The sequence below is a fragment of the Tetrao urogallus genome, assembly GCF_951394365.1.
Source record: "Tetrao urogallus genome assembly, chromosome: 2".
Classification (NCBI taxonomy): Eukaryota; Metazoa; Chordata; class Aves; order Galliformes; family Phasianidae; genus Tetrao; species Tetrao urogallus.
The window spans coordinates 17,009,941-17,147,544 of NC_136814.1; the positions used below are offsets into that span (position 1 = coordinate 17,009,941).

General features: G+C 40.5%; 5 protein-coding genes across 9 annotated transcripts; 2 read left to right on the forward strand and 3 right to left on the reverse strand.

Moving 5' to 3' along the window:
• Window positions 1-15,275: 15,275 nt before the first annotated feature.
• On the forward strand, window positions 15,276-42,625 carry WDR26 (WD repeat domain 26; the record flags this gene model as incomplete). 2 transcript variants are annotated; one of them, XM_079532841.1, is made up of 14 exons in its annotated part: window positions 15,276-15,625; window positions 16,845-16,944; window positions 17,077-17,178; window positions 23,629-23,765; window positions 24,378-24,475; window positions 25,235-25,391; window positions 30,536-30,674; window positions 34,498-34,638; window positions 36,033-36,152; window positions 36,995-37,140; window positions 37,682-37,760; window positions 38,367-38,496; window positions 40,932-41,117; window positions 42,600-42,625. In XM_079532841.1, the coding sequence occupies 14 exons, from the start codon at window positions 15,276-15,278 to the stop codon at window positions 42,623-42,625; spliced, it is 1,911 nt and encodes a 636-aa protein (XP_079388967.1). The 2 variants fall into 2 exon arrangements, with proteins under 2 accessions (XP_079388967.1, XP_079388968.1); XM_079532842.1 differs by having other exon boundaries at window positions 17,077-17,133.
• Window positions 42,626-50,949: 8,324 nt separating this feature from the next.
• Window positions 50,950-57,766, reverse strand: CNIH4 (cornichon family member 4; the record flags this gene model as incomplete). Of its 3 annotated transcripts, none has more annotated exons than XM_079532864.1 (5): window positions 50,950-50,977; window positions 51,522-51,662; window positions 55,055-55,167; window positions 56,219-56,287; window positions 57,698-57,766. In XM_079532864.1, the coding sequence occupies 5 exons, from the start codon at window positions 57,764-57,766 to the stop codon at window positions 50,950-50,952; spliced, it is 420 nt and encodes a 139-aa protein (XP_079388990.1). The 3 variants fall into 3 exon arrangements, with proteins under 3 accessions (XP_079388990.1, XP_079388992.1, XP_079388991.1); XM_079532865.1 differs by lacking the exon at window positions 50,950-50,977 and adding an exon at window positions 51,361-51,372 and having other exon boundaries at window positions 51,518-51,662; XM_079532866.1 differs by lacking the exon at window positions 51,522-51,662.
• A 114-nt stretch (window positions 57,767-57,880) lies between these two features.
• Window positions 57,881-88,452, forward strand: NVL (nuclear VCP like; the record flags this gene model as incomplete). Of its 2 annotated transcripts, none has more annotated exons than XM_079532631.1 (23): window positions 57,881-57,937; window positions 58,458-58,531; window positions 59,822-59,874; window positions 59,961-60,060; window positions 60,872-60,926; window positions 61,400-61,666; window positions 62,753-62,879; window positions 63,189-63,265; window positions 63,527-63,661; window positions 64,183-64,284; window positions 65,730-65,847; window positions 66,285-66,429; window positions 67,983-68,247; window positions 70,524-70,742; window positions 71,507-71,611; window positions 71,942-72,004; window positions 73,142-73,261; window positions 74,961-75,060; window positions 77,449-77,555; window positions 82,127-82,203; window positions 83,750-83,838; window positions 86,945-87,015; window positions 88,408-88,452. In XM_079532631.1, 23 exons carry the CDS (start codon window positions 57,881-57,883, stop codon window positions 88,450-88,452), a joined length of 2,571 nt encoding a protein of 856 aa, XP_079388757.1. The 2 variants fall into 2 exon arrangements, with proteins under 2 accessions (XP_079388757.1, XP_079388758.1); XM_079532632.1 differs by having other exon boundaries at window positions 67,983-68,214.
• Window positions 88,453-94,882: 6,430 nt separating this feature from the next.
• DEGS1 (delta 4-desaturase, sphingolipid 1) lies at window positions 94,883-98,198 on the reverse strand (the record flags this gene model as incomplete). The annotated part of the gene is made up of 3 exons (XM_079550011.1): window positions 94,883-95,029; window positions 96,703-97,445; window positions 98,117-98,198. The coding sequence occupies 3 exons, from the start codon at window positions 98,196-98,198 to the stop codon at window positions 94,883-94,885; spliced, it is 972 nt and encodes a 323-aa protein (XP_079406137.1).
• Window positions 98,199-104,411: 6,213 nt separating this feature from the next.
• FBXO28 (F-box protein 28) lies at window positions 104,412-115,598 on the reverse strand (the record flags this gene model as incomplete). The annotated part of the gene is made up of 5 exons (XM_079532536.1): window positions 104,412-104,806; window positions 106,599-106,794; window positions 109,085-109,223; window positions 110,226-110,335; window positions 115,386-115,598. The coding sequence occupies 5 exons, from the start codon at window positions 115,596-115,598 to the stop codon at window positions 104,412-104,414; spliced, it is 1,053 nt and encodes a 350-aa protein (XP_079388662.1).
• Between the last annotated feature and the right edge of the window lie 22,006 nt (window positions 115,599-137,604).

Sequence of the window (137,604 nt, forward strand, 5' to 3'; positions counted from 1 at the left end):
ATGCAAGCCTCAGTGTTGTGTAGCCTATGGGTTCACTGCAGCCGTTCTGTACTACATTTTTATGGTTCTTTCGATGACCACTGGGTGTCACAGTTATCAACAGTAAACTCTACACTTGGAGGACTTCTCCAGTATAAGACTCAAAATACAGTGTTATGATAAGAGATAATACCAATTACTGCACCCATAATATTAATAACTAACATTCCAAGAGTAGAAGATGGTCTCCTCAATAAAGTTAAAAATCTATTGGAGTTAATATGGTGCTCTTCCTGAAAACACAGCAAAGTGGAAATTTGTCTTCTAAATTTAATCTAGCAATAGGATCCTATCACATAGCATATTTGTAAATTATTTCCTCTGATGTAGTGGAATGTAAGAATTCCAGCTTTCATGGGCTCGAGGAGTGATTTCCATTTCAAAAATTCATTGATAAGAGAGTCATTTTTCCTCTCCATTTTTAAGAGGTCCATTCTCTGAAAGAAAGTATACATAACAGCGCAGTCTTCTGTTTCAGGTTCCAACTCTCAGAATTATTCAACAACCAAAATAATGTGAGCTCTCTCTCTCTTTTTTTTTTTTTTTTTTTTTTTTAATTTAAAAGTAAGTTTGTGGTCTCCGACACAGAAGAGAAAATATGACTCCAGTGTGATTGGTTCTTATTCAAGGTTGCAGACCACAACTTCAAATCAGGTGAACTGCTTCATGTCTTTGTTCATCTGTCAGCTCCTAAGAGACCAACATGAGTCATCCCCACCAAGGACCCTGCTGGATGAGGAGTATATGAGCTGGGCTGGTTTCACCCACTAGACTGTAGACCTTATACTTGAAGTGCTGGGGAGCTGCTTTCTACATCCAAAAAGTAGGCAGCAGTGTGGGCAACATAAAAAAAAAAAAGTAAATTATTTGCAAATATACAGAATAATGTACTTCATAACTTAAAGTGTGTAAGCTTCAGTGCAGGCCCCACACTCCCTCAGTGAATACCATCAAGAAGGGCTCATGTGGCTGTGGACACTTCTGAGCAGATATGGTAGATGGCCAAAGTGTGCCAAGACAAGCAGGTCTGGAGGCATCAATGTCTACAGGAGGTTTGGGAAGTGCCAGCAGTGTGTGGTATTGGTCAGGAGTGGGTGATGAGATCAGAGACTCACATTTGGGATCAGTTTAGACAACAGAGTTTAGGGGATCTTTGCCAAGACCCATTGGATGCCAAAAAGGAAGAACAAAGAAAGAAGGAGGAAGATTTTTCCTGAAATATACTGGAGATCAACATTTGAGGGCTAAAAGAAAGAGCTTGGGAATAATTCCAACTCTTCCATCTCTTACCCACTAGCTGGGCAACTTGCAGTTGCTGCAACATTTCAAATTTTCTCATTTCCTAATTTTTTTTTCCTATCTTTTATTTCAGGAATTGAGAGAACTCAAAAAGAAAGCAGAGAATTAATTTAATTCATGAAAATCAGGCCCAACAGATGCAGCTGGCTGCAGTTCAGGTGACAGGTTCAAGTCTGAGGCACAGGCAGGTGAGACTGAAATGCCAAACAAGCACTGTCATAAGAGATGAGTAGCACATAGCAGGCATCAGCCTCTCTCTTTTGTAGTGTATTTGGGGGCTTAGATTGTCTTAAGCAAATCTTCCTGCCCTGCCCAGCATTTCCAGCTTGTAGCTCAGTACTGCTCTATCTCGGACCCTCAATCCCTGATTGCTAAAACAACTGTCTCAGCAAGAAACATATTTTTTCTTATTTTTTCCTTGAGCCTATTTTCATCTGAGCCCAAACTTACACAAAAAGGCCCACACTATATTCAGTTAGAAGAATGAAAGCTTTAGCTAATGCATAAAAGATGGATGCAAAGAGGAGAAAATTAAGCCGTTCTTCTTGCCCAGTAGAGCACGATAAGAAGTAATGGGTGTAAACTGCAGGTGGGAGTTTTAGATTAGAAGTTAGAAATCGCTTTTTAAGAGTAGGCATAGTGGAGGACTTGGATAGATTGATTGAAGAGTTTCTGAAGGATTTAAAAAACAGGTTGGATAAACATTTATCAAGAATCACACTGATATATTTGCAAGCAAGAATTGTCCAGTCCTGTCTTCCAGTGCTTTTACGAGCCAAGGGAGGCTGATGGCCTTTTTTCTGCCAGAGATCAGTCTTGAACTAATCTCACAATCTCAAAACATTCCCAGCAAGAATAAATAAATAAAGAAATAAATATTTTTTAAAAATCAAGTATATTTCATTTCATTAACATAATCCCAATTCTTTCTCTGCTTAATCAAAAAAGCCCTCCTACCCTGCAACATACTCAGCTGCAAAGCTGAATACAGCAATTAAAATACTGAAAGCCTGGTACTAGCAGCACTGATAATTCTGCAGCAATAAAGTAGCAAGTGATCTTGAGTCTATATTTCTGAGTTCTAGCCACTTATACTCTTCTGCCTTCCTCCCCGCCCCAACACAATGCCTGGTTTTCTAAATTACTGCAGCTATTATGCACGCTTTTATTAACATAGCAGGTGCAGTTATTTAGACCATTTATGTCCTCACAGTAGTGTAAGTCAGAAGTGACCCCACTGCAAATTAACAATTCAGGCACAAGAGGTGAATGGCGCTTTAAAATACAGCTGGAAATCCTCTACTGTACCCAAATAGGATTCAGTCTAGTGTCCTCGTCTGAAAGCTGCTCCCTTTCTACCATTCACTTGAGTTGGAGGAGGAAAACGTTACAAATTTTTTTACTTTTATTTTTTTAAAAGGAGGCTCCTCTCTTCCAGTTGAAGTTAAAAGCTGTCAGCAAGCACCAGAAACACATTTGGAGATTTTGGACTGACTCCTCTTGATTTGACTATTAACTTCTTTTTCCCTTTCTATGGTGTCATTTCAATAAAGCCAGTTACCAAAAGCTTCTCTGACTCACACTTATTCTTTCTGCCATTTCCCTTCACACTACAGTGCCATTATTTCTCTTCCTTTTTCCCCCTTCCATCCTGTCTCATTTATATCTTCATTTCCCATGGTTTAAAAGATGGATGCCAATGTTTTACTAAAAATCTAGAAAAACAGGTTTCATCTTGCCCAGTCCTTTAGGAATTACTGGCAAATGGATATTGAACTATTGTGTTTATGTACTATTAGTAATGTGTTGCTGGATTGTGGTTACTGCTAAATAGCTTACAGTGGAAATGGAACAAAAACTTCCTGAAGAATTAAAAAAAATAATAAATAAGTGAGATACAATAAGGACAATATGATACATCATATTGGGAATGTTCTTGTGCTGCTTACAACCACACAGGTCAAACCACACTGACAACTACTGAATACAGCTCTGGCCACAGTGTGGGGTCACGCTGCACCTGTTTGTCATTTACGTCATGCATGCTCCATATTCTGAATAACTTTGGTTTAGCTGCCTGACAGATTACTCACATAAACCTATAGTTAAGTGGAGGATATGGCAGCACAGCTCAGCACCACACTCCTACCAAGCTAACTCCAAAACAAAATGCTGGATAGGTGTGTCACCAAGGCACTCCACCCCTGCTGATGAGTGCAACCAGCACCGGGAAGGCAGGAGGGGGCCAAAGCCCTGCTCCTCCCACTGCTCACACTGGCTGCCCCAGTCAACACGCCAGAGGAGCTAGAGTGAGGAGTATGCCAAATGTTAGACCCTCTCACTTTCAAGACGCCAACTAATAGCTTTTTGATGTCTGTGTAGGACATACAGATGTAAAGATCTGTCTCTTTTAACTGAAGAACCTCTTCAAGTGGGATTTCAATCCAGCTAGACAGCCATCCCTCTTCCCAGAGTTGTCAGAATGGCAATGTGATTAGAAGTTGCAATAAGCTGGGTCTCATTGTGACTACTTAATTACATGATTCAAGAAAATGCTCTCTTGTTTCAATAGACCTTCTGTGACTTAATTCCACTAAGAGTTAAAAATAAAAAAATAAAATGAAAAAGCACTGAAGCCAGAAGAATTACACAGGTGCAAGCCAGTCTTTCAGAGCAAAACCAGCTTAAATAACAAAGTAAATAAATAACAGACCCACTATATCATATATGTGAATTTATTAACATAGAAACCTACACAAACTATCATTTGGAGAAATCAATTTGGGCCACACCCAGTGCCCTCATTCTGATTTTGCTTATTCTTCTTCACATAAAATTTCCATAGTGGAAGGAAAGCAGGATTAAGCCAAATGAGTCCATGAACTCATTACCTTCTCACCACAAAAACAAACAAGACACGTGTAAGAATAAAAAGCCAGTTTTGCAAGATACCATAATGCCAAGTCAGGTCAGTCAGGTTACAATAATAATTTCTAATTAACACTCTGCTGAGTTTCAGTGTTATTTATTTGCATGTGAGTGTCACTCAGAACAATACAGTGCTCTTCCCTGCCTTTTAAAATCTCTAAAACAACTGAAAGAAAAATTTGCACCCTGATCTGTATGAAGCAAAATCCAATCTAATGACAAATAAAATGTATGGTTGAACTTGAAAACCTTAGAAATGAGAAGACTGATACAAATCTGCTGATCAAGAGGAGAAAACATAGATCAGCACAGGTGAAATACCACTGAAGATGTGATTTCTATGTCTTATTTTGATTAAATATATGCAAGCAGCAAAATTTCCCCCTTTATCTTGCCTTGCTTCTTAAAATGCTCCCTTTTGAAATGTGGAGCAGTGCTGTTTTCTAAAGTCTACCATGGCCCAATATAAAATTCTGCAGGTCAAGCCTACTGGAAGGCTTCAATAAAAATGAAATATTTTAATTATGTTTGGAAACTGTCTGATAGTCAAATAGCCACCTATGTATCATTATTCAAGAAGTCTTGTTTCAAAAGCAAAGTGCAAAAGTAGTTCTGCTGACAATCTGAATTTGTCTCAATTTACTGTATTCAAAATATTTGTAGCTGAAAAAATTCAGGTCACATTTCCATAGTCTCATACATTAAGGAATTTATCATTTAAATTAATGTTTACAGGCGTTCTTGTTACGTAGATAAAACGATAAAACCATTGGATATTGAGAGGCATAGATAAAATTGTCATATCTGTGATAAACTTTAGGACATACAAAAAACGTTTTAGTTTATGTTTCACATAACAATTGTCACATATTTTACTAACAGTATTAATATTTTGTTAACAGCATTGATTAAAATATTAGTATTTAGTTCAGTGATAAAAGTAAGTAATAGAATAATATATTCATTCTTTGTGAAAAGACAAATTTAAAATGTTTTAACATCGAATAAGATTTCAACAAAGTCATAGTGTGTTGATATCAGACATACTAAGGTACCTGCATGGTCAAGCTTTTTTAACAATTGAGAAGATTCTCATAAGTCTTTTCTCAAAATTGAAATAATGCCTTGAAAATACTGTACTTCAAGTACCTCTTATGGGGTAAGTGGGCAAGTGACCCTCTTAAATTTAAAAATGAATTTTAAAAAGTGGCTTGAAGGAACAAAAGGGTGTTTGTTGTGAAAAATGTATTTCCAGGATGGAGTTCCTGATACTTGTCATTATTCATGTTTCTACCAAAGAAAAGAGATATCAGACAGAGGATGTCAGTTCACCTAGAAGTCGTGTGACAGTATGGCTCCAACAAAGGGATCAACACGCAGTTCTTGAGCGTGTTGATGAGCCAAAGGTTGGCCTCCCAGTAATAAGGGAATAAGGATTACACTGTCATACCATAATCCATAATAAGGATTACGACTGTCATACTGACAGTCATACTGTGACTGTCAGTGACGTATTGGCATCTTTGGCCCACAGTGACACTGTTTGCATTTGCAAATCTACCAAGAGTGATTGAGCTTCAGCCAGAATTTACCTCTGTTAGTTTTACTCACATAGAAGTTATTGATTTAGTCTAATAAAGTTAGCCTAGGCTCCCCCTAAAATCTGTGTTGGGGCACCAGATTGTGATTCATCTCATTCTAAGATAGGCATCTAGAATGAATCACTTCTGCATGTTCCTCCAAATCTTCAGGGGATGCCTAGAAAAATAGCATGGACTAGGTGTTTACAAATGCATAAAGTCAGATGAGATGAATATCAAGAAGTATGCTTTTTTAAAACAAAGTTCTATCAGTTTTCCTGCTGATATTGTTGTTACAACAATAACAGCAAAGCAGATTCATCAAACTACCTACTTAGCATTCGTGTCAATGCTCCTGGCAAAGTGGAAGTCATCAAGTTCAGCTTTGTTGCTGGCACTATGTATCTTTGGCGCCACACTTCTAAGAGCACATGGGGATTCTCTTAGCTTCAAGGATGAGAGCCTTTGTTTTCTGAGCTCATTTCAGAATGTACTGTGAAGTTTTGAGTAGTCACAGTGTGCAATACAGCAATAGCTGAGTACTTTTAGGTGATGGGTTTGTTACAATTCATAGCACCAAGTTCCAACTGGGAAAATGTGACAAATAGTACTACTCATGGAAGCATATCTACATGTGCAATGAAATATTTAAAAGATCAAGCCTTTGATCCTGATTTTGAAAATCTTCCAGCTGGAACCACTTCCCACCATGCCTCCAGCATTGCATGAATTCAGCAGGACGCACTCCTTTCTCAGATGTGGTGTTTTGAAGGAGTGCAATTGAATGGGAGATGCTTAAATAGAAGCCACTGGTATTTATAGAAAACTAGGAACGAATTCAAGTATACTGAAGGCATGATTGACTATATTGTATCATCATGCAGTGACAGATAAAAATAGAAATGGCAATACATAGACTATCCTCCCTAATAGTCAAACTGGTAATGAGTAACACGGCCAAATGAATATTGGTTAGCACAGCCTTTCTTTCATGCCATACTTCAGAAACCTTCTTGGCACTCTTCTTAAAACAGAAGCCACCAAAGCATAAAGATTTAATTTGCATGCATTTGAAATGACTATATTATTCATAAGTTAAAGGTTCAAATAACTTAATATTAGTTGCCTTAAGCAACTGTCTGTAAAAAGTATGTCTACCTGTGTTCTACAGAGTGTACACTGTTGAAAACAGATACATATAACCTAGAAAGTTTAGGGAACCTTACCTTTGTTATTTGAGAAACCAGGTTGTTTTAGGACCAAAAGCCTGAATGTATTTGTCAAAGACAAAAAAGTGAACAAACAAACAAAACCAAAATAAAAATAAGAACTGTAAAGCATTAAGAGCCTTCAGATAAAGATGTTAACCAACTCTTCTGGAAATCATAATGTAATGCAATGTCACAGATCATCAGATCATACATGTTTAATATCTTACAGCCTGCTGTTAGCTACAGAAAGAACTTTGGTCTTGTGTGAGTACCCTTCTGAGAGCTGACTGATCAGACTTCAGTACTATGCAGTGCTGCTGTACCACGTCTTTGCTTCCCTATCCTGCAGCTCAGGCCAGTGTGGCTCTGTAATGATGCTGTTTTTTAAGTACACAGAGAAAGAATTTCTGTGCTGGGTAATTGGTGTCTTGTATTCTTTATTATAATAGCTATGTGAAACCTTATGAGGCCTTAAGTATGAGCAGTACTGTCAGAGCACATGCAATGGAAAACAGCTACAAATTAGATGAAGTGATGAAGGTTTCTTAGCGTGTAAAATCACAAATTGATCTGTTCTCCAACTTCATGGCTCTTTATTTCTAAGGTAAATAATCTGCAACAAGGCTGTAGAGACTTGTGCACAAATTTTAAGCAAAGATACAGCTGTAGCAAAAACTAGTGCCTTCCCTTAAAACAAAGGGCAATTAAATAGTAGTGCAATGACATTCTTGTGACAATAATCTTTAACCTCTTGCCCAAAACAAGTAAGGAGGCTCTGGTTGTTCACTTTCTTTTTCAAACATAGAGTTGAGAAAACTGCGTATTCCTGATTAAGAAGGAAAAGAATAGTAATAATAAGTAATCCCTGGGTTCCAAGGAGCAACTCACAATCTTAACATTAAGATGTAATCTGCTGATGATGATGTAATAATTTCCTTCTCTGCACATCTGAGAGTGGATATGCGATACTACAGTTGACATGCCTGGTCTTGAATTTTTAGTTCCAGGTGTAAGAGCTCAATGCAAATATAACCCTCTAGAAGGAAAAAAAAAAAAAAAAAAAAAAAAGAAAAAGAAAAAGAAAAAGAAAAAGAAAAAGAAAAAGGAGAAAGGACTACCATACATGTCATTCTGGGAGAGGCAGGGCATAATTCAACAGCAAGGCAATAGAAAGTGAGGCATTACCCCACTCAGGATTAGGCTCTAGGGGTCACGTGGGAGTTGGCAGATACAAATAACAAGCTTGAAACAATTGTCTTGAGAGCCGGTTAAAGGCTCCCGCAGTTAAAGTTGAAGGCAGGGGAGAGGCCCACAAGTAAGAAAAGTAGAATAACTGCAACAACAGAATGATAAATCTAATCTTGCACAAAAACACTAATAACTCATCTGAGTTCTGGACATGAAATCCACACGCTAATGTTAAGCACTACACAGACTGTGGGAAGCTCTCTAAGCAGCAGGTCTAGAATACTCCCCAGGACAAAATTGCTGCTAGGCTTTTCCATGGAATACATGCCAGCTCCCCTTGCACACAGTAGTCAGAATGGGATTCAGTCAGTGTTAGAATTAACATTTATGCATATAGAGGTGTCAATAAAAAAATAAAAATCCAAGCATGCTGCTTGGCAAGTGTGGAAACATCTCTTTGAGGCACTGACATAGTAGCCTAGTGTCTTTCCAAATCCGGACTACAAACAACTTTCTAGTGTATCTCAAAATGACTGATATGCCACAGTACACACAGCCAGATTTTGCAGGCTGATATCTAGGGTAATCCCAGACAGATCAATCATGCATGCAAAGCAAGTCTGATGTGTCAGATTCACAGCATATGCAAAACTGTTTTCTGTACATGCTCAGAGAAGTTGCACAGTAAATACCAGTGTAGTTTCAGACCTCTTAGATAGATGTGCATGCTCATCTGCTCATACAATTAAATCTGACTTGTCCCAATACAGTGCATCCTGGGCAACCAGAAAGACAACTGCGATAACAGAAATACTAGAAAATCTGTTACATTTATGCTCTTTAAGTGATAAGTTGTGTTGACCATACAATGGATCCTGTCTTAAACAGGATATTCCACACTACATGGAATCTTCAGCACTTTCTGATGCTTTTTTTGTTACCATGTCATGGTGTGAACCCCCAGGAGGTTGAAGAGGTCATCATCAGTATAATGCAAGTGGTTTGGTGGACAGGAGACAGTGTGATTACTTTATATATAATAGATTACAACAGTAGCGCTAATGCCCTCATCTTTGCCAACACTGAAGTGTTAGGACACAGTATCACTAACTCCCAGATACAATCATTGAGGCACTGATCCTGCTCCCTCCATCTCTCCCTCCCCCTCACGGTTTCTTCCTGGAAGCACATTTAGAATCATATCAATAGAAGTTGAGGGAGTTCCTCTGCAGGTCACTCATTCAACCTCTAGCAATTTTTAAAGCTAGACAAGGTTGTTCAGGACCTTGTCCAGTCCAGTTTTGAGTATGTCTATGGTTGGAAATTCCACAGCCCTTCTGGGAGCCCAGACCACTGCTCAGCCAGTCTCACACTGAAAATTTTCTTTCTTACACGCAGTTGGAATTTCTCTGGGTGCAACTTCTGATTTTTATCTCTTTTCCTCTTGTTGTGCATCTCAGGGAGAAGCCTGATGCTATCCTTTCTATAATTCCCCTGAGAAACTGGATGCTGTAATTAGGTCCTGCTGCAGTCAATCTCACTTCCTCTTCTTCTCCTTGTACACCACATGCTCCAGCATGTCTCTCTTGACATTCATGAGGCTCTTACTGGCCCATTCTTCCAGCTTATCAAGGCCGCTCTGAATGGCAGCTGCAGTCTGCAATATGTCAACTGATCTCCATAGTCTGATGTTGAGATCTGTCACATACTTACTGAGGGTGCATTCTACCCCACCCTCAAAGTCAATGATGAACTTATGAAATGGGGCTTACCCCAGTATTGACCCTTAATTCTTCCTAAGAGGGCATCATTCAGACTTCAAACTGAAGATACACTTCAAGCCTGGTGATACAGGAATTTTTTCCCAGTTGGTAGTCCACCATCCATATCTCCCCAGTTATAAGGTTACTGAGGGAGATCCTATCAAAAACCTTAACAAAATCAAACTTGAATGACAGCTTCTGTTCTCCCCCCATTTGTTAAACCAGAAGTCAGTGAAGCTGGGCCAGATATAACTGAACTTTAAGACATGACATTTGCCTGTTTTCAGTAATTGGTGGCGTTCTCCAAAATACCACAAATATAAGAAATGAGCACACAGTAGTAGAGGCCAGCTCCCTCAGTGTTCAAGTGTGTGTGATGCAGTGGACTTCATGTGGATCCTAGCTTCCCTTTCTACCCAAACTCCACTGCCAGCCACAGAAGCTTGTGAGATGCAGAAGAGTTTTCTCCCAGTAAAGGCCAAGACAAAAGAGGCATTGAGTATCTCAGCCTTTTCCTTGCCCTACACCACTACGTCAACTACTCAGTTCTGCAGCAGGCACACATTTTTCTTCACCTGATGTTCCCGTAGAAGCTCTTTTTGTTGCACCTCGATTTTACTTCTGATTCTACTCCAGACCAGCTTTGGCTTCCCAGCTTTCACTCCTTCACTAAAATACTGACTACCCTCTGCATAATGTGATGGAATCACATCTCAGTGTGGTTTAGTTACAAATCCTCTATTTACTGAAGGCTTTCTAGGAATGTTATTTAAGACAAGTGGCTGTTTTTCATCTGTAGCTCTTTTGAAAATTGCAAGCATATAGGTGCTGTTCAAACATTTATTTAGTCAGTGCCATGGAAAGTACCACTGTTCCAAACAATTCTTTCTTCATTTTTTTCTTTGCTTTTAGTGGGTTTGCTTCCAGTAACCTCAAATTCAGTACAGAAGAAAAGGAAGCTTAGATTTGGGAGAGCTGGTAGCAGTGGTGGAACTAGATGATCTTTAAGGTCCTTTCCAATGCAAATCATTTTATGATTCTAAGCGTACACATATACATCTGATAGGAGGAATCAAACAGTTCAATACCTTCATTATGCAGTTTTGAATACTAATCCGTCTCTCCATAGTTTTCTTTAATATTCTGTAGTATTTCAGCTCTGCCTAAGCAGCTTTGCATGATTACCATTAAAAAAAAAAAAAACAAAAAAAAGAAAAAAAGCAAACAAAAAAAAAAAACCCACAACAAAAACACTGCCCCTTAATGAAAGAGTTCCTTCCTATTATTCAGATGTGGACTTCCTGCCCCATCCTCTAAAGCAAAACATACCGTACTTCAGTAACATGGTTGATAATCTGACAGTTGCCTTTAAGGCTGACAACATTTTCTTTATAATCCCTTTTCTGGTTTATAAATTTGTCGATTTTTAGTGCTGAGCTTTTGCATTTATTCCCTGCTTTTGGAAAAATCTGAAGTGGTCTGGGTATGACAGATGGGTGCCTCTTATTACGGCAAACTCCTCTATCACAAATGAGATGTTACTTTTAACCACTGATTTGTCTAATTACTCAAAAAACTGCAGGCTTGTTTGGATTTCCAGCTGTGTCTCACAGGCATGTAAAATAGAAGGTTTCAAATCAAGGTTCAGCTGATGAAAGATTTCCCAAGAAAAGTGTCATTGCCCCTTTCCCAAGTCTCCTGTTCCTTTTTGTAACATAGGAAGCAGGGTTCACTGGCCACAGATCTGCCTCTCTGGATCCTCTCCTGGTGAGCAGGAAAGCCGCAGGTGATGAAAAGAGTAGGAACTGCTCTCTCTAGTAACATTCCATACGTGTGCTAGGACTGAGGCATGTTCTCCACACCAGGGTACCTGAATCATCCTTCTTCTATATGTTTATGTCATCTGGAACCCCAAGAAACTTTCAAATGTTGCCTTCCTGGCAGAAAAGCCAAGGGCCTGTGCCATTCTGGCAACACCAAGCTTCTTCTTCCAGCTCTTTGTGTTCCTGCTGGAATATTTCCTCCCCCAAGGAAGGAAACATGGCAGGGTAGGGGCTGTTAAGAACTTTCACCATGACCACTGCAGCAACACATATCTCTTAAAAGTGCTATTTTATATTCAACTTCAAATATTACTCTTACACCCTGAGAATACTTGATTGAAATGACTGAGGTGTGTTGCTACTCCATGAGACGTTTTCCTATTACAAATAGGCATATAGAGCTGCTTACCCATACATCATCACCCAGCTACAGTATAGGGATTCTTCACTTCTTTCATCACAGATGTACTCTTCACAGCCTCATCAGTTTCGTTCCTCCCTCCAACTCCTCCAATGTGATTGACATAGCACAGGAGTTGGTGTGTGGGAGCATTAGGCTTACACACAGCTGATTAAAGCAAGGACTGATGAGGAAAGACCAGGCTCTGTAGGCAGTATAAGAACAGCATGGCAGATTTAAGCAGCTGGAGGAACAAACTGATGTGGTGGGGAGAGGTTTCTACTGCCACCACCGCCATGAATGAGAAGGAATGAGGGGCAACTTTACCCTCTTGAAAACACTTGTTTTGTAAGTGTCTCCATGGGCCCTGTGCTGCAATGCGTGCTGCTCCTGTAACGTTTGCCCAAATATTTGAATTATAGATTCAATGGTGACAACTGGAGAATGAGAGTGATAAAGGAGTAACACCTCAAGCATGATGAAGAGAGAGAGGAATGGAGACAAAAGGAGTTATGGCAGTGCTGAATTAGTTAATACTCAAGCAATATGTTCTCCAGCAGAGGCTGGTGAGGTATAGGATACAAAGCCAAAACACTCCTCTCAGTGTTGAATTTAATGCTACAGCCACACCTGGGCTGGACTCTGTGTGACAAATCTTTTTCCAGCCTCTCCCTTTGGTGTAAGAGTGTTCCAGCTGTTACCAATTAAACAGCTTTTCAGATCTCTAAACAGGGCCTAGCTATAATATCTGCTTCATTTGCCACCATGCAGTCTTTTCTTACAGAATCAGAATGGTTTGAGTTGAAAGGGAACTTAAAGCCCACTCAGATCCAAACCCCAGCCATGGGCAGGGCTGCCCTGGGCCCCACCCAACCTGGCCTTGAATGCCTCCAGAGATGGGGCATCCACAACTTCCCTGGGCAGCTTGTGCCAGTGTCTTGGCTCCTTCTCCTTCTCTGGTTTAATTTTTTTTTGATAGTTTTATCTCTTTGCAGTCTTCTACACTGGTCTTGGGCTGGTTTCCCTCAGTCAGACTTGTTCAAATTTGCACTCCAAAGAAAGCACTGCCGTCTCAACAACTCTTAACATTTGTTGGAAATATTCAGTGTTCTTAAAACTGTGGCTTCTGAAAGATGATGATTAGATGTTCACTTCAGCTTTTATTCATGAAAAAGAGTTTGCTTTGGGATTTGGAGAAAAGTTTGAAAATATGGAAGTTGAAAATTCCAGACTGTAAAACCAAGTAACATACAACATATTATTTCAAGAGACTATTTTCAAACACCAATCTTTTATTAGTCTCATAATTTTTTACCAGAGGCTTGTCTGCAGATTCTAGTTTCCATTGCACAGGAGGGGGACAGAAGGAGACAACCCCAAAGTATCCATTCTCCTCTGACAGGTTATCCTGATGGATGGGCCCATGCCTCAACATTTCTGCACCGCTTACAGGTAAGCAGAAATGCCATTTTCTTTCTCTTTGGAGCTAACACATATTATGACTAGACTTGAACCCTACGAGTAACCTGGCTGGGCAACAACAGGATGCTACTTTACCGAATATTTCTCCTTTTTTAAAAAACAGAACAAATAACCAAAATGATAATCATAGAATCATAGAACTGCTTGTTGGGAGAGACCTCAAAGATCATCTACTTCCAACCTCCCAGCTGTGGGCAGGACTGCCCCCCACCTGCTCAGGCTGTCCGGAGTCTTATCCAACCTGGTCCTGAGCACCTTTGGGGATGGAGCATCCATCACTCATCAGGGCAGCTATGCCAGTGCCTCACCACACTCTCTGTGAAAACTTCTCCCTGACATCTAATCTAAATCTTCTCTCCTTTAGTTTTAAACCATTCCCCCTTGTCCTATCACATCTACTCATGTAAAAAGCTGATTTCCTTCCTGTTTATAACCTCTGTTTAAATACTGGAAGGCTGCAATGAGGTCTCTCTGCAGCCCTCTCTTCTCCAGACTGCCCAAGCCCAGTCTGTCTGTAGGAGAGGTGCTCCAGCCCTCTGATCACCTTTGTGTCCTCCTCTGGGCCCTCTCCAACAGCTCCACATCTTTCCTGAGTTGGGGGGTCCCAGACCTGGATGCGGTCCTCCAGAAGGGACCTTACAACTCTAAGAAAAACCTAGCTTACTTCAGGAAATTCCAGCAGCCCTCTTCCATCCCTATGGAGGATGAGGATGGCCCACCGTGACGGGATCAAGGCCTCATTCACACCAAACACCCACACCTTCACACCTCTCAGCTCCAGACACGCACCGCAGGGCTGACAGCAGCGGACACTGCCCATACCGCACTCGCACAGCCCCCGACGTGCCCCCGGACACCTACAGCCCTCACAGAGGAGTCGAGGGACCCCGACCCACGCCCCCTCAGCGGCCGCCCGAGAGGCCCGGAGCGCGGCGGCGAGGTCTGCCCCGGCGGCACCCCGTCCCCTATAGGGCCCGTCCCCCACCCCCAGCCCCGGGCGGCGGAAGTGTGTGTAGGGGGCAGTATAGGAATTTCCTGTGACGTCCCGGCCCGGACTCCATTAGGCTGCAGCTGGGCTGAGAGAAGACAAACCCAGCGGGCAGCGAGCGGAGCAGGCCGGGTGCCCGGGGCTGCCGGGCGGGGGCTCGAGGCAGCGGCGGCCGCCATCGCCAGAGGGAGCCCCGAGCGGGTGGCGGCGCTGCCTCCGGGACCCCCGGGGGCGCAGGGCCCCGCTCCGCCTCCCCTCACCCCCGCCGCCCCTTGCCTCCCCCCCCCCACCCTTCTCGCCCCCCCGGCTTCCCACCACGGCCGCTCTCGGCGAGGAAACTCTGGCCTCCGCTTCCTCCTCCTCCGACTCGGACACCGGCGGAGCCTCCCCGCCCCCGCGGAAGAAAGCCCGGGCCTCCCCGGCGGCGGCGGCGGAGGGAGCAGGAGAGCCCGGGGCTTCCGCGGGCAGAGCAGGCCTCACCTCGTCCCAGTCCCCCTCGCTCCCCGCCGGGCTCGCCCCCGCCGCCGCCCCGCTCCGAGGCAGCGGCAGCAGCACGAGCAGCGGCGGCAGCGCCATGCAGGCCAACGGGGCAGGAGGGGGCCAGCAGCAGCAGCAGCAGCAGCCGCCGCAGGGCCCGGAGCTGGGCTGTCTGGGAGCCCAGAACGGCGAGGCCTCGGCGGGCACGGCCGCCGGCGAGCAGCTGGCCCACGCCAACGGGCTGCTGCCCTCGGCCAACAGCGGCGGCGGCAGCCCCGGCGGCCTCAGTGTCAACAACGGGGTGCCTGCCGCCGGGGGGCCCGGCACGGCCGCCGCGGAGCTGGGGGGCGGCGGCGGCAGCGCCCTGAAGAAGAAGAAGCGGCTCTCGCAGTCCGACGAGGACGTGATCCGGCTGATCGGGCAGCACCTCCACGGCCTGGGCCTCAAGTAAGTGGCGGCGGGGGAAGGAGGGGAAGGCGGCCGGGCACGGGCCCTCTGCGGACCGGGGCGGCGCGGGGAGGGGAGGCGAGTGCCAGGGCAGTGCTGGGGGCTGGCGAAAATGGAGCCCGGACGCGTCGTGCTCCCCGTGCCGCTCCGCTCGGCGGGCCGGGGCGGTTCGGGAAGGGACGGCAATATGGAAGCCGGGCCGCTCACTGATAAGGCGGATCGATAGCAACGTGTTAGCGGGGGAGAAGTTATCGGGTACGCGTAATGGAGCCCGCGGCTGGGCGTGGGGGAAGGCTTCTCGCAGATGAGCTCCAAGGTTTCGCTTGTCTGCTGGCAGCAACCGAACTCGGCCGAAACGGGCTGTTGTGTTCCGCTGCCGAGCCTTCGTCCCCGCCGATGGCAAAGGTGTCAGCCCCGTGTTTTGTTGTAGGCTAGGAGCAAGCGCGTTGACTCTCTCTTAAAATCAGAATAGGGGAAATAATTTTACACAGAAGAAAGGTGAATCTGAGAATTTAATCGCGACGTTTGCTTTGTGAGCAAGGCTCAAACCACCGCATCGTGATTCTGGAGTAGGAGCCCTGCGAAGCCTTCACGTAGCTACTGCAAAACAAGTCTTCAAAACACAGTGGGCCGGGTCAATTATAAAGAACTTAGCACGCTAAATGAACTGCCCCTGACACAAGAGGCAAGTTTACAGCAACAGACAACTCGTGACTGTTCATAGACGGCACCACAGTAAATAAGCTATTTTTAGTGTAAAGGGGGGGAGGGCTGCAGGTCCGTGAGTTTGTTTATTATATTTTAAGGAGCCAGTCTTTTAATACAGGCCTGTTGCAGATGTGCATAGCTCTGTGCTCGTTTATGGGAGGTGGGGGGGGGGGGCAGGGGTTGACAGCCAGTGGCTAACAGCTGTAGTCTGTCTCTTCCTTCACGAAGGCTATCTGCTATGCAGGGCTGGCTGTTTGGTGGCTGGTAAGTCACATCCTTCATGGTACTTCAGTGAAGCTCTCAAGCTAATTGACTACTTGTTTTAGACATAGGCAGCTGCTTACACGTCTCAGGCAACTGAGATGACCTTTTGGACAAGCATCTGAATCTGGTGGTAGTCTTCTTACTTTAATAAAGTTACTTTTAAATGTGGTTAATTGTTATCGTAGCAGGCGGTATATTTGTGAGGGTGAAACTGGTCGGGTTTTTTTACACTGTATCTCTCCTGCAGCCAGACTGTTGATCTTCTCATGCAAGAGTCAGGATGTCGTTTAGAACATCCTTCTGCTACCAAATTCCGCAATCATGTCATGGAAGGAGAATGGGATAAGGTAACGTAGGGCTTCTAGGACTGTATTAACCAATGTTTAAATTTATAGTATCTATGAGAGAATTCAAAATCCACCCTCCTTATATACTTCTTTTTTGTTTGTTTGTTTTTTTTCTTATGCCGATTTCTGCAGGCAGAGAACGACCTGAATGAACTTAAGGCCTTAGTGCATTCTCCGCATGCAATTGTGGTAAGAGGCACACTTGAACTCTTTCAGAGCTGTATAGTTGGGCTAGTTGAATAGCGTGATCTTTCACTATGGAGTTAGTTCTTATTTTCTTTGTCGTTTAAGCAGCTTGCATGCTATCTCAAAATGTACTAATCTTTTCACTCTTTTCTAGAATGTGAGATAGGAAACACCAAAGTATTAAGCCTAGTATTTGTTTTAGTGAATAAATGTTGTTAAGTATACTTAACTGATGAAATATAGATCCTCTAACAGGCCTAAAATAGGTCTGTTTCCATGGAAATTGTCTGTGTTGAATACTGATTTCAAACTTGGAATCCTTCTCACAGTTGTTGTATTTATTGGAGTTAGGTTTCTCTTAAAGAAAGAAAAATTTGGAAGTAAAGATGCAGTAACGCAAATGTAGAGTTGGCATTGTCATTGCACATCCCAGGAATATAGAGGCTGCTATAGAACACGAACAATACTGTTGCTTTTCCAGATGGCTTCTAAAAGAGCAAATGTATTTGTATTGCTGTTTGGGATTTTATTTGGAGCTTTTTCTCTTTGGCTGGCTTTTTTCAAAGATGAACCTAGAAATAGACGTTTGCAGATCCTGTGACTTGACAATTACAATGTCTGTTGTTATGATTTCAGTTACTTTGAGGAAAGTGTTTCTTGGCTCTCTTTTTCTATTTTGAGATAAAAAATGATTACTTAGCTCTGCAGACTGCCTGTTCTGTTGCGCTTAAATGTTTATTCTAATGAAATGAAGTTAGGACAACTAGAGTCACTTAGGGAGAAAAAAGTGGCAGTGCTTTTTGAAGTGCCTGTGACTGTAAACAGTGAAGAATCAGCTGATGGCTGCTTAGCTCTACTTCTAGCTGATTCATTTGTTGTCAAGACAATTTCCTGTCCAGTGGGGGAGGGAAAGAAAGAGAACAGGAAGTGAAGTAGGAAAAACAGATGTTTAGCAAAACATAGGAGAATTTTTAAGAGAAGTTTACATTCTGCTCTATTGATCTGGCCAAAACATGACAGTTCCTAGTTAGACCAGTTGTTCATTTTTTCCTGTTTCGGACTTGAGAAAATGAAGCTCTGTTCCTCAAATACTTGAGAGCATTGCATGCAGTTCTTGATTGTCTGTAAGCGCTGGAAGTTTGAAACTGCTGCATGAAAATATGAATGTGATCATTTGAAGCAAATTTTCTCATGTTTTTCCCTTCAGAAGTTGAAAAGTTTCTTACTATTAAAGTGTTTCTTGTCTCTAGGAGTTGAGAGTTTTTAAGTGTCTGCCATTACTGTACTTTTCAGAAGAAATTAATTTGAGGGAGGAAAAGGGGAAGCTTGTTTTCTGCTATTTTGATCATCTTTGAAAGCATGCCTCTGTTCTTTAATGTTGATGTTTAACTGCTTTAATAAAACTGGTTACAATACAGATAACTGATGTAGACTGTTACCTGAAAAAAAAAAAAAATTAAGTTGTTCTCCTGTGTCTAAATTTCATATAATTTAAAACAGATAACTTCTAAATATTAGATGTCTTTATTCATAAGACAGTGATAGTTTGCAAGGATAAGTACAATTCTCTCCATCTTCACGCCCTTCCTTCCCCATTTTTTATTTTTATGTGGGTAAAGGGATGGGTAGGAGTTAGTGCAGTCAGCAACTGGAAACCTAGTAAAAGGCTGTTACAGGTAAGGAGAGATGCTTTGTGCTCTGTAGCTGTTCCAGACTGCAGCAAAGTGAGAGCTAATAAAGATGATAGATGTCTTGATTAAGGAGAGTGCAAACAAGATGATGCTGCAGGTAACTATTCAAAAACAGAAAATGAGATCTTTTAGGTTTGAATTCTGATCTGTTACTCATACAGTGTGACTCAATGCATGCATACAAGAAGAATGAGGACCTAAAGTTTAGATGACACAGTATATAAAAAACTAGGATGCATATTTTGAGTGTGTTTTTTTTGTTTTTTTTTCTTGCCTCTCAATATGACCTTGTCAAAATAATGGGGATATGTACCTGCTTTTGAAATGTCTGTTCAGTGAAGGGGTTACGTATGTACTTTAAAAACTCCTGTTTTAATTGCTGATTTTTATAAAGTGCTGTAGATTCTACAGTTGAAAGCACTGAAGATGAAATGGCTGCTCTCCATTTGTAAACTTCAGATGTGTTTTTAAAAGCTACTTGTGGATGTTGGATGGGGAGGATGTGGATGGGGAGAAGACAGTCTGCTATTTATTTCTGTTTTCATCAACACAACTGAGTGCTGTGTATTAGCAGTATAGCATGCGATTAGCCATGTTTACTTTTCCAGCATGTAAGATACAGCTGTCTTGAGACAAACTTCAGACTTGAGTCAAGCATAATAATTAATTTTTTTCCTTGGGTAGCACTTAAAAAATATCAGTTCCTGGTTAGCCCAATGTTTTGCTTACTTTTGAGCTGTGCAGGCACATTTTAACATCTGTCTTGGGGAACCAAATGAATGTGGGAGAGAATCTAGATATCCTATGTCTATAGTTTTAATCTAGAATATGCTTCACAGTTGTGCACTTTACTTTTTTCCCATTTACTTGAGTTTTCCCTAAGTTCTGAAAGTATACAGCCTAGAAATGCAGCATAGAAAGTTATTGACTAGTGTCAGTGAAGTGCTCCACCTGCCTGTGTGGCAGCTCTCTTGCATTGAGAGGTGAGCTCCATTTAAGTGACATGATTTGATACACTGGATGCCTTGTTCAATTCTGTAGGGCAGAAAATATTCAGATCTTTACATTATCAGGTCTTACATTCAAGTTTTGGATGTAACAGTTGTTAACTGTTTGTATTTATTAGCGTTGTGGTTTTGCAAGACTGTCCAAGTGCTAAAGATAAAAGTCATGGAAACCAGGGGCTTAGTGCTGCAGGCCTGTAAGTAGATAGCTACTGTGTTGAGAATATCTGTTGAAACATCAGGTGATCACTTCAACATGTCTTCTGGTTACCTTTTTTCATTTCAAAGAAGAGTTGTTTCGGTATTTTGAACCATAGGCTCTTAGTACAGTAGAGTTGTCAAGATATGCAGGTCAAAAATAATAGTAAAATCTAACCCTAAAATTATGTACTTATGCATCCTGGTATTTAAACTACTGAAGATTTACTACTGTAACCAGTGTCAGAAAAATCTTATTTTCTCAACTATAGTAGGATACTTGTCCTGTCATCTTCAGTTGTTTTAACCTTTAGTTTGTGCTGGTGAATCATGCTGCATGTCAGGCTTCCTAGAACTTTAGGTTCTGCAAGGGGCTTTTCTGCTAAACATGAGTGTTAGTAAATAAAGGCTGTAGTTTGGGTGTACATACTCTGGTTTTGCTTTCTTCAAACAAAACAAACAAAACCAGCAACTCTAGTTCTATTGAATGTCTGTGTTTTGCCTCAGGATGACCAGAGGCCCAGCCTGTACTTAAATAATAACCTCTAGAAACAGAAGTAATGTACTTTATCTTCATGTACTTTATCTTCTGACTGTAGCGTTGAAAGACAGGGTGAGAGGGTGTTAACTGAATGAGAACAGTCAGGCTGCTATGATGAAACTGTTGTATTGAGACTCTTCGATGTTTTTTTGTAGACTGAAGAGACTTTTCTATCATTTGCTATAATCTTAAGTGGTGGTAGTGTCTGGATTGAAATTCTTCAACAGTAAAAAATGTAATGATGTTGAATTTCCATTACAAACACTGAAATGGTAACAACAAATTCCAGGCGCTTCCATTATATTCTATGTGGTGTAACTCAAATTATAGTAATTTTCATTTCCATTTTTCATAAGGCAGCTAAAGAATATGGAAAATGAGCAAGTTGTACTTGGTGAGTGCACTGCGTCTGGTCAGTTTTAGTTTCATTGAGATAAATGATGGGATTTCTGCTTTTGAGCTACAGTTGTCGATGTTCCAAACAGTTCTCTTTTCTTCATAGAAGTGATTGTTTAGGTTCTAGAAAAGTTGTTATGCTCAAAGTGGTCTTATCTGCCCTGAGAAGATTGTATTGGAAGTAATTAGCTGTTGTAGGGCATATGAAAGTAGCTGAGAGAAAGGGAAGACAAAACTCAGTTATTCAGTGAAATGTTTGTCAGGCAAGAGACGAGTTGCACAGAAATAAATAGTGGGAGGGAGTGTTTTGATATATACACACATGCACACGGGGAAAAAAAAGAGACTTGGAAGGATGATGTCACTGGAATCCTTCAGCCTTGAGGAGAATGCATTCATGGTATTGTTTGAGTATGCAGTAGGGTAAGTTTTGGAGCGCTTCATAGCTTAGATATAATAGTTTTCCTATTAACGCTTCAGTCTCTGCCTTTATGCTGTCAGTATTTTACAATGTGAAGCCGTTTATCTTTTATTCTGATTCTCCTTTATTTTAGCAATAGCAGAAGTCTATGGTACTACATGTTCTGAATGCTTTGTATTCCCAATACACAAAATGTGCACCTGGCACTGATGACCCTTCTTGGGAATTGTATTTTCTAAACCAAAACTGAAATTACATTTCTGTGGGTGACTTGGCAACAGTATTCTGCATGGTAATATTCCTGTAACAGTTTCACGGCGCTGTTGAAATTGGCACTGCAAAAACTGGTTTTTAGGGATTTTGTGTGTCTGTCTGTATAAAATGTGTTTTCTTTCCTCTGAAGAAATTAAATTAACATGTTACTCTCTAGAAGCAGAGAAGAAAAGAGTAATTAAATACAGGTACTGTTATTACATTTATTGCATTCATACATGCAGTGACCTAGAGAAGAAGAGTTAAAGGAATTACAGTTTTTGTTATAAACTGGAAACATCAGACTATTTTTACCTTTTAGTGATCATCAGTGTGAGGTGACAAAGGAGTGAAAAAAATGGTACGTGACTAGCAGCCCAGCTCCTCCATGCCTCCTTCTGAGCATGTGCGCAGCTGGGAGAGGAAACTCCTAACCTTCCTGCTGCTGCTGAGTGCGCAGACAGCGTGAGGCCTGCTGGCCTAGTGGATGGGAGCAGCCACTGAGGTTGGGTTTGGGTTTTGGCTTTTGTTTTTGTTAGTTGGTTCTCTACCTGTCACCCAAACATAAAAAGAAACTGTTGTTCCTGGAGGAAAAAGACAACTGTACAGCGATGCTCTATTTTCATGTTTTGTTCTAAGATTCCAAATCCAAACAAACTGAAGAGCTCTATAGGGGATGTAATACAGGCATGCCCTTCGCATACAGACGGTAGATAGTTGAGGGTTCACGAAGCTTTGTGATAATGATATAAGACTGTATATGGAAATGTTATTCTTTTGCAGAACTGAAAGTCTCTGGAAGTTAAAACTGCTTTGTTCTCTAGCTAAGATTTTACAGATTTGAAACCTTCAACTTCTGCATAAGCTTTAATAAGACAGAGATATCTTAAACTTCCCAATTATCCCTTTCCTTAAGGAGGCCAGCAGTCCGTCTGAAACTAACAAGTAAACATTGACCAAATATGTGCATGAAAATAGTGAGGTGGTGCTCGAGATCTGACAAAGCAAAGGAAACTGGTGGTTGAATTTGTTTGGTGTATTCCTTACAGAAGCAAATATGATTTGCTACACGTGATTTTTATTTTGTTTTTCACTGATATGTGTATGAATGTAAGTTTTCCAATTTAACCTGATGACTGGAGACCTCTTATCCCTCTGATAAGTGCTGGCAGTAACAAAGATGTGCAAACACTGAATAGTTTTGTCCAGAATTGGTCAAGCTGTCTAAGAATTTGGTATAACTGTAAGTTTCTAAAGAAATGGCCTGCTGTTTTTTAACTCCACATACTTTACTTGTTAGAGTAGTAGGGTTAATTGTTTACTTAAAAACAAAACAGGAAAGAAAAACCTGGAGAAGGTGAAAGGAAAATGATGAAAGAACAAGAAATAAAAAGTGATTCCTGAATTTCGGAAACTGTTATTTATTTTTATTCTGTACTCTTGAAAATTGATCAAACACCCAAGGAAAACAACTGAATGTGGTGCTACAAAACAAGACCTCAGGCAGTGTCAGTTTTTTTTTATTGCCATATGTTACACAGCTATGCAAACAATCCATGTCAGCTCCTTTGTAAGCAGTATGAGAACTTGTCAAGTTGGCTTCTTGTGTTCTGTGCTGTCATGTGGTCTGTAGTATGTGATTAGTTGCTTTTGGGCTTTTTTCTTGAGCTTTTCTTTCTTCTCGGGCTTTTAAGTTTGGGAAGCCTCTCTAATTCAGGGCTGGAAGAACAGTGACTGAAAAGAATGTGAATGTGAAATGGAGGCAAGTTGAAGGGGGGATCTGAGAAAGGAGGTAGGAGGATGCCTACATCAATAACTTAACTGCAGCAGTGTTGTTGAAAATCCAGCAAAAAGAAATTGAGTGATGAAACATTAGATATAGTTGTGTTTCTGAAGGGCATAGTAGAATGGTTTCTACTGTTCTGTTTAGGCTCAAACGTTTTCTGAAACTTCAGTCAACCTTTTTCCCCTGACTGCTGCTTTCTGTCATGTCAGAGGATGAAGTTTTTGCTGCTGCAGCAGAAGTACCTGGAGTACCTGGAGGATGGCAAGGTCCTGGAGGCACTTCAAGTTCTACGCTGTGAACTGACGCCTCTGAAATATAATACAGAACGCATTCATGTCCTCAGTGGGTAAGTGCTTGGACTTTGAGAGGACTTTTTGAAGAAATACTGTAGCTTTTATGGTAGCTTGTAGTGACTTTGTAAGCTCAAACTGCATTAAAGCTATTATCCTTTTGATAAATAATCTGTAGTAAGATGCACTGTCTAAAGCGGTGAGTAAAGAAAAAGCATTCAGTAGATAATGTTATATTTTTAGATGCATGTGAGTAACTTGATATGATTTTTGTACTGGAACCCAAGCAAATACATATGCATGTATGCTCATTTGATCTTGAGAATTATTGGTCTGTTATCTTATAACTAAAAAAATATGCTTAAGTTGGTGAATTTAGTCTAGATTGTACTTAGATGAAAATAAGGTATTTTTACCTTTCTGAAAACAACCCTCTTGGGGCTCTTTTTATTTTCTTATCTATTGACAATTTGTAGGTGTCTGTTCTGAAATATGTCTGCATTCTTTGCCTTTCTTCCTATCATTCTAAGCTTAAGTAACTTGCTTCCAGATAATATATTCTGAAATTAAGAATGTTATATATCATGCTTAAAAGTGGAAAGAATGATTCCAGAAAGAGGTGTGTTGGCGTGTGTGTTTTGTTTGTTTGTTTTTTTGTTTTTAAACAGGTATCTGATGTGTAGCCATGCAGAAGACCTGCGTGCAAAAGCAGAGTGGGAAGGGAAAGGAACAGCTTCCAGATCTAAACTTTTGGACAAACTCCAGAGTAAGATATTTGAATGTTTAGAGTTTATTTCCACCTCTGTAGTTCAAATGCATACTACATAGTCATGTATCCAGGAAATTCATTCTAATTGCATTTACCAGTTGTTGGTTTTCTTGTAGTTCTTTATGTGCCTCTGGGTTTTGGTCTTTGAGAGCTAAAGATTAGCTATAATTACTTAGTTCTGTTGCATGCATTAATAATGTAATTTAGTGATGAATTCCTTCATTGGGTCAGGAGGAAGTTTGATTTGTAAATGCCAGCTATAGTGAGAGGCTGAAACTGTCCTTGAACCACTGTGAATACCAGCAGTAGTTAACAGTGATCTCAAACTGCGCTGTGGATTTCAGTTTCTCCTCTGGTTTCTTGTGGCTTGTGTAACACCATGGATTTTTGCAGCTCTGACACATTGTATTCTTCATTTTGATAGTCTTAATTGAGAACTTCTCAGATGAGCCCAACTGATGCTGCTTTATAATCTGACAGATTTTGTGAAGTACTGGGTTGTGAGTGAGCTTGTGTAAATGATGTTTGCTTGCCAAGACAGCGTATACGGTAGCTGTAAATATCTTACAGCTCTGTTTTCCAGAGACTCATGCTTGCCATGTCTACAGGTATACATCTGGAATTACAAGCTGTGTGCACTCTTTTTCAGCAGCTTTTTGCGTTATTCGCTGAAGTCTCTTCCAAAAACACTCAATAAGTGCTTTTACTTTTAACTTGGTTCTGATATATGTATTTTTCAACAATTTTTTTTAATAGCATACCTGCCCCCCTCAGTGATGCTTCCTCCAAGGCGTTTACAGAACCTGCTGCGTCAGGCTGTGGAACTACAACGGGACCGGTGCCTATATCATAATACCAAACTAGACAGTAATCTAGATTCTGTCTCGCTGCTTATAGATCACGTTTGTAGTAGGTAAGAAGCCCTTTCTACTTGTAAGATGGATGGCAATATCTTCTCTGTGTTTCTTAAAGTAATTTAATTGTGCCTACTGTTTTGAGGGTTGTGAAAATGATTCCAATGTGTTTAACAGTTCTGGGAAAAGGCAGGTCTTATAAATTGAATGGTAGAGCTGGAACTGGATACATTCACACATTGCGCGTATGGAAGGCTTTGGTAGCTGGGTATGAGGCAATGGTGCCATACTTAAACTTCAGAATTGTAATTGGGTGGGTATGAGTAGGATATGTTTTTATGCTAAGCCTTAGCTACTTGTTGCTCCGTAACTTTGGGCAGCCATTCTGTTTATTAGTCGATACATGACTGCCACATTTTAACTAGGCTATCACCAGTACGTTAATTAGGTTCTGCCTTCAAGCTTACTGGGATGAAGAAAGCCTACTGAAGCACACTAAATAAAGTCAACTTTTAGCTTTTAATGGTAAACGATAAGGTGCTTCTAAGATTTACGGGTTGGGGAGCTGAAATACGCAGTACACACTTGTTTAATGTCTAATATGAAGAAAAAAAGTTTGGGAAAATAGTTCTTAATAAGGTAGTAAAAACTGAGAATCTCTTCTACGTGCATATTGGTGCTGCTTCTGGATCCTTAAAATGCCATGCTCTAGACAGAAGCAGGAGGCTCTTGTTGTGGTGTATTTTAATTTATTTTAACAAATACCTAATTTGACTGGCTTTCTTTTTATACTGAGAACTTGGCCAAGGATCTAAAAATTCAGTGTAGTTTTTTTTTTTTTTTTTTTTTTTAGAAAACTGGTGTAATACAGTAATTCAGGAATGAGGGTTAGAACACCTGCAAAACTCAGCCTATAGACAGTACCCTCCTATGTTTTTCCTTTTTCATTTCTTTTCTTTCATGTAGCGGGCTAAAACTTGGGCTTATATGAGACTTTTTTTTGAGTCAAGGTTAGTTCATCTGAAAAGTTAAGTTACTGTCTGATGAACTTGCTTTTAGAGATCTTATGAACTTGGCTGCTTTGAATGCTTAGAATCTATTTTGAAAGATACAGGCTTTTGTAGTACTTGCTTGTAACCATCTTAAGATTTTAAAATTAATATATCTGGTACTTTATTCAAGTATGTGTTTTTAGATTGTTGTTACACTTTGTCTGCTGCATCACATTGTTCTAGTGGTTTCTCATGTGCATGGACTTCTGACTGTTGCTCATTTTAAGAGCTATTGGAAGTGATCAGATAAAGGAATTGTGGCTTTCCCTACTTCAGAAGTGAGTCTTAAAAACAAACTAGCAGAGTGGTTTAGTCTTTTCACAAGCCAATAAATAACAGTAGATGTTCTGTAGAACATCAGTGTGTTTAATCAAACCTTAAAGAGCTTAAAGTCAGCTGTAAAAAGTGTGAAGGTGGACTAGATAGAACTGGATACCACGTGATAAATGTGGACTCCAATTCCACTGATCTGAATCTACTTGCTAACATGAAAGTTTGGCCAAAATAATTAAAAAAAAAAAAAAAAAAAAAAAAAAGCAACAGAAGCTCTTCAAAATAAAGGCTTCCATTCTGTCCTCAACTCAACCTGTTGTAACTACCTATTGCAGGGGTCTGAGATCAGTATGTGATACGCTGTACATGCTGCAATGCTTGGGCATAATGAGGTGAGTTAAAGACAGTGGAAGCCACAATTTGATTAAACTGACAGATGCAACAGTAGTCTAATAGTTTAGACAACTTAAGTACTGTAACAGCTAAATAAACACTGACAACTTTCCTTTTCTAGTTGGAACTAATGTTTTGGATTTCTGGCAATACTTTAAGAAAGCATGCTTACAAGTGCACTAATGGGTAGAATGTTTGACTAAATAACTTCACAAGAGCAGGTGGTAAGAGAGAGGAAACTGCTGGGAGTGAAGGTGATACATGGAGTCTTACTGTGCATTCTGTTTTGATAATAGATGCTATTGGAGGGGGGTGATCACTTCCATATGTGGGTCACTCTGGAAGTAATGCCTTCTATTTATGTACAACAGACACAAAGAGCACAGTAACACTATTTGATAGAGTGAATTCGCAGCTACAAAATGCTATTTGTCAACACAGCCACCTCCATGAGCTATGCATTTTTGCCGGTGTTAAACAAGAGCCTGCATGCTGCACTCATTGAAGTCTGGCTGTCTGGAACATGGCTTGTCTTTCACATTGCTGTTACTACTGCTGAAATGCGCTGCGCGCCACCTCGCTGTGCTGTTATTCACTGTTTGGTCTCCATAAATGCTCAGCAAGCATTGATGAATGTCAATGGGCTCGGTTTTTTCTGCGTGGAGGAAATCAGTCAGACTCCTTTGCTCCGTACACGCTTCCATGTCAGATGCCATTGTGTCAGAGTGTCCCTCTGCTGCCATCTGTTGCACAGCAACAAAAGGTAGTGGAATATGGGTGGGAAGGTTCCACCTCTACTGCCATACCACCACCACCTGCCTCTGATGCTGTGAGCCAACATAATACAATAGGAAGCATTACTTTGGGAGCAGCCCTTGTGTTTACACGTATGAATTTTTACTTATTTACTTATTTTTACCTGGAAAGCCTTTAGGTGGTTTTCGTTTTCCCCTGGAATTTTCTAGCTTTCACGTAAATACACCTAAGTCTGAATTCATAGTGAAACCCGAGAGAAATGAATGCTGTTGCATTTCTGCATGCTTCTAATAGGCTAATGCAGCATTTTTGAAAAAGAACTCTTGTAGAAGCTGAAGAATAAATCTTTCATTCCACATACAGTGAAAAGTAGCTGTTAGTAGTAGTTAAATTTAGGGTTCTGTACATGCAACAGTGGATAACTTTATTAGATACTTTATTTCAATATGTGAACAACGTGACTCAAGTATGTTGCGCTGAACAGGGCAACTTGTAAGGAAACAAAAAAGCAAAACAGTTTGAGTTAAAATAGCATCTCATTATGTAGACAAGAAACTTCTGAATAACTGCAGCATTATTTAATGTATCGCTTGTCTGTGAAGTAAATCTTGCTGGGTTCTGTTTCATTTGGTGGACTTTTGAGAGAGCTCGGATCTGACTGTGTTGTGGATAGCATACTTCAACATCGGATGGGTCTGCAGCTGTGATATTGGCTGTGCTTGTTAACTTTTTTTAGTAACCTCAAGGCTTCCTTTCTGTGGAAATGGTTTACTCCAGCACTGTGCTGCTGCTTCTTGTCTTTAAGAAAAGCACCCAGGGTTTTAATTTTGTAAAAGCAGTGCTTGTATTTTAGTTGAGTGTTTCTTTTAGTGGCATATGCTGAAATGGATGTCTTGGGATGCAGTACACCCTTTTTACTTTGTATGAATTATGGATAAAGAATCTAACTTTCAAGAAGGAACTGCTGCTCTGAGGAGAAATATTAATTTACTACAACATGGCTAAATAATAACGAAGCGTAGCTCTTGCTGTAGGTGCAGGTATCTGTGTAAGGACTTGTTTGCCTCCCTTTAGGCTTCAATAAAACAAAGTCATCTTTCACGGGTGGAGCTTTTAACCTTGGACTCAGGGCTGTTCCAGTGGCAATTAGACAACTCCTGGTCAGCTTAAGGCAGAATAATACAGAATAGACTTGTGTTAGTCTATTAGAAGTGACTAGACATACCAAAGGAAGATGGATACAGGTATGTGTATGTACAATGTGGTTATCCTCCCCTATCATAAGACAGGAAATGAGGGGATGCGTGGTGGTTGAGTGTTGCTCAGTGGTCTTTAAACACAGGCTGGGGTGTATCGTCTAATAGAAGGAAATGAACTGAGAGAATGCAGTCATTGTATTAATCAGAAAATTCTGGTTTAAAAAGCAGCTTTTCAGGGTGTCTGCCAGCTTGGCTACCACCAACTGTATATTAAAATACAAATGTAAGGAAGTAACCCTTCTTAGGCCGGCTTTTTCTTGTAATGAGTGCAGCTGTGCATTTGCATAGGATATTGTTTTTAGAGTAGTAACTTCATATCCCTTTAGAGCTGTGTTGCCCTGTTGTGCTGGCATCATAAAAACTCACTGAAAGATTAACACTCTCCAGTGTACCTGTAGTTCAGGAATAAATGTTAATGGTTAGGCGTTAACTTTTAGTGCATCCAAACACTGAACTTCATAACTGCAGTATTATTTAAAGTCTTTTACAGTCATCTGCTCTAAAAGCCTGCATTTACTTTAGACTAGCTCCCAATTACTCTTGTAATGGGCAAGCAGTGAATGAAACAGAATGTGTCTCCTGATCTTAATATTTTGACTGTTAGCCTTTCCTCAGAATGTAACTAGAAGATTAAATATTAGCTTTAAGGAAACACTTGATCCTTTCAGTAGTTTATCATATAATATTTAGTTTGATAAGTATTTAATGCATTACAAAATAGTGTGGCTTTGGTCAGGGGAACACTTAAAGCGTTATTAACATGATGAGGATGGTGAGGCCCTGGTACAGGCTGCCTAGAGAAGCTGTAGGCATTCAAAGCCAGGTTAGGTGGGACTTTGGACAGCTTGGTCTGCAACCCTACCCATGGCAGGGGATTGGAATTTCAGAGTTCTTCTCAAACAAAGCCATTCTGTGATTCTGTTGTGTTATGCTTAAAGTTGTGTGTGTATACAAGGAAAATGTAAAACAAACAAATGAAAAACATGTTACGCAATGAAGAAAACCCCACAACTTACTGCAAGCTCCAGTTCAAGAAAGACTATTCTTTTATTCAACTTGTAAGAATTATTTTTAAGTATCTTGCATGGTCTGGCTATAAATACATTAAAAGATTTTGCATGTTAATGAAATTCTTTGTGCATGATTCCATGAGACTGGCTCTAGTATTTTCTGTACATCACAAAAGTGTACAGTAAAAAAGCTGTCCCTGTTCTAATGAGGTTAGGTTTATTCCAGGTTATATGAAGCATAATGAATTATGTGAGGGTAATAAGACTATCTGTACAATTAGTTTTGTTTACTTGATACTTAATTTTTTCAGACTTGTCTAAGTTACCTGATCTGGCACTTAATACATTCTTAATTTTTATTAGACTGGTTGGGTTTTGTCTTGTTGTTTATATGTATCTTACTACTTTCTTTCTTTTTGTTTTGTTTTTGCTTAACGCATCCCTTTCTTTTTTTCCCTAGGAAACAGTTCCCTTGCTATACACAGCAGATACTAACGGAGCACTGTAATGAAGTGTGGTTCTGTAAATTTTCCAATGATGGCACTAAACTAGCAACAGGATCCAAGGATACAACTGTTATTATATGGCAGGTTGATCCAGTAAGTGTGCAACATACGTTAAAATGTGTATGAGATTTTTTCCCCCTATATATCCACTTTTTTGCTAGAATGGTTTGATTTTATTTTTTTTCTAAGACAGACTAGCATGTACTGTAGCCCTTCTGAGTAGGGTATTTGTCTAGGATGGGAAAAGCTGAAGATCACAGTCAGTTTAAGTTAGTGAAGACACCTGAATACCCAATGCCTGTAGGGCCTGAAATGTTGGCTGCTAGAATGGGAACTCCCTGTGCCCCCTAACCAGCACTGCTGAGTAGAGCCTGCTAGTGCCCTCCAGGGGTGCTGCTTAGCTTGAAAGCTTTGAGAAGCATTGGTGAAAGTGGAACGAGCATGGCAGTGTTAAGAGATAATCACTTTCTTCTAAGTGACTTGCTAATATATGTGATTAAATCTGTTAAATTAACCCGTGGCTACATTTGAGTTTAAAGAAGTCTGTCCATCTCACATGACTTCTGAGTAATAAAATGGTGTATGCTTAAAGTTGCATTATTATATCACTTCACGTTAGTTTCTGTTTTGTCTTAGTTTGAGCTGACAATTTAAATGCTTGGCAGAATCCACTCGTGGGAGACTGTACCCAGCCATTTACTTACAGGCCACGTTTTTAGCTTGTATCAAATGTGAGCCACATTTCCTGTTATATCAAATATCCAATAGATACAAGATTTGTATTTCCTGCCTATATCTATTCTTACCTAAATAAAAAGTTCAAGAGAATCCAAGACTACTGTCTTCTAGAAATAGGATGAAAGTATGTCCCTATCTTTCATAACAACTGAAGGCTATCAATAAACTTTAATACATGCACACAAGTAGCTGGAGTTGTTAATGCTTATAAAACACTATCAGAAAAAGATTCCTGCAGGTCTTAACAACACATTTGCAAACTGTTAAGCTAAGCAGAAGATCGAAGGTTTTTATGGTCCCGTATAAATTTCAGTAGGATTTGAGAACTGAATTTGATCCTTTTCTACAATTGAGTTAAGCTATATAATTTTAGTCCTTTTGATGTTCAGATAATGGGAGAACTTACAACCTTTTGATTGTGTATAATTATATGCATCTTATGAATTAGCAAATTTTCAGGTGTAGAACTGTTGTTTGGCTTTAGTCCTGTTACTGGATCCAATGTGCTTTGAGCTGAGAGATATACAGTAACATAATGTGACTTCTGTGCTCAATGTGATTTTTGAATTAAAAGAAAGAATCAACAGCAATTCCAATTAAATTGAGGATCAAGTGGCTTTGCTGTTGATTTGTTACTTGACTTTGTATTGACAACTTTTAATTCACAACATTCTGATGGTACATTTCATGATGAATTGCCACCTAACCAAATAAACATACTGTGTTTTAGGTTACCTTAACACTTAGATTTGTGGGTTGTTATGGGAACAAAATCTCCAGTAAAGAGTAGAAAGCTGTGTACAGTTCTGCTTTCTGTATTTGAGTACAGGCAGGGGTGGAAACCTCTTAAAACATTTCAAGGAGGTAGGCTTCTAAATAATATGAAGCCATATAACTCCGATTTCAAATTTGCCAGAGCATACTTTTCACATTTCCTGTAGCAGCTGACAATGTCTTTTGAGTAATAAATTTAATCAGATTCTCCTGCCTTTAAGTAAATAAATTTATTCTAATCTGCCTGTATAAGCTGTAAAGAAACAACCATCCAATTCTGGGCCAGTGATGGGGGCACACTGTTCTAAATGTGTTTCTTTTCCATACTAATGTATTACTAATATATTACTTCCTAAGACCCATCTATTTGTCATCTGAACTGTCTTAACCCATGCTTCTGTTTTCATTTCCATTTGCTCATTTTGCTGTTCTTTCAGCAGCATTAAATAATACCTTGAGTAAACTAGATTTGAGTGTGGAATGCATTATTTGACTGTTATAAAGTGTGGCAGAATCTCTAAAGCACAAACATTAGACATTGTCTTGTCTGGAATGCATCTTCCTTTGGTAGAGTTTGCCTTTAACTTGTTTCTTACTGGAACTTATTTTTTACTACACTTTCTCAAAAACTATTGACGGATGTTTGACTTCTCAGCCAAAGAACTTAATCATTACAGACTTAATAGCTGAATAGTCTTTTCTTCTTCATAACAAAAATTTGGGAAGTTATATGTAAGGGGTAGAATTGCTAAGATTTATTTAGGTGACAGATGCGAAGCAAACTGACTAAATTTGGTAACGTTTACCTGAAATACCTGCTGTTATAGTGAGAGCAAGACAAATTATAGCAGTCCTATTGTATTTGTAGAAAGGGATGAGAGCAGTAGGAGAGTGACAGCCACAATTCCTATCATCGTAAGGAAAAAATGATACGCATCCGGTTCCCCTTGCCTCTCAAATGAGGTGCTGTAGAAGTGGCAGGCTACCCTTCCACTGGGATTAGTTTAAAAAAAAAAATGCAGCAGTTGCAGACAAGCTCCAGGATGAGAGGTGTCAGATGTGACTCAGTTCCTTTTCAGATCGGTTCAGATAGAGACCTGGCAGTGTCTAATGTAGACCAAGGAATAATGAACAGAATGAAATAGGAGAGTCCTTGAGAAAGTCTGTGTGTTTGCTCCTGTTATTTCTGTTCTTTGAAGATTGTTCTTAGCCCATTTTCTTTTGAGGCATTTTTCAGCCAGCAGAATGAGGAAAGCTCCAGGCTGACGGAGTTGTTAAATCCCTTGCAGCTGATCCCAGAAAACAGACCACGTCAGGCTCTTTCTCTGTTGATAATGTTCTTTCTCTGGAATCCCAAGTCAAGAGATGCTCTGCCTAATGCTAAAACAAGTGAAAATGGGACAGTTTGAGAAATGAAACACCTTCAAATGAGTCAGATTCATTTTGAAGAGAAGTATGAGGCAGGAACAACTCCCTCTCCAATCAAACAAAATCAGAAAAAAAACAACCAAAGAAACCTTCACAAAAATTGTTGTAAGCAATTCAGCAAGATCTATTCTATGCAGCATGTTACTGTAATTCAGAAGTTAATGTGTGATTTTTTTTCACAATATCTAGTTGTACTACTTATCCTCATAAGAAGATGCTTGAAAGTCAAGTTCCTTTGACAAATCAGCATTAGAGCAGTTGTAAGATAAAGCTCATGTAAGATACTTCTGTGTGTGCAAAGTATGCTTCATTCACAGAGTCTGGTGGAAAGGGTGCAGAGCTTGTTGTAGGCAGTGCTTCTGAGAAAAGGAATACCTCACTTGTGAGCTTTTAAAGGCATCTGTGAAATCTTTTTCTGACCAATGCACAAATATACTCAGGTTATTTTAAAAAAAAAAACCTTAATGATGAGGGTTTTGGTTATTAATTCTGCTTAGCTATAACAGTTTTCCAACATGTTTGTGCTTTACTTTTAAGAAAGTAACTTAATTCCATAAAACATGGATAACCGTACTTCTGTATCCCAGTAGAGGTAGGGACTTGTTTTGGCATGTAAGGTTTCTGTAGTATTGAGTGTCATGTAACATAAGACTTTGTACATAACAACATCTTGTGAGTTCCACGTTCAGAAGAGTCATGGAAGATTAGAACCAAATACCTACATGTTCTTGTTTGCTTTTCATTTTTGGCTTTTGTTTCTATTTTTGCACAAGCTTTTGTCTGATGGTCATACTCTATAAACTATCAACTGCTTTTCCAGTAAGAACTTATTCACATGACTTGTAAAGTGGACTTGTAAAATGCCTGTGCCAAGTTGCATAAAGCGAAGTGTCCGTGCTGTACTTGAACATGTTGTACATATGAAATGTGGTAGGAGCTCATTTGTGTTGCCTCAACGAAATCTCTCTTGTTTCAGGATACTCACCAGCTAAAACTACTTAAGACATTAGAAGGTCATGCATATGGAGTCTCTTATATTGCTTGGAGTCCAGATGACAACTATCTTGTTGCCTGTGGCCCAGATGATTGTTCTGAGCTTTGGCTCTGGAATGTACAAGTAAGTGGTGACTCAGAGTATAAAAAAATAAAACTGTGGTCAGCTTGCAGCTTTTTTAAAAGAAGATGTATGTTAATGTAGATATATATAAATCTATTAAGCATGAAGGATATGAATTCTTCAAACTTTCCGTACGAAAGTGTGAGCATATAGAAAACAGACTAAACTTCTTCCCTAATTTGGGAAACAGCCAACAAGTTCTGTACTCGTTTTGTACAGAACTGAAAATAGAGTTGGAGTCTGAATGCCTGAGACTGCGTAGCAATTCTGGTGTATCTGATGACTGACTCTTCATTTCTAAGAAGGGATTGCACAATTCCACAAGACCATAGAGAGCTACTGAAGAGAAGAACAGCAGAAATAAAAAGAAACAGGACAGAAATACAATCTAAGGAAAGAAATAATTAGCAGAAGATTTTAGAAATAGTGTGCATCTTTTAATTTGTTTCTTGTTGTTTTGTGTCACCCTCCCAATAGTTCTAGTGAAAGGTCCACAGAGACTCAAACTTCTGTCTTTCAGTCAGAAAATAGGGAATTTGGTTATTTTCTCCATGTCTTTGAAAACCCTTTTCTGCTGTTGATTTTTATGGGCAGCTGAGTTGATACAAAAGCTTCACTGGCTTCAGCTGTAGGCTGTATAGTCTTTATTGCACTGTTTAGACTCTGAACTAATTTAGTTCCCTAGAAACAAACAAAAAAAAAAAAGGGTTTTTTTCCACCCTTGAAATACTTTTGTTCTGTTTCAATTTATTTAATTGGCTTAGTGAAGTAAGTTGGCTCAGTGAAGAGCATTAGAGCTGGCACAAGGGAATAGAGAGAAACCCTTACTGTTTTGGCAATGGTAAGCCATTTGTTGGCTCTGTGTCCTGTGAAACAGCAGTGTTATGAGCTGGGCACAAAAGCTGAAGTTTGACATGATGAGCTTCAGCTTAGTGAGGAAAACGTTGTGAATATATATGTATATTTTTACTAAACACAGTCTTGTCATCTGTTTTCTTTTGTTCTACTGTAGCCTTCTCACTCCCCACGTTTTGGTTTGTTTCATTTTGTATTTGCATATCTTGGTCTTACACTTTCTTCTGAGTTCCCCTCTTTAAACTGCAATCTCACAGTTGTCTGATGTACCCACTACTTCACCCCTCTTGATTTGAGGGACAAAATGATAAATTTCCCCAAGTCTGAGGAAATGCTTGAGATGCTGTGGTAACTCTCTCTTTTTATTGCATTATTCATAGGGTTTTTTTGTTTGCTTGCTTGCTTGCTTGTTTTGTTTCTTAAATTAGTGTTGAAATGTGTGTACTTCCAGGTACTGCAAATTAGATAAAGTTATCAGTATCATTTTAGGAGAGGATTCTCCTGGCTGGTATCGGGCATTACTGTCCTTATTTTTCCAGACTGGGGAGCTGAGGACAAAGATGAGCCAATCTCATGAAGACAGTTTAACAAGTGTGGCCTGGAATCCTGATGGGAAGCGTTTTGTAACAGGAGGTCAGCGTGGACAGTTCTATCAGTGTGTAAGTTCTCTGTATCTGTCACACTGAAAACAAAGATAGAAAGAAACATTTTGTCGCAGTCCAATGTGAGTTTTGATGCTTTTTTTTTTTAATTTTCTTTTGTGTATATATTAAAAATGAATCTTCACAGATAAGCTTAAAAAAAAAAAAACCCCTTCAAGTACTCTGAAATTTGTACGTACAATACACAGATGCTATTATTTCAGCTGCATTTCTGTTTCTGTGTACTAGTCAGAAGGGCTCAAACGCATTCACAAAGCAATTACCTTGCATAAGGGAGGATTGGTGGGATGGAAATTTTTGTCATAGCTTCTTTTGAAAACAGACCATTAAAAAGCAGTGCCTTTGCCCATATATTTTGTTTATTCCTTAGAGTTTTCTATGCCTTCTTTTAGTTTTTGCATGCTGTCATTGCCTAGTGTAAACAGAAATTTGAAGCCCTCATTTCATAATTAGTGTTAATTTTTAGATAGTGTTCTGCAGTCTCACCTGTACTCTTAATTGTCATCTGACTTGGTGTCCGGAAGGATGCTGCTGTATGCAAGCCTCACTCACTGCAAAAGTGAGCTTGCAGATTGCTCCCTGACAGGAAGTACTTGCTTCTTTTCTGGTTTGGTATGTGCAAAGAAGGGGATTCACACCTCTCCAGGACAGATAGTTACAAAGGTCTTCAGTTAATCCAATCCAAGTCCTAAATCATTAAGTCCTCTTCATTAAATGGTAAGATTGCTTTTTGTAGCTGCTGTGTGAACAGAGGGTGGAAAAAGATGTTTGTTGCATAACTCCTCCAGAAATCTGAGCCTAAAAGCTTGTTTATCTATCTGTTTATTCATTCTGATCAGGACTTAGATGGTAATCTCCTTGACTCCTGGGAAGGGGTCAGAGTACAATGTCTTTGGTGCTTGAGTGATGGAAAAACTGTTTTAGCGTCGGACACACACCAGCGAATTCGGGGTTATAACTTTGAGGATCTTACAGACAGGAACATGTGAGTATCAGGTTTTGAATTCCTGGCTGTGTGAGAAGATTGAGAAAGTGTGTGGGGCAGAATGAGAAACAACTTCTTGGAATGCTCTTGGAATGCTGTCTGTATTAAATGGAGAATAATATGGGATAAAAATTTGTGGTTTCCAACTGCGGCTAGATGCGTTAGGTCAAGTATTAGAAATAATTTTGTAAGCACAGGAGTTTTCTTGTCAATGTTTTGGCATTTTTGTTGTTGTGTTGTGGTTGCCTCACATATATAGTATATCCATCCATTAATATATCCTGCTTTAAAGTTAGGAGCTGTATTTGAGGCATCAGGTCCATTTAATCCTGGAATTCATCAAAAGTATAAGAAAACTAACAAACTGTTGCAGGCCTGGCTAGTATTGACATAAAGAAATATTAAATATCAAATAGAAATTCAAATTCAGCACCGTCTTTCTCTGCTGATAGAAGTGCAGAGATGAGACGTACTCTTTGTCATGGTGTTGCACTATTATTTGGTTAAGCATACTCTTAACAGTGATGTCTTTCAATTTCAGAGTACAAGAGGATCACCCTATAATGTCGTTTACTATTTCAAAAAATGGCCGCTTAGCTTTGTTAAATGTAGCAACTCAGGTGAGTTTGTGACAACTCCAAATGGAACTGCAAAGAAATCTGTTTGCAAGTACTAACTGCTTTTCATTTTCTTTGCATTTATCTTGATGGAAATTGGAATATTTGATATTAACCAGTTGTATTTAGTTTAATATGAAAACCTTAATGTCATACTACATTTGTGAATATTCTGTGACAAGAAAGTAATCTTATCCTTGAGACTGACTTTTTGAAGTGATTTATAATCAAGGCTTTAATACTATGAAAAATGTATTCTTAAATGTAATTATCTGGCAGTAATACAGAGAAACCAGAAAATGCAAGAACTGTGGGAGGTTGACATCTGGGGGTGAATAGGGGAGGTGTTGGGATTAAATTAAAATATATGTATTTCTGGTTTGGGGACCTTGATTAAGTATAGTTTTCAAAATGGATGGTACTACAGCCAGGAAGTTGTAGCTAGCAATTTAGAGTATCTTTACTCTCTTGATCTAGTAACACTACCAAAGTTGTCTGAAGTAGTGCACTTTCATCATATTTAAACTTTTTATAAAAAGTTTCAAAAGAATGCAGTGGGTAAAGTTCAATGGTTTAAAACAAAAAATCTTCTGTACTTCTGATTCACAGGGAGTTCACTTATGGGACTTACAAGACAGAGTTTTAGTGAGGAAGTATCAAGGAGTTACACAAGGATTTTACACAATTCATTCATGTTTTGGGGGTCATAATGAAGACTTCATTGCAAGTGGCAGCGAAGGTAACATCATCCCTTTTGTACAGAAAACTGGAATGCTGTATCCTTCCTATACTTTGCATCTGTAATCTCTAAAAACAAGCAAATGGTTCATTAAATAAGTCTGAGGAGCACCAAGATTATAGCATACTTCAAGAAGTAATTGTGTGCTAGCAGAATGAATCTTTTGACAGATTGGTGCCAGGAGAAAGCACTAATGAATTTATTGTGTTGTCCTCTAAAGCATCTGAACAGTTTTAATTAAAAGTGTGTGGGATGTTCTTGAGGGTTTTTTCTTTCTGTGGAAGGATGCACTTATGGCTTGAATCACAAATACTACCACAGAGTAATAGCCTCATTTGCCTGTTGAAGGTACAGGTGTGGTGAGGTGATCTGAATTTCAGTCAGAGTTGCCAGCTTCATTACAGAGGAGTAGTCTCAAATTAAGCAGTTGCTGACATATTACTAAGGAGCCCTTCTAGAATCAAAGGCTTTGTGTGATGTGTTTTTATTCACATTTTCTGTGGTAAGGAAAGAAATTATTAATGGCTTGTGTCTCGAATTGATTCAGTGCTGTCGCTGATGTAATGCCATCACCTCCCACAGAAGTTACATGCAGGGCTAAGGATTTCATTTGAAATATAATCACTGTGTAACTCATGTATGTTAGAAAATAGGACCAGGACATTGCTAATATCCTCTTTTAGAAAACAGCAAATACATCTAAAATCTTACTCTTTGACAAGGACTGCTGGTAGATGATACTGACTGAAGGTCAGCATCTCCAATCCAGTGCAAACCTCTAGGGATCAACAAGTTCCCTGTTTTCACTGTCTGTAAACTACTCGGCACTTGTAGATGCTTATGCCACCTTATTTAGATTTGGTCTACCTGAGGCTATTGCCTCTGCACAATTTGGAATTGTTGCAAATGTGGCTACTGACAAAAAGTCACTGTTTAAACAAACAAACCAAAACAATGAAACAAAAATGTAATGGATTACATTGTCATAACCTCTTACGCTTAGGAGGTTGCCCTGTCAGCTAGGTAGACCTTTTTTTTCCTAACAAATTAATCAGTAGGAAGAAAATGAAGGTCTCTTTCTGAACAGGAAATCGACTGCTGCCTTACTAGTATGTTTTTTCAAAAATAAAATACAGGCATTCTGACAAGCACCAAAATACTGGTTTGTGTTTAGGCTTTGATTCTCCTAGACAGCAGAGGCTTGCGTGTCCAGTATTTAAGCAGAGAGTGAATTGTTTGATGAATATTTGATGAATAGCGTGGATGTGTAGTCTCCTGAAATCAACCAGAACATTTGCGTTAATACAAGTGTGTGTAAAAGTGTTGTACTCAAACGAGCTGGTTCAGCAGAAGACAGTTGAGTTATCACGTGATTCCGTGATGCTGTTCTAGCAGGTAGGTCAGAAAGCAAGTTTGTTTTGTAGGGGATTGGGAAGAGGAGTAGAGAAGGATTGTTTTGTTTGCTAAGTCTTCAGAATGACTTATGCATTAAAACCTTCCAAACAGATTAAAAAACAGACAAAATGATGCTCAAGTCAGTATGTTAGTACTTACTGTTTTTGTAATGCCAATAATGCACGCTTGTTCAGTTTAAATAGCTCTATTTGGAATATTCCAAAGGCTTACTTAGCAAGATCAACCCACACGGTTGTTAAAGGCTGCTAATCTACTGTTGGGAGGAAAAAAATGCTTAGTCTTAAGTATGGTTGGTTATAAAACAAAACATTAAAAAAAATGGCAGCGGAGTGGACCATTTCACTTTTTCATTTCTTGTTCTATCTTGCAACAAAGAATTAAAAGCTTCCTTTCACAAAATAAGATCTGCGGGATTGTTTATTGCATCTATTTGTACTTGAATACAACTCAGGAATGAATTGGTGTCAAAAGCAGAAATAGCTTGTAATTTGATACATTAAGTGGAATATGGCAAGTCTCTAGTAGCAAGATTTATTCCATTAACTGCAGAGCTGTGATCTGATCTAGTGTATAGTAACATGTGGTGGTTGTAAATATTCTAGTATTTGTGATTTATAATCAGGTATTAATCTGTAAATGTGATTGTTTTTTTAAAAAAACTAGTAATAATGTAAGTGTTCCCTTTGAATAAGATTACAACTATATATTCTTAAGAGTAAGTAGCTCAGCTTGTTTTTTATCTATGTATTGGCTTATTTGCATTACAGTCACATGTTTTTCCTGCGAGGCTTAAAAGGAAGCAGCATGCCCTCAGTGGAAGATCTTTGCCCGTACTCTTTTGATCGCTTTCAGAAGAAAAAAATGTAGTGCTGTTGCCCATTCAGCAGATGCAGGTTTTATAAGAATGCTCATGTCTTTGTAATGGCTGAGAGCTTGCATGGAAATGCTGCTTGATACAACAAATCGATCTGTGTAGAGCAATGTTTCTCATGTTTTTCTTTAATGCACGTTTTCTTTAGATCACAAAGTATATATTTGGCACAAGCGTAGCGAGCTGCCAATTGCGGAGCTGACAGGGCACACACGTACTGTTAACTGTGTGAGCTGGAACCCGCAGATTCCATCCATGATGGCCAGCGCCTCTGATGATGGCACTGTTAGAATATGGGGACCAGCACCTTTTGTAGACAACCAGGATATTGAAGGTGAGTGTGTGTGTGTGCGTGTGCGTGCCTGTTTTCTAATTGCTATCAACTGCCTCAGTGGGTTTTCTGTGCTGTGGAGAAGCATTTCCAAACTGATGCTCCCAATTTCTCACATGGCCGTATAGGAAACTGTGATGTCACTGAGACCTCACTATTACATTGACTAACTTGTGTAGACTTCTTAAACATTGCCCCTAGTGCTTGAAGTGCATGTAATGTCATTAACATTGAAATAATGCATTCTGAGCAAATGTCATGCTATTACAGTGTTCACACAAGTGTTCTCCTGAGTCTGGAGAGTGAAATTTTTGCATCCTACAAGCTGTACATGATTGGTTCATACCTGATCATCAGATGTGATCTGTGATTTGGAGAGAGCCACATGTTAAATAAGTGTAACTTTTTTCACTGTCAAAATGCATGTTCTCCCAGCCCTTCTTACCTAGTCCTCAGAATTATTAGCAAGATGAAAACTAGGGGATTGTTGTACAGCTTGTAGACTTCTGTCTTTTAAGTTGCCCTGTATTGGATGCCGAGTGTGGGTGTTATTTCAAGGGGAACCAAACAAAGTAAACAAAGAGAAATCCATGAAGTGTGAGCAGATGAGTAAACACTTCTAGTTCAGAATGTCCCTCAGGTGAAAGTGGCTGGAAGTTGGAAGGATGCTAAGACTAAGATTCATCTCCTTTCCCTGTTCCTATGCTTTCGGACTATTTCTAGTACTGGATTAGGTTGAGCAGCCTTGCCAGTCTCATTTGTAACATCTTGAACGTAACACACAGACCTGAAGCCTATGCTTCAGCTTGCTTCACTTGTATTTGGATTTTTGTTTTCTTCCAGTTACCTGCCTACTTACTTTCTTAGTTTCTCCAGAAAATAATTTATTAAAGTCTATTAAAAATAGAAATGATAAAAACTGGATTTCTCATGGCAGTACATCTACAAGAAATGTAGGTGCACAGAACATATCTCCAGCAACTTGGGAACTTTAAATTGGTGGCAGGCAGCTTTGTAATTAGCACAGTCCCCTGGAACTTGAGTGTAAATGTATGTACTTCATTGAACAGGCTGCCCAGGGAGGTGGTGGAGTCACCGTCCCTGGAGGTGTTCAAGTAACAGTTTAGATGTTGTAGTGAGAGACATGGACTGGTGGGAAATATTGATGATAGCTGGATGGTTGGTCTGGATGATCTTAAAGGTCTTTTCCAACGTTGGTGATTCTATTCTGTGGTCTATTTTGCAAGAGGCAATTTTCATGTACCAACAGCTAACGTGCTAAGTTTAGATATTATGAGCGATGATATCTAAAACTGCTAATTTTTACTATGGGATTTAGTTGCATTATAAATTCCAGTATAACTATGCATGCTTAGTAACACTTAGCACAGTGTATTTATGTAATGTAATTATAGTATTGCTAACTGTTGATAAGATCTTCAAGGTTTGATTTTTTTTTTCTCTTGTGTTTTTGTTTTTGCTCAGAGGAATGCAGTAGCATGGATAGTTGATGGCGAATTTGGAGCAGACGACTTCAGTTTAACTTAATTAGTCGTATTTTAAATGGCTTGGGATTTGGTGCAAACAAACATGATTGATAGCTGGACAGACATGCTCGTCATGAAAAAGAACCATTTCTGAAGCCCGGTTGGGGCCAAACATTTACCACCTTGCTTCATAGTAACCAGTCAAGATGAAGCACGTCGTTAGAACGTTGTTGGACACCGTGTTGAAATTACCCCCCATCGGTTGTGAAGAACTGTGCTACATTCAGGCTAACCATTGAACTCAGTATATATTTTTCCCTCCTGCCTTTTTGTCTGGCAGGCTACTGTTCTTGTTGCTCTTCTGTGTAATGAAGTTTAAATGCTTGTTTGGAACACTTTATTTAAGAGTTTAGAAGGCTTGATAGAAAGAGTGCTTTAGTCTGAAGAGTATACATTGGATAGGAAAGTATTTCCTTCTCTTGTTTCTCAAATCTCTCCGCCTTACTTAGCTTGAGATCTTTGCAGCTTGGTTCATGGATTCTAGCCTTGCCCGTTGCGCAGTATATATAAATTGAGATAAACCAATGAACTATGTCAAAAGCACTCTCAATATCACATTTGACAAAAAGTTTTGTACTTTTCACATAGCTCGTTGCCCTGCAAAGGGGTTAACAGCACAATTTTTTAAAAATAAATTATTTATAGGATTAAAATGACTTCATTTGTATACATTTGGAATTAAACCAATGCAAGAAGAAATGTGGAATGTGGTATCACTGATGCTCTTCCAGAGTGTCTTGACACCCAATCAAAAGCAGTGGCTGCAAGGAGCTTTACGTAGGCAGCGAAGCTTGTTTCAGAAGGAGAAACTCACTGTCCATATGAAAAGATAAATTGTATTATTTAGGGAAACAAAGAAGTGTTCAGAGTACACCAGGAGATTAAGAGCTTAAACAAGACAAGGTCTTTTTTTTTTTTAGTTATATAAATATATGCAACAATACTGATAAAAGGTAAACCTCAACAGAAGAATGTGCTGAATTCTTTATTTGCAAAGTCAACATTTTGTAGAAGTAATGAACATTCAAATCATAGATAACTTGTTTTGCAATGGAAAACTTTCTTTATTATTTGGTAAACAAAGATGTTTAGACTTTGAGAATTTACTTCTAAGTTTGCAGGCTTAAAAGTCTCTCCTGGACATTGTTGCAAGCTGGTGCTGTGAACACGTTAATGCTTTTTGGAACAGTTCCACTAATATGCCATGTTTAGCAAAAAGAGACATTTATAATTGAAGCTCTTTTTTTTTTTTTTTTTTTAATAATAAACAGATGGCCTGGCATCTCTATGCTTCTGCACTACACACAAATTCCTTGTGGGATGGCACTGGATTTCCTTTCCCACCTTGGGTAGAATGGTAGTGTTGTTAGTGCTCTGAAGTAATGAGGGAGCAGGAGAGGGCATGCCACCAAGGACAATGTGAATGGAAGTGTGAACTCACAAGATCCACAATAATCTAGTGACATTAGTCATGTATGGAAGAAGGATGAGGGAAGGTTTGCCTGAGTTCCTGGGAAGAGCATGTAGCCACTTTGATGAGTGGGAATGTGGTGCTTAACATAAATAGTCTCTTTTTTTTTCCTTCCCAAGAAAAATGAAGTGCAGTTCAGCAGGTCAGATTTTTCTTTTTAAGAGTTCAGTAATTGGGTGGGTTGGCTTGTTGGTTGTTTTTTTCCTTGCCCTGTGTGTAATCTGCAAGATGATTTAAGATTCTGATAATCTCGTTGAAACCAGCTCTGAATCTGACATACTCATGTTCAGTACCTCCGAAATGAAGTAGGAACTTAACATGCTTATCTTCAGTTTAAGTTTGTCTTAAGGTGAATTGCTGGGATAGTAATAACTATTCCTGTAGGTTCTGAGTAGTACGTATGTAAATTGAAGGCTACAAATCAGTTTCTCTCCCATTCTCTCATTTTAGAGGAGGTGTTTCTGTTGCTGTTATGTTGGACAGCATAAGATTAGTCTGTGGCACTGATATTGCAGGGAAACAAAGTTTTCCTACGGTCAGTTTTTAGTAAACCTAACTTCTGGTTTAAAAACAAACAAACAAATCCACACCAAAAACAGTGTTTTACATCTTCAAAACATGGTATAATTCATAAGCAATGGTAGCATGGGAATCTTCAGAGGTTACCTCTGCTTTGTCGTACTCTGAAGCTCTGATTTTTAAATGAAGTGTTACTTAGGGAGAGTAAAGGGGAGGGAGATCAGTTCTGATTTGTGTCTTGTACAACAGTGTGGCACTACTTGCTTACCTCATACTCATTGGACTTCAGTGGAAGCTTCAGGCAGGTGTTGAAGGATCAAAGTCTCGTTTAGACTGAAAGTCTCACATGCATTTCAAAAGGCATTTTTCATGTGGTTAGCAGTACCTAAACCGAAGTGAGACTCCTTACCTGGTACAAGCTATATGTGGGTACGTATGAGCTGATTTCTACTTTCTGCTGCAATGCATTGTAAATAAAAATTGGAACCTAGTGCTTCTTCCAAAATCTGACCTCTTCTGGAATAGGTATGTACCTCTAAAGAACACTTCAGGTATTTAGCAGCAAGTTAGTTAGAAATGCGTTCTGATATCTCTGCTTTAATTTAGTTTTGTGGTGCAACTATGCAACATAAAGGAAGGTTCCTTTATCGTACAGATGGCATTCTTTCCAATGTCAATTCCACCATACTGCATAGATGTCTGCTTGTGCCATGTAGCGTGCAGAGATGAGAGAAAGGAGAGTAATAATTGTTTTACCACAGTACTTGGTCCCACAGTGAAGCTGTGCTACAGATCCAGTGGTAGTGAGAACCAATCTAACCTGGCAGTTAAAGAGAAACCCAGACCGTTTCTAACATGTCATGTATTCACAGTGCATCAATTGAAAAGTACCAGTACTTTTTGTGCGCAGATGATAAAATGAGACTTTGAGGGGGGAAAAAAAAACAAGCTTGCTCATGCAACACATTGATTTCCACATGCTTAAAAATGTTTGCAGGCTGGAGTCAGGCTGGAACAACCACACACCTGCAATAAACACTGTGTTTCTGGTGAACAGTTTCAGAGAGGAAAATACTGTAAGAGTGTACTACACTTTCCTAACTTTCTTTGGTAAGCTCTTTGCTTAATTTTTGCAGTAGCCACAGGTAATTGCCTAAGGCAGATCTTTTAAAAAAAGAAAGCTGAAGCATTTTGTTATCTGAATGCTCATTAGCTGTTCAGGTAAGTAATTTTCAAGGCACAATGGAGCACAAAAGGGAAAACAAGCAGTGATGCTAGATTTGTCCTTGTTTGGGTGGGTGGGGTAGTAGGGGGACGTGACACCTTCATTTCAAATTCTCCATATTTTCTCAAGTTCTTCAAAGCTGACTTCATTTTTATGATTAGAGCAAAGGAGCAAGCTAGAAAGCTTTCCTGATCTTGCCTGTTACTTCTCATCTTGGCTTCAAACAGGTAATGTTGAATAAAACCCAGTATGCTTGGGAGTTTATGTCTAGTTGTATCTCCTTACGCTGATAAGCAGCGCTCCCATCCAGAACCAGTTATGAAGGCTTCCTTAGAAGGAAACAAGGACTCGTACAATTAGCTGTAGTTCGAAGGGGAAATGTAGACCCACATGGGGAGGTAGAGAAAGAGGAATGAAGATGAAAAGCTGGATTTACTGACAAACTACTGTAACTCAAGGGGGAGGAGGAGAAATGCACTTTCAATAGTTTGTCCATATTTTTTTAGCTACAAAACACACCTGTATTTGCTAAATGGTTTTCTTTTTGTTGTTGTTATCTTTGGGACAATTGAGGAACATCCTTCCCATAAATAGTTACACTTTTTACCTCCTCCTGTCTTTTCCACGTTGGCTGGAGACCATTTTCAGCTGCCATACTTAATTTCAAAAAAACTGCTACTTTTAAAGATATTTTGAACTTCTTAACTCTGACACTTTTTTAAACAGGGTGGACTTAATTGAAGTGTGCAGTGTTGAACTGCTGCTGCGGTAGCTGCCTCTAGTTGTTGAACTGTAGACAAGTTTTTTGTTTGTCGATCCAGGTTATCTGGATTCAATAAGAAGTCCGTGAGAGTGTTCCTCCCATCTGGTATGAATGTGTGTGTGCGTGTGTTCCACAAACAGACATAGAACCAAATGTTCTAGGTACTTGTCATGTTTTATTGCATACTTTGAGTCGTGCGTATGTGAAGTGTCCTCTGACCTGAAGGTTTTGGTTAATATCAGTATATTTTTATAAATTGGAAATTCATCGTGCCCCATCTTTTCCTTAAACATCTTTCATTGTTAGGGTCTATGTGCTAGATTTGAATCTTAACGTTTTTAGGCACAGATGGAAAAAGTTATTGGCTCCTTGAAAACACATGGGACAAAATGGATCCTCAAAGCATGTATGTACTTACAAACCAAGCTGTAGAGATCAAGAAAAGAACTTTATTGTTGATCTCAAGATTTCTAAGTTGTCAAGATTTATATGGAGTTGTGGTGGAACTAGTTAACACTTAGAGCTTTTGGTATGTAATGACTATTTGCTATGGACTGATATTAAATGTTTCAAAGGATTGCGTTCTTAAACTCTGGATTTTTGTTACTCTCCTCGGATTATATTAAGTAGTTAAAATTTCTTTGCTATATTACATTAAAAACATAAGAACTTTGGGTCTCGTATTTATTTTCACTCATTTTACTAATTATTTACAGAACACCGTTTTAACTTTTTTATTTTATAAATGTGTAGTATTTTAAACATATCTTTACAAATTGTTCAATTGGAACTACATTAACTTCTGATTTGTTTTTATTAGGATTTTTAAAAAAAAAAACAATACACTTTTTCCATGTTGGTGCACAGCACTTAACAGAAATGTTTGTATTCCCTTTCTTTCAATTCAATAAACAGAATAAATAACTGGAATGAATAGTTCTTAGTTTCCTAAACTTCACTTACGTGACTATCACTGGGATGTTCATTTCTTGATCATTAATTGTAAAGTTCTTCCACATTTGCAGCATTTTATTTTTTGATAGGAGAAATCACTTATGACAGCTCAGCTGAAGATGAATTCTCTTACTGCTGTGTGCAGCTCTCCAGTTTTTGGCTCTGATCTCCTCCCACTTTTCGACTGTGCATGGAAGCAGTTCAGCGTGCTGCTCACCTGCATCCCATTCTGTGCTTATTTATGTTGTTGAACACCTGCTCTTTGAGGCTGGATGAGAGCCTTCTTTCTTAATGCTGGAGCTTACTCAGGTATCATAAGCAGGTTGCTGACCATAACCCATCTATACCTACAGTTCTTTCCCACAATAGGAAGGTGCTCTTAAAGTACTTCTGTTTCTTGCTTAGGCTTCTCTTACCAGCTGCACATCAGGAACATCTTATCTGAAGTTGATTTAAGCAGCTTTTGTGGCTCTTGAACCCACTCCTTATCTGTTGCTTTTTTTTCCTTCCACCTAAGCCTGCATTCTTGTTTCTCCTCCTACCTTGCAGGATAAAGTTGAGGTGCCGTTGTATTTTGTATGTACTGGTACCACAGACAGAGTTGTTCAGCTGTAGCTACCGTTCTGATAAGTAAAAACTGTACCTAAATTTGCCTTCTACTTCCTGTAAGTTTTCCAACTTTGAACACTTTGGCAAATCGCGTTCCATTTTTTAATCCTTTCAGCTTCTATCTGGATTAGAAAAAAGGTCTTTATGCCATCTCATAGTAGTACTTTTTAATTAATATCTATCCCCTTGCTTAGAGGTTAAGCTGTGCATATATAACCGTGCCTTAAATGCAGCTGCAAACAGAACAAGCATGTCTTATGCCTTTCCAGGCACTTGTTTTTGCTGCTTCCCTGGGGCACGAGTACTTAAACGAGTTGCTAGATTGCAGACCCAATTCAGCCATAAATTATCCATATGGCAGCTGAAGGAAATTTAGCTTCTTTAACTGTTCCCCACCACCACCCCCACACGCTGTTGCACCTGTCATCCTACATCTGCCTCTGGCTGGTGAGAAGAGTGTAAGAGAAACAGGTACGTGATTTCGAAGAGCTGTGACATAAGTAGGATGTAGAATGAATTGTGATTGTATTTTTTTAACTTGTTAGATTAGATTATTTAAGAGAATTCACGTACAGATCTTACTGTTAGGTGACCACTTCATAATTAGCTTAAATCCAAACTCCAAGGTAGGGTACTTCTGTGCTTCACACCTTAGCACCTATGCTTCCCATGCAGTCCTCTACTACCTTGCCATGTGTTGCACGTGCTTAAGCTCTCTGCTCCTTACAGAAAGATGGCAGCCTCAGTTTCTACCTCCTCTTAAAAGAAAAACCCTGTATATATAATACATATTTATAGAGAATATTCCAAAGATTAACCACCAAAGTTAGTACACATCTAGTTGTTCTGCCACCACCTGTAATATTACTATAATATCTTCATAGGCAAAAAAAAAAAAGAGCCTTAGCACTTGTACAAAATGCTTTGGAGTTTCTTGTGAAGCAAAGAAGAATTAGAATAAAGCTGTACCAATACTAAACAGGTGAAGACATGCTTTTATGGGGTCAGTTTCAAGTCAATTGGTAACCCCTCTATAGGGCTTGTTAAAATGGTTACTAGGGCTTCCACACATCCTATTAATTCCACTGCTTACTGTACTGTTACCATAATACAGAACGGCTCTAGAATAAAACATTCATTAACAGAACAAACAAAATAATCAATAGTCCACAACATATCAGTGAATTAGGGGGAACTGTATTATTTTTAATTAATCCCTCTCTCTTAAATGAACTGTATTTTCACTGAACAGTTGAGTACTAACGTAGTATCGAAGCTAACTAATTATATTATAGACTGTGGGTAAGGAAAAGAACTTAATAGCCTTCTTCAAATGCTAGAGTGCTTAAAATTGTGGTCTTTAGACTCTGAGACCGAGGCTTTCAAACTCTTATAATTCATTATAGAGGAATGATCAGAAGATTTATTAAAAAAAAATGTCTGCATTCATAAAAAGTGCATCATTTCATATTTGACAACATCCATAACTGTTCTCATTGGTCTGCTGTGGTTATGTAATGTAATTCATGTTGAGGAGGGAGGTGGTGAAGAATGCACTTACGTTCCTCACAAATTGAGGCACACCCTACCCCCATTTTCTTTAATAGATATCAATATTTACTCTTACTCTTCCTTTCCTACTCACACCTCAGAAGAAACACTTCACCAGATAGAGAACAGAAGCTTTTCAAATCAAGTGGCATCCTTTTTACATGATACATTGCAGCTTACATTGACCTTCTAATAGATTAAAACCAATGTAAGTGTAGATCTGTTTTTATTTTACCACAGCAATGTAAGAGGCTGTAAGTTAAATACCTTACGTTGTCCTTGCATATAAGTAAGATAGCTTAATAAGTAGGCAATTAAGTTACTAAAAAAATTACTGACTTTCTTTTTTGAAATGCTATTTCTCTCCTTTTTACAGACCTACATCCTCTCCCAGGTTCAGCTTTACAAGGCAGTATTTTCTGGAGTTTGGTTTTGGGTGGTGTCAAGCAGAACTGATGTGCAGCTGTGGTAGCTATTTCCCTGGTTGTTTTCTAAGGAGCATACATAGTTCCTGATATCTGCAACAGCTTAACTTGGGTTCCATCTACCATAAACTGAGGGCCAAACTTATCCTAGAACAAACACTGAATGGAAGCTTCAGTGTTGTCTTTTTGCTGCCTGACCAAAAACAAGCAAACAAACAAAGCCCTCAAGCTGTTGCACACAGATTAAGGCCAATACACTCTAACTGTAGCTGTACAAGAAAGAATGACAAGTACTTAGCACTCATGAATTCGAGGACTTAATTACACACCCACATTTTTGAAATACTAGATTTGACATGTATGTTTCCAGAAAATTATTTTATGCATATATAAAATGACTGAATAAGCAGCAGACATCAGAACTACACTTAAATTTGTTCTAGAACTGGTACTACTGTCTGCCTGAGCTGTTCAACTGTGTTCCCATCTCACCATTTTATTCCTGTAAGCTTTGTAAGCAAGGGCTTCACCTTACAATAGCAACAGCTACAGCACTTTGAGTTATTAATAAAGAAAAAGGAACAAAAACTGCTACACAAATCCAATGTCTTTTGAAAATATTTTATGTTAAAAATACAGGAAAATATTTTTTGTTCAAAGAAGAAAAATATACTGCATGATGCCACTGATCTAGGTATGTTCGGTAGGTGGCTGTGGCTCCATAACCAGTCACTGGAGTGATGACCCAATTTGGCAGCTAATGGTTCTTTTTCAATCATTTATCAAAGCCAGAATCATACTGTGATAAAACAGAAAACATAAGACCAGTGTATTACTGAAGCACATGCAGGTAGGAACAGCACTTGATTCTGTAATAGAAAGTCAAGGCAGCTACAAGTACTTGATTTATTTATGAAGGACTGCAGAAGGAAACAGCAGTTCTTCACTCTGATTGTAGGTAGCCCCATCACAGAACTCATCAGGTTTTAACTTAACCTGATGAACTTTATTTTCTCAAATAGAACTTGTAAAATCAACTTTAATTAAACTTTTTCTTAATAGGCCACTTACTGTAAGTGCTAAAATCACGTAAATCTCCATGTTGTATTTATCATTGTTTTGCGATTAAGAACTAGTCTGACTTTCCAAGCAATGTTTGATCAGAAAGAATAAAGGCATACGCTACGCTTGCAGCTGGCAGTCAAAATACATCACTGAAGCTTAGCAGGATGCAAGAAGATAAGACAATTATGAACATCAGCAATTATACGAGCAGAATAGAGGAGATAAAAATAGTTGGTAGACAATTCCTTTGTTCTCTAAGAGCAATTTTTGCAACTAACCTGTAAAGGTACATGAAGAAACAGAGCAGATGAAAGCCTAGCTTGATCATAGCTTCTTTCATGTGTGATTTCAGTTGTCCCCGGTTATGAATCTCTGTGGGATCAAATACCCCCATGTTTCCACTTGGCACCATAATAAACCTGAAAGTAAAAAAAACACACCAGGAACAGAAAAGTAGAGTTGTTAAAGCATGGGGGAGTATCAGGGAATGAGAGAGGAAGACTTTGCACAGAAGGGACTTGCATCCAAAGAGTTGTTTTGCAGTTAAGCAAAAGGGAGCATTTTTTCAATTCTACTTTGGTCTCAGGATATTGCATATAACTCTGCCATTGCAATCCACAAAGAATTGGAGCATTAGCCCAGCTTCCTATGTACAAGTGGGAGAGTTTCCAGTTATATCCAATGCCAGTGCATTTTCATTGCTGTTTGTGATTACTCAGTGTTAGGAAGAAAACATCTATCCGTGGTGGACAGATGTATTAAATGAAAGAGACTGGGAAAAAAAAAGAATTAAATGACTTAATTACCAAAAAAAAAAAAAAAAAAAAATCAAGATGTATGTAGATTATCACAAATTCCAATGGTCAAAACAAGATAGGACAAAGGATGTGCATATTATTTCTGTCTTTGGCACAACTATGCTGCGTTATTTCAGCAAAGACGCAGCTTTCCTGTGGCCTACAGGTTGAAAGACTGAGCAGAACTGGAGAGCTTCAGTACTACTGCCTGAATCCACATAAGAACACAAGCTGAGTGAAACAAAGTTGAATGTAATCTAAAAGAAGAATAAAGCAGCAAAATAAACATTTGTGTCCTGTTAAAATTCAAGAAACAGCATGTTTACTTGTCATAAGCATTTCTCAAGAGAACAAATGCAGGCACTGTGAAATTTTCACTCCAGCTGAGCCTAATCTAGAACAGTATTGCCATCATTTCACCTACATCCCACAAAGGTTTTATCCTTTTAGGAAAACGCTCTTCCTACACTTCAATTTAACTCCTGGTCTTAGACCTGGAGCAAAAGCAAGGTCTGTGAACAGCACACTTTTAGATTTTCTTTATATGCTTGAAGAATAACAACAAAAGAACCTCCAAAGCACACTCTCCCACATATTACAACAATCACTTCAATGATAGGAGGTACTTAGATACACCACAAAGCACAGACTTCTTCAGCATCAACACTTGTTTGGATTGGTGTCCTCATTCCGGAGTAGAATAATTTAAACCTCTCTAAATTCATGTGCAGCAACATTTACTCCAGAAATTACTTCTTGAAATACAGTAACATAAAGAGAAGATTCAAACACACCCACCTGGTGCTGGAAGTTTGCAGCTCATGGTAACAGGTTCAGACTTAATCTGTTCCCACCTGATCCTAGCTTAGTCATTGACACCCCCTCTTTTTACTGCGCTCAAACTATTTTACAATCCAAGATTTTTCTGACTACTGTACCATTTGGCCTTTAAATAACTGAGGCAAACTTAAGTTTTACCCCAAAACATCAGATTCCCTCTCTAACACTACACACTTGTTTTTATCAAGCTGTATCACCTTCACTATGGATGTGACAATCCAGGCTGCCAGTGTGGGTGAAAGCCCTTGATCCTCAGAAAGGAGGCAGGATTAACAGTAGAGCCCTAACTAACATTTCAACATCCTCTGTCAGTATAGGCAAAGTATCACATTGTATTCATTTAATAAGTGCATTGCACATCTAGAATTGAGGAAATAAACCTGGATTTTAGGGTACTGTGAATGACAAATACAAGAGCTGTCAATGTAAAAAGACAGCACTCAAAGCTTTCTGTCTGAAGTCTGGAAATGGTGATCTCTGCATCATTAGCTTGCAGAATTCCTTCTGACAGGTTGGATGAGAAAACAAGAGGCTACTTTACACATTAGCATAAGTGAAAGGAAGTAGCAAAGGGGAAACTAGTGTAAGAAATCTTCTCAAATCCAAAAAATTGCATTCACACTCTAGTGTCTCTGTAGAAACACTCTACTCTAAAAGAAACATAGTAATACTACACTCAGCAGCAGATACCAAAGGGAACATTGGTCATTTGGTGCAACAGCATTGCACAAGCACACAGCTGTACACACAGGTGGCCAAACAAAACTATCCTCGTGTGGGCCTTTAGGCAACGCTCAGCAATTAACCACAAAGCGCCTCATGTTTCTTCAACCGAGAAACATTTGAGATCTTTGCTAGAAGCCTTTTGCAGAAAAGACGTAATTACGGAGTTACAGTTCCACAGAACAATCAGGATAATAGGAAAGAAATCTCCTCTTTCATGAGAGCTACAATACCCTGTTTTATTTAACCAACAACCCAAAGTGTCCCAGCAGTCAATCCCAGCAGGTGTGTGGAAACAAGAATTACAACCAATCCTACAACTTACACGGTTGGTCTGTTAACTGCCTGTAGTACAGGGAATGATTTGCCAAAAACCCATATTCAGTTTCATCAGCATAAACACCCCTTAGGACTCAATTCTCTGCACATCAAGTGATATCACATATTTCAAAATGATACAAAATAGAACACATTTGAACCGTCCACCCCAGTGTTGCCACATGCAAAGCTATACTGGGAAGCAAACCATTCCAAAGCAGCAGACAGCTCACTGTGTGAAGACCTGCACCACAGGCAGCTGTCATAAAGAGACTCATGTGGAAACCTTTCCAAACGGTGGACCCCAAAACTCTAGTAGATAAAGCAAGTGAGGGGAAGAAACTGAACTGTACACAAAGGTGGGTGCTGGGGATAACCAGGCAGATGATTTTATAGCCACCAGCCAGGCTACGTACTTTTGTGCTGCTATAACTCTCAGACACAGAGGTAAAGAATGAAAGGCAGTAGCAACTGTGCCTGCAGCAGTACTTCGTACCCCAACTAATATGCTGTTACTTCCTTCAAGCTTAGGAACTGCTCACATATCAAGATTTGTCAACTTTGATTTAGAATCTGTTCATTAGAAAGAATTGCAAACAAAGGCCAAAAGCTTCACGTGCTTTACTCTGCTGTGTTTCTTCTAATATTAACTGCAAAGAGAGGTGTATGGGAACTGCTGAGTCACGGCCTGAACCTCTGATTGATCACCTGAGGCGAGCCATGAGTCAGCCAGAGGAGCACAGATGAAGGCAATTCACCTGTGCTGCAGGAAGGGGTGGAGCCTGGCTCCAGCCCTCCTAGACCTATTTAAGAGCTGGCTACCAGTGGGGAAGGATCTCATCTGGAGATCTGCTCTGCTGTTGTTTTGTGAGTGAGCCCAGGTTAGGGGTAAGCCTTCTATTTATTCTCTTTTGTTATCATAGTCTGCTTTGCCTAACTCTCTTGTTCATTTTGTGATTATAACAGCCTAATATTCTTTGATTATACAAGAGGAGAGCCTTGTTAGTTAGATCTGTGGAGACTTAAGAGCTCAAGAAACTGAAACGTTTCATTAAGACGTATTATGTTCATGCTAGCCTTAAAGCTGAGCTACTAACAGTGAATGAAAAGCACACAAAACCATTTGCACTTACCGATATATATTCCATGTTGCTATTGGCAAATTAAGGAGGAAGATGAACCAGTGCAATGAAATAAGCATTAATACAGTGACAACAGCATGGCCAATTACCTCAGGGACAACCCACTGTAAAAAATAATAATAATAATAATTTTTTAAAAAGATGGAAAATAAAGTTACATAGACAAATGTAAATTCCTTTCTGAAATAAAAATCTGCATCATTCCCTAATCATATCAAACAGAAAACTCATGGAGGCATGTGATTTCATCATTATGTGGGGAAATTAATACCTTCAATCAGAGTCCACATGAATAAGCCAAAAATCATGCCTTAAAGTACTAAAACAGAGGTTCTATATTTAATGCAGTGATTTCTAGAATGAAACACAGCAACTGTTCAATCACAGCTATATTACACAAATGTTAAAGAAAATAAGAAAGTATGCAGAGCTCATCTGAAATCACTGCAGAGAATGCTTGATGTAGGAATGTAAGAAGCAGATAACTAAAACTGCAGACACAGGACATACAAGCACCTTCAGGCATGGCAGAAATAAGAACATGGACCAATATGAAAACAGACATGGGTAAACTGGGTCAGCCCCTAGCAAGAACACATTTTTGGCTTGAGGGTATCCTGAAGTGTTCTTATGTTTAGAAAATACCTTTGAATCAGAGCAAACAGACATATGTGAATGTTGTACTGATTTAGCAAAACAGTTCCAAGTGGATTTGAATAAAATTGTACTACTTTTTTTTTTTTTTTTTTAATCCCAGTGAAATTCTCTGCTGCTCAGGAGGTTTGGAACTATACACAAGTGTCAAAGACAGCTGTTGTAAGGATCCCTGAGTTCAGCCACAAGCAGACATTGCTACTTGGTGGCACACTCACACAGAGGAAAGCTGAAAAGCTCTATAAGTAAAGTTCATGTGCCATGAATTCAGAATAGCAGCCCACCTCTGAGCTCTGACAGCCAGCAGAATGGCCTCTGGGGACTAACTTACTGACAGACAGGGACCTGACAAAGACAGGCAGACTGAAATAAAGGATAAACACTTTGAAAAAGTATTGCCAATCCAGGCTCTTCAAATATACATTAGCTTTTGTTATTTGTGATGTGGAGATGCCAGATTGTTTTTTAAAGCCCCACCAAATGCAAAGAACAATCATTTACTTTATTGAGTTTTGAACAGCAAGACCTCGCGTTGATGTAGTCGCATTCCAAATCTGACAGTGTAATTATCTGAAGGTAGCAATAAGGAACAACTGTACTCTAAGTCAGAATACTCAGGCACTCAAAGGAGAGGTTCAAGCTGGTTCTGCCCAGAGGGTGGTGGGCACAGAACAGGCTGCCCAGGGCAGTGGGTACAGCCCCAGTACTGGAGTTCAAAGGGCATTTGGGCACTGCTCTCAGACACAGGGTTGGGATTTTGGGTGGAGCCAGCAGCTGGACTCAGTGATCCTTATGAGGCCCTTTCAGCTTGGAATCTTCTACGATTCTATATTTGCATGCAGGATGCTGAGGAGAGCGCTGTGCCCTGGGCGCAGATGGCTGTTCTGCAGCACACCTGCCACAGGCACATTTCCATCAGCCCTCCCTGCAGCACAGCATTAGGCCACGCTTCACTATCAGTCTCAATGACTTTATGGCACTTCTCCACCGGCAGCTATTGGACAAAGTTCAGCTTGAGGCCGAAAGCAGAGCAGGGAGGTACACTCAATGATTTCACAGAACAGCGAGGGTTGGAAGGGACTCAAGGATCATGAATCTCCAACCCCCCTGCCACATGCAGGGCCACCAACCTCCACATTTAACACTAGACCAGGCTGCCCAGGGCCCCTTCCAATCTGTCCTTGAATACTTCCAGGGACGGGGCATCCACAACCTCTCTGGGCAGCCTGTGCCAGCACCTCACCACTCCCTCTGTAAAGAACTTCCCCCTGACATCCAACCTAAATCTTCCCTCCCTCAACTTAAAACCATTTCCTCTTATCCTACAGTTATCTACCCTATCTATCAAAGAGTTGATTCCCCTCCTGTTTGTAGGCTCCCTTTAGGTACTGAAAGGCTGCAATGAGGTCACTGCAGCCGCCTTTTCTCCAGGCTGAACAAGCCCAGCTCCCTCAGCCTGTCTCCATAGAGGAGGTGCTCCAGCCCTCTGATCAACTTTGTGGCTGTCCTCTGGACCCTCTCCAACAGCTCCCTGTCTTTCTTGTAGTGGGGGCTCCAGACCTGGGCACAGTACTGCAGATGGGGCCTCACAAGAGCAGAGTAGAGGGGGACAATCACCTCCCTATCCCTGCTGGCCACCTCTCTTGTGATGGATCCCAGGATACCATTTGCTTTCCGAGCCGCAAGCATTAAGCATTTCAGCATTAAGAGCCGGGAGCACGAGGGGCAGCACGAAGAGCGCACCGCACCCCGCCCCGCCGAGCGCCCTCCCCAGCCGCACACCGCCGCAGCCGCAGAACCCCGCGCGGCTTCCAGGAGCTCAGCACCCCCCACAGCCCCGTCCCGAGGTCTCTCCCCGCCGCGAGGCCGGGCCCGCTCCGCCCGCAGCCCCTCGCAGCCGCCACAGAGCCCGGCCTCCGTCGGGCGCGGCCCCGATCCGGCGCGGCGCGGCGCGGCCCCGACCCGATCGCAGAAGGATACGAAGTAGACGGAGAGGAAGATGAGAGCGCAGCAGTCGATAAGCGAGAAGATGAAGACCACCGACTCCATCCCGCCGACCTCCCGGCCGCCGTACGCCCCGCCCGGATCCCGCAGGACCCGCCCCACCGCCGGGCACGCCGGGAAGAGGAGTCCAGCCAGCCACGGGGCGGGCGCGCGGCGGCGATGCGGAGCCGGCCGAGCTCCTTCGTGGATCTGCGGCTGAAGCAGCGCGTGAAGCAGGTCCGTGCCTCGCCTCTTCCCTCAGCCCCGGGGAGCGGGACGGGGCGCGGGTGGAGGGCGCGAGGGGAAAGGCCTCGTCTCGTCGTTGTGCTTCCTGCTGCCGCTCCGGCCTTAGGATGGTGCCGAGCGAGCGGAGGGAAGGAGAAAACCCAGGAGAAACCCGCCTGGGTTTGTGGAAGCTTCGCTCGCGGGCGGGACGGCTCGGAGCTGTGCCCGGCCTCCTTGTGACTGCCGAGCCTCGAGCAGGCGGGTGCTCTGGTGAAGTGAGTGACCAGGTCTGATTCGCCTCCAAACGTGTCTAAGTTCTTTACAGAGACAGTGGAACGGGCTGCCCAGAGAGGTTGTGGATGCCCCGTCCCTGGAGGTGTTCAAGGCCAGATTGGATGGGGCTCTGGGCAGCCTGGTCTAGTATTAAATGTGGAGGTTGGTGGCCCTGCGTGTGGCAGGGGGGGTTGGAGTTTCATGATCTTTGAGGTCCCTTCCAGCCCTGGCCATTCTGTGATTCTGTGTCTCATTTCAGTACCTCGCAAGCAGCAAGTGTGGCCATTATGTGGACATTGGGATCCTGGCCTCTGATCTGCAGAAAACCTATAGGTGAGCAAGGATCGGTGTCCTTATATTCCACACTCGGGATATAAAACGTATCATTTTGTATTTGTGTGCTGTCAAAATTCTGATCTTCTGTTACCTTCTTTGTCCGTTGTTGAGGTTAATTGGAACAGTAAGATTGTTTCTGCTCCCGTGTTTTCCTCTGCTGGTGTATCAACTAGCTTTCATTATATCATTATGTTAGCTTCATGATTCAACTGTTACTGAAGAACTACAGATGCATTAGAGCATGTTAATCCTTACCCTACAGAGCTGAAAATGTAGAAGAAAATAACACCTGGGTTCAGGCAGATGAGGTGGCTGCAGGTGGTTTGCTCAGTGGGACAGCCAGCCCTGCCAAATTATTTGTCAGCCATTTTCACTCTGGGGAGAAAGATTGTGTTCCAGCAGGTTGTGTATGGATGTGGGAGTAAAGGATGGTAGAGAAGGATATTCATTTATGTTTGCACTATCTATTTTTTAATGTCTTGTTAGAGAAAGGATGATAGAACAAGGGGAAATGGCTTTGTGTTTAAATAGGGTAGGTGTAACCTGGCTATAAGAAGAAAGTTTTTTACACTGAGGGTAGTAAGGCACTGGAACCAATTGCCTAGAGATGTGGTTGATGGCCCGTCCCTGGGGGCTTTCAAGGTCAGGCTGGACAGGGCTCTGAGCACCTGTTCTGCTGCAGGTGTCCCTGTTCATTGCAGGAGAGTTGGACTAGATGGCCTTTAAAGGTCCCTTCTAACTCTAATGATACTGTGATTCTGTGAAACCCTTGCCTTGGATTTTTATGGATCTTGGCATTTTGTTTTTCTGTCAGCTATTGTATAAAACCAAACAAAATGGTCTCTCCTGAAGTGAAAGTAAAATGTTAATGATAATCTACTTGCAGTTAAGGGTGCTCATTGGATCAGGTTTTCTTTCATTGACATGTTATTATACATCCCAATTGTTCTAACTGGATTGTCCTTTCCAGGATGTAGTCCTGTGTCCACATGTTCTTGTCTAAATTAAAATAAGAAAATCAGTAGCGTTGTTGTGAAATAGCATCCATCGTGCTCATCTGTACGTTATGTCTCTCTATAGCAAAAGAAGGCTTAAGTACTTTTTACTAAACATCCCTTTAGAGATTGAGGTATTCTGATGTTGTTTTCATCCTGCTGATTGACTTATTCTGGCCTTAAGAAAAAAACGATCATGCAATCAGGCTGGTTCTTAATAAGAATTTGTGCAAAACTTTGGCTACCAACTTACAATGCATGACGTTTTGTTGGTTTTCTTTTTTTTTTTCAGTACTGAATATGGACGAAGAAAACGAAATGCTTTTAGAATACAAGTTGCAAAAGGTAGTTCTGTCAGTATCGTGTCCACAGTGCCAGAATTTTGGTTATACTTTGGTTGTTTGGCTAACGTGTTTCAACTTTTTCTTCAGTGTTTGGAATAATCAGCAATGAAAAAAAAAAAGAAGATTTAACAGCTTTAGAAGCTGAACATTTGGCAAAAAGAGCAAGGCATGAACACAAGAGAAATGAGTAAGAAGAATTTTTACCATTTGATAATTTTATCACTGCCCTTAATAGTTAGCTTTTCTTTAAAGCTTTCTGTTTCTGTATTATTAAGTTTTGGTAGTTCAAAGGTTATAGGCCTGTCCTTAATTTCCTGTAGGCTTGTCTTCCAAGCATATGTTAAAGAGTAAATTATGGTTTCTCTACTGTGGTAAATGTATGGCCTTGAATTACTGGATATCCTTGTGACTTCCTGATAGTTTTCTATATGTTTAAGTTCCTTTGTTTTGTTTAGAATCTTTGATGTGTGTTATAGATATCATCTAAACCTGGAGAAGGCTACAGGTGAAGCTAGTCTGAGTAAATCACAGCTAGCAGGGAGGTTGGCATTAAGCTTCCTGACTTCTAAATCTATGCATAGTCTCATGGAAGATCATGTTTTCTAACCTGTGATAAATATCAAGGATCTCAAGAACAATTAAGACACTGTAATCAGAAGGACTACTACAATTCAGCAGTGATTTACAGTAGCTTCCCTTGTGCTAGCCTTGGTGATTATGTGGTTTCATGGTGAGCTGGATCACGTTGGCACCACATTCCTACCCTGACTGTCTTTCAGGCAGGATACCACATCGATCCAACCCATCGCAGCTATGGAAAGAACGCATTTTTAGACTCTTCACAGTAGTAAATTTAGAACACTGTTTTCACCCTTATCCTGCATTTCTTAATTGCAGGGAGCAATGTTGTGAAAATTGCATTTGTTCAGTTTTGTGCGTGTGTCTCTCTTTCAGTTTTTCTCTGATAGATCTTGTTTTTGTCTTCTTACCATGTAAAGGACTACAGGAAGTTCTACAGAGGACTCTGAGGATGATGATTATCCAGAAGATTTAGTAAGTTATATTAAATTATGATTTCTTGTATTTATGTAACACATGATTATGTTTTGTAAAATTGCAGTGGAAGTTTAAAAATAGTGCTAAAAGTTGGCTAACTTCTGGCAGTAAAGGAAGAAGCTGTGGTGAGGAATCACTCTTGAAGAAAGCATGCTGGAGGGCCAGAAGAGTTGGCCATCAAATGATTGAAGTGATGGAAGGAACTGGCACATCCGACTATTACTAAAATTATAACTGTTGTTTTGGGGTAAATCGTAAAGCCTGTTGCCTGTTCAACCAGCAGATGTGGTTTTGTCTGCAGTGTTTGACCTCAAATGGAGTGTGATGGAAGATATATGATTACTTTTTCCAATGAGGTTAATACTGACTGATGTTTATGGAATGAATACTTTTCATTGGCTTCTTAACACACGTAACCCAAATTACAACCTTTATTTTCTGTTTTTCTTTTAAAATACATGAATTTGCAGTCTACAAATCACATGAACAGTTCTCTGATGACCTTATACAAGAAAGGAAATCCTGATTCAGTTCTAGTCACTCCAAAAAATGAACCAATGGAAGCCTCCACTCCTGTGCAAACAGCTCCTCAGTCAAGCACCCTTTCACCAGCATCTCAGGTTGAAACACGCATCTCTAAAGGTGGCTGGTTCATCGATAAGACTCCAAGTGGGAAAGACTTTTTCATTGACCTTTCTGAGGATGGAGAAGGAGATGAGAAGAAAGTGATTTCTGAGGTATTGTATTTTACAAACCCAATGTGATTTAGTAGCAGGTGGCTATAAATTCCTATGTAATTTAACAGGCTTCCGAAGACAGATACTAAGACCAAAAGGACTGTCTGTCTTTGTGGATTTTTAAAATTACATTTATTACAGATATACATGCTTTTTTAACTGCAGCAGAAATCTTAAATAGAAGGGAAGATTGGCTTGAGCCTTGTAGACTACAAATTTTTAGCTTGGTTTCTAAAGAAGATGAGGCTTAGGCCGTAGATCTGTCATGCCAGAAGTGATTTTTGAACCTTCTGGCAGATTTCAGTCCAAAAGTTAAGAAAACTTGTATAATTTTGGGGAAAGATGTAGTCCTTAGTAGTAGGGAGACCCAAATTAGTGCCCCTACTGAGGGAAAGGTAAGTGGAACTTCATTATTATTTATTCCATTTGCCAGCAACCAGTGTTACTATCACCAAGCATATTTTTTGCTGTAGCCATAGCATGTGGTCTCCCTTAGTCAGTGGCTACTTTCAGTGAGCCTGGAGAGATTGTTTGGATGGATGAGGATTGGGGAAGTTGAAAGGCTTGGAAGTGTATGGATGTATAATGCAGTTAAAAATGGAAGGTACCTCCTATCCAAACCTACTGCTGGCTTTGTAATTTTTCTCCATGTGTTTTGTTTTTTTTTTTCATTTCACAACCTTTGTTTAGCTATTGCAAGCTCTATTTATTTGTGGGAAACAACATTTAATTTTATTGTGTATTTTATTTTAATGAAGGGATAACTGCATTTACAGCTACCTTTTGAACAGACAAAGTGCTTATTGAATAGGCAGATTTGACAAATTATCTCTTGATTAGGTTAGATTGTGAGGTTTTTAGTTGTTGTAATTTGGTTATGAGTCTGTACTTCTAGCAAAAATGTGACTGATATAATATAAATGTGACTGATATAATGCTTGTAAAATAATAATTAAAAAAAAGACAAGGCAAAATTTAAATCTAAATAATGTGTAGTTAAGCATCATAGACACTGTGATGTTTTGTTCTTTGAAGTATTTGCAGGAATTCACTGACTGGTTATATTATTCTGTATTTATACATTAGAAATCAACAGAATTTTCTGTCTTGGAAAGTGAAAAAAAAAAGGCAAAGGGTAAAAGAGCAAAAAGGAAAAAAGAAGAATTTCCAGATGTAGATGAAGAAATTGAATCCATCTTACTTAAAGGGAAAGGTGAGAAGTTATTTTTGGCATGCTGCTCTAAACAGAGAGATGATGGTGGGTGACCATGGAATCCATTAGAATGGATTAGAATGGAGAGCTGTTACTTTTCTGAGGTACAAAGAAGTGACCTCAAGTGTGTTGTTCATAGGCTTAGCCTTTATGTTGCATTACAACATATTCCAGGCCTGTATGTGCTACCAAAAATAATACTGCTCCATGTACTTAGCTCACTGTTGAGGCTGAGATCTTTTTTGTTTTATATCAGTAACTTTGATTGTGCTTTGCCTAAATTTGCATGACTTATTTTCTCCTGAGCAGGTAAAAGTAAGGGACCAGAGCTTTACCGCCCATCAGTGAAGTTTGAGGATGTAGGAGGCAACGATGAAACTTTGAAGGTTAGTTTAAGTGTTGATTAAAACATCATGAGAAGTCCATCAGAATTCATCTGTGTGGCACTAAGAATAGTTGCTTATACCAACAGCAAGAGTTGCTGTTCTTTTTTTCCTCTGATCAATTTTTCTGAAAGCAGTCACTAACACTGTATTGATGAACCAAAGTTCTTTTTGTTTTGGTCTGTGTATAATATTAACAATTTATAGTACTATTTTATTTTTATTTTTTTCGTTTTAAATGGAGATATCTCTTGTTCTTAATAGGAAATATGCAAGATGCTGATTCATGTTCGTCATCCTGAAGTCTATCTCCACTTAGGTGTGGTTCCACCTCGTGGTTTTCTTCTACATGGACCACCAGGATGTGGAAAGACACTACTTGCACAGGCAATTGCTGGGGTAAAATAGCTCTAAATTTAGCTTTTTCCTTTCTTAACCATGTTTAGAAAGAGAAGAAATAACCCTTTTTCATGATAGAGTAGGTCTTTTCCTCTTTTCTCTGTTCTCTTAATCCAAACTACATTCATATTCACATCCTTCCCATCTGCATTTGTACTTTATGGGACCTCCTATGAAGAGGGGATGTAACTGAATTAATTGTGCTGAGGCATTCCCTGGTGCAGTAGAGGCACGAGTAATGGGAAGGTTATACATGGAAGGCACTTTTGTTAAAATTACCATAGCAAACTTGGCTTTTGTATTCAGTTCTAGTCATACAGCAAAATGGCTTTGAGGTTATTAACTTGAGGTTTAAAAAAATAAAATGAGGCTATGAATTATCTTTTTAAAAGGCACTTTCAGATTTATTCTTGAATACAAAATCTTCAGGTGTAAAAGATGTTATATTGGAAAATACTTATCCTTTAGGACAGTCAACATTCCTGCTGGTAATACTGTGCAGTGTTCCTCGTTTCTTTCAGGAACTTGAGCTCCCAATGCTGAAAGTGGCAGCAACAGAGATGGTGTCTGGAGTGTCGGGAGAATCTGAGCAGAAACTGAGAGAATTGTTTGATCAGGCTGTGGTAAGGCAGCCATTGGAAATAACATGGAGTTGTTTGCCTTTTTCTTTGTAGAGATTCATGTTTTGTTGCTGTGGTTTGAATTAGAGTGAATGATTAGTGACAATCTTTATAGCGTTGCACACAAGCTACAGTGTCTCCTTTTCTGTGACCAGAATTCTGTTGTACTGTCATGCAGTCACAGACCACAAAGGTTACTATTCTAAAGTCTTGACAGAAGGTAGTGTCAATGTAATGGGAGCAATGTAAATTATTTACCCATTTGGAGCTACTTGGAATTATTTCTAAAAATTAAAAAAAAAACCACCTATACAGGCTGTTTACTGTGCTTTTTTTTTTTTTGTTACAGGTTTTTATTGTAGTTTTTGTGTGGCTTTGAATTTGAGTTAAGGCTTTGGGCCTTTAGGCATGAAGTAAGAAGTTTGGGACAAATATCAAAGAGCAGAAGTAAAGTTGCATTTAAAGTTTTGCTCTGCTTTAATATGAATATTAAACACGTAAGAGAACTGAGCTGCTATGTATCAGACATTCAGATTTGCAATGATGAAACACTCTTGTGATAAAGATGCAACTTTCAGACATTGTGAGAAACAAAGAGAACCAGGATGAAATAATTTTAGTTTGAATGAAAGCAGGTTTTCTGTTTTGTTAATAACAAAATAATGAAGACAGTTTTCTGTTTCTGGTCTCTGAGAATATTCTTGTTTTCTAACTACTCCTTTATTCTCTTTCCCCATAATTGCATGCAAATGTTTAGGGTGTATATAAAACAGTGATAAATAGGGCAAAGTGCTTAATTTTGAAACTGTTAGATTATGATGTTTCAGGTTTCTACTATACTTCGATTTTCAGAAGGCCGTATTAAGATGTTGTTTAGAACAGAATTAAATAAGTGATCACAGAGTATTTAAAGTTCAATACCTTTTGTCTATATATTAGTTCATAAAAGGTTGCCTTAAAAGTTATTTTTAATAGATGAAATGCGTTGTAGAAAATAGGTTTAAAAATAAAAATCTGTTGCTGTTCCTGCTCATTTAAGTGTATTTTCCTCTTGGCTTTTGTACTTTTGTAGGGAAGGGGCCGTTCCACCGCATGTCGTGCATGTGCTGTGGAATCTTTGTGGCTCCGTTGTTTTCTTTGTCCTCTGTCAAAAGGAAGAAAAGTTGAACGACCGCTAGATGGCGCAGTTGGTGCCTGATAGCACTGAATGCTTGGGGCTTCAAACACCGCTTTTCTGACTGGGAATTCAGACTTTTTTAGATGATGATTCAAGTGTTTTCCATAAGTGTTCCTTTGCACCAGAAGTGCTTTTTGATAGCATAATCTTATGTCAATTAAATGCTGCTGTTATTGTTTTATGTTAGTGTTGGCTACTATGAATGCAAAGGGCTTGAAATGTTAGAATGCACCTGGTTAACTTTGTAATGATTAGTAACTCTTGTACCTAGCTCAATGCACCATGTGTCCTTTTCATTGATGAGATTGATGCAATCACCCCAAAAAGAGAAGTTGCTTCAAAGGACATGGAACGGAGAATTGTTGCCCAGCTCCTAACTTGTTTGGATGGTCAGTTTCACAAACCTCTGTACAGATCTTTCTAATTATCAATCTAATTAGCTTTTCTTTGTTAGTGACTTGTGGTTACTTTAGTGGAGATGGTAGTAATCGTTTTTCATGTTTTGGAACAGTTTACCTGTGTGTGAGGGGGGTGGGAAACTTCTAATAAATCCAAGGGGATGTTACTGCATTATTTTGACATCTTCTCTGTAAAAGGACTTGATGGGAGAATCTGTCAAATATTATTTGAAATGCATATTTCTGCTTAACTGTGCAAAACACCTGTTCTGGACAGTAGAAATAATGATATACAGCATCTTAGTGTGATTGTTGGTTACTTTGTGCTATTCTAAGTATTACTGCGTGTGGCAGAAACAGAGTAACACATATATCAGAATAAAGTTGGGAAGGTGGTTATGAGTACTAACTTTCTTTCCTTCCTTTAGACTTGAATAACGTGGCTGCCACAGCCCAGGTCCTCGTTATTGGAGCAACTAACAGACCTGACTCACTGGACCCTGCGCTGAGGCGAGCTGGGAGATTCGATCGAGAGATTTGTTTAGGGATACCAGATGAAGCAGCAAGAGAAAAGTATGTGTGATAAAGCTTCTTCCTTATGAAAAAAAATAAATTGAAGGTTTCCAAACAAATTAGGGAAAAGTACTTTTATTACGCTTAGTGCTTTTTGTGCCTGCATGCACATACATATCAGCACAAACTGAAAAGCACAGAAGAGATTTAAGTGTACTTGAGAGTGCATCTACTCTGTGGCTTGGTAGCTGTACACTTGGAGTGGTTTCCTTTCTTACATGCAAATCTCATTTTAGCACTATATTAATGGGTTATGTATCTCCCTACGTAACTATTGAATTAGGGACATAAACTAAGTATAGCACTTATTTTAGTCCTCTTGAGCACATTTTAAGAAGGCCCAGATTCTTCTGTTCTAGTTCTTGTAGAAATACAGCAGTCCAGGCATTAAGCCAGGCTGCAATCACCCTGCTGTGTGTTACTGGTATTTTTAATTCAAAAACCTGTGACCCTTAGATTAGATTTTAAAACATATATTTGTCTTTCATGGTTTTTTGCTACTGATTTCCACAACAGCAGAAAATGCATGAAGAGAAGTATAAAGGCAGCTGTGGCTTACTTTGTTGTCATGGGAAGGAAAGTAAAATTAAAGGATAAGTTACTGTAGCTCAAATAACCTTATTTGTGGGTTGAAAAAGCAAGCCATTTTACATGCAGCATTGATATGGTCATTCGTTATTGTCAGCATTGCTGCCATTCTTCCCTCTTTTCATTCCACCTCACTGCAGATTTATAGCTCTATATGTCTGTGTTCCTCTCCTTGGTTGTGGGAAAACGTGCAAGTGGTTAGAAGTTGAGACTGATTCATGAAAATTCTGATTCAATGGCATTTCTAATGTTAGTGTTAAAAATATGATGTCCCCAGAGATAGCGCTGCATCAGAGGGTGTGAGTTGTGAATAGATAAGCCACTGTGTGTAACAGAGATTGTGCACAAGTTGGAGCAGAGTTGCATTCTCACATTTCTTTGTTTGGTACAATTGTTTTATTCCTGTCCCTTGAGGTGTACCCTTATAGGAATACTTATTTCCTCCTTTTCTGTTTTGTCTTGGGGTGTTTTTTGTTTGGGGATTTTGTTCCCTGCATTAAGGTAAAGGATCATTTAGAAACAAATAAAAGGTGTAAGGAAACACAGCACTTAGCTGTCAGTTACATGGAGCTGTTCATTATTAGTGGTGAAACTGCATAGGCTTGAGTAATTTTAGCTCTTTGCATAAGAATGAGGTAGCAACTTGGCAGGAACTCCTTTTAGCTTGTTTTCCCAAATAAATCAGCCTAGTACAGTCAGATTGTTTCCTTTTTCAGTCACAAGCTTTTACCCACTGAATGACATTACCTGACTGATAGTGGTGTTTTTCACTTACCCTCCGAAAGGAAATAATGTGGCTTTCAGCTTAGTTACTTTGTAGCTGTGTGTAAACTGTACACACCTTACTGCTTCAGTTCATGTGGGCTGAAAGAGATCTTAAATCGTTGCTAGCTTTTTCATATGAAAATTTTTGAAAGGCCACTTTCATCTTTATTTTGCTGTTCTTTTTTTCCCTTCTTGATCAGAATTCTTCAGACGCTGTGTCGAAAACTTAAGCTCCCCGAGTCCTTTGACTTTCTTCATTTAGCACATCTGACTCCAGGTTATGTGGGTGCTGACCTGATGGCACTTTGTCGCGAGGCAGCCATGTGCACAGTGAACAGGGTGCTGATAAAATCTGAGAAGCAGCAAAGGAAATATGCACAGGCTGGAGGAAACACAGCTGAAGAAAGCGTGGGAATAGAAACAGAGATCCTGGTGAAAGAGAACAGCAAACAGCTTCCTTCTAAGGTATTTGTTCTCCAAAGTGCCTGTGTGTTGTCTTAACGCTGAGCTATTTTACAGCTGTGAAAGCCTTTGCTCAGAAACCCTTAAACGTCTGTGGCCAGTGTAGTGTTAAATTTAGATTTAGGCACATCAGTTTGGAAGCCAGAAGTTTAGCTCATAATGATCTGTATAATGGAACTGAACTACAGGCTCCCAAAAACCAGACCTTCTATAAATCATGCTAATATTTTACAAAAGGTGGGGTTTTGTAATTTGTTGTTGTTGTTGTTTGTGCTGTGGCGTTACACTGATTGTAAGAGAATTGTAAAAATACCAAAATTGCACTCAGTTTTTACCAGGCCATTTGCCTTGTCCTCATTGAAACATCTGTCATGATGCCCGACCATCTTCCCTAATGTGGTGGACTTAGAGCTAGCCGAAGTCTAGAAGTATTTATGCCATTTACATTTTCCTTCCAGCTGTGTGACTGTGTGCATTAAATCCCACGCAGTATGTAGTACCTACAGCAGGTTTGAGGAAGAGGCATTTAAAAACTCTGTGAAAGAGAAGTTGGATTAGTAAATGCAAATTTAGCTGCAGAGAAAGACCCTATTAACCTGTGGTACAGCTGGAATTCTGTTGCAGGAAATAGTGTTTGCAGTGCTGGAATTATTCTATGCCACAAGTGTTGTGGCATGTGTGACATGCTGGGGACAGTAAACCAGAATATCTTTATAGGCTTTTGGCCCCGTGGCCCCGTTGCTCAAAATTTTGAGCATATTGCTGACTGTATGCATTACATGCAGGATTCCTAAAGATTCATCTTGGAGAAGTTGAAGTGTTTTTAAGTCCACACTGCCATCAGATTCTGGTTTTAGAAGGACTGTCAAAAAAAATTGTTAATGTTATTAATAAAAAGCAGTGTAAAAACCTGCAGAGAGCCTTTGTGTGAAAGTAATAGGGCCATACTGCATACTTCCCAGTGTTTCCTGGGGCCTGATGTAACTACAAGAAAAGGGGAGGGACAGGTAGTGGCTGCTTTTATCAACAGCACCATGATCAAAGGAATTATTGAGGATAAGGAAGTCTAATCATAACAGAGACATATTTTGATAGCTGGCGGGAGGTTGACACAGTCTAATACAGGGTATTGTCATTAAAACAGTAGCATTATATTTATCATAGAAAAATAAACATATAAAACCCTTTTAAAATAATTCGCACAATTCAATAAACAAATCTGTTGGTCTCAACTATTTCATAGTTTCTCTTAATGCTTCTGTTAGAAAGGAGAGAGAGAGATCTAACAGAAAATATTGGGCTCTGTAAAACACGTTGTGATGAGTTTCAGGCCATCTTAGTTGCAACTAATACCAAGTGACAATTTTCCCACATTCTGCTGTGGAGAAAAACGTTGAAACTGGAAGGACTTCTGCAGCTTTTTATTCCCTTTGTCTTCTAGTGAAAATTCTAGTTTTACTTGAGGTGCAGTATCACGTTGCTTTCGTATGGCCTTTCTGTATTACAAGTGTTCTTTAATGAGCTGTTTTCTCAGATAGCTTCCCGAATTAGGAATTGGTTTTCACTAACTGTTACATACCTGTCTTCCCCAGCCCTTGGCAGGCCGTGCTCTGCAGGATGGAAAGTGTTAGAAAGCGTTTTGCTGTATCTCTTTGTTTTCCATTTGCCCAAACTTTATCAGGTCCTGGTTACAAAACCAGGTCTCGTCAGCCTGAGGAAATGAACTGCCAACTTGAAATCTTGTTTATTATTTTATTTATTTATTTATTTATTTATTTATTTATTTATTTTTAATTATTATTAATAAACTTGTTTATTACATTAAATAAACACTTGTCATCTAAGCGTGTATGTTAAGAGTTCTAAAGATTTACATGAAACGTGGTATTCCACAAATTGTCCAGTTTGGTAGAGTTGTGAGAGAAACAGCAGGGAAAAAATTGAGGACAGAATAGATGTGTTAGTTCTGGTTGTGTAGTATTTAAATCAAGATTGTTGTCTGTTGACGCTTTAACTGAAAAAAATTTACATAGTGCTTTTCTGGAGCACTTTTATTAATGTCAGTCTTGAATGCTATTTTTATGTTCTACGTTACATTATGCTATTATACACAATATTGTATATTTATATTATATATTGTCTGTATTATACACAATACTTTGTTTTACAATAATGAATATTATCACTGGAGGAAGTATTGCTCTAAAAAAAACCCTTGAAAAAGGTTTTAAACATCTTAACTTGTGCAATGTTTTCTCTGCATTTCTCTGTACCCTAAGGAAGAATTACGGAGACTTTTGGATTTGCTGAAGAAGCCAGAGCCCTTGCCTGAGGAACAGCTGCAGAAGCTGTGCATTGAGATGAATGATTTCATTGTCGCACTGTCATCAGTGCAGCCCTCTGCCAAGAGAGAAGGCTTTGTCACAATTCCTGATGTGACATGGGCAGATATTGGAGCCCTGGAGGATGTTCGGGAGGAGCTGACCATGGCAATATTGGTATGTGTTAATGTTACTTTTGAAGGGGTTTGTTTTTTTTGCTCCTCCCCCTATGCAGGAAAGAAAACTATTCCTCTATGTTTGTTTGTATTTATTTAAGCTATAATGTGTCGCTCGTGAGTTCTAGCGTGCTACAAACTAGAAATATTGCAACATCTTCATTTAAAATAGACTTCTATAATTTGGTTTCCAATTTGTTACAAGTCTGGTGCATGTATTAAATACTTCATTTTTTGTATTCAATATTTGATTTTTCAATATGCTCATTATTACTGAGTGCTAAGTATTCCAGAAGTTTTCTACCAATAACCTTAGTTAGACAGTTGCTATATGGGGGGAAAAAAAAAAAAAACAACATTGAGACTGCTTAATAGCCTTGCTGCTGGTCATAGCATAGAATCACTGAGGCTGAAAAAGACTCTAGGATCATCTAGTCCAACTGCTGGCCCATCCCCACCATGGCTGCTAATCCCATGTCCCTCTGTGCCACATCTCCATGGCTCATGAACACCTCCAGGGACTTTACCATCTCCCTGGGCAGCTTGTGCCACTGCCTCACCACTCTTGTCTCTGAATAATGATGCTTCTCCCTCTTTTGGGAGGTATTTATCAATGCAAGGTAATAAGATTCCTGTTGACTGACTGTGTATATTCATTTAAACTGTAAAGCATTAGAACTACTTGCTTATAAATGAATTTTCTTCCAGCTGCAACTGAAATGTTGGCTTTTTTGTCACAGATAACCATGATAACTTATTTCGTAGGCACCTGTGCGGAACCCAGAGCAGTTTAAAGCTCTGGGTCTGACTACTCCAGCTGGTGTTCTGCTTGCAGGGCCTCCTGGTTGTGGCAAAACACTATTGGCTAAGGTAATAAATTTTTCTGAACATGTTAAAAAATAATGGAGAGTCTTGGTGAAGTGGGTGTTTTTGTGAGAATGACTGAGTTTGGATGATAGTGCCAGAAGCATCAGATGATGCTTCCATTAAAAAAGTAGAAGTATCACTGTCCCATTAAAGAGAGAGCGCTTTGCTAAATCCTCCAACCTCTGACACTCTTAACTGCATACAGTGATGCTTCGTGCTCTTTTCAGTAGGTGACCAGTATGCTATGTTCCTTCTCCAGGTTTTTGTAGTTTTGTGGACAGAACCAAAGAATACATGAAAAAATGACTTTCTCTGTGTACATCTTTTTGATAGGCTGTGGCAAATGAATCTGGGCTGAACTTCATATCTGTGAAAGGTCCTGAACTGCTAAATATGGTATGTGCTGGTCATTGTGCTTCTGTTAGAAGCAACAGAAGTTGTGTTGTTTACTCTCTGCTTAAAATGTTCAGTAGTGATGGATGTCTTGTGATGTCTTGCTTAAGTACTTCTTGGTTTAAATTACTGTTTAATGTGTTACTGGGCAGATGGATCTTCTTGAGTGAAAGAGAATTTCTAAATGACCAACTACATGCATTAGTGCTGTTATGTAGATCAGAACAAAAATTCACATCAAAAGTGAGAACAATTGGTAATTGGTAGCAGCAAGTCAGCAGTTTGCAAAGTTTTTTGATTTCCAAGTTTGGTCATGTGTTTGGAGAATCTTCATCATAACAGAAGACTGAAACCTTGGGAAGCCATGGTTTTGAGCTGATCAGAGTAATTGATGAAGTTTTTATATGTTAACAGATAAAGGCACTGTAGTCTGATTATATTTTGTTAGAGTTAAGAGTGTTGAACTGAAAGGAGATGGCTGCATTCCATATCTTAGAAGAATGACAGTTATGGATTTATCAGTAATTTGGAAGCTGAAGCCAAAATACTGAATTTGTTTATTCTTTCTCCAAGCTTTTTGCTGTGTATTTCAAGTAATGCTATCAGCCAAGAAATATAAGTTAATGAAGAGTCCCATTTCCTTGTGAAGGGAAAAAGTGCTTGGCTGTGATTCAGAGACTGTGATGAGACATTAATTGTATCAAAACACGTATGTTTAGAAGAAGCTGTTTCCATTTGCAGCTTGACAAACCCACTCATAATGACTCAAAGTGAGATTCCGGCTTGTATTCCAGTTCCCTGTCTCCCAGTCCCTCTGTCCTTGAGCAATTCTGTTATGAACTTCAAATATTCATTGTGTTTTTACTCCCATTGTTTATAAGCAGATAAGGAGCAACAGGATCCTTAATGAAGATTGTACTTGTTATTTCTCATCATCAGAATGACAGCAAGTTAGATTAATTCCCTAGAAAGTAAGAATTCTCTTAAACTCTTAGAGTACTGGGAACTGCCAGAAGTGAGCTAATGACAACCAGTTCCCATGCACATCTAGTCCACTATTGTATTTAAGGCTGATTTTTTTCTTCCAAGCGTTATTGTCATGGCTTACACTGTTTCATTGTGATGTGTCACTCATTTCAGTATGTTGGTGAAAGCGAACGCGCTGTACGACAAGTATTCCAGCGTGCCAGGAATTCAGCCCCTTGTGTTATATTTTTTGATGAAGTTGATGCTTTGTGCCCTCGGAGGTCTGACCGTGAAGTGAGTCTGAAAATATTTTCATAAATAAACTCTCAGTTGTGCCTTTTGAGGCAATGTGCTAGCAATGTGTTATAAGCATTTTATTTTAAATTGTATAAAGCTTAATTATTGTGTTAGCATCTATGTATTTAAAAAATAATAGCTAGAGAATGTGACTGCCTACCAACTTGAGAAAGCCATAGGAAAAAATGAAGGAGTGCAGTTTAATACCATAATTAATTTCTGGCCAAATCCTGATACTTATATGCAATGTAATGCTTGCATGAAATGCATACAGAGTGGAACAGTGTGAGTAATGAGTATATTTGAGACCGGAGCAGGTCTGGAATGCATTGCACTTCAAAGCTATTCCACTCATCAAATTTCCTGTCTTGATTTTTGTTTTGGAGTTGTTATTTACATATACCTAAAATTAACATGTGCTTTGGGGATGGGGAGGTGTTGTTTCTGCTGCAGACTGCTTGTATGTTGAATGGAAAGGTGTTCTTTTTTTATGCAGAGAAAATGTGTCTGGTTTAATGATGTAGTGGGTCATTGGCTGAAAGAGATACATGCTGTTTTCAGTATAAAAGCTGAGTAAAGCACTGTTCAGATATTGCCATCCATGCCTTTAACAGAAGTTAAAGTTCCAATCTGTAGGAGAGAAGAGGTTGATCAGCTGTTTGAATTGAGTCATACCTTGTCTTCCAAATTTGCATACTTTTTTTTCCTCTGAAAGACAGCCAAGCTGAAATGTTCAGACTTGACTCCTTGAAAGTGCCGAGCTAGTGGTTTCCACAGAGCCTTAAAAGAGAATGTTGAGTATTAGCTATCACAGTAGGCAGTGGTGATAGCCAAGGAGTGGAATAAGCATGCTCTGGCCTTGCTATGTTTCCTTTCTGTAGCAGCAACAGGCAAAAACTGGTTGCGTAGACCAGCTTGTCCTGCTCTTACAGCCACTTTGAACAAGTAGAGGTGTTGTCTGAGCAGAGTGATGGCTGTCTTTTGCCAGCTGTAATTGAGATTCGCAAGTGTTTGGTGTTTTTACTGACTTCTTGAAGCCTGTATGCCTTTTCATCATCTATTCTGCTTATCTGTAGGCAAATGTATATTTTTGTATGTTTAATATACAGCGTTGCTCAAAACCATGAAGCAGTTTTGCTGCATATCTAAAACTGTTGTTCTCCAACTCCAGTGCTTTTTTTTGTCTCCCCAGCTCTAGGATGAAATTCAAATTAATCTATTGAATTAGGTCATAGAATCTTAGTACTATGAAGTTAACATTAAACTATGAGTTGCTCCTTTCCAGTGAGGACAGATGCAGAAACTGTTTTTTTTTGTTGTTTTTTTCAAAGCCCCAATAATGAGGACTTCTGGATTTTTTTGTTCAGGTAGATGGGAGAATACTTAGTACAATTATCTAAGTGTATTTAAGTGAGTCCTTCGTTTTTAATGGGGAAGAAAAGCTTTGCCAAGGTACAGCAAGCATAGGGATAACTTGTTTGTACCCCAAATTTATGCTGAGGATATGAAGAAATTCAGAATGCATCTGTATTAAAGATGTTAAATAGAAGCTTTCTTAGGGGAGTGTTTCTGTGTGGAGAATGAGTACATCTTTTGTTTCTTTTATTTTAAAATATTTACATTCTCACTGTTCTTGTTTTGTTTGTTTGTTTCTTTGTTTGGGTTTGTTTGTTTTGGCATATTTCTCCTTCTAAAGTCAGGAGCCAGTGTTCGAGTCGTGAACCAGTTGCTCACAGAAATGGATGGGCTGGAGAATCGCCAGCAGGTTTTCATTATGGCTGCCACAAACAGGCCAGGTGAGGACCCAAAAACCATAAGCAAGAGAGACATAACAAATCAAACATTACTTCTCTTGTCTGGAAATGACGTGTTCTTATATGTTTGAATTTAGTAATTAGCCATGTTTTGTACTTAAAATTACAATGTGTCATCAAATTCAATCCTTTCCTGATCAATTTATTTGGTTTCCAAATCTCAATATGGAGAGAACGTTAGGATTTATTGTGATGGAAAGCTTTGAAATTCCTAAAAGGGAACCATCATTCCTTTGTTTAAATAAATATGAAGTGCATCTAATTAATGAATTTGACCAAAGAGTAAATACTAATAATACTAGCACATGGCTGTGCTACATGGTTTTAATTTTTCAGGTTTTATAGAGAACTTGAGTCCCAAAGGTTGAGGAAAAGCCCAGTTCTGAGCTAGCAGTGTGACATGAATTTATTTGTAAGATGGGAAGTGCAGATCTGTTTTGAACTGCCATATGGGCTTTGCTTTGTAAAACTTCATTACTGCAGCTTTTGAGTTAGTGGGAGTTATGTCAATTCTTTGAATGCAGGCCATGCATTTGTTTCCATAATAAATGGATGAACACATCTTTAGCCTGGATTAGTAACTTCACACTGTTGGACGTGTGGCAAGTGCTGTTATCCCAACATGTAAAATGGAAACAGTATTTTCCATGCCAGTACTGTTAAAGAGCTTTTTAATGGAAAATTTAAGTGCATGATGCTGTAATACAATCCCTATTGAGAGTTTTTGTTTTGATTATTACAATTCATCTGTTGTGTAAACTTTATAATCTCATCTTAATAGGCAGCAAAACTTCCTTCTGCAGAGAGAGACAAAAACAGGAAAGTGCATTTGTGCCGATAGCAAGAGAAAGTCTGATCTAACACTGAGCACAGAAGTACAGGAAAGATATTCTTGTCTGGGCCTGCCATGGCAGTGTTGTGTTTCATCTGACTGGATTAAATTCGTACATCATCTTAAAAGTTGTTTTCTTTTTTCCTGCCATTCCTGTCACATTCACAATAGCTGGTTTTACCAGAGCATCTATGACCAGAGGCATCTATCTTGGGGGGGAGGGGGAAATGGTTTTTATACTCCAGAAAAAAATAGCGGAGCAATTTTTAATGTATGCATTCATTCCAGTTTTTGCCCTCTAAGCACAGGTGGCAGCTTGAGCAAAACTGTGTTCATCTTTCAGAAGGGGAGAAAGATCACACTGTGATAGGACCAGGTAGCTGGAATCTCAGTGGAGTCAAGCAAATGTTTTTATTTTCTCCTCCAAAATGGGTTTGTTTGGTTGGTTTTTTTTTTTTGCTGTAGCTGCCCAAGACATCTGTAGAGCTTACAGACTTAGTTTGTTATATTAAAAATACAATTTTCTGTATCTTCGGTGGGTGCTTCTGTGACTTTGGTCTTCACACTACTGTAGTACGTAGGATATGGATTTTTAGAATCCCATAGAAGTAGGGCAAGTAATACCTTCATCGTTTTTGTAGATGGGGAAACAGGGCATCAAGGAGCTAAGTCATTTAGAATCCAAGTATTTGTGCTGAAGCATGGACAGGAATGACAGGAATTTAGGTCTTTCCCAGATTATACGTCCTGTTTGTGTCTCTTGTTATACCAGTATAACAATGCTCAGTATTTATATCCTGATCTGCTGTTTGTAGAGGTTCTGTAGTGGAAACCGTGGTGCTGAAAGCTTGCTGGAGATTTCTATTACGTTTAAGTTTTAAATGTTTTTCTAAAAATTTCTGTGATAATTTTTGATTTCTTCTTCAGACATGGTAAGATCTGTAGTACTTCCTGGGAAACGAATTCTGTACTTTGAAGGTCTGTTTTGTGTCTTTGTGGGAATCTTATATTACCATCCATAAAGTTACTGAAATTAATGTGTAGTAGAAAAACAAACAAAAAATAAAATTGTGTGTGAGTAATTACGATTGGCCCCATGTACTTGTGAATTAATTTATCATGGTGGCTGTCATGCAGATTTGCAAGGTTAATATAGATAGAGTTTTTTCTAGCAGAACAAAATGAAAAACAGACTTTTGCCTTTTTACATATTGTGAGATTCCTCACTTGACTCTGCTAGGTCTGGCAGAAAAAATGTTCTACTGTATATTCAAGGAGAGTCGTCCTTGTTTGTGACCAGATGAAACTAGTGCTTACGAGCCATATTTGACCACATGTAGCTCAGCTGCACTGGGTAATAATGTCTCCTCCTGGACAGAGATGAAACTACTTCAGTCGATAGTCTTAGCATTCAGAGCTTCACCTCGTGGCATGAGCACTTTTTGAAACTCTGTTCAATTCCCTCCATGTATTACTTTTCATTTCCTAAGGGCACATCTCATTTCTGGATTATTTTGTCTTTTTCCCCCCCACCTAAGATATCATTGACCCAGCTATCCTGCGTCCTGGTAGACTGGATAAAACACTCTATGTGGGGTTGCCACCTCCTGAAGATCGCCTTGCTATTTTAAAGACAATCACCAAGGTGAGTATTTGGAAATGAATTCTTACCTGGAACCTCGGTGGAATGATGTAAAACAAATTAAGCCTGACAAAAGAATTGCAGGATCCTGTCTCATGAAGCATTTTTAAATATTGCACAAAGCCATGAAAATACACAATCAGCCACATCTGCTGCTAAATTTGCTCTAAGGGATGATAAATGTTGAGCAACGCTCACCTGTTAAACATAGAAGCTGCTGCCTTTATAGTCGCAATTTAAAGAGATTTAATTAAAAGATTCCTATCTATGTGAGTAAAGGGCCTGTAAGTGTTTTGTAAGCATTTTGAGGGAGGAAGGAGGTTTCTTCACATTCAGTGATATGATTCAATAGCTCCAGCTGTATTTACTCAATACTTAATTGTGACACTTAATTCTCTTTACGAGTAATAGCAAACATGTGATGAAGAAGCTGTAGGTCCAAGTATATGTTAAAACTTTAAAAATTGTTAAAATGTATAAAGATTTTAAATATTTTAAGGTGTAAAAATGTTAAAATAAAAAGACTGGTCCTCATGGGCCTTCCTTACTCTACTGGCACATTCCACCACTTGAGAGATTTGGATTTCTCTCAGTACAGCAGTAATCAAAGCCTTAGAAGAAGCCTTAGAATCAAAGCCTTGAATGCTTAGAAGCATCATGAATTATTCAGATATCTCCTACTTTTTCTAGTAGGTCAGCATTGATTTTTATGAGCAAGCATCCTATCAGATTTTCTAGAGCTGCAAAGGAGACCAGGTATTACTTATAGAGGAGATAAAGTGCTGATGTTATAAAAAATATGGAAAAATGTTATAAAAAGAGAACTCTCAGACTTACGTCAGCATAAAGTGATGGCATAGGCACTAGTTAATGCTGTAGGAGAATTCAGGAAGTTAGGACAAATTCAAGTGTATTTTTTCATGCCAAAATAGTTGTTCAAAAATCAAACTGTTGATATGAATTCAAAGTCTTACTTCCCTATGTTTGTTTCATTACTTCATTAAGGGAAAAAAAAAAGTATATATTTGCCATTAGCATTTTATTGTTTTTGAGTTTTATAAAAATGTGCCAGTAGAAAATTTATACAATGTGATTCTTGCCTTTTAAGAAACAGAGCAATAATTTGAGTGTTTAATCCAGATTACAAGCCATTTTTCAAACATCCTGTAATTCATCCATTACTACTTTTTTTATTTTGCAATTTATTTCAAAGGCTTTGAAACTTATTTAAAAGTTGGGCTTGTAAGATTGTTCTGACTTAAACTGCCTCCTTCTTCTGGAAGAAGTGGGTGATAATGGTCGGTTGTTAGACTTTCTAAAGGGAATGGAAAGATTCTCTGATTAGGATAGTGTATACTTGCTCTCTTCTTATTTTTTTTTTTTGACATACAGGTATTAATTCTCACTATTTCTTGCTGGAGAACCTTTGGATGTTTGTAACCATCAGTTACAAATCAGGTTATGATTAGACTAATTAGTGATTTTAGTAAAATGATGCAGCAGATTTTGGTTCAAGACTATGTGGGAGAAGAAGGTGGTATTAAACAAGACTTACTTCTGTTACTCTCAAACTGATCACTTGCTCACACTCTCACAGCCACGTGTAGTCACCAAGATGCATGCATCCAAGTGGAAAGGCCTGAATCACATCAAAGATAAGGACTTCAGAGTGTTCTGACCTCACTTCATCTCTTGGCTTCCTCTTGACTAGCAATGGCAAACTTGCTGTTAGAGAAAACTGTTTTCTAGGTTCTCAGACTCTTAGTTCAGCTGCTGTAGATCTTGGTGAGTTTGCTGCAAATTGTCCTTGTTCTCTTCTTCTGAATAACTTTATGGACACAATCTGCACAACACAAGAGGAGTGGTACATCTGATGTGGTAACCTTGTCATTATCCTGTTATCAGAGCACAGATTTTCTATTGACAAACAATCTCTGCTGTGACCTTATCTGATTATGGTCTTCCCTGTTATCATAAGCAACACATTGCACAGTGTTTACCAGCTTGATTCCTGTCTTTAGTTATCAGTGCGTGTTATTTTTGGAATGCCAGACATTTCCATGCACGCTTAATTCGTATTAGTCGATGTTTTGGCTACAAATCTTTATAATGAAGATGTTAAGTCACTAATTGATTATTTTTCTCAGTTTTTAGTTAAATGACCCTGAGGATAATTAGAGGGCTGTAGAACCTTTTCCATGGACTGTTCAGCCTGGAGAAGAGGAGGCTTGGGAGAGAACTTATAAGTTGCCTTTCAGTACTTTTTGAGGGTCTACAGTGGGGAGGGACTCATTATAGGGAGTGTAGTGATGGACCAAGGCTTAGAGTTATAAGGACGATTTAGGTTAGGTGTTAGAGAGAGACATTCTTTGCTCAGTGGTGAGGCGCTGGTACAGCATATCCAAAGAAGCTGTGGTGCTTGTGAATTTCAAGGTCAGGTTGGATGGGGCCCTGGACAGCCTGAGCTGGGGGGGCCAGCCCTGCCTGTGGCTGGGGGTTGGGGCTGGATGATCTTCCAACCCAAGACACTCCATGATTCTGTGATTTTAAGATGCCAGCAGAAATGAGATTCATTCCATGAGTGAATTTTGTTGCTTAGTTCCATGCTCGTTCCATGATGAGAATGGTGCTGTTCTCACTGTACTACTACTGCATTTATAGAGTTCTTACAAAGTTAGGTAAAGATCAGTATTTCTAATGTTAAGAACAGGAAATATGTTATTCTCTTGAAAAATATATAGGAGACGTTTTTCTGTCCCCAGGTTCCTGTAGATATTTTAAATTAACTGAAATGCCTTATTCTCTGTCAGACTTCATCCCTGCACTGTGAGTAAGAAAACTTGAACAATCTCTGTGCAGGAGCACATGTTTAAGTGGGCACTCAGATAAAACAAAAGATGTTATCTAGATGTGTGGGGATTCTGGGTGATGGTAGTGATTCCCCAAAATCCTAGAGGAATACTTGCACAGTAACGTTGAAGGAAAATCTGCTTACAAAGGCAGTGGGAGGAGTAGGAAGGGGAGTTGTGAGAGCAGTGGGGGATAAGGAAACACCATAGATGGAGTTTGAAGCTTTGAGTTTTATTTCAGATAACTTGTACAAATCAGTCATTTTCAAATTGCATATTAATTATGCAAGAGAAGCATGTCTTCACACGCCTATGTTCCCAGTGTACTGATGTTCCTGTAAGCTCCATCAGCTTCTCTGTTGCACGTAGTGCTGAGCTCATCCCACTCACAAAATGCTCAATGTATTCTACTCACAGTAATTGGTAAAATGTTTCTTGTTAGTAGAGGTGTCTCACTGCCTTGCAGTCTTGTACAATTATTAAAGTATCCCACATGCAATTGTATAGAGCTTCCTTGTGCCCATGTTAGGGTCTCTTATCCTTTCAAGGTGTTTCAACATGAGGCTGTTCCCTTGCCTCTTTTTCTTCCTTTCCAAGTTGGCATTCTACCCAAGGTTCATTAGGAATTGCTCTCTTAGTCTACCTAGGCCCCCCTCCTTGATTATTTGACTGTCAGTTTCCTGTTCAAGGCTTTTAATTTGCCAGTTGCTATACACTTTATTTCTTTATCTTGAAGGCGTTTTAGGTATGTGGTACTTCAGGTTCACCTGAACAAGTCAGAAAAGGATTATTTGTGTATTCCTGTCAAATGAGTTAAATTTCATGGCAGAACTGAATCAGTCCTATCAAAAAATGTCCTTTCACATCTAAATTCAGGTATTAGTTCATACTGTAGACATCCAGAATCTCTATACTGCCTTGATATTGCTTTACTGTACGGGCTTATAGTATTTGAAATGATTTTGTTGGCTGGCTTATACAACATATAATGCTGAATATTTTTTGTTGTTGGAGATGCAAAAATAAAAATAAGCCACTTCTGTGGTCTTCATGGAGAAAGCAGCACTAGTATGCACGCTTGGTGTCAACAAGACTACTTTCTATATGAACTCAAAGAATCCAGAATGAAAAACTTCCAGGTCTGAAAGTGTATGTTTGTCTAGAATATAAAAGGTATGCAGTAATTAAGTTTTAAAGGTGATGAGGCAAGACTAAATCCATGCCTATTGCTGAGCTATATGATTTCAACATCTAACAAAAGTGGAGGAAGTTCAGATAAACAGTGCTGTTGATATAAGCAGCTACGTGAGCACGTCTGTGTATGCAGTGGTGTCAGTGTGACCACACTGTGACAAGCTGGCTGTCGTTTTGACAACAGAAAATCTAATCTGCTGGTGGGAAGTTACAGTTGACATCATAAATTATTTCATAATTAAATGCTGTTAAGGCTGATGATCCTTCCTGTCAGTTTGACATAAAAACAATGGTGGTATTTGTGAATATCTCAGAAAGTTTCTCAGACTCCTTTATTCCCTGTTTGGTAAAATTAATCACTTAGGAGATGGCATGTGTAAAAAAAAAAAAATAAATAAATTAAAAAAAAAATATATATATATATATGTATGTATGTATGTGTGTGTATATATATATATATATTTATACACATGTGTAATAATAATCAAAACAAAAACTTACATTTTTATCTTTCACTATCAACTCACTTAGGATGGCACCCGGCCTCCGCTAGATATAGATGTAAACCTTGAAGAAATTGCTTACAGTCAACAATGTGATTGTTATACGTGAGTATTTCCTAATTTTTACTTTAATTTTAGTGTGCAGTGATGCACAGTAATTTGTGCTGTTTTTTTTACGTTCATTTGTGCATTTTTCCAAAGACTGGGTGGGAGTCTATGGATGCTAAAATCTTTGTCATCTGGGATAGCCTTCTTCATCTTGTAAATCCAGATCAGGAGAGACTACTTTTTCATCTTAACATTGCTTGGCCTTATATTTCTTGCATCATCTGAGGATAAAAGAGCCCTGTTTAAGTTGTTGATCCATATACAGTGATGATGAAAGCAAATAGGTTAAACAACCAGAACTAACTTGTTCTCTCACACAACTGAAAGCGATGTGACACAGTAATAGCGAGGGCCTATTCCAACCTGCGCTTTGTGAATACTGACGTATGTTTTTTAGGAAATCTTGATAACCATCTCTGTCAGAGTAATTTGCAAAGTCGGTGTTTTACAGAACTCCAGAAAGTTTCAATCTGTTAGATATTTTAGTATTTGTGTTACTAGTTGATTATTTTCTGGAGTTCACAAAAGATAATGACATACCGCATGTCACAATATTGCTTTTGAGTCTAGAAGTCGAGGCTACCACAGCAATCATTTATAGTTTGTCTGTGTTTTAGATCTAGGAAAGAGGAGCTTGTGTTCTCTCCCCAGCCTGGGGCAGAGGGGTGGGGAGTGTTTAAATACAGGAATAGTCCTGCCATCACCAAAGGAAACATGGGGTGTTAATTGCAAGTGTTTTATTTCAGCAGTTTGCACTAGTCTGAAGGCTTGTGAAAAGTTTAACAGCTGGAAACTGGGAACAAGGTTTCAAAAGTCTGTTCTGACCACATTTTGTGGATGATGTTATTTTACGAGCATGTTCATTTATCTGGAGATCCAGCTTTAGGCAATAACTCTGTGTTGTAATAATGGCTGATTTCATTTGAATCTTTCATAAAACCAATTGAAAAAAAAAAAAAAGTATCATGTTCCCACTGAGTGCACAACATTAAACAATTCCTGGATATTTTTGATGAGGCTAAATGGATTTTGCCTCTTCCCCTGATTCTCATTCTTTTGATCTAAATCTGAGGCTGAAAGCTGGAGGGTTTCATTCCACGATAGAGCTTGCAGCACTGGACAGTCCTTGAACATCTTCTCAGAGTTCATACAGTGATCCTTCTCTGTCATATTTTGCTTTCTTTCTTCTGAAGGTACCCAATAGCTTTTCTGTGCTCTTTCTGTTGGGTAGAAGGAAGAATGCAACCATGTACAAGAGAGAAAAGGGGAATGTAGCCCACTGACAACATTTTAACTATTGATGCATTTAGCTCTGCAATTAAACGATCTTCAATTTCTAAGCCTGCAAGATATTCTAGGTCTTAAATTGAAACTAGAGTATTTTTTCATTTTTTAAATGTAATAATTTATATGGTAGGTATTTAAGGAGCTTTTGCAAATTCCCTTACCTTTTGCCAATCTCCTCTAACTATCTGTAGTGTCTTCTGTATCTATAGATTTGATAAACTCACTCTAAAATAACTTGCTCTGGTTTTGTACATAGAGGTGCAGACCTTTCTGCTTTAGTGCGTGAGGCTTCGATTTGTGCACTGAGACAGGAAATGGCCCTGCCAAGCACTGAAAGCAAGAAAGGTAAGAAAGCTTTCCAAAAATCCTAACTGAACAGTGAGAAGATAAATGGAATGTGAAGTGTTTAATACAAGTCCAGATGTGTTTGCTTTCATAAATGGTTGATAACTACTGATCCAAACAAAAATCAAGTCAGATTTGTTTTCAGAAAATGTATGAAGCAGTTATAGTGGAGAGGAACAGGGAAAAACCACTGATCCTGGAGCCCACTTGCTCTTCTGAACTTATCAAAAGTCAGCATTAAATGGCAGTATAAGCAGATAATTTACATGCCTGACTGAATACATCATTGCCCAATTTTCACATAATTATCAAAGACTAATTATACTGATCTATTTGCAGATTTGAGTAGCAGTAGCAGCAGTAGTTCCAAGCCTGCCTTTGGCATGCAATTGCATTGTGTAATTATGGGCAAGCAATCAGTAGTAATGGTGCTAGGAAAAGTTGAGTGTTTTTCATTTTAGGTGTTGAGCTTATCTTTGGCTTTTATTTATCCTGGCCTTTTTGCCAAGATTTTAACAGGGAGTTAAAATTGTTTCATGTGCAATTTCTGCCTTTTCTATATCTCTACAATTGTTTCATTTTTCTTTCCTTTCCTCAGTGCATTCAGATAAGAAAATGTAATTGAAAACTGCTCTTTGTGTGCATCTATTTTTTTTCTTCCAATAACTTCTTCTGTTATTTTACTTAAGTCAAAATGAGAATGGTAAGATGGAAAGCTAAGGTGTCAGATGGCCTTGAAAAACATATTCAGCTTTCATTATGCTTCTGATTTGTGAGAGTCACACTGGCATTTTGTGGTTCTGAATCATTCTTTTTGATCCCAGCCCCTTGCTGTAAGGGGAAGTGAGCAATTCAACGTAGAGGGAGAAAAAGAAGAGTCTACAAAAAGTCACACTGTTGTATGAAGGGATTACTCATTTGCTTGCTTTTGATTCTTAGATGGAAATCTTTGAACTTATCCTGTTTGGCTTTATAACTGTTCCAGATGGAGCACATTTGATTCAAAGATGTTATTCACTTCAGTCTGGTCTTTAAGCCCGAGGTCCCAGCCTGACCACTGATTGTATTGATCAGTGGCAGCCAGGAAGTCCATCAAATGGGCACAGATTGATCCACATGCATAGCAGCTGTTTGTGTGGGATGTGGAGTTCCAGGGTGTCACCCTTAGCCAGTATGAAAGGTGAAAGGTACAATTTGATTTGAAGCCTTGTTCATTTACACCTTCAGAAGGGCAGTGCGCTTACACAATCTGGGAGTTTCTTTCTTCAGTCTTACTACAGGACACACGCAAGGCTTGAAATCATCTATAAAGCTGATCTCGTTAAGCAAAGAGTATGTGGAGTTTTTCTAAGAACTCTTGTTCTTAGCTGCTAAAAACAAGTGTGATTTACTAACTGAGATAAAGCTTTGCATTTCTGCTGTCCTTGCTTGGTATTTTTGAATTAAAAGTATTATAGGAAGCAGTTATCCTTTACTCATCTAGATAAACAAGAAAAATCTTATTTGTTCAAATATGTAACTCAAGTTTAAATATAATGCCTGGAAAGAAATGTTGATATATTTTGTGATTTGAATGCAACATGGGGGAAAAAAAAATTGCTAAAAGTAACCACACATACTTAATTTCCCCACACTAAATAGTTTTGCAGGCAAAAAAAGCAAGGCAAGCTATATGAATGCAAGTAGCAAAGGTACAGATTACTGACACTAACAAGCACTGTGCCTGCTCTTACCGCACAGGAAATGCAAAGCCCCCAACATACTCTTGCTGAGAGGTAAACTTTTACATAGCAGTAGATGAGTGAATGCTTGTCACAGCAAATACGTTTAGATTTGTATCACAAACTATTTCACCAGAACTTTTTCTGATAGTCAATGAGGAAGACACTAAGGACATCACTAATGCTGTTTTCTTTTTATTCTCCCTTTAGCTGAGACTATATTTTGTTTAATAATTCAAGTAAACAGACTTTTAAAAAGTGAAAGCAAACAATTCTTATTGCTGTCTTTTTATAATTAATGGAGTTTTGATGACTTGCTATTGAAGGCACATGACTTCTGTGAAGTTGAGCTTTTTCCTCACTAACTGTAGGTGTTGTCTTGGGGAAATAGGATACTTACATTCAGATGTTAAGTTTACACCTTTTATTTTTTTTACTAGTATAAAATCATATTGTAGTGGGAATCTTGAATGAAAGATTCAGAGAACCAAGATGAGAAGCAGCAAAGCTGTATGCTTAGTTTGCTGAACTTAATCTGCATCTTGAACACGTTCTCATATTTAGGCATCTCCACCTGCTATGCAGCAGAACACTTTTCTGAATTCTGACATCAAATATATTGAAAAGTTTAAAGTTTTGTAACATCTGCACATCCTATTCTCATGACAAACATGTCTGCAAAGGCACTGGCTGTACATATCCCTGGAAGCAAAAGGTTTCTTAATGAAATGCATGAAAAATGCACCAAATTAACTCGAAGCATACTTTTGTTTACCTCTACCTTTGATAACTATGCATGCTAGCACTGTACTGAATCCGTGGTAGTGGCATCTAGACTACAGAAGGGTTGCTTTCTGAGAACAGAGGAAGCCATGATTTATTTGAGGTATGCTTACCTGGTAGCAGACCAGAAAAACCAAACCACAAACCTGTTCCTGAAGTATGGTTAGGAAAAAATTACTCCAGGCAGCTGCTTTAGGGTCAGAAAGGGGATTTGTATACACACACAAAAAAAAACAGCAACTGAAAAAGTAAAGACAGCTTTCAGTTCTGGTTGAGGTCAAACAAAATGATATGAAGTGAATTATTTAGGAATTGAGCATCTTGTGGTGGAATCTGGATAACAATCTAGGTATTCAAATAAACATAATTAAATATTAATTTATACATTTATATAAATTTCTAGGTGTTTATTACATAGCATTCCATAGGGAAGCTTGATGTTGAACATGTCTAAGATAGTAAAGCCCAGAAATAAAAGCAGCAGGATTAGCACATGGAATTATAATATATAATAATTTGCATTATAATACATGCAAAAAAGAAATCACTTGATGTCACATACCTGCAGTCTCCCTGTATAATATATTCACTTTGTTTTTAAGGAGGAATCAAGATTTCCCATAAACACTTTGAAGAAGCTTTTAGAAAAGTGAAATCTTCAGTATCAAAAAAGGTAAGAACAGCTTCAGGTGTGCGAGGCTGACCGCCCCTCTGAAAAGGGTTCTTTTTATTTGCTAGAGACTGGTAGAAGTACTTAAAGCTGCAAACTATTTGCATGCATTTCACTAACTACTGACGCTACCTGTTTCTGCGTTAAACAAACCAGACTTTCATTTCTGAACTTCTGGGAAACACCTCCCTCTTCATCTGCAGATAAATGGTTTGTGGTAAATGCATTACCACAGTGCCAAGGTTAGCATTTAGGGTAGTACCTTGAACTTTTAATTGATATTTCCAGACTAGTTATTCACCTGACCCTCACCTCTTAAATGAATATTCCACAGGCACAAAAGTCAAGGCAATGCACTTTGCCACCACTATTTTCCCCCCAATGGATGTGCACCTAAAGGTGCTCAGCCATCTCTGTTAAGGTGAAGATGCATCATTTAGAGATAAAGTTTTCTTTATGTCCTATCATTTTTGTTTTTAAATCATTTGCATTTGTCAAGGAAGTTCATTTTAAAGGTTATCTTATGACTAGTTATTTTGAAAGTTGCTCAGTTATCTTAATTACTATAATTGAGAAGATAATATAGAAATTGCTAGTTAATAGCTCTACCTGTACAGCCAGGAGTGTTCATCAAAATAAATATTTTGAACTATCTTTTAAAGTACAGAATACTGATCCCCCATTTCCATATGCTATTTCTTACCTGCTAGATAAATTGAATCAAGCAAATCTCTACATACTCTCCTGTCAATACTGGGAAACAGCTGAATCTGACTGATTCATTTCTCAGTCTTTTCCCTCCTACATACATCTCTCAGTTGACTTACTGTGTATTTGATTGACCTGAGGCTAACCATAAGTTATTTTTGAAGCCAGATATCTACTGAATGCTGCTAATTTTAGTAGAAGTTAACATTTTTAAAGTATTCACTTCCTCAAAACTATCATTTTGAGTGATTGGTGGAAAGGTAAAGGAACAGTTACTGTTAACCAAGACCAGCAAAAGATATACTTGTCTGCTTATTTTTGGCAGAAGTAGACAAGAGAGTGACAATTTGGGAGCTCTCCTGGCAAAAAGAACACTAGTGCTCTTGTGATGTTCTGAGCCTAGCATGGCAACGTGAATGACATGAACTCTGCCAAAGCCTTCTGTTAACTACATACCACTGCTGAAAGCCTCATTCACAAGGCCAGCAGGATCTTGTTTGCCCTTAGTTAGCTTTCCTTCTGGTAAATATTTTAAAAGTAGAGCTAGTGTCTCATATAGGTGGTAAGTTTTGGGTTTTTTTTTGTTTTTTTTTTTGTTTTTTTTAAAAAAAAAAGACAGAAGACAAGCTCTTAAGTGCTGCATATGTTTTTTTCCCATTGTCTAAAGTCTTGTCTTTGCACTTTCAGGATCAAATAATGTATGAAGAACTGCGTCAGTCACTGTGCAGGTGATAACATTTTCTCCTAGAAGAGACTTCTGCAGAGAATTTTGTAACATCTGTACCAGATTTCAAGATACAGGTTGGAAAGTACCTCATCTCCCTGAACTTGTCATCGTGCACCTGAAAAAAGTCATTGTAATCTACTGTTGTAAGCAATCCTTAAACTATTTATAGAATAGAAGATGCAATATACGTTTTCTACTCATCATATTTACAGTTTAAAAATAAATGCTTTTAGTGCTAAAGATCTGAGGCCATTCTGCATTAATATTTGGTGTCCTTAATCAGAAATCCCTCAGAAGCAGACAGGCTTCTTCCACATTTCTACTACTCAAAGAGGTATCTTCAACTATTAATTAAAACACCTATGTTTTCAAGAACAGGGATTCTGGAAGAATTACATGGAGAAGAGATTTGTGAAAGCAGACTGGGAATACAGTGCAGTGTGTAACTCTATTAATCATGCTGTTTGGAAATAGTGATACACTGATTGTGCCAGCACAGCTACTCACAGTTTGGCATACTGTTTTCACCTTACAAAAATGAGCTAGCCAGAGATGGCTTAAAAGTTACCCTGGAAATCTTGGAAATCTCAGAAAGGGTGTGATGTTATGATTAAGCTACTTAAGAAATACTTCAAATTAACTGTTAACAACTGTTAGAATTGTTAGTGTTAAAAACCCTGAAAATTCTTACCAACTTGAATTTCTTAATTCAGCATTCTGATATCCTCTAGACGATACTACTGTTGTAAGAAACAGGCCAAGGAACAGCCTCAAACTACATTTTTTACTTTAAGTGATTAATTCATAACTGAGAAACAGCCTTAATCAGCAGAAACACACTTGAAAGATCTCATTCTTTTACACGATGTAAAAGAGACTCATTTTGCTCAATTTCATTCTTCCAGCTACCTTAAAGCTCTGCTGGAAATCCAGCTCGATGGCATTTTTCAGTATGTTCTTGATCAGATTCTTTCATTTGTTCTCACAGTTGGGTCTTAACACAAAGTTGTGTGTTTTGAAACAAGAAAATTTCATCTTGGAAAGATGGCTATAACATTCAGCATCAGCAGGCTGGGAAGTATCTAAGTTAAAACACTGAAGCATTACTGATGGGGCAACTGATTTCTGACACCTACTTGCCTTCAGATTTTTACTGCTGTCATCATTCTACAAAGTTCCTTAAAGAGGCAACAAAAGGAACATTAATCCCTATAGCTACCTATAATCACTCTTACTCTTCCTAAAGGCAGTCCAACTATCAGTCAAGCATCAGAAAAGGAAATGTTTCTACTAGCAAACTTCACAGAAAGCCTACAATGGAATCTGTGTTTAAAGAGCATGTGCTGAATCAAACAGCAATTCTGAAACTGCAAGCAGTTCTGCTTTTAGAATGATAGTTCTAGCCATCATAGTTTTTGGTTTTTTGTTATTGTGTTTTTGGTTTTTTGGTTTTTTTTTTTTTTTTTTTTTACACTCACTGGTAACATGCATTAATTTCAAACAAGAAATAAGCTACATATAAAATTTACAAGAAAAGTCTGTATCACTGAAGTTGCACCACAATGCAGAAATACCTGGCATCCTTTCTTAGAAAAAGGTGTGGCAAGCAAGTCACTCTTTCACAATTGAAAATAACCACATGGATGTTTTCCTCCATATATCCATAACAGAAAACCCTGCTATCAGACTTAAGTATAGCTATAGAAGTATAGCTATAGTTAACAAGCTTACAAATGAGTCAAATCCTCAAGCCCTGGCATATACGTTAAGAATTCTCTCCTCCTTTTCTCTTGCCATGATATTCTTCCTATGTATATACAAGAAACAAGAAAGCAGGGTAGAAGCAAGATCAAGAAAGAAATACTATGTAAGTAGTAGTAATAGCTTGTCTTGCTGAAATATGTGCAATGTTCAAGGTGTCCGATGATCATTCCTCTTAAAGTCTGACATTTGAAAAGTAAACTCAGAGTAGGAAGATTTGAAATTACCAAAACTTTGAAGTTGAAGTTGCCTACCATGTCTGGGCTACCTGTTTGTCAAGGAACAGGAAAGCATTCAGCTGTACTCTCTTTGACTGCTCACACAAGAAAGTAGTATACCCACACTGCTTTTTCTTGTGAGGAGTTCTGCTTAGGCTACGACATTCATCACTGAAAAACTGTTCATAAGAAAAAATGCAAGATTCTTTGTGCCCATACATAAAAAAAATAGACATTACTTCAAGAACAAGCCTGTTCTTACTGCACAGAGAAGACTTTGTTCTGCATATGCAGCTGCTTGCTTAATAGCAGATGTATCTAAAGGAAGTTTTCCCTCTAGTCATCTTATTTCTGTTGGGACAAGATCAAGAAAAAGTTTATCATGCCATTCTTCCCTCCTTTTTCCTGAGGCTAGCCACGGATCTAAATCACAGTGAGTCTCTACCAGGGCATATTATGTGGTAGCTTAAGCATTCATAGGGAGCGAAGATGGTTCAGAGAAGTCTCAACACAAAATCTGCTGGTGTAGGATCAATTGGAAAGTTTTGAACATTTTTCTCCTAAAGAAGTCTTATCTATTATTGCAGGCTTGATTGAAATACAGGATTTGACAGAATTGCACATGTACAGTTACAGATTGCTGTAAAGGCATACCTGCATGCTAGAAATACCTCGCTTTGTGCTAAGTACAACAGAATTTGTTCTGCCCTAAGTCTCAAAACTCAAGTTACAAAAGAGCACACTTTTCTAAAGCTGTATCTTGAACAGCACATAGTGCCCTTGCCTACTATATGAAACCAACTTTTCTACTCATCATCCACCAGAATGGGCATGGCAGCCTGCAGATTCATCCATAGCACTGGCACTTTAAGCAAAGGAGAAGTGCCAGTGACCAAGTACATGGCATGAGGCCACCTTACTGATTGTGGAACTTGGTTATATATTGGAAAACAGATGAAAGTTCCGCTGCAGCACTGCACTTCATCTGGTGTGAGAACAAAGGGCAAGGGGGCGGAGACACTGCTGAGCTCATTATGTAACACTGCCTGCTAACCTAGGAAAGACCATTTCTCAGCATTTATAAATTTTAATTTAAAGCACGTGTTATGTACTTGCAAGCTACATTTAAAGCCTTAGCAGAAAAGTTTTAATATAGATACAGAACCAGAAACCATAACTACTTTTTGATTGACATATGGCTCTAAGTAAAAAGACTTGCTTGGATCTGAAAGTATGGAGTCATACAGACAGAAGGGTGCAGCCATTTAATCTGGGATAATTTGGCTACTGTCCTGCAACAGACAGGTTCCACAGCAAAACTGGAATGCCAAAGGCATTTTGAAAGAGGAATTAATCTACACCTGTCCTGTGGGAAAACTGCCTTGGATCAGATTCCAGGATGCATTACTTACTGCACTTAAGCAACTTCAAATAATCGGGGGCAGGGGAAGGAAGTGTGGAGAACCATGAACAGCAATTTACTCTGAAAACTTTGCTCAGAAAGCCCTGAGGGGCAGTCAGAGCTCTGCACTATTTAACTGCAGCTACAATACTTGGATGACATTTAACAGTTGACCCTTGGTCAGCTGTGTTTTGACAGTTAAACTCCAGGCTGATTTCACATAAAGGAAAAGTTTAACTGACAACCTAGTAAGATGCTTTAGTTACACAGGACAGAATAAACTCAAACAGCTCATTAATCTACGCTCATTCCATCTGACTAGAATTGAAAATAACTGTCAAGGTCCTTAGTGCTCTTTAGGTTGAGTTTCATCTTCACTGGCTAGTCGATGCTGCCTCCAACTTTCATGTTATGTCTTTCAAGAATAATACCAAGCTGCTTCTGCAGCATTAATGAAGACTATTTAATTCCTTAAACAATAACTATACTGTCCATATAAATAAGAAGTTTGTTAATGTTTCTTATTTGTGTTGTACTATCAGACTGAAAAATACTAACAGTTAAGAATATATCTAATACAAATGCAGTACTCCCAAATGATCTTAATTTCTTCACAGTGGTTCAGAAGGGCTCTTAACTTTCTCTTTAAGAATGAAGCTACGCTGCAATATAGGTCAGCTCTGAGATGATCTGCTTCTAGCATAACGCCTGCTATTGAAGTTAGATGCAGATAACTCTTACGCAATGCAGAGATTAGACACCTTAGAAGGTTAGTTACCCATGCTGGCAAAAACCTAATGAGTTCAGATCCAAACATTAAGTCTTACTGGCTCACATTAACCTAGTACAAGCGTTCCTCGAATCATAGCTAGAGGTTTCAGAAAGATGATGGCAAGCATTGATAATCCTCAGATCCTCAGATCTCTCCACCATCCTGCACTTAAAGTGTTTGTAATCAGAGTTGAAAGTAGGCTACTAAGCCTAACAAAAGAAGTTCATTTCTGATCTCAGTTTTCCTAGGTAACTAAAGATAATCGATTCATCCAGTCTTGTAGCTATAAAACCTTACGGAGGGACTTCCCATCCTTCATTTTGCTATGGTGAGCCATCAACACTGAAGATACTTGATACCATCATTCAATTCCTCACTTGAGCAAACATACAGAAGGGGCTTAAAAATAAACTGTTTTACAATTTAACTCCATTCAAATCTTCCAAACCAAATTTTCTTCAGAGTAGAAAGAATAGGCAGTAATTCTTAACAGTTCATTCCACAATACCACTCAGTAGGACAGCTCTTCTTGCAGCAACCATTTGAATACTAGCTTGATCTAGAACTTCAGTGTTAAGGGATCAGTTAAAAACTCACCCAATATTACTTCTATCTTAGCTTTTTAATCACATGTAAAAATACTGAATAAGGTCTACTTGGACATTACACTGTACCCTGAGCAATATGCTGGCTAACTACTACATCATTAGTATCACAATGAAGTCATGTTGTAAATAGTTGGTTGGCACACCTTCATATCACTTCTATTACTTAATCACATATAAGGGCCCAGGCTTCTATAGAAAAAAAGCAAAAGCTCTATTAGAAATAGAACTGCAATCAAGTGAGGATTAAGATGTAAGAATGTATGCTTCTCAGGTATTCCATCTAAAAAAAAAAAAAAAAAATGCAGGCATTAAAGGTATCAAAAAAATGAAATTATAGCAGACCAGCATAGACAGCAGCCTGAGCCTTCTACCTTTATCAGATTCCACCTTTTAAAAAAAAGAACACGTCATAGTATCACCGTTTGATATTTGGGAGCAATTTGTATCCATCTTCCACAACTTAAGATTATCACCAACGCATTAAATGATACAAAAGAAATATGCTGTGATGAGGTACATAAAGGTTCTTCAGTGCTCAGTAAATCCATTCTTTGTTCCCACTTTAAATGCTTCAAGTAATTCAATAGCATCACCTGTGCTCTCACCACATTTTATTATGTAAGTAAGACCAGTGTTTATGTAGGGTAGGCTTAAAAAAAAAATAAGAACATTTAGCAACAGCTTTCTGCACACACAAAGAACTAATACACTGAAAAGGTCAAGTTGCCAGTTGTTTTAGCTAGCATTGTTTGCCAGAACACTATCTGGTTCAACTGATTTGGTCGTCCATACCAGCCAAATTTCCAAGCAAGTGTAAATATTAGAGGCAGTATTTAAATCCATGGTAACAGGAGAACCAACCAGATTCTACCTTCTCATTTTCCTTTGTAGATAAGAAGAATTCCAAACCATAGCAAGATTTTTGCAGTAAGAGAAACCTCAATTATGCCAAGTTCCCTCACAGCAGGTACAACTTCAGGCACTGGCTGTTCAAGCTATATACTAGCACGAGTCACTTAAGGAGTAGGTGAGGACACTCAACAACAGTGATACCATCAAATTCCCCACCTTTTAACAAGGCCACCACATAAGCCATCTAGAACATGGCTATTTCATTCTAAGTGACACATTGCTCCTTTAGAGTACTCTCTGTAGAGCAGGTAGTTTACTTTTGAGTAATGCTTCAAACAACATTACCTACTTCAACAAGAACAGATATTTCGTTTTTCCACCCCTGAATCAGGAAATAAGTTCAAGAGGAGATTTAAGTTGACCGAATCATGTTAGTTTAGAATTAACAGATAAGTACAGCATCTTAATACTACCATCGTCTAAACTGCATGGTAGGGGCAGTGCATTACATTAAGAACTTGTAAAATATGAGCGCCAAACACATTTCATACAGATTTAACACCTGCCAAAGTAAATCCTGTAACAAAGAGATTTAGCGTTGTGTGTATAACACTGATCCTTAGGCAAACAAACACATTTAACCATTGAATCTGAGTACTGCTAGGAATGCTGTAGATGGTAGTAGCCTCCTACAAAATAACCTTAAGAATGCATTGCTGTGTTGCTGTGGATCTTAACTCAGGACACTAGTTAACATCTTTAAGCAAGAGACTTTGTACCAGTCACTTCAAAGCAAGCAGACAAAGTTCGGATGCCAGAAGTTTAATCTTGCTTCACTTCACCCTTTAATTGCCTTTTCATGCGTGAGTAAGGGCTGATTGTATCATCCATCACGAAGTCATAAAGTACTTTTATCCAAGAGTTATACTGTGGCAGGTTGTCATAGTATTCAGCTGCTATTTTCTTCACCTAAAGAGAGATAGATCATTTACTAGTTACATTACTATTTCCACTAGCACCAGTTTAGATGTTAGAATCTAGAACAGCTATTAGTGTCATAATGTGGCAATTTCTTGAAACAACTCAGTAGTTTGAAAAGCTCGTAACACTGGAGAGGAGAGCCAGAACAAGCTGAGCCTACCCGAGGTCTGTTTACCATGCTGCCTACAGAACCATGCAGCTCACCAGCCCTGAGAAAACACAAAAGCTGTTGGCTGGCTGGCTGAAGTGACTCAGTCCAGAGCTGGCTCATGTATATACAAGTCTCACTTAAAAAAAAAAAAAAAAAAAAAAAAAAAAAAAAAAAAAAAAGGATGTTGCGAAATTGAAAGAGTTAACAGCCATTTTAAGATAGAGTTTCAAACCTCACTCTGAACACTATTTCTCAGGAATATCTCATTTCTCAGAATGAATATAAGCAGCTTCCAGGGATTTTACTCTTAGATGTAGAGGCTGAACAGACTGCTTTTCTAAGCTAGAGGTCTAGAAATGCTGGAGTTTCAATCAAATATCCTTGACATTTATTTCTAATTAACCATCCTGAAGCCTTAAGAGCCTGAACACAACAAAACTGAGCTTTCACTGAATTCCACAGAATTTACTGTCAGAGGATTATCGTTAATCTCTGTAAGCAACAAACAGAACCAAGTTATTTACATGCTGGGTTCAGAGCTGAGGATACTTCTGATTTATCATCACACCTATGAAATAGGTCATCTAAAGCAGGTGCAGCTCAGCAGTACCCCACTACTTCAGCTATCTTCAACTCACCAAATAGCAGACTCCAGTCCAACAAAATTAACTACACTTCTTTTAAAAACAATCCTCATTTTCTTATTCAAGCCATAGCCTACCAGTTCTGTAGCAGCAAAAACTAATTCCCTATTTAGAACTTAAATATACATATATACATTAAGTAAAATCCGGTTCACCAGCACAAAGCTAGGTATGAACAGCAAGTCAGTGAGTCCCAGCATCTCGAGCTGAAAGAGGGAGAAAACCAGTGTGAAAGTCCCATCTGCCACTCGTGCAGATGCCGCAAGCCTAAGTCTTAGCTTTGAAGCCTGAACTGTCAGTGTACAGCTGACACTTATCAAAGAGTTCAAAGGTTCTCACTAGACAAAACTGAAACTACTCCAGAACAGAAAGCTATTGGACGTTTGTAGAATTACAACACATAGTAGCAGTATCTCTGGTCTTATCTTTTCCTTACCAGAGAATGTCTTTGGTAAAGGCGATTGAAGGATAAGTACACATTATTATTTTACTTAAGATACCTGAAACAGAGCTGACAAAATTTCGGAGGTGCCTCTAACTTCTTAACTACATTTCTGCATACTTCCAAACTGAAAAAGAACACTGGTGGCCTGCTGTAATTACAGAAACCTAGGAGTCAGATAAAACACAGAGCCAAGATAGCATGAGGACAGGCCTTTCCCCTCCTTTAAGGAATGGTGGAACAGCAAGTTAGAATCTGTTCAGCATTTCTCCCCCGTTCAACTCTTGAACTTAAGAGATTCTCCATACTCTAACTTCTGGGGTTTTTCTAGGTTCCATTCTTCTAATAGCGTGTGTTCTTCCCAATTCTCACATCAGAGTAGGGCTCAGCGTAAGAAAAAGAACCGCCTCAGAACTAAACTTACCAGTGGAAGGCTCTTGCCAGGAATATTGGGGAAGTCATGGTGCTCGTTGTGATAGCCAACATTAAAAGTGAGCAAATTAAGTGGCCCATAATAGGAATAAGTCTCGTGCCCCTTTAAGAACATGTAATGTTCAGCTATGAAGTGTCCTGAAATCGGGTGCAACCCAAGGCCAAGTAATGAGCCAGCAAGCATGTAAAAAAGGGATTTGGCTCCCCACAAATGGTAGATCACAATATCGAAGGAAAGCTGAGCCAGCAAGTTGATGATTTCAAGTCGAGTAATTGGTTTGGGATTAATGCAGAGGGGTCTAATGGCATAGAAAAATGGCTGAAGAACAATCCAGATGAACTTCCTGAAGCGAGTGCAGAAAAACCAGCCTTCAAAGTTGGTGGGAATGTCCACATCAATTCCATCGCCTCCCAAGTATCGATGGTGATCCATGTGGTATCTCTTGAAGGATATTGAGTAGGGCAGCCCAAGGGGGAGGTTGGCAAATATTCCAAACCATCGATTCCACATTGCTCTGCAGTTGCCAAAGGCACTGTTGTGAGAGATCTCATGAATGGCCAGAGTCATGGAGTGGCTGATGCAGCTTCCAAACACATATGCCCAGAATACCACCCACTTCCAGTCCAGGTCTCTAACCAGATAGAAGGCAGTCAGCTGCGCCGCGACCATCAGCACCACCACCCAGATCAGGTTGTAGTCAGGCTTCATCAGCTCTTTGATCTCCGGGTGTTTGGCTACAGGGGAGAGAATTACGCAAAATACAGATACCACAGAACCACTGAGGTCAGAAGAGACCTCTAAGATCATCGTGTCCAACCATCAGGGCACCACCACAAACCTTCCCTCACAGAATTCTAGCCTAATAAAGCCACAGAAACACTCAGACATGCTTTCCCCTCCACTCAGCTAGGACTCATCTACCACAGGTACAAAAACACGCTACTAATGATACCTATAAGAGGTCTTTCAGAATTCAGCCATTTCTGCATTTTTCCGTCGCTCAGCAGCTTGCTAGTAACGTGGCAAGAGCTAATGTCACCTCAACCTATCTGGGAAGGAAATGGCGTGGAGCCGACAACCCACACACAACGCACAAGCCCTGATGCGAGCTTTCCGGTCACTATCCAACACCGTCGCTGTCCGCCCTCTCTCTCTCCTTCCTTCCTTCCTTCCCGCTCCTTCCCCACCCCCCCCCCCCCCGCCCCGCTCAAGGCGGCGGCCGCCACCCCCACGTCCTCAGGCCCGGCCCAAAGCCCCATCCCCGCGCCCCCCCCGCCCCAGCGGCTCGGCCCGGGCGCTCCCGCCGCCTCCAAGGCTCCTTAACGGCGGGGCCGGCAGCCATTTTGCGGGGAGCCCCCTCGCCACGCAGCTCGCGCCAAGGAGCGCCTCAGCCGCCTCCCCTCACCCAGGATCTCCTTGCGGCGGTCGGCGTGAGGCTGGTCCGTGTACACCCACTCGAAGTCCTCCCTGGCGACGGTGTTACCCATGGCGACAACCCCAACACCCCCACTCCTCAGCCGCCTGACTGCCGGCGCCCACCCGCACGGTCTTTTTTATACGGCTGAGAGAGAGAGAGAGAGAGAGCGAGAGTCCCCGCCTCCCGTATCTTCTGATTGGACGTCTCGATCTGTCAGGCTGTCAGGCTTCAGCTCCCGCTCTGCCCTCAGGGGCCGCCTGGCTGCCGGCGCCTCGGCGCAGCAGGGTGGGGCAGCGGTGTCGCGGTCGTGCCGCGAGGAGAGAGCCGTCCGTTCGCTACTCAGCAGAGCGGAAGCCCGGTAGCCCTCCCTGGGCCTCGTCTGAGCTCAGCCCCGCTGTCGTGAGGGCTCGGTAACGCCACGGGGCCGGAGCACGGAGCAAGACGCATGGAAGGAACTGGCGTTTCAAACTGGTAACAGCGTTGTCTGCATTATTAGTTTGTAATAATGCTGTATGCATAATTAATTAGGAGTTAAGGACACTCCTTGGCTTGTAATTCTCGCTTTACCACTGCGAGCCCTCTGGTTCCGCAGCGTCACGGAAACCAAACGTCCCTCTGTCCCCATCCCACAACTCAAAATGGCAGAAAGCACCGCCCGTCCTGTGGGGAAGTGAGTTTGCCGCGACCCGCGCACCCGGCTGCCACCACAGCCACCTCCCCGGCCTGCCCTGCGGACGCGAGGCAGTGCACTGTGGGAGAGCTCTCGTGCTGGGGTCCCGGCCCGCCTGCCCTTCAGAAACGCTGTCTTCAGACAGCGAGGTTGGACTAAGGGCAGGGGGTACGAGATGGAACACAGGAGGTTTCATACAGACACAAGGAAAAACTTTACTTTGAAGGTGACAGAACACTGGAACAGCTCCCAGAGAGGTTGTGGACTCTGCTTCTTGGAGTTGAAATTCAAGATCTGCTTCCCTGTGCAACCTACTGCAAGGAATGGCTGTAGCAGAGGGTTGGACATGATGATCTCCAGAGGTCCCTTCCAAGCCCTACGTTTCTGTGAGTGTGATTTGGGTGATTCTGTGCCCCTTTCGGCTGTTTGGACATGTCCAAAAGTTGTCAGAGGCATGTGGGCAGACAATGCACTTCCCTGTGACTCATTTTCTTAGGCAGCGAGAGTGGAAATAACAGTGTGTTACAGCAGCTGTACTCGGGATATAAATAAAGCAGTAACATATTTTTGGATCATTAAAATATTGTTACAATAAATAGGATGTTAAAATAATACAACGAGAATTCAATACATAATAAGAAAGTATAGCAGTTCTTTAAAAAAAACGTGTTCTGTTCCAAAGGTAGGGGATGTGTGGCTCTAAGGACTTGCCTAAAGGTTTCTAGAAGTATCTAAAGGTATCTAACTGCAATTCAAAATGCCTCCACCAGGGTCTCTGATTTCTTCATGTTTTCTATTATTTTAGGAACAATTTTGGCAAATTCCTCTCTAAGAGCCAAACTCAATTTAATCTGCTCCTGCATCTCTGTTTTGTACAATACTGTGAACTGTTTGCCTACCAGGATGATTTTAAGTAAAACAACTGTTTGCTTGGAATTTTTGTTGTCCACAAACCCACTGAAATTAAAATAATCAAAATCCATAGCAGCTATAAAAAGAACAGGAAACATTATCACAAAGAAAGCTAGACCTTATCTATTAATGTCACATGAATATCTCAGGGCTCATGATGACTCATTTAAAATGTATTAATAATAATGAATCAAGGTTAGTACACACAAGCTGCTAAAAGTCTGAGCCGTAGCTGTACCAAACACAGGGGAAATACAAACTCCATTTCAAAACAGTGTAAAGTAATGGACAAAGCACAGGCTCTGTAAAATAGAACAGTAAATGTCTTTGGTTACATGCATTTTTAATCTCCGTGTTAAAATGTGCAGTGAAAAAAAAGGAGCACTCTAAGCCCTGTATATAACGTTTCTGAAAATTATCCCTTAGGGTTGCAGTTCAAATATTAGCACTGCTATCCATCATGGCACTAAAGGCCTTCTCATCTGTTGGGATGATCCTGCCAAAGAATGAATGGGTCTGCTGATAAGAAAGGTTTCTGATGGTTTCTGTGAGCACTCAAGGAGTACTAGAGTGTACACAGAGGCAGAGTTATTGTGCTGAAGGTTTGTGAAACCACAAGTTTCAATGGGAAAAATTAATACAGCATTCCATAAACATTCATAAACTAAACAGCTCATGTCAGCCAAACAAAGCTTAAGTAGCTGAGAAAGATATTAAATAGGAAAGCGTTGTTATTATTATTATATATATTTTTTTCTGTTTAATCGTTGAGTCTTTCTGGTTTAAGCAGTCCATAGAACAAATCCAGATTTATTAGGTTTTCAGAAAGCTAACAGGTTTCCTACCTGATATTTTCTTTTTAGAAGACAGAGATGCAGCATGTAGCATGTCATCAGATGGCACAAGGGTAGGACAAAAATCCTGCAGTGTTTGGTTACACATAAACCAAAGCTGGCCCAACCAGGAAGGTGTGATGCAGTGAGCACGACTCCACCACAGCAGAGGACACGCAGGCTGCTCCACATACGGTGCAAAGTGCCACAGGCATGGAACTGGATTGCTTTAGAATAGTTGACAATTAGTAGACACATTACTGTAGAATACTCCAAAGTGAAATTACTGATTAACATAAGAATGGTCTGACACTGCAATTTTCCAGTTATGTTCTCAAAACCAGGAGGAATACCACGAGATTGGTTAGTCCTATTTGAAGACTGATTTAACTACATGCTATCACATCCTATTTACAAGAGGGTCTTGATGCTGAAAATTCCCTTGACAACCTCAGCTGATAAGACAACCTCCCATAGTTAACTGTTAGAAGAGCTCAACAAAAGCAACTGGATTTCTGTTTCAAAACAGCCTTAACTTTTATGTGAAGAAACTATGTGAAGATATCCTCATAACATCAGTCACTTCTGTGATTAATGCATTATGAAAAGGGTATTAGGAATTTAAGAATTTACTAGCTCTTGAATCTGAACGATCTATTTTGTTAAGCAGGCAGTCTTCCTTACTGCAGGGCTTTCACCAATTACATTCATCAGGCCTTGTTCAGAAGATGCTTGTGTTCTGTAATTCCATACTCACAGGAAAATGCCATGTTGTTCCACTTGGGGAGCAGGATGTGACTGCTGACAGCCCCTTCCTCAGAAAGTATCACTGTACAGCTTCTAGAGTCTTCTGAGACCATCTGCACCACGTTCATTACGTATACAAACGTAGGAAAAAATAACCCACCAAACAACTGTGAAACAAAAAGGAAGCTGCTGGTTTTATAAAATAAGCTCAAGAAGGAAAGCCAGCCTTGCTGTTAAGCCATTTCCAGAAACGAACCACGGAAAACCAGTGCTATCGCTTTCCTTCCACTTTGAGTTGCTCAGTCCCAGCCCTTGCTACAAGTCATAAAGCTACAGTCTGATAACTGGCTGCAAATAAAACACTTTTTGTGTTACTTCATGAACAACACCTCAGTCTGACTGGTTTGAGGTTCTCCCTTGCACAGATTATACGGTCACTAGTTGCAACGATCGCTGCACTTTACCATGTTGACACACTAAGCCTTGTAAACTTGCACAGAAATCAAAATTTAGTTTTACTTCAGCCTAGGTATCAACTTGTTAGTGTATTGCAAAATGCATCCTTTTTTATTTAATAAGGTACAACACAGAGTCAGAAGTTAATGTCCAGCTATTTTCTCTAAGCTATTAATTCACTCTGTTTTCTACATTCTGTACCACTGATGTGTATTCCAATCCTTTTGGGACCATCCAGTGCTGAACTCTCCCTTCCCAGGAAGTGGAAAGGAAAATAGGCTGTGCGCTTTTCTTGAGTCCTTAGTGGCATTTCTCAGAGCTTGTTTTACTGCTCCTCTCTACCCGTGCAGCTGAGTGGGCTTGGTTCAATTGCAGTGTGCTTGGCGGCGTGCCGAGGGTCAGGATGCACCTGCTGACTTGCAGCTTCCTTGAGCTGAAGGTTCCGACTTGGCACCGCTCTCGGAGAATGTTTCATGTAACAATACACTGTTGTTCTTTGATTCTCAGTTTACACATAGCTCTACAGGTTCACCAGCATATTAAAAAAAGGCACTGCTGACTATCTCGAATGTCCCTGTGTGTTGTGAAGAGTGTCATTTGCATCTTGCAGAAGCACACAAAGACACTAAAGTGAAAGATGTTAAGAGATGTACCAACAAGCCTCAATAAATGCAATAAAAACAAGTTTATGCTTGTTCAGAAGTATTTAACCACAAGTATCTGGTAATTGGATCGTTATGTTACTTTGTCTACCTGAAAGACCATCAAATGAATTTATATTGAAAGATACAGCTAGCATGCTGGCATGTGGAATGATTCATAGTACCAACCTTCAGGAGTAAAAAATACATGAGCAGTGGAAGACCAGTAACAGCAAATCGGCCTTTACCGGGTAATGTCTCCCCCAGATAACCTTGCACCACTTGTTCAGTGCTCTTCTTCAGAAACATGCCTTCTGAAAAGCCTAAAACTGTCAAACAGGTATATTTGAAAATCATCTACCAAAAATTTGGCATTTGCAGTGTCAGTCCTGAGATGAGCACATATGTCCCAGAAGCAAAATCTTGAAGTTTCAGGAAAAATATCTGTTCTCCTACAATTTTGGAACATTTGGCCAGATGATTTCTGGTTCTGTTGGTGATTCACGTACAACCCTCACATCAGCACTACAGGAAAGCCACACTTTAGCCTCTGGTAAGGGTGTCAGGGTTCTGAACAGCTACAAAGCAGCATTTGCACTTTCAGTGCCATGCCAAGTTGAATTGGGCACCACCTAAGCCGAAAGCAAAAAAAACAAACAAGAAAAAAAACCTAAAACTTAAATCAAATGATAAAGCTACATAGTTTAGTACATTAAAACAAAACTAAGGGCAGTAGTATTTGTATAAGGTTCCAAAAATATACAGATAAGAAAAGAAAATCACTGTATACAACTCTGAGGTTGTTAAAGTGGGCAGGGAGATTGAACGGTGCGAGACATGCTATCCCAGTGACAAGCTCAAAACAGAAGTGCAAAAGAAATTAAAGCTTTGTCTGAAGTGATTTACCTGTCAGGACAAAGAAGGCTGGAATATTGGCCTCAGTATTACAGAGAAATCTCCACTCCACTCCCAACACATGCACACAAAATAGCTTAAATTTTTCTGTAATACAGCATTTCATTCAAATGGTGTCCCCCTGAGTTTAGTTACCAGAGAGACAGTTTGTCTGATTCTTATGTTTGCCTATGTATCAAGTGATGCATAGGTGGCTTCTCAATTCTCCTGCTTTGGCCAACAATCCCTGCAAGTTGCAGGCAGTGAAAGCAGCAGGTAGCCTGCACGTAGCTGGCTCCCAGTGCTTCTGCTGCTAGCTCTGCAAGACCACCCTGCTGTAAGAAAGCAGTTGCGCTGAATGCAGGTGTGGAGCTGTGGCTGAGGAATGAAGGAATTGTTCTACAGGGCTCTGTACTCAGAGAGAAGGACAACTTCAGACAAGTGCTTTTAGCAGGCTAAGCTCTACATGCATCTATGCATGCAAATGTAGAATATAGCTGCCAAGACCCAGAACTAAGGCGTGTGCATGTGAAGACTGGATAGAAGGCCTTTCCTTGTAAGTTTACAAAAATATATAGGCAATAGCGTAACTTAAGAAGTCTGTTTTACTTGTTACAGAGATCCCAAAAAAGTATTCGCTGCTTTTCAGACATTCCAGACAAGGTCACTTGTAACAAAAAAGTCAAGTTCTCTAAAACATGATTTTAAAAGCGTTTCTTTTCTTCAAGTGAACAGGACATCTGCTTTTAAGCTCAACTTTTTAGTCAGTTAAGACTGAATTTATTTAAGATTTTATGTGAACATACGCATAAACACAAATAAGTTTACTTTCAACACGTTTGCACGGAGGAAAAAAAAAAAAAAAAGGTTAACCCTTCAAAATGTAACAGAGCAGGTCTGGTTAGTATGTATCTATTGCAAATCTTAAAGATCCTGTGATTTAGGCCCACCCATCCAGAAAGCAGGGGAAAAGTCTCAATGAAAGAAAATTCACGTTCAAGTCTAAGTGGTGTGTTGAAGAGCCAGCAGCCTACGTGACACCATGAAGCTAATCACAGTATCCAAACGAGCAGACCTGCCTGGGCTACTAAAGCAGTGTATCTTCCTGAAGGCGTCAGTGACTCCCCAAGTTATTTTCTGTTTCGAAGGCGTTTAGATTTCCTAGGACAGTCTGTGGATTCAACCGCCTTCCTCCGTTTTCTAGGAGATTGTTCATTTGAACCAGAACCTGAAGAACTTCCTACTGCGCTCTCCATCACCTCTCGCAGCTTGCGTTCGAGCTCAGCCAATCGGGCGTTCTGTTCACCTATGATTTGGGTTTGCTCTAGCAGTTTCTGATCTTGATCTTGGAGTTGTTTCTGTTGCTCTTGCACTTTGGTGCGAAGCTCTGAGATTTCTCGCTTTAGCACTGTCACACCTGCACCGTTTGCTTTTACTTGCTGCTGGAGTTTGGTGACTTCCTGTCTTGAAGGATTCTGCTTGGAGAACAGCTGCATTGTTGTTAGTGCTGCAGAGGGCCCTGGAACTTCAGAGGAAATTCTGGTTAGTACTCCACACCATTTAGACAAAAGCAGAAATCGTGTCCCACCTCTCCTACTTTGCTTACCCCTACATCACCCCCAAGCACAAATCTGAATACTGGCTGGGTGAACATGGAAACAGACTTACTGTTATTTTAAGTATCTAACAAGAGCACGTGGCATTTCAGGTCACAGCTAGTTCAATTTTAAATACTTGGATTTCCAATAACATGGAAAACAGCTCATTCTTCATTTTCCATATATAAGCCCCCCCCACCTTCAGCCAGATCAACAATTACAGAGAGAACATGTGATCAACTAGAGTTAGTGACACATGTTAAGTGAAAAACCTGCAGTACAGCTATAAATTAGACGTATTATACAATATCTATGTGAAATGCATTTCAGTAGGGCACTCTTATTCTGCTGTCATAGTTGTAGATAGCTACAATTCTAATTGTTTCTTATTCAGGGCTTAACAAGATATCTCAGTTTAACTTACTTTTTAGAAGAAGGGGATTTATTTTCCATGATGATGTATACTCATTCTTCCTAAGTCCTAAAATCATACTGGAGTTTGAGCTTGGGAATGTTGTTTTTATTAAAATTCCTGCAAATCAAGGAGACTAACAGCTACTGTATAATTTCTTTCACTTCTAACATAAAAAGGTATCCATCACTTTTTCTACTGTTTTACTCTTCTAGCAATGCAGTGCAAGTAAAATGAAGACAGAACAATCTGGAACAGCCTTGAACAGTCATCCTCTTCTTTTTTTTCTTTAAGATCCACTTATTTGACACTAAAGGGTTACCATTACATATGCTATTCCCTCAACACAGGATAGGTACTTTCACATCACATTAAGCCTTGGGTTTGGTGAGCAGATTGACATCAACTATGGTTTTGGGCAACGCTTCCTTAGCTGACAGACTCATTGGAATTGAGGTATAATTATCTAGATATAATTAAGAGGTGGAATACAGCCTTATGGCTGAGGGGATGGACGAGACATGCAGCAAACCACAAGCAGTTCCTACAGTTCAGCCTATCATTTCTGGTTAAGCTGTAATTTTTTTTTTTTTTGAGTTATCCTTTCAAAGGGCATATTCTGCAATCCAATTCTCCAATAGTGTGTGGAAAGAAGTTCAGGACGGGGAAAACACTACAGTTCTACTAACTTTTTGCTTCTGGCCATTCTATGAGGCAACTACCTTAACACTTCGGTTCACATCAATTATGGAAAGCCTGAGAGTTTTACAAAGGACGAGTTTGTTTATTTACAGACTATTATTTTAGCTGCCTTTTCAGTGTTACCCACAAGCATTTTGATTGTTAACATATACCTTGTTGCTTTGGGAATGCAAAGAAAGCACAAATTTGTGTGTTCTAGCTCTCTATGTACTACAGCAGCTTAGGCCAATTCATTTGCTGATCCTTACTAAATATAAAAGGCGTCTTGAGTTGTCATCTCATGTGCCAAATTTCAACCAAGTGCAATGATAAAGTCTCATTCATTGGTGGCACAAAAGCGTTTGTTTAATGAATACACACTATGCATAATTGTAACATACATTCAAGTGACCGTTCTTTTGCCAATACAAAGCCTCCTTAAATTACAAAGCGAATGAATTTCATGGCTGGCATTCTTAAGAAACAAGTATCGTTAATTCCTATGTGATAAAGCTCACTTATTGAAGGGAGGGAGCTTTAAAAAGATAGTGCTCTGAGTTTTAATAAATAAAATAATTAAAAAAAACAACAAAAAACCCCACTTAGCTATACACTGGAATTAATACCTGGGGCAGCTCCTATCAGACGTCCTGATACATCTGACCCAGGAAGCTTCCTTTTCAGTATTGGAACAATCTTCTCATCAAAATATTCCATAGCCATGGAAGAAATGTCCCTTAGTTCTTGAAGAACTTCATGAGCTCTCTGAGGAGCTCTTGTAGAGTTTACATACCTTAGCACACGGTAAATTTCATCTATTACCTAAAACATTTAAGAAGAATTAGGATTTTTCTGATAAAGACAAGATTATCTCAGATCATTCTAAAAGCGTTGGCACATCAGAGACTTTCACTACAGAACTACTACTCCTGCACATCACTCTGTGTGTTAGTTCTTTATTAGTGTTTGGAAATGAAGTATCGTTTGCGATATACCAGACAAAACCATTCACTTGATGGATCACAATTCTATTGAAACTCATGAATTAACACGTGTGAAATTGTTTTACTGCATCCACACTGGCATTCTACATGCTCAGTAAAGCATCATCATTTCTTTTTGGAGAACCAAGATGAAAACTGTTCAGTAAGCAGTCATTCCCACAGCCAGTCATGAGATGTACACAACACAGGAATGGAATAACAAGAATTACTGTTACGTCAGTCTGAAGAGCTGTAAATATTTACATGAATTCACTTGCTCCTACTCAAAATATTGCAAATTTGGATTACACCCAAAATGTATTACTTTATGAAATACCAATCCAGGACTGGCAGAGAGCATAAGCACCCTCTTAACAGGCTTGAAAAGCAGCCTTTTGTTTAGCAGAACTACAGAGATGAAAGGTGCCTCACTAATCTATGAATTACAGTCTGTGCAGGCCAAGATAGAGTGCTGATTTCTTACTACAGAAACTACCAAGCCAGGAATTTTGCACATGATTAAGAATGGCTTAAGACTTTACTGAAGGATGTGGGCCTTAAGAGCCTAGAACCAACAGAGCATCCCATCTCACAAGAGAAAGAAGCTCCCAAAGGCTTCTTTCTCTAATTTTATTCACATTGTATCCCGTCAGTAACAACATCCACAAAGCATTTTTTTGCTATCCTCAACATAAAATCTTGCAGTGGCACTTCACTATGAAGTGTTAAGAACCCTTAACACAATACGCTGAACCTCAAACCAGGATTCACGTGTTCTAACACATTCATTTCCTGAAAGTTCTGCAGCAGCTTCATTCAAACATGGCAGGTGGGGGAAAATCACATGCTGAACCTTGAATAGGCTTGACCAAAATCTGACTTCCTGGTGAACTGATAGCTGTGGTGAAAGAGCAGCAGCGGTATCAAGCTCGTATACCAAGTAAACAGTTAAAAAGATCTCTTTTAGCTGTTACATAGGAATACAAATAATGTCTTTATGACCCAGTGCCCAGAAGGAAAATGGCTGCCAAACTTGTTTGCACAACTCCTACACACCCCAGGTCTAGCTTCAGCACTGCCTTTCCACCTACCCCTCAGGAAAAGTAAGGCAACATTTCTTTTAGGTATTCTATTCAGTACATGAATATCACGGCCTTACATTTATTTGACTTTGTTATATTACACTGTATTTTAAATTAGATTATAGATATAAAAGTAATACAAACTTAATAAACCTAAATATATTAAACTATAGTAATTTAGATTAACTTAGTATTAAGGTAATAAAAATGCATGGAAATCAAGTTACCTCTTCATGACAAAAACTGTTTCATGCCGATAGCCTATCCTGCTGTACTGAATGCAGAAACGCCTGCCGTGCTTCATCTCAATCCAACAGCTAACTTCTGCATTCATCCCAGAGCAACCCAGTTCAGCCCATGAATAGCAGAACGTTAAGCTAATGGACACAGATTTTGTTTCAATCCAAGCTTTTTTTGAGTTTCTTCCTCAGACAATGATCTTGTCAATTCCCCTCTATTCCTCTGTTTTTACAGCTTATAAAACAATCCTATAACTTGATTAATTTATACTTTATGCTGGGATAGTAGTCTGAAATATCAGAACTGTTTAGTAGTAATAATACTGAACAAAGTTTACGTACATTTAAAGTTTACCCCCCTAATTCACAGAAACACCTTGTCCACAGCAACACTGAAAGGTGCTTCCACATACTATATACATCTCACTTCAATTAACTTGAAGTATTCAAACCCATATGAAAAAAAACTTAGTCTTCTGCTGTATCTTCTGCTGACCTGGAGTCCAGCTATTTTGTACAGTTACAAGTCAGAGTTAAACCCTACATGTCCCCTGTTATAAAAATCCTTGTAAAAATCCTGAGGGAAAGTAGATATTAAATTTTAAATGGTATTTAGATACAGTCTGGTTCATTCATTTCACACTGCCTGTTACAGAAGAGCATTAACTTGTGTGTTCTAAGTATCTCAATCAGTTTCAGTAGCATATACATTACATAATCTGGAGCAGCTGGGACAAATTTACTTGAAGTTACACAGTTATGTTTTTTAAAAAACATACACATTCACATAAATTAGACTATGTTTTACCTTTCCAGGTATGAAGCAACAGAGATTGGAATCCACATACTTCATGAAAGTCATATTTAACAAAGAGAGTCTCGTTTCTACAGCAGCAAGGATGTCTGCATGACGAGCTAACGAATGGTTTCTTCTTTCTGACTCTCGTCTAGAAGACAGACCATTAAGTGATTTACATACAGTAATTCAACAAGGAGTTCACAAAATATAACTTTAACTGTCACTCAATTTAATCCTTAAAACCATTTAGAGGTTTGAAAACATAACCGCTACATTTGTTCTGTCTACGGACAAAACACAGCAGAGATTAGATATCAGCTCATAACAGCATTGCACACTTTCTGAAGACAATTTTTTTTTCCTCTAAGTAATTACATCTTCTGCTACCCATAAACTCTGTATGTCATTTGGGATGCTAAAAGCAGGCTTTCAGTACTAACTAGCAGCAGACAATGAGTCAGGGTGGTTATTTTTATCCTCCCATATTCCTGCATTTAATATTTCAATGCAACACACAGATTTAATACAGCATTACTGCTTGCTACAACGGTCAAGCTGAGGTACAAGCTTTTGGCAAATAATCTCAGCAGTAAGTAGCATTTAGTTTCTTCACTTTGACTGGGAAATCTGATAGGATAGGGCAGCAGCAATTGCACATATACACTGGAAAGAGGAGAAAAACTATTGCTTTTAAGAGAACCTTAAGCTCCCCGTAATGAGAGCTCACAGTCTCCTCCCTTTCCTAATTTAATCCCTGGCACTGAAGAACCTTGCCTTTTAAGCAGAGCCATAGACAAATCATCGGTTTGTCTTGAAGAGGAATAGCATTTATTCATTCCTAAGCATCCCTTCTGGATTTGCCAGAAAGGCTGAAAAACACAAGACTCTTCTTTACTCTGTTTAGAACACCAGAGACAATTTCCAATATTCCAGCTCCTAGTATAGTATAATGCAAGGTACATTCATCCACACCATTATCTTGTAATTAGATCTTAGGTTATAATGCTTTCAGGGGGAAAAACAGAAAACAAAAGAGATTCAAATTCTCAAGATATGTAACCAAATTAGCCAGCAAGAATCTCCCTTTTAGTATAATGCTAAAAAGAATCTAGCACATTGAAGTTCAACAACAATTTTAGCTGGTACATACCTTGGAAGCTGAGCTTTAACTTGCTTTTGACACAAGTTGTGGTATCTTTCCACTTTTAGAAATCCCTGATTTAACATTCGTTGACAAACCAAGTCCATTCGTTTACAAACCTGTATTTAAGTAAAACAAAAAAATCTTTTAAGTATCAAATAATGTCACAAGACACTTTTACTATTTATTATCTTACACATACTTGCTGAGTACCACAAGATTCCCTTAGCAGTTTTTCTTGAATTTCAAGACACAGAAACTGCAGTACAACTTAAGGCACTGCCATCTCTAATACTGATCAGGAAGGAATGCTACATTCCACACAGTTCACAACCAAGTCTCCTGATTCTGCATAACAAGAGACAGTAGGCTGAATTCCATTCATGCATAAGCAGACATAATTTCCTTCTAATGATAATGGAAGTTGAAAAGCCCTCTTGTCACTCAGAGTCACTCTGGTAGATGGTCTTGGACGTCTTTTCCAACCTTGGTGTTCTATGATTCTATGAAGTCAGTATTATCTCAGAAAGATGCCTTAGAAACAAGAAGTGATGTTTTTCCTTCAATGCTTATAGTTCATCTTTTGGAAGACAGACAAAAGAATTATGCACTACAGCACACAAGAAGCAAGATTCCTTTTCACATAGAAGTCTTCTCTGTTTAACAGATTCCTTTGCTGGCTATGTTGGATACCAACAGCTGTTTTCTTTCACAGCGGTAGGTAGTAATGACATTAATACCTGCTCTAATGCTACCAAACCCTGAAACAGAAAGTCACACTTGCACAAGGGCTGTGTTAACAATACAGTTATTCAGCAGGAGAAAAACAAGCAAGCAAAAAACTCCAAAATCCTAGATACATTGTTAGGGACAAACAGTGGAGAAGCACAAAGAGAAATTTTCATCACGTTTATACTGACATCTGGTGGCAGAAAATACCTCCCATATCCAAAAGGCAGCAGGCTGTAACAGCTAAGAACTGTGCTGGATTTTTAAACATAAGATTTTCTAATCTTACTCATTTGCCCTGGTTTCTGGACACTGTCCATGTTTGTGACAACAAGCAGTCTAGAACCCAAACACTAAACTGATACCATCAGAAACCAATAATGACTGTCTGCTGCTTACTTAATGTCACCTCTTAGATCTCAATTGATTCCCTGTGACACCATTTAAAAATACGACACTTGAAGTTACAAGAATAATATGCCTGTCTTAGACTGCTCTGTCAGCAGTCATACCTAAAGCAGCATTATCACCATTTTCAGTGCTCATATTGGTCCAAAACAATTTCTGATATTTCCTATCCCAATGGACTGTAAGAAAGCCAGAAGTTCAAACTTGCTCATATTTGCCGAGTTTTGTGGATATTTCCTTACTCTAGCCATAAGGCTACATCAGCCCACATTCCCTCAAATGCCAGCCCAAGTAGAACACTGTGTTCAAATTTCAGTGTTAGAAAGCTGTTCCAAGACCACATGAAATGTAAAAGGTGTCTCTGCTTAGCATGGTGACATGTATACAGTAACAGATCTGACAGAAGAGCTCATTTTCCACTTAGTTACAAACAAAGCGACTCAATCTGCTAGAGGACCGACAGCTTCCCTTCCTCCAAGCACGTGTTATTTCTTCCCAACTTCACTAACAGATGACCAGTATCAAAACTGGAGGTAAAAATGTGTTCTAAGTGTTCAGATTCATTGCATGTTCTTTTTTAAAATCAATAGAGGCTACACAGACACTGTATTTCATAACGCCTTTATAGGTTAAAGAATAAGTGACAAAATGCTGATGACTTCAGCAAGCCTTAAAATAGAAATGCCTGTAAATACAGATTTATTGAAACTGTGGAAAGATTAAAGCTGAGCAGTCCTTATTTGCACTCTGCAGAACACTAGTGCAAAGTTGCTGCAGAATCTAAGACACTTCTGATATGTGCCTCAATCCAAGGTAACCTTATCTTCAGTGTTCATGGAAGGCATTTATTAATTGTTTGCTTTTCACTCTGGGACTGTTTGTTTGGAGTCATGTAGCAATAGCCCAAATGGAAATATATTTCCAAGCTGAGACTAAGGACATCATTATTACCCCACTTCAGAAGTGTCCAGCTCTCATCCTCTTGGCTGACTGCATCTGGAAAGAGAACTTAGAGGGGCACAAGCCCATCCTACTGTTTTAGGACAACTGACCAAAGTTCTGTGACTGTGACACCACTATTGTAAACTGTTATGTAGCAGCCATGCTCAAAACTAACCACCCTTCGTTAGGAGGAGCACTACTCAGCATTCCAAATGTCACATAATTGCATCTCAAAAAGAAGACTTGTTTCTCCCAGACAAGGATGTTACCACATTTAATAGACAGTACACATATACATTTACCAGTAGAATTCAAAGTGATTTCAGAAGGAAGTACTGACTCAATTTTACTCTATTTTATTCAGGAAAGTGCAGGCTCCACTTAAGTGAATATGGCATCATACAAATAAGGCATAATTAAGTGAAATGACTTGTTCCAGAAAAACGGCTCTAGGTTTTCATTCCTGCTTTGCCATTTTCCTATTCACAACGTAAGGCTACTTAAAAAGTGTTCCCTCCCCCTGCAACAGCATTCAAAGCTATCAGTTTAGGGACTCCACACTTTTTGTCAGTGTATGTACAGTGTATGTACAGTGTATGTAAGCTTTGTTTAGGCCAATTGGTGCCCTGCCTTCCCCAGGGTGCTTTAACCCTAAGAATGTGGCATTCCATGGGATAATGAGGCTGTTTAGGAGCATACTTTTAATGAGCATGAGACCTAAGGAATTTAATCCCTGCCATTCAATTAATTTGGTCCCATAACATATCCTTAGCAGAATCCTACTCATTATGAAATGCATTATGAGAAGCAACTCAAGTAAGTTCTCAAAGAAAAGTTTGCTGTTTGTGCAATGCACAAACACACAAGTGTATCCTAAAGTTATCTGCCCTTAAAAACCTGACAATGATGAATTTCCATTATGAACTCATGCCTAAACAATGTTATTTTGAAATGCTATCATGATTCTCCATCAATATTGTCTGGAGTTATGTCCAGTTTCCTCACCTCTGTTTAGCCTCCAGTGAACCGCCAAAATAACACCTTTAGTTCTGCATGGCAATTGAAAAGATCGAGCTGATCAAGTATATGTGGTTTTGATTAGACCAGACCAGAAGGGCAGTGATTCTTGACGTTAGTGCTCGTTAAACAAGACAAGTGTGCTTTTCGTGTATTTTCTCACCTTGTGTACTTAAGGGTACCATGAGGAATTCGATGAAAATTAAGGTTTTTGGCTGTCAGCTACTCAAAAATTAAAAATAGGGAAAGATCAATTTCCCCACTGCCCATATGCCATGCTGTCCCACTGGCATCATCCAAGGGGACCCCTGGGGCAACAAAGCCAGTGAAGGGTGTAGAGCACCAGGGGAGGTTCAGGTTGAATATTAGGAAGAAGTTCTCTGAAAGTATGGTTAAGCATTAGCACAGGCTGTCCATGGAGGTGTTGGAGTCAGTGTCCCTGGAGGTGCTCAAGAAACGTGTAGATGTGGCATTTGCAAACAGGGTGGTGATGGGTCAACGGTTAGATAAGATGATCTGAAGCGTCTTTTCCTGCCTTCATGATTCTATGAGTAGTTTCCCTCATCTACATCTAGTTTTATTCCTTGTATGTGCATCCCTACTGATATTTATCCACTTTGTTTTTGCTGTTCTTGAAATGGCTCAAAGCAACAGTCTTCTTGAAAAAATGGACTTGTGCTACATAAGAGGGGTGTTTTCACTTCTTAAGAAACATGGAGAATTAAGCAGTTATTTAAGTCCTGATACCACCTTTCCCATTCTGAACTTCACTGCTGACAAAGCATTGTTTATAAACACTAACAGTCTTAGAGGAAGAAAAAAACCCTCCTACTGCTTAGTGACAGTTCCCACAGCTACCATTTATAAAATGCAACAGGAAAACTGAAGCAAAGAGCAGTGCCTAGTGCAGCAATAAAGAGTATATGATAGTAAGCACACCCAAACACAGTACATGTACTTCCCTTTATCCAAACTGTAGAGGCTGCCATCCATAGAAGTCATATTTTTTTCCCCCACACATCCACTATCTACTCTCACAGAAGAGGCAAATCTTTGGAGATTATAGGACTGACAGCATGCTAGAAATATTAAGTACCATATCATAGAATGGTCTGGGTTGGAGGGGACTCTGAAGCCCCCCCAGCCCCAACCCCCAGCCATGGGCAGGGCTGCCCCCCAGCTCAGCTGCCCAGGGCCCCATCCTACCTGGCCTGGAGCACCTCCAGCGATGGGGCACCACAGCTCTATGGGCAGCTGTGCCAGGGCCTCAGCGCCCTCTGAGTTAAAGACTGTACTATGTGTTTGGTGCAGTATGAATAAAACCAAAGCTTCTGCTTAAAGAGCTTTCAGTTTAGAATCAGGTTGCTGATCTGGGACAAATGCGGTCCAATTCTCTGCAGAAATACATATGTAATACTATCTGGTTTAAGCTAATGAGTTCTTAAACTAGAAACAGCACAGGCAAGTTGACAGAGGGTTACATAAGCTGCGTATTAATTCCCTCACTATTATTCCATACATGATCTCATACAAAATTGAGCAAGATCACAGCCAGTCATATTATGGCACAGTTTACACGAGGCTCCTGAGGCAGTTGAAGACTAATACTGATCTCCTCGCTGACCTCCGAGCTTTTTTGGGCACAACGAAGTTTGCAGATGGAGCTCGTATCTTTTATTAGATCCGTGAGCACGGCTGTGAGCAGCGGGCGGACTCTCGGGCAGACCCGGCTTTAAGTCTTCCTTTCCTGCCCCACTTTTCTTTCTATACACCGGGTAGGGTCCTCGGAGCAGCGATCTCGCCACCTCCTACACCCGGGGATTTACGTCTCCGGCACCCCGCGCTGCTTTACAGGGCTCGGAATGGGATCAAAGGCATGAAGAGGCGGCAGGGTCCCGCTAGGAACGCGGGCACGGCTCACACCTGCACGCCCGTACGGGAGGCGCGGGGCGGGCAGAATGGGGAAGCTTCAGCCCTGCCCAACCGGCTGCCCGGCTGCTCCCGCTCCGGCGGCTCCCGGGGCGGCCGCGGCACGGCCCCTCGCCCGCCTTCCCTCCCCTCCCCAGCCCCTACCAGGCGGAGCTGGCTCGTCTCGTCGTAGGACAGGAAGCTGAGGATGCTCTCGATGGCCACGATGGGCAGCCCCATCAGCGTGTTGCTCTGAGGCGGCTGCTCCAAGGGCGCCGGGGCTTCGGGAGACTGCGAGAGCGGGGGCGGGGAGAGCCGCGCCGAACCCGGGGCGCCGCCTTCCCCCTCCGACAGGAGCCGCTCCTCCGCCGCCGCCATCTTACAGCCCGTCCTTCCTCCGCTGAGGGCGGGCGGCCGGCCTTCCTCTGACGGCACTTCCGCTCTCGCTTGAGGAGGGCGGGGACTGCCGTGGGTCCCCGGGGCCCTGTAGGGTCAGGGGGAGCGGACAAGGTGGAGCGGGGCTCGCTGCCTGCGGGAGACCCGCTGCGAGGGATGGCTGAGGGCACAGGTGACCCTGTCAGCGAGAATAGAGCAGCATCTGGATTTGGTGTGTTCTTTACACCAAGTACTTAAGTAACTACTGTAGTTGCAGATGAGCTCAATAAACCAGCAGTTTGCCTCACACTGCTGGTTTTATACAGAACTGTAGGGGGTGGAAAGGACCTCTAGGGATCGTCTGGTCCAACCCCCTGCTGCAGCAGCTCCCCACAGCAGGTCACACACGGAGGCGTCTAGAGTATCTTCACAGGAGAGTCTGCAGCCTTTCTGGGCAGCCTGTTCCAGCACTGCACCGTTCTCACACTAAAAACATCCTTCCTTCCTGTGTTTGGACTCTGACAACTCCATATGGAATAGTAACATTGTGAATTTTTGTTACAGAACTGTAACAGCCTTGTGAAGGCCCCAGAACAAGACCTGTACTGTAACACTTTTGTGAAGGGTACTGAGCAACCCTATGCTGTGCGCAAGCGCAAGTCAGGAATTAGTGGTCTTGCTTAAGGTGATCTTAGGTCCCTCACACAACCACAACCCTCCATGACCACCATGTGAAGGGAGAAGCATAGCTGGTGCAGCATGCACGCAGAGCTTGATGCTGGACATCCTATGCCTGGCAACAACTCCTGGCTCAAGTAGAAGGGACCATCATACAGCATAAAAGGCATATGCTTTTGTCAGCCAGTGGCGCTTGCTCCTCTACATCCTCAGCCACCCCAGAAGCAGAAGGACAGACCCTCAGAATATAGAATCACAGAATTAAGGCCATATTGTACAACTCCCCTGCAATTAACAGGGACACCACAGCTAGACCAGGTTGCCCAGGGCCTTATCCAGCCTCACCTTGAAAGTCTCCAGGGATGGGGCATCAATCATATCCCTAGGCAACCTGTTCCATTGCCTCAATACCCTCACTGTAAAAGATTTTTTCCTTATATCTAACCTAAATCTACCCTCTCTGAGCTTGAACATCATGAGATTCACAGCAGTGACTTACTTTTCTTTCCCTTTCTCTGTCTCCTTTTCCTCTCTTGCTCTCCCATCTTTTAATAAATAAAGGCACACTTCTGCTTGATTAACACCTTGACTATTTTCTGAGTCTTAATTCGGGGGGACTGAGATCGATACAACAAACTGCAAGCCATTTCGGCTTGCAACACATGGAACTTCCCATGATCCAGTTGGTGTCCACTGCCCCTTTTTCTTTCGCTGGCCTCATCCACTTGACTATTGCCCATTAGATATTTATTAGCATTGATAAGATCTCCTCTCAGTCTCCTCCAGGCTGAACAGCCCCAGGTCTCTCAGCCTTTCCTTGTCCAAAAGATGCTCCAGGCCCTCATAATCTCTATGGCCTTGCACTGGACTCTCTCTAGGAGATTCCTGGGTTTTTTTTAACCAGGGATCCCAGAACTGGACACAGTACTCCAAATGTGGCCTCACCAGGCAGTTAGAGGGGGAGGATCACCTCCCTCAACCTCTTGGCCACAACAGTTGATGCGCACTAATCATGCACTGTGTTAGTCTCACGCAGTTCACTGTAAAGCTACAGGGTTTTCCTTTCACTCTATGAAAGAGAAGAAAGAGTAAGGTGGTCACACTGGGAACTGTATGAGTTTGACTTTCAGAGGTGTAATGGCTGCAAAGAGAGCTGGTTGCTGTGTTACAACGCTGCAGTAATCCCCCAACACAGCCAGACCTAACAAAATGCACAATTAATCAAATTCTGCTCTTTTATTTGCTTATACATTAGTGATGTTTCTTGGTCATAGTAGCTGTATCTGGTGTGGGAGTGCAGAACAAAGGGACCAAAGGCTGTATCTGGAACCTTCCTGATGCTTCTGAGTGTAGCCACTGGCACTTGCACTGTAGCTTCACAGCCATTTTACTCTGATAGGGGTGGGCACAGTTTTTGAAAGCTAGTAGTGTGAGTGTGCATATATTATTAGGGAATGGTGTTGCTTAAAACTGTCTTGCTGAAGGAAATAACTGTCAGTGTGGGAAGTGACAGCAACAAAGCCTATGGGAAAAAGTCACAAAATGTCTGGGGAGAATGGGACTGCTCATTATAGTACCTGTGCCAAGGTAGTACAGCTTTAATTAATGTAGGACTAAAGCAGTGGCTGCCTGGAGCATTCTGGTACAATTTTTTTTGGCTAAACTTATGGTCTTTGAAGGTTTATCATGACCCTTTTAATGTTCAGCTTCTCCCTTGGAAACCCATCTGGAACCTCTATCATAAAAGAAAAAAAAGGAAAATATTATCTTGGGAGCAGGGAAAATGTAAGGGTGAGACTTAATGTGTGTCATCCTAATGGCACTCCAAAAATGTGCACTGAAATTAATATTTCCTTTTTAGGAGCAGAACACATTGTGTATTTCCCCTCCTCCCCTTCCCATGTCATCAATGCTGCTGTAAAACGATCTGGCTATCTTAGAGAACAAGGGGTTATTTATGGGAATGGTTTTATGGTTTCTCCTTTCAGATGCACTCTGAGTGGTTTAAAACACACTTGAGAGAACTCTTTATAATCTTGTGACTTGGCATGGGAAGTCTATACTGGTAGTCCACTAATATTGTAAAAGCAATTGATTTTTTTTCCCTCTTAATATATGTAATTTAAAATAGTTTCAAGAATGCTTTCTGTTTATTCATGTAATTTGAGCAGTATGAGGTTTTGAATACTGCTTTACGTTTTAAGACAAACCTTTATGCCTAATAATATATAAGCTGCATTTTCTATACGTTTATTATATTAGTAAGTATAGTGTAACTGTGCTTACATAGGAATTGACAAGTGTAGGAACTGAAAAGTGGACATCTGGAAAGACAGGAGCAAAGGAAAGAAATCCAGCAGCTGAAGCTGAAGGTAGGTGTGTAAGCAGGCCAAGAACTGTGAGGTTAATAGGGAATATAGCAGCAAAGAGGAATAACGTGCTCAGAAATTCAGTATAAGAGCAGAAGCTGGGTGGGAGGAGAACAGATTTGTTTTATTAAGTTAGTATAATCAAGAGAAAAATAGAAAATGCCTTCCAACAAGGCAGGTTTTCTTTTCTCGGGTGGTGGCAGTTTGCTCACTTTGTGTATCTTATATATATATGTAAAAGGTGCTAAATTTGAAATCAGACAGTTATATTTGAGTAGCTGTATTTTCATACAGGCTGCTGGATACTGAGGCAAAGTCTAAAGCTTAAAACTAATGCAAAATCTTGGTGCAAGTCCACGTCCACACAAAGCTTAGGGCATGGCTTATAAAGGAGAGTAGTTACATGTAGACAGACTGTTGCTTTTGAGCCTGGAATTAAAAGAAACCAATCAGGCAAACAAAAATAAACAAATATCAGCACCACAGCCATTTCCTTTTTACAGGTTTCTAACCAGAGTAGGCAGAAGTGTAAATTTGCACGTATTCATGTTTTGCAACTAAAAATGCTATGAAATAATAGGTAACTTGATACTTACTTTCATTTGTATTTATAGTTTCAGAAAGCAATGTAATCCCAGTTTTGTTAAATGAATATGTTTAAGTGGATGCTTTGTAGTTTTGCAAATTTGGGGCCCAGTAGTGCTACATGTATAAAAACCTGATTGAGAAATCACCTCTACAACCTCCATCCACCTTTTAATTTATTTGTAGTACCCTGTGTAAGGTCTCTGATATTAATCTTAAGCTGAAGCTCAGAGGCAGAACAGTGAGGATGAAAGAAAACATTCTCTGCAGATTTTCTCAGTTAAAAGTGCAGGGACCAAACTAACCTTGAGTAGTTTTGGTAGGCTAGGTATGTTGCACAGTCAGGCTCTCATTAAATAGGATTTTTGGTTTTAGATTTCCAAAAAAAGTTTAAATAAGTATTTTCAAATCCTCAAGCGATTGAGGTTTTGTGGACAAGTAATATGTTTATTAGGTAAGCTGTGGAATCGTGTATTGGCTAGCACATTGCCTTGGCCATGTTAAGTGTCTTCACACAGCTGTGCTCAGGCGTAAGCTCAGTGGAAAAACCTACATTAACAGAAAGGCAGTCTTAATCACATGAGTTTTGCTATTGTTCTTTATTACATTTCTTCTTCCCTAGGGCAAAGATTCAGTTTCCACCATTAGAAAGTACTCAGTTTTTCTGCTAGTCTGCTTGATGTAAGTTTCAAGGAACTCTCTTGATTTTTTGCATATTACCATATACTTAAACTATGATAAAGAGAATTTGGTGGAGACATCAGTAATGTCGTAATGTCCCTCAGTGTCTCATCATTTCAGCTCGGTGAAACATCGCTGGCTGTACCAATAGTGCTGATGTGTAAGAAAATGAGAGCTTCTAAAGTGACAGTTGTTTTTTGTAGACCATACACCTCTGTCTGATGTTATCTAAGGCAGGGTTAGAATTGCTGATGCACAGCTCTGTGTGAGAATGTGAAAAGAAAATGAGTACACTAACCAGAAGTAACAACGATGCAATCTCCTCAATTCTGTGGTTCCCTTACAAAAAAGAAAGTGTTGGGCCTGATCTTGAAATCATTTTGTGTTTTCTGAAATCCTTCAGATTTCATTCTCTCTTGACCCCAGAGGAATTGCTAGCATGAGCTAAGGCTGGCTTCTTGGCAGCTGAGAAACAGGAACAAGGGAGCAATAAAATGGAAGCATTCATTTAACTCTCCACATGCTCTAACCTCCTGCTAGGATGTAGCTCCACTGTATGACCAAGCAGTGTCCCAGAGCTGCTGGTAAAGAATGGGATTTTGATCATAAAATTCCTGTTTGCAAAAGCTGAATGTGTATGTTCTTAATTAGCATGTTGTTTAATTCCTTCCCGTTCTTCCTTATTGACCAACTCCCTTATGGGATAGCTTGAGGCAGACACAACTGCAGTAATTGCCTCATGCAGACATTCTGCTACAGAGGGTCTTCAGTCAGGATTCGTGCTGAGATAAATTGACAGAAATCCAGAGTGAGTCCGATGAATATAATTTAATTATTGAGAATAGCAGCTGTACATGATGCATACAAAACACTGATTTCTGCCAGCCTACCTTTGTTCCAGGGATGCTGAGGATTAATGGAAGAGGAAGCATTTCTCCTGTCTCTGGGGGACTTTCCAGACTTGCTTTAGATGGCTGGTTGACCTTCTGTTGAGTTACCTCTGGAACAAAAGTCTGAATTTATATTACATGGAAAATAATTTAGTATGGAAATTAGAGTTTTCTTCTAGCAAATAATTCAAAGAAGCTTTAGTTTACCGAAGTTAAATAATTCCTAGCTGATATGGAAAGAACTGAAGACTTTTGTTTACTGTGAGTGATGCTTACACAGGGAGATGTTAATGCTACTTTCTACTTTTGCAGATTCACCATTTGAAATTGTTGTTGAGTCATCAGCTTATGAGCTGAATAGATTGCAGCAAAATCAATGCAGATTTCAGAAGCAGTTTCTGAGTGCTGCTGGTCTCTGGGTGCTGCTGACTTCTTAGAATTCTTTATTAGCTTACTGGGTGATGTGATCAAATGAGCGCACTGCACAGTGGGGTGCATATGTGATTTAGATAAAGTGATTAGCTGACAGAGAGTGGGTTCACAGCTGAAGAAAGTAATTTTAGTTACCAGACTCAGATGTTTTGGAAAGAAGTACCTTTTCCCCAGAAGGAAGGTATGCCTTTTATATCACTCCTCAATGACAAAAACACCCCCAACCTTTTATACCTAACACATTGGACATGACAAGTTGTGGCAAGTTGTAATGTCTTAATTAAAAATTAACATCTGCCAAATGCCTCTTTATGTTTTGTTTTGAATACAACTTGGGTTTTTCTTCTGCAGGAGCCACCAGGGTGATGATATAGGGTGTCCTGGCTTGTGTGGTTAACAGATTCCTTTAGGGATTTCATCAGTCTCAGCTGCAGATTTCAGTACTGGTGAACCTTTTTTCCATCTGGGAAGTAGACTCAGTTACTGCTGTACATTTTCTGCAAAACTCTTTCCACTGCAAAGTCTATGATTTGACATTTAAAAACAAAATAAATACTGAAAATGGTGTGCATAACTTTGTGAATGCAGAGGGCTTGGACAGCCTGGCAGTGCACAGCTTGTCCACAGGAAGCAGAGGGGTCTGCCTTGAGGGCAGCCAGACACCACATATTATCCATTCCCTACTCAGCAGCAGAGCTTGGACACAAAGGTATCCTGGGGCTAACCCTCTGGTATGGAACCAGTGGCTGAGCTTGCTGAGCCCTGTCTCAGCACTGATGAAGTACTGGAGATTGGATGCTCTCATACTCAGTGGCTTGCCCAACTCCTGCCCAAAGTTAGCATTACAGATAAGAGAGAGAGTTTTGGGTTAGAGTTAGGGTTTGGTTAGGAATTATGGCTATGTTATTAGAGAGTATTAGGATTATGTTTTGGGTTAGGGTTAAGGCTAGTCAGTGTCCAGGGTTAGGGCTATGGGTTAATGTTAGTTTTAGGATTAGGGTTTAGTGTTAGAATTAGAGTGAGTGATTATATTTAGAGTTAGGATTAGAGTTATGTGTTTATGTTAGGGATATGTTTAAGGTTAGGTGTTATGGCTGGAGGTTAGTGTTACGACTGACCTCGCTAGTGCCAGGTTTTGGGGATAGGAGTTCTGGTTTTAGCTAGCATTAGGATTTAGAGTTAGTGAATAGCATTAGGGCTATGTTTAATGTTAGGATTAGGGTCTGGTTTAGGGTTAATGTTAGAGATCTTCAGCCCCAACCCACTGAGTTTAAATGAACAATTCTTTTGGCTTATTGTATTCTTCTTCCTGCCTTTCTTATTTTAGAAACTTTCCATTCTGTACTCTTGAGCTTTAAACTTCAGTAGTAAAAGATCATAAAATTGATATGGTGCTATTTCAACAGTAGGCGGCAGTGGGTAGCAAACCTGAGGCTGTTGCATTGATGTTGCTGTATTGATTTGTGACAAACTTTCTCACATGACTGCTTTAGAAACAGTCTAAGAACCAGGATCACAGCCTTTTTGATGAAGAATGAAAGGGGTTCTTGCAATAGTGACCATCACTACCGTTGTTATCTGTAGTATCTTTCTGCTTTTGCAATTTTCTGCAGTTTAGATCAAGTAGATGTCTCTTGTAGGGAGAGAAGAGGAATTACTCTGGTACATTTTTGTCTTTTTTTTTTTCCCCTCCTTCCCTCAGATGCTTTTCAAGCAGTGCCGTGAATATCAACTTCAGCTGGCCCCTTGCTGTGACTGTTTTTCAGGCACTGCATATGGTCTTGGTCCCCCACAGTCTCTCAGGAAGCAGAGGAGGTGCAGGGCTTCAGCTGTTGGTGCTGTTGGCTCCCACTCCTGTGATCTCATCTTTTTTGTGATAGCTCTGCATGCACAGGAGCAGGAACCATTGCCTCTGCCAGTTCTTATGTGGGTTACGTTGTTATCACCAACTGTTGGCACCCTGGAGACTGAACCTGAGAGCAGAAACGCTTATGCTTCTTCTCACTGGGGGAACCCAGTTAAAGCTCTTTTAACGAACCCTGTTCATTGTAATAACATTCTCCTATGATTAATAAACTGTCGTGGGAAATTCCTGCCATCATGGGGAGGTAAGAAATGGTGCTAAGGATTGCACAGGTGCAGGCAGTGGTGGCCCTGCTTTACCCACAGAACAGGTGGAGGGAGGCTGCTCCAAACCTGCTGCCAGCTGGCATGGGAAGCACAGAGCCTGGCACTGACATGGGGAAAATGCAGGCACCCCCTGAAGCTTCATTTCCTTAGCAGGGATGGAGTGGCAGCTTTGTGTGGGAAATGGAACGACGAGAAGCTGTGCCTACAGAGACTTCTGCAGATTGACCTGCAAGGAGCATGTGCTAGCAAAATGTCTTTACTGCACATATCAGAAAGCTGTTCTCTACTCGATCTTTCTCTAACCATTTCTGTATTTCTTTTATAAGCTCATAAATGGTTTGTACCAGTCAGTATTTGGGAGATGCATTAGAAGATCTCAGTCCTTATTTTATCCTGAATCAGTTGGACGCTCCAAAAAACTCAGCAAGGATCTGCAGAAGGCCCTTGCTGATGTACTTACAGCTGTGGGCACCAGAACCCTGACATGTGGCCAACATGGTAGTCTTTATTTTGATTTTGCAGACCAGAGGTGGTAGCCTCAAGTAATGCCAGAGGAGCTGCAGGTTGGATACTGGGAAACATCTCTTCTCAGAGAGGTGATACAGTGACACAGGTTGCCCGGGGAGGTGGTGGAATCACTGTACCTGGATGGGTTCAAGAAATGGGGATGGGGACGTGGCACTGAGGGATGTGGTCAGTGGGCATGGTGAGGATGGGTTGATGGTTGGATGTGACGATCTTAGTGGTCTTTTCCAACTTTAATGATTCTGTGACTCAGGTGCTCGGGCATCCTTCACACAGCTGCACCCCCAGCCATGGGATGGTCACACATACACAGCTGGTGCAGAACTCTCTCCCTTTACAGTTCTGTTGGGTTACTCCATTTCATCTTGCCTGGGCCAAGCCCATCGTGTGGCTGGAAGGTTTTGGGTTTGGGAAGTGAGAGCTGCTGCCGTATCTCCGTCTCATTTCCGTACTGATGGCAGTGGTCATGAATACGTTATCAGCCCATAATGAACCTAAAGCTTCCTTACAGGGCACTCCGCCCTTCGTTAACACCACTGCATCACGCCTTTGGCCATGTCTGTACTAAACCCCTTTCCTCCTTAGGACGGAGGGGCCGTGCATCCTCGCCCCTGAAGTGGGACAAGAGCCCGAGGCACGCAGTGACTGCGGAGAGTACAGCGCGGGGCTGCGCGAGCCCCGCTGTGGGACTTGCCGCCGTGACGTCACCCGGGGCGGGGCTGTGACGTCACGGGAAGCAACGCGGGGTTTTCACCCGGCGCCCAATGCGCGTCGGGGCCGGTGATGTCATGCCGGCGGGCAGAGAAACGTGCCTTTTGTTTTGCTGGCAGCGGCAAAAGCGGCTTTGGGACCTCTTCCTAGCTTTTTAAAAATTCTTACTCTATTTTTTTTCCTTTTATTTCCCCCCTGCTGCCGTAGTACCACCCCCTACTCGGTGATCTCACAAGAAAGTTACCTAGCTTTTCATCCGCGCCGCTGAAGTTTTATTTCACCCCTTTAGCAAAGAGGCGTTCGCCTGAATTAGCTCCGGGACTCCGTTCTCCCTTCGTCAGGGAGCCCCTAATCCCCTTCCATCCTGTTTAATCACAGGGAAGCTTTCCACACGAGCGGGAGAAGCAGATGAGGCCGCTCCCCCCGAGCCCCGTCACGCAGCCGGCGCAGCGCGCGCGACTCGACTCGACTCGACTCGACTCGACCCGGCACCGTCGAATCCCCGCACACCGCTCCAGGCCCGCGGGAGCCGCGCCGGCCCCTCCCGGGGGTGGGGGGCGGGTGGAGGCGGGCGGGGCGGGGTGGCTCCTCCCCGCTGGCCCGGGGCCGCTTTCGGAGCGGAGTCGGCGGGAGAGCGGCGCCCGGCGGGGACAAAGCGGAGGAGGCCGGGCTGAGTCGGGTGCTTCCGCAACAGGTCCCGGCTCGGCGCTCTGCCGCTGCGGGCGGCGGGGCCGCCACCGACCGTCCCCATGCGGTTCGGCTCCAAGATGATGCCGGTGAGCGCCGGGGGCGGAAAGTTGGAGCGGGGCAGTGGGAGGGAGAGAAAATGGAGCCTCGGAGGGGGCGGGGGGCGAGGCTGCCTTCCCCTGCCCTCTCTTGGCCATGGGCTGCGGGAGGGGGCTTCCCTTTCCCCTTCCCTCTCTCTACTTTTTCTTTTCCTTTTTTTCTCTCTTTTTCTTCCTTTTTTTTTTTTTTTTTTTTTCTTTTTTTTTTTTCTTCTTTCTTTTCTTTCCCTCGCTCACTTCGGGCCCAACCCGTCAGACGGGCTCTCTGGAAGGCAGCCAGCGCCGGGGGCCATCGGGCCCCACACCGCCACCGAACGTCCCCCGCCCCTCTGGGGCCGCCCTCTCTGCGCCCCGCTTTACGCGTCTTTATTTTTTCGACGATTTATGACCTTAAAGTTCACTAAGTTGGCTCGAAACGCGCCGCGTGTGCACGGGGGGTGGTTTTGTTCTAAGCTGCGGGGTAAGATGGTGTCCGCGTCGTGCGCGGCTCCCGGGCGGGCCGGGCCCCTCTAGCTGCGGGCCGGGGGCTTCGCTTCTTCTCCCGGTGGGGAATGGTGGGGGCCGCGTCCCGCCGGGGGCGCGAAGTGGGTCTTAAATGACGCCGCTCCTATCGGCTGAGGTTGGGCGAGAGCTCGGCTCGGCTACTTTGGCCGTCAGCACAAAAGGCGTGAGGGGGATGATGTGCAATACTTGGTTTTCTTTTTAAAAACCCAAACATAAAAGGCAAGCGTAACAGTGTCTGTCTCTGAGTATGTGGTTTCAACAGCGGGGATGCCAAATGAAGCCCTAATTCTCTGTTGTTTAGAGAGGCTGATGTGTGTATAGGGAACCTTAGCAAATTTAATGCCTGCTTGTTCCTTGCTGAGGGAGTTTCCAAATGGTCCTCCTGCACAAAGCCTGGCCCCCAGATGCTGTGGGCATGGGGAAGCCCTGAGGAGTACTGCTTTAGGCAAGAGAGAATGGCTTCAGGTTGTGCCAGGGATGGTTCAGGTTGGATATTAGGAAAAATTTCTTCTCAGAAAGAGCCATGATGCAGTGGCACAGGCTGCTCAGGGGGGTGGTGGAATCACCATCCCTGAAGATGATCAGGAACTGTAGAGGTGTGGCAATGAAGGATGTGGTTACTGGGCATGGTGGGGTTGGTGGTTGGCATGGTGATCTTTAGTGGTCTTTTCCAACCATAATGATTCTATGATTCTTAAGGGGCATTTCTAGCTGAGCTCTGGGAGGCAGCAGGGAAGGAGCTGAGCTGGGTCTGAGACCCAAGATCTGTGCTGAAAGGGTGACGGTGTTGGGGCGTGCTGTGACTGCCTTGTTTTCTATCAGTATGAGGCTCTTCCCCTGCAATTAGGAGGAAGTAATGAGCAATAATTTAATCGCACCCAACCTTAGTGAGGGCTGGTTGACTTTATTGCTGTAACTAATGATGGAGGAATGGGCAACATACAAGCTTAACTACAGATGGAACAGCCAGCTTGTTGTGCAACTGTGGTATTGTCTACATGTGAAAACTGAGAAACAAGTGGTAAATAGAGAGATCAATCCATTCCAGAACTGAGCCAAATAGCACCCTGGTGTTTGGGATCATTCAGTCTGGAGAAGAGGAGGCAGGGGAGACCTACTCTCTACAGCTGCCTGAAAGGAGGGAGTGTTGAGGTGGGGGTCTCTTGCTTCCAGGTGACAGCACTAGACTGAGAGGTAATGGCCTTAAGTTGCACCAGAGGAAGTTCAGGTTGGATGTTAGGAGAAATCTCTTCTCAAAAGCGCAGTGAGGCAGTGGCACAGGCTGCCTGGGGAGGTGGTAAAGTCACTGTCTGTGGCGGTGTTCAAGAACCATGGAGATGAAGCATTGAGGGACATGGGTTAGTGGGGATGGGTCGATAGTTGGGCATGATGGTCTTAGTGGCCTTTTCCAATGTTAATGACTCTAGCAGATGTAGCAGTAAAATCTGGAGTTGCTGTTGCTGGTCTGTTCCATGTCACTGAGCTCAAACAGAGGAAGGAGCAGGAGCAGCCATGGGCCATGCAGGTGGCAGGAACACTTTACCTGCTGGCTCAGGCTTTCCTGTTTTTATGACTGAACACGCATCTGTTTTTTAACTCATAAATAAGGGGGTGAATGCAGCCTTTTCACATCATGCTTCTTGCAAATAATGGAAGATCAGTGAGAACTGAATGTTGGTAAAAAGAACTAAAAATAAAAGATTACAAATATTGTTAGTTACCACCTTTAAAACAAAAACACAGACCCCTCAAACTGAGTTTTGAGATAGTCTTTAGGGACTTGTGGGGCTGGTGACCCCAAATAGGGAGCACAGGGATTGTGAGCCCAGCAGGAATTCACCTTTTGACTGGTTGCCACTGAAAAGCTTTGAAACTGCTGAAACAGCACAACAGCTCCTACTCTTTGGAGACTTCCCTGAAATTGGAGTGTTTTTGTGCTGGTAATAGCAGCTAGACACTAAACTGCGCTCTAACCACATGTCAAGACAATGTGATTAGGAGTGTGCCTAAGAGTGTAATAGAAGGCAGCTTGTGTATAGCTATGCTGATGAAGGTAATAATAGGGTTAATGCTGATGAGCTGTGAGAAGTTCTCACCTTTCATCTGCCAGAGGCTTGTGGGAGTGTGACTGGTTCTGTTAAGCGGTGAACAGGAGCTGGAAACACCTTCAAAAATAGCCTATTTTTCTGCAGCATAATTGGTCTCTCTCACTAATTTTACACTATTACCCTAAAGATGAGCATGCATTGAGAAGTAATTTGCGTCATTATACATACTGGATAAATTTTTTTTTCCAGGTAGTGGGAGGTAGCACAGATGGAGTTACCTTTTAGTGCCCAGTCAGGTTTTTAAGATTTCCCCCCCCTCTCCGGCAAAGATCTGGGTGAGGCTCAATTTTACTGTTTGTCTCACGTGCAGTGCTTATTGGGAGCCTCTTCGATATCAGGATGGATCCGTCAAACAGATACATTGTTAGGGAGAAACTGGGAAACCAGAGAGTGCTTACATTCCTACATTAGTTTTGCCATCCATCATCGCAAATAAGGAAAATTTCTGGAACTGAAGTTTCCCAATAGCCATGTGTTATTTTCTGAGTAAGGTAATGGGTGCTGTGGGGTGTAATGGTGCTGTGGGGTCCGTAAGGGGGTCTGCAGTGCATTGCAGTAGTGCAGTAGGGGCCATGGGGAAATGGAGTTTGCAGTAGAGGTTGTAATGGTGCAATGGATGCAGTGGGATTTACAGTAGTGCTTATGGGAGCTGTGGGAGTTGCACTGCTTTATATGGCGTGATGGATGCAAAGGGGTTTGCAGTGGGGTCTGTGGGGTTGCGGTGGTGTAATTCGAGCTCTGTGGAGTTTGCAGTGGGGCAAAGCTTTGCAGAGCACCTGCGGTTTAATGGCAATAAGTGATCTGTGGCATCCCAGTGCCGTTCCTTGCAGCCTGTTAATTATTGAAGCTCTGATCAGGTTTATCAGCCATATAGCACTGCTGTTCTTATCTGTCTGTATAGATTTAGTGCACAGACAGGACTTCAGACTGGGTGCTTCTGAGCATATGTCATAAAGTATTTAGTAGTGGTTGTGTATTATTCTGAATGATTTCCTAGTTAATGTCAGGCATTTGGAAGTTCCAGCACTGCAATTGTATTTAAATATTTTAGAGTGCTATTCAAGTTCCAAGTGTCTGGAATGCTGAAAAAGGCTTAGGTGGCTGTTTGGGGGCAGCTTTCTGACCTCTGTGCTTCTTTCACTTTGCACTTCTCTTATGTGTTGTGACCTTCATTATTATTCCCTCTAAGAAAACATTACCTCAAGATCTCTGCAGTGCATTTTTTTTCTTTCATGTTGTTATTATTCATGGGAAAAATCGTGCTGGTTTTTTTGTATGAAAAAAGCTGTATGAAAAGCTGTTGTTTTCTGAGGTGGCTTCCCATCTGAAATGTGTGCCGAGTGGTGTTGGGTGCCTCCATTTCTTTGTGAGGTTTTTATCAGAAATGGGGGAAGGGCAGCATTATGAACTCTTACAGCAGTGGGACTGGGGGAGGTGGTTGATTATGCTGCTTCTGATCTGCGTGCACAGCAGAGCAAAGTGTGAGTGCCTTGTGGGACTCCTGCATTTACTGCTTCAAGGACTAGCATTTGCTGCTATGGCTTGGGGTGGGGGAAAACTCGCAGGATTTAGTGTTAAATTCTAGTGTCACCAGATCAGATTCCTGCTTTATTGACCATCAGGTCTGCTTTGTGAGGTTCATTTCCATGTGAGTCAGTTGGACTTTGAAACAGGCAGGTGTGAAGGTACCTTCTGAGGAACAAAGTAGCAGAGTGGAAGTGGCAGTGTGGCTCACATTCCTTTTGGTTATTGACCGAGAGCTGCCCTCCAAAGCCTGGTTGCCATCTGCTGCCCCTGCTAGCAGTGCCTGGGGCTTCTTCCTCTGCTCCCACCCAGCCGTGGGATGGTGGCAATCCTGCTGCCAGCCCCTCGGGGGGGCTGCTTTCTTCTTGAGTGCTCTGGGAAACCTCTCATTGCTCTCAGTTTTATTATCTCCAGGCCTGCTTTCTCCTGGCTTAGTCACTTCTGAGTCAGACAACTGTCTTTTTTGATCTCTGTTTCTTAAAGAGTCAGATGATACTGTGTATAAAGTTCACCAGAAATCCTGGATATCATGAGAAGTGTACCTAATTACCTTAGTCACCGTTGCTCAACTGTTTCAGAAGTTTCACATTCCACAGAAATGCCTGAAAGGCTGTTTAAAGCAGTGTTGGATAACTCTTTGCTGTAGTTTGGGGTATGGAGAATGCACGTTAAGTGAATGGGGGAAAGAGAATAATCATGATCCCATCACGATGCTGGACATGCATAAAGTAGTTTCCCACTTGCTTTTTTCTGTTTGCTTTTTGTTAATCATTAATGTTCTGGGTCTCACTTTGAGTGCTTAGAGTTGGTCACGCCTGCATCCTCACCGGTTTCACCACAGTCACAGCATTATGTGGATGTTTAACTCAATCTCGGTTATGTATAAATGATGAGTCCTTTGTGTTTCAGTGCTGCGGCATCCATGCCAAGAAATTTCAATAGTGAGATGGTAATGTTATTTCAGTAATAGTTTCTTCTTTACTGCAGCGATGCTTCCAGGTCTTTCCTCTTACTGAGCCTTTGCATGGCTGTGTGTGGCACTCGCTTGTGTGGGCTTCTGTTTAGAAGAAAAAGGGGATTTAGGAGTCTTCTGGACTTCTTCACCTTTTTGTAAATCCTACTCTTAGATTCTTTTTTTTAAATCATCCTTTTGCAAAATAAAGCATATGAATGTTAGTATCAAGCATGCTGCAGTTATCCATATTTCTGCGTTCTCTGTTTATAGTCCTCAGACTACATTAAAAACATGGATGCTTTCATACTGTTCACCTAAAAGCTTCTGATATTGCTCTTTTCAGTTGTTTAATATCAAAATCCGGTCTCTAAAATACCGGATCATAGCTTTTATTGAAGGGAACTGGAACTGCAGGGAGGTTAAGCAACCTGTTAAAGGTCACTCGGCGGATTCAGCTTGGGATTTGGGAGACAGGATTCCCCTAGAGTCAAACCCACTGGTATATTGTGGTGTGCTATTGTAGCTGCACTATAGCTATGTCGTGTCCAGTCTAAGAGTTAAATGAGCTGGTGTATGGTAACTGTGTCTTCCCAGCACCTGCATCTCCTGTGCGTATGGTTCTGTAGGGTCAGACGGCCTGAGGGTGCTTCCTTGAGAGCAGACCTTAAAAGAGAAGGTTGTTCGCACATCTTTTGCATGTGTGTGAAGTGAATATTCGCTGTTCACTGATTAAGACATATCCTGGGTATAAGGAGGTTTACTTTTTTTTTTCTCTTGGTGTTTTTCTCAAGCTAAGAGGTTACCCATGTCTTTTCATACTTTTATATTGTGAGGTTTAACTGCTTAAGGAGCAATTTAGATCTTGGCTTAGATTACCAGTTTCCCTCAATTGTAGTGAAGTGCTAAATCCCATTGTTTCTTAAAATTGAAAGCTAAGGCAGAGTCCCAGGAGTTGTATATTTTTCTTACCTTAAGTTTCTGGTGGTTTTTTTTTTTTTTTTTTTTTTTTTTTTTTAAAGAAGGAGATCATATTTTCTTAAATGTTCATCAGTTGTTTTTTTTTTTTTTTTTTAATTTTGTCGTTGTTATCCCACTTGAGTCTTACACTGTACTGAGCTGCCTGTGTGCTGCAGTGTGAATCAGAAGCTGGGAGGCCACACACAGGTACTGATGCAGAGCATCCCTCTTACGAAAGCTGAAGTTGAGCAAACTGAGCCAACAAACCATACAAAAACATCCAAAAAAGGATCCTAATAACTGTAGCTGAGGCTGTTCTTCAGCTGCTCCTGGCATATCTGTGTATAGCTATAAATCAGGGATAGTTTCCTTGCTGTTTCGAAGTGGTGACTTGGTCTGTATCCAAACCCCTCTCTCGGCTCTCATCCCACACAAGTGTACTCCCCGAATGCAGAACCTTACCCAGACTGGTATCTGGGTCATGCAGTGCAGTGATCTGTAGCTCCTGCCCTGCCTTCTCTGGGGAAGTCAGAGACTTGGAGCATCCCGAGGCTGGGAAGATCCTCTCAGGGATGGGATTCCCACAGCTTGCCTCTCAACATGATTAAGTGTTACAGGAAAGCCTGTCTGGCTTAGGAGAGAATGTAGATGATTTCTGTCTGCAAAAGAAGGGCCAGGGCAGGGAAAGAGCAGGTTGTACAGGAGCCAGGTGAAACACTCCAGACCACTTGGAGAGTGCCATGAAGCTTTCTTGTGAGATACCAAAAATGGCAAAGCAGCACTGGCTCAGCTCCTGTGCTCTGGGCTGAGCGATCCCAGGGCTCTCAGCCACTCCTCACACTCCTTTCCTTACAGACCCTTCTCCATTTTCATAGCTCTCCTTTGGACTCTCTAGTTTTGCCTTTCTTATGAGTGCTACCTCCCTGGCCTGCCTTCCCTCCCCCCTCCCTTGTAGACCCACGATGCGTCTTGCAGCTTTCTGAGAACAGACCTTACTACATGTAAGGTTTGTTCAGGGAAGCTATGGAAACAGCACTGCATACCTCCTGCCTCTGCAGCATTGTTCCTGTGCTATCATACATACGTCCTGCCCACGAGGCCTTTCTGCAGTGTGGTTTCCTAGCATTGCACAAAACTAGTATTACTTAGGGTGCTTCTCTTGAAAGCAGCCAATGTTGAGGTTGGGAAGAGAAAATGTATTCTGCCTTCAGGGAAGCTGAGTGACTGGCCAAATAGAAGTGGGCTGAGGGGAGTGTTTTCTGTAATTTTTGAGGCAAAAGAAACATGTTGAGGAATCGTGCCAAATACAAATGTTGATTTAATCAAACTTCTCTTTTCTCTGTTTATGTCAGTACCAGTAGCTGTGACATCACCTTGATGGCCACCATTTCTCACACAGCCGTCTATGGGGAGCTCTGTTGTGATTTTGGTTATGGCAGCATGCAGAGCCACTCAGCAGGCCAGCTGCTTTGCTCTGATGAACTGCTCTCCCTTCCTTGACTTCTCAGCTGTCTGTATAGAGCTTGGTACTGCCTGGAAAGTGCCCCTGGGAGTGTGTGGTACTCAAATAAAACCTGTCAGACAGTGATCAGCTGCACAGTCTGCCAGCCTTCTGCAGCTCCTGGTACAGGAGCTGAGTGTTGCTGATGAAAGGTAAAGCATGTCAAAGCTCTGTTACAGGAGTATGGGTTAGATCAAGCTGGCTGCTTGGTGGGACAGCAGGTGAATTGGTAGGGCTGAGTTTCTCCTTCTGGTTCTACTAGTAGTAGGGAAGTTGCACATATCCTCTTATAATGTGATTGACTAGACCAATAGCCATTGTTTCCCATGCTGGAATAGCCCCCATCATTCTCTTTTTGCTTGCAAAATAAAAGCAATCCATCTGTTGTGGTGCAAAAGCTCAATGTGTCTTCTGTGCCAGTTGAATGTATGCCACTGTAGTGCAATGTTATTCAGTATCTGTACAATTCCTAATGATTTCCTGTGCGTTTGCAGCCCAGAAGTGGTGGAACAAAAGTTCTTTTTGGCTTTGAACAATAACTTCAGTTGTTGTAAAACAGATACAATCACCAAGCATGGACACTTCCTTGTGGTTGTCTTTGACACTGCTGGTGGCAATGTTGTCAGCCTCCATTACCATGGGCAGATTGCTTTCAGCGTGCTGGCAATCATCTGAGTTCAACAAGTGAACATCATTCTTCAGAGTATACTTCCATCGTAGCAGAAATGCATTCACACCCAGAAGTGGTGGTAAATTGAAAAGGGCTGCCCTACTGTAAGGATATGGTGTGATGTTACACCTAATTAATTTAATAGTAGGATGCTGCTCAAATGGATGCCTTTGTTCCTTTGATTCCCACCTCCTCCCAAGCCACGTGCCCTTGTAGCTTCCCAATGAATTTAGCAAGGAGTTGGATGATGGCTGATTGGAGGAACAACCACCTACGCTACAGGCAGGAAAGGAACAAGAAAGCTTGTGTGATGGAAGTGATTTGCCACGTGTGTATGTAATCTGGCCTGGTGGGGAAGGGCATGACTGCTGTCTCTGGCGGTTCACCATTTAGGTGGGCTGAGCTGTAGCAATCAGGTGAGGGGTCTGGAGTACAAATCTTATGAGGAGCAACTGAGGGAGCTGGGATTGTTTAGTCTGGAGAAGAGGAGGCTCAGGGGAGACCTCATTGCACTCTACAACTTCCCGAAGGGAGGTCGTGATGAGGAGGGGTTTGGCTTCTTTTCCCAGGCAACAAACAGGACCCAAGGAAATGGCTGCAAGTTATACCAGAGGAGGTTTAGGTTAGAGATAAGGAAAAACTTTTTGTCTCAGGGAGTGGTTAGATGCTGGAATGGCCTGTCCAGAGAGGTGGTGGAGTCACCGTCCCTGGCAGCGTGCAAGAGGGGTCTGGATGAGGGGCTACGAGATATGGTTTAGTAGCTTGTGGTAGCAATGGTGATGGGAGGGTGGTTGGACTAGTCCTTCCCAACCTTATGATTCTATGATGCTGCATGCTTTCCTTGTGTTCCACGTTGTCTTGGGAGGATTTCTCTAACATCTTCAGGTATCCTCATTATTTAAGTTGGAGTAACTTGGACTAACATGGATGTATTTTTTTTCTGGTGAGAGTGAGCAATTCATACAGCAGGAAGCCTTTGCTTCCTGGAGGTATGTATGTAGGAAGCCAGAGCTCACTCTGAAAGCAGTAAAAAAAATGCGGACCAATGTGCTGTAGGACCTGAAATTTCTTTGTTTCCCTTTTTGTTTGTCGTGGAAGTGGATGGCTGGACAGCTTGTTCTGGAGTCCTAGCATAAAGGAGATGTTTTCCTGTGTGCTTGAATATGCGTCATTGTTTCAGTTGCTACAAACTGTGGCTGCTGACCCACCTCTGTAGGTCATGAGCACTGGGTTTGTCAGAGATCTTTCATGGAGGGAGGACGCAGGTGTGGGCACTTGTTTTCTTAGAGGAGTGATTAATGTGATGGAAGGAGTGGTATTTTCAGAAGTGTTTGGCACTCTTCTCTATGAAGTTGCAGAGATTGGAGTAAACTAGTGTTCTGTGTCTCTTTCTCCTTGCTACGTAATTTGCTTTGTTTCAACAGGAAATCAACAGAACTTCAGCTCAATTGCTCTCTTTTAAAACTGCTTGAGATACTATCTCATTACAAATATCCCTCCTTTCTGCTTTGATACTGTGCCTCCCTCGAGGGTGCTCCCGGAGCTGCTGGTAAGCAGAAGGTAATAAGTGAGCCAGGTGTGTGGGTCGGGCACGTGTCGTGTGACAAACATTGGGTTTGACCTGCATGTCCTGGTGGGCTGATGCACAGAACCTCCTGGGTGTGAATGCTGAGTGTCTTTTCATTGGCAAGATCATTACATGTTGACTGAAAGAGTAGAAACTTGGTATTTTTAAGTGTGAGGATGTGTTGGAGCCTTAGCCTACAGGCGGTGTGGTGTGGGTGGTAGAGCTGCCAGGTCGCTGTGACAGCCTGCACTGCTGTGGTGTGGGTTGTTAAATATGCTTTCATCCCTGGTGCAGGTGTAACTTTGTTTATCTCTATGTTTGTATGAAGCCTGCTTCTTTGGCTACCAGCAGAGCTACTAGGCTCGCTTTTTCCATCATAAGAATATACTTGCTCTTTAAAGATCTGTTTTGAGAGGGGTAGCTCTCAAGCATCCTAACAGGTAGCACTTGGGTTGTCTTCTCATGGGTCTATAGCTGTCCAGGAGGCTCAAAAATTAGGAATGCTTATTCCCAGCATGGGCATATCTAGAGCTACAAGAGCAGCTTAGTTTCTTTTTATTTGTTTATTTAGTACAAAGACTGCCTTTGGGGTTTGACACAAATACAGAAAATTGAGATGATTCAGGCTTAAGTCTGAGTTCACAACCCTGCTCGTTATGCATGGATGCTGTGTTTAGGCTCTTCTGTGAGGTGCAGCGTGTGTCGTGACACTGAGGAATGGGCTGGACTGTAAAGCCAGTGGGGCTGACAGGAATCAGGCAGAATGTAGGAGCTTTTGTAGCAATTAGGTGGTGGTGCGTGTCTGGAAATTATACTCTTCCTATGTACTAAGTGTTCATAACAGCACTGAATAGTGCCTTGAGTCAGGCTCTCTCTGAACAAGTCTCCAAATACTTGACCTTCCTGTCGTTCACTCTACAAGGAGAAGCATCTCCAAACAGGGCAGCAGCACTGGCCATGGGATCACTGCGTAGGGCTGGCTCTTCAGTCAGCTAGTGTGGGGATTTTGTGAAGTGTTGAACAGTGCGTAACTGATGGCTTTAAGGAGTGGTGTGGGGAGAAAGCTTTGAGCGGGGAAGCGGATGAGTACTTGAAGGGAATGTGGGAAGGAGAGGAACTTCAAAGCACAGATGGTAATGGGAAGAGGCTTGTGAACATGCTGTGGTGTGGCACAATGTGAGGAACGTTGTCAGGATTTGCTTACCCTGAATTCCTAGAGTTGTTTAACTGAATTGGTATAAATCCAAGTGTGGATTCAGGTCTGAACAGAATCAGCTATACACGATGTGTTGGTTAATGAGGGTGCTCAGTGAAAGGCTGTGGTTTCCTATGTATGTTATTGAAACTAGTTTTGCTTCTCTTTTAAAATGTATGGGCCAGTTTGTTTGTGTTTGTTTTTTTTTTTTTTCTACAGCATTTCCTTCTGTCAAAGGCTGATGTTGGGATGAATTCCTGCAGTGTGAAAGTGGCTCTAAAAGTTCCCCTTGCGTTGAGACACTCTTTTCCTTCAGTGATATGTGGTGTGGTGACTTGACCTCCTGAGTTTTGAGTTTCAGTGTTCATCTGACATTCACAATTATAATTGTTTGCCCAGACCTTTCGGCTGTCTGGCCTATGTGGGGACTTCTGCTCTGTTCTTATCTAAGGATGACAGAAGAAGAAAAAGTCAGAAAAATGCATCTTGGATGCGGAGTAAAAGACTTTGCTGACACAGATGTTTTCTTAATGACCTTGTGCATAATACCCTGCAGAAGTAGGAGGATGTAGGTTAGGAACCCTCATTTACCAGTCATGAGGTTATGTCTGACAGATTCTAGAAAAACAATACAGCTAAACTAGGATGATAATGATGATACTCTGTTAAGTTTGGCAGGAAGGTTGAAATTGCACCTTCCTCATCTGTAGGCCTGATCCAGAGCCCTGAGTTTTGTCTTTGGAGCTGCTGTCTGTGAAGTAGGTGGATCACAAACCATCCATTAACTGCAGCTGGTGACAGTGCTTGGATAGAACTTTGTTTTCCTTGCAAGTCTTCAGATTCCCATAATGATGATTCAGATGTGTGCCTGATAGGGGGATGAAATATGGCAAAGACTGAGGTTTGTGCTATAGCTGTTGTCCAGTGCACTATTGTATTCCGAAAGCAGATGGCTTTCATTCTGTAGAGGATTAAAAAAAAGGGGGGGGGGGGGAGGGGAGAAGCTTCCTCTTTACTGTTTCCCATTCTCATTTTCCTGCCCAGAAATGCATACAGATGTTTTAAATGCTGGAAAAACTGACATCTTTACCAAAGATCAGTTGATTGTGTGTTTAAAAATGATCTATACACGCAGAAACTGCCATGCCTTTGAGAGTAGAGGCCGAATTCTGTTTTCTCTTGTGATACAATTGAAAGGAAAAAGGGCCGTTCTTTATATAGACTGGGAATAATTTGAACAAT